The following is a 124407-nucleotide window of genomic DNA, read 5'->3' as shown; positions in this document are numbered from 1 at the left end:
ACTGTGGAAATTTATATGTTCTCTTCAGGCAGTCATCTTTATAAATCTCACTGGAACGGCACCAAACAAAAGTTCCAGCATCATCACCTTGCCCAATGCAGATTCGAGATTCATCACTGAATATGACTTTCATCCAGTCGTCCACAGTCCACGATTGCTTTTCCTTAGCCCATTGTAACCTTGTTTTTTTCTGTTTAGGTGTTAATGATGGCTTTCGTTTAGCTTTTCTGTATGTAAATCCCATTTCCTTTAGGCGGTTTCTTACAGTTCGGTCAGACGTTGACTCCAGTTTTCTCCCATTCGTTCCTCATTTGTTTTGTTGTGCATTTTCGATTTTTGAGACATACTGCTTTAAGTTTTCTGTCTTGACGCTTTGATGTCTTCCTTGGTCTACCAGTATGTTTGCCTTTAACAACCTTCCCATGCTGTTTGTATTTGGTCCAGAGTTGAGACACAGCTGACTGTGAACAACCAACATCTTTTGCAACATTGCATGATGATTTACCCTCTTTTGAGTTTGATAATCCTCTCCTTTGTTTCAATTGACATCTCTCGTGTTGGAGCCATGATTCATGTCAGTCCACTTGGTGCAGCTCTCCAAGGTGTGATCACTCCTTTTTAGATGCAGACTAACGAGCAGATCTGATTTGATGCAGGTGTTAGTTTTGGGGATGAAAATTTACAGGGTGATTCCATAATTTATTCCTCAGAATTGAGTGAGTCCATATTTTTTTCCCTCTGCTTGTTGTGTGGGCCGACCGAAGAGGAGGTACTGCTGGCCCGCCAGAGGGCGCCCCCTGCCTGAAGGCGGGCTTCAGGCACCAGAGGGCGCAGTCACCGCCAGGAACTTGAGTTGACAGCTGTCACTTATCACCTCATCACACCTCACCCATAAAAGCCTGGAGAAGACAACACATCTTTGCAGAGAAATCGTCAAACCGTTCAGGTAGACACTCAGCCATTGTGTGTAATTCAGCTAAGCTAAGTTGTGACGTATTTTGCATCTGAGCTGGTAGCTGTTGAACTGTGCTTTTGAGTTTGCAGCTCTATCCACTGTCTGCCGAGTTGGAGGGAGTTGGTAAGAGTTGGCGTTCCCACTCTACACTCTTATACTCGTTGAGTGGAGTCTGCACGTATAACTCAAGGAAGTAGTGAGATCAGGAGGTGGTGTTTTCTCCAAAAGGAATTACCTGCTGACTGTTTTACTGGGTGTGTACACACACACCCACTATTAACTGTTTCTGTTTCCTGCCAGCAGTACCCGATCTGACAGCTGGAGACGGTGGCCACCTGGGGACTCAGGACTTGGCGGCTCCGGGGTGTTCCAGATCCGTTGGCGGTGGAAATCGTGTGGGTCCCGACTCTTCTCTGGACGGGCGTCTCCTATCCTTGAGCCTGCCCACACGACACCAACTTCATAATTGACTGTAGTATTGAATTGTATCTGTATCCGTTGTGCACGTTTCACAACATTAAATTGTTACTTCGTATTTCCATTGACCATTCATTTACGCCCCCTGTTGTGGGTCCGTGTCATCACACTTTTCACAACAGAATTTCTCGGCCAACGTCATGGATCCCGAGGGGCGTCAACCATCAGGTGAACCACCAATGGAAACACAGGGTGCACAGGGGCCAGCAGGAGGCGTATTAGGTGAGCTGCAGCAAATCTTAACCGCCTTCACTGCTCGGTTGGACTTGGTAACCGAGCAGAACGTTATACTCAATTGGAGGATGGAGGCTCTCACCGCTCAGGTGGAAGCGCACGCGCAGGGCGCTGCTGTGGCACCTCCTCCTGCTGCCCAAGTGCCAGATACAGATATTCCAGCAGTGGTTTCTCAACGACCCCCCCCCCCCCCCCCCCCCCCCCCCCGTCCCCTGAAGCATACATAAGCCCTCCGGAGCCGTACGGAGTCTGTGTCGAGACGTGTGCTGACTTTTTAATGCAGTGTTCGCTCGTCTTTTCACAGCGTCCTGTTATGTACGCGTCGGATGCCAGCCGGGTGGGTTATGTTATAAATTTGCTTCGAGGAGAGGCACGCGCCTGGGCTACGGCACTCTGGGAGCAGAATTCATGGCTCCTAATGACATATACTGGGTTTGTGCGGGAGTTCAAACAAGTGTTTGATCACCCCAATAGAGGTGAGACCGCTTCGAACGTGCTGCTGTCGATGAGACAGGGGCGTCGGAGTGCAGCCGAATATGCAGTCGACTTCCGCATCGCGGCTGCGAGGTCCGGCTGGAATAATGTTGCACTCCGCGCCACCTTCGTAAACGGACTGTCTCCGGTCCTGAAGGAGCATCTGCTGGCGAAGGATGAACCGCGGGATTTCGATGGGCTTATTGATCTGGTTATACGGTCAGACAACTGATTGGAGAAACATAGTCGGGAGCAAGGCGAAGGGCGTGGCCGGGCACGAATTGTCCCTCTCCCTTCCGGGTCCGAAAGGGTGCCGCCGTCCCCCCGTTCCACTGCCAGAGAGCTCCGTGTGGCAACAGCTCCGCCTGCTGATGAAGCTATGGACACGAGCAGGGCTAAAGTAAAATCAGAGAATAGACAACGGAGGCTGGCCCGCGGGGAATGCTTTTTATGTGGCTTGAGTGACCACATACAGAAGAATTGCCCCAAGCGGTTAAACTACAACGCCGCCCTTAGAGACTGGGCTAAGGGTGGGCCATAACAATCACGAGGGGAAACCCCGAAAATCCGCACGCATCCCAGTGGTGATCCTGAGTGGGGATCTCACCCTTCACGCCCCAGCACTGGTGGACATGGGGTCGGAGGGGAATCTGCTGGATAGCAGATGGGCAAGGGAGGTTGGGCTCCCTCTGGTGGCCTTACCGTCACCTTTGTCTGTACGGGCACTAGATGGCACCCTTCTCCCATTAATCACACACCAGACACAGCCAGTGACATTGGTCGTGTCTGGGAATCACAGGGAGGAGATTGTGTTTTTGGTAACACCGTCTACCTCCTGGGTGATTTTGGGTTATCCTTGGATGTTGAAGCACAATCCCCGGATTGATTGGCCGTCTGGGGTTGTCATGCAGTGGAGCGAAACATGCTACCGGGAGTGTTTAGGATCCTCGGTTCCACCCGGTGTAATAGCTAAGGAGGAGGTTCATGTCCCCCCCAATCTCACGGCAGCTCCGGGGTGTTCCAGATCTGTTGGCGGTGGAAATCGTGTGGGTCCCGACTCTTCTCTGGACGGGCGTCTCCTATCCTTGAGCCTGCCCACACGACACCAACTTCATAATTGACTGTAGTATTGAATTGTATCTGTATCCGTTGTGCACGTTTCACAACATTAAATTGTTACTTCGTATTTGTGCACGTTTCACAACATTAAATTGTTACTTCGTATTTCCATTGACCATTCATTTACGCCCCCTGTTGTGGGTCCGTGTCATCACACTTTTCACAACACTGCTTGGTCTAAAAAAGTAACCGCTACTGACTGCCACAATTTTTTTTCTTGATTTCTTATAGTGTTTCTTAAAGCCAGAAAGTTGCCATTTGAAATGACTTTAGTTTTGTGTCATGTCTGTGATCTGCTTTTTTTCTACAAAATTAAACAACTGAATGAACATCCTCTGAGGCCGGTGATTCCATAATTTTTGTCAGGGGTTGTATATTACTAAAGCTTTCAAAGCTTGCCAGTTTCTACTTCTCAAGCATATTACAGTGATGGTAATGAATGTTGACCATAAAATTTTATTACAGAGATTAGAGCATGCCATAGGTATTAAAGGCACTGCGCTGCGGTGGTTTGAATCATATTTGTCTAATAGATTACAATTTGGGGAATCTTCTTCACAGACTAAAGTTAATTATGGAGTTCCACAAGGTTCTGTGCTAGGACCAATTTTATTCACTTTATACATGCTTCCCTTAGGCAGTATTATTAGACGGTATTGCTTAAATTTTCATTGTTACGCAGATGATACCCAGCTTTATCTATCCATGAAGCCAGAGGACACACACCAATTAGCTAAACTGCAGGATTGTCTTACAGACATAAAGACATGGATGACCTCTAATTTCCTGCTTTTAAACTCATATAAAACTGAAGTTATTGTACTTGGCCCTGTTAAACTCATTGAGATTAAATTCTAGTTGTATTTCTGTAATAGATATCAGTAATGCATTTTTTTTTTTTTTTTTTTCTGTACCAGTACACCCAGATAGTCATTTACCAGATTACCGCAGGGTTACGCAGAGAGCCCAACTATTTATTCTCAAGTCATGTCAGCATGTTTAGCTAATTTCGTTCCACCGGCAGATAGCCAACTGATAATGGCCACAAAGTGAGTAAAAACAAAGTTCAGTTGTGTAGGGATAAAGTAAAATATTTAGGACATGAATTATCAGCCACAGGGCGTACTATCCTGTCTGACAGGAAGGAAGCAATTTTGCACACTCCAAAACCACAGACCAAAAAGCAGATGATGTCATTTCTTGGACTGACTAATTACTGCAGGGCATGGATTCCCTGCTATGCAGAATTGACTAGTCCACTTTCTGATTTGATGTACAAGGATGATATTTCAATGTCAACCGTGTTGGAATGGAACAAAGATGCTGAGGAAGCCTTTGTAAAAGTCAAACAAACATTAGTGTCATCCAGTTTTGGCACTACCAGGTTATAGTAAACCATTCATTCAAACAGTTGATTGTGAGAATAAGTTCATGACTAGTGTTTTGGTTCAAGTGTATGGCTCAAAATTGAGGCCAGTTGCCTACTACTCATCTAAATTGGATGCAGTAGCAAGTGCTTTACCACCATGCGTACAGGCTGTTGTTGCAGCCTCTATGGCTGTTCAAAGTAGCAGTAATGTTGTTCTATTCCATCAGTTGACACTGAAAGTTCCACATGCAGTTTCTGCACTTCTGTTGCAGACAAACATGAGTCTTTTGTCCCCAGCAAGACATCTTTCGTGTATGTCCTTGCTATTATCACAACCACATCTTACGGTAGAGCGCTGTACAACATTGAATCCATCCACATTGATACCCTTACCTGAGGATGGTGAGCCGCACAATTGTCTTGATGTAGCTACAGTCTGTACGAAAGCGCGCCCAGACCTCCGGGACACACCCATCCCAAACAGTACAATTGTGTATGTGGATGGTTCTTCCACTAAAAACACTTATGGACAAACACAATCTGGATATGCTGTTGTCACAAATTCAGAAGTATTGGATTCTGCTTCATTGCCATCCTCATTTTCAGCACAAGCAGCTGAATTAGTTGCTTTAACTGCAGCTTGCTATCTGTTTAAAGGTACGGCTGTAACAATTTATACAGACAGCCAGTACGCTTTCAGCACAGTGCATGTGTTTGCAAAACTGTGGGAAGAGCGTGGAATGGTGACATCATCTGGAAAGCCAGTGACTCATGCCACTCTCTTAACTGCACTACTGAAGGCTGTGAGATTGCCTAACCAAATTGCTATATGCAAATGTGCGGCTCACACCAAAGGCTCTGACAGTGTTTCAAAAGGAAATGACGTTGCTGACAAAACCGCAAAGGCAGCAACAACTCTTTCTATTTTTCTCCTATATGACACCCCTCCGGATATGACCACAAAGGAAACCCATATTGCCAAAAAATATGTTTAAATGGGCAGCTATTATGAGCCATGGCGTGACGCATGTCTCATCAGGGGGTATGATATCGCAATTGCAATCTATTTTTTTGTCTTTATGGGTTCGATGCATATGCAAAACAGCATTGTAGAGCATGCATGACGTGCAAAACACAACTCACAAGGCAATTTGAGACCCCAAAGAGGCAAATTTCCAACACCACAATATCCCTTTCAAGTGATTCATATGGATTATATACAGCTGAGTAAACATGAAGGGAAGGAATTTTGTTTAGTCATAATTGATGCCTTCTCAAAATGGGTAGAATTGTTCCCTACAAAACCAGATGCACTTACAGTGGCTAAGGCATTGTGCAAAGACATCATTCCACGATTTGGAATACCAGAAACAGTCTATTCAGATAATGGAGTGCATTTTGTTAATACAATAGTGCAATACGTAGGAGAAGCGCTACAGGTCAATCTCAAAAATCATTGTGCTTATCATCCACAAAGCGCCGGATTAGTGGAAAGGATGAATGGAACAGTAAAAAACAGACTTAGAAAGACAATGGAGGAAACAGGCAGACCATGGACGCATTGTGTAGATTTGGTAAAAATGTATATAAACATAACTAGTACCATGGGGTTGACACCGTATTAAACATTGTTTGGCAGAAAATATCGATTGCCATATTATGGACAAATTTGGGATGTACCTGAGGAAGCCAATTTGGCGGATTACATGAGAAAAATGTTAGAAGGACAACGAGGGAGAGTTCCAAACACTGATGATCCCATTTCTCCACAGGAGGACCCTAAAGTGGTACCTGGAGACTGGGTGTTGATAAGAAGCATCAAGAGAAAACACTGGCATTCACCTAAATGGGAAGGGCCCCATCAAGTACTACTCACAACACCCACAGCCTTGAAAATTGGGGAAAGAAGTACATGGATTCATTTGACTCACTGTAAGAAAGTCATTTCTGCAGACACAGACAAACAGTAAGAACAGTAGGACAAGACTAGTAATAGTGTGTGAGCTTGGTGTTAAGATCCAGGTTAGACACGAAAGCTAGCAGAAGACATTAAGAAGCCACTGTTCTGAACATAGGTGTGCTGTAGTGTGCAGAAATGGCGAAAGAAAAAAAACAAAAGAACGAGGGTTTCTGGACCCCATGGACAGTCCTTGTTATGCTACTTTTCTTTTTCGGATTGGGCTTATTATTAAAAGCCATAAGCACGGGACATGATAATAAGGATCACCTCCGCAGATTGCAGAGACCAAAAAGAAGTAACGAAGACCCCAGTCCGATAATAAATGCCACAGTACATAGCTGTGATAGGAACAATGCGTACCGATTTGGTATACAAGCCTGCATTCCTAGAAAAGCTTCTGTGGTCATCTCTGTACCATATAGTGCTCTTACCCATGGAATATGGGATGGTGGGGATGGTGACAGAGGGACTAATTACGGAAATAGTTTCTCATGGTATATGACCAATGATCAACAAGATAAGAGATGGGAAACGTTGGTAGCCGATGAATGGAGTAGATGGACACCAAGATGGGCACAAACCGAGTGGGCTAAGTACCAGAGTCAAATTCTCAAAATGTATCAAACAGATGATAAGCTGTCTATAGTGGTGAATACCACAGAAAAAGGAACCATATTCCCACCTGATATAGAGGGAGACTGTTGGTTGTTCCTCCTTTGGGTATACAAAAAAGGAAAAGATCCGTATTTCCATTTTTTCCTCTGTGAAACAGATAGAGTACAGCAACCAATATTGACCGAATTAAGTACGTCAAAGGGGGTGTCCATACAAGCAAAGGGGGTGTCCGTACAAGGCACAAAAGACATGAAGGCAGATGACTGGTTCCTAGTAACTACAGGAATTAGTGGACAAAATAACAATTGGCTTTTAATGGCAGAACAAGCAGGACTAGCAGCAAAGAAGGACTGTGTTGTATGTATGGGACCCAGACCTATATTACAGGTAATACCGGCAGCATTACCCAAAGACTGTCTGCTGACTGTTATGACACAGACATACATTGCAGCAAACAACAATTGTTCTAAGTGGGACAAGATCTATCATTGACCAAATTGACTAAGATCAAACCTTTATTTTCAAGCAAAGTTGGGCATGCTAACCATACATGTGTACACTTGACAGGGACAAGTAAGACTTTGGGTAGCTTAAGCCACACTGCCTGGTGTAAGAATGTGGTCCATAGTACTCCCACATTCAAACCTGTCGGGAGGAGTGACGTATGGTGGTGGTGTGGTGATAACAGAATCTTTGACAGACTGCCACGAAATGTGTCAGGTTATTGTGCATTAATATCATTATTGTTACCAGTTAAAGCCATACCCATGACCCCTGAAGACGTTACGACATATGCAGCCTCTCTCATTCCTGAAGATTGGCAGAAAGGCATAGCCAGACATAGAGTAAAAAGAGAGTGGAAAGGAGTAGGAAATCCAACATATATTGACGCAATAGGAGTCCCCAGAGGAGTGCCTGACGAGTATAAACTGGTTGATCAAATAGCAGCTGGATTCGAATCTTCCATCTGTTGGTGGTGTTCAATTAATAAAAACGTGGACAGAATAAACTACATCCACTACAATGTGCAGAAATTAGGAAATTGGACTGAGGAAGGATTTAAGGCTGTCCATTCACAGTTAGAAGCCACGTCCCTTATGGCCTTCCAGAATCGTATTGCTCTGGATATGTTGTTGGCGGAGAAAGGAGGTGTTTGTGCCATGTTCGGAGAACAATGCTGCACATTCATTCCCAACAACACGGCTGCAGACGGCAGTCTCACTCAAGCCATTGACGGGCTGAGGACGTTGAACAGGAAGATGAAAGAGCACAGTGGAGTAAACACCGAAGGCTGGGATTGGTGGCTGGAAGGGATGGGAAGATGGAGGTCTTTGATTTCTTCACTATTAGTGTCTATAGCAGTATTTGCTGCAATTCTAACATTGTGTGGATGTTGTTGTATTCCATGTCTCCGAGGCCTTGTAAATAGAATGATAACCGCAGCAATAAGTCCAGGACCAGGAGGGGGACCAGCATCATATCCACTCCTGGGGCAAGACGACACCGAGGAGGACGATGACTCCCATGACCTGTACCCAGACCCATGGAAGTATGATGACCCAGACACCGATGATGGTGACAATGATGACATCACCTCTGGGGTGTAAGCCTATAGAACATACCATGATGAACCTCTTAGTGAAAATCTCAAAAAGAAGTGCTAAGCTAGGTGATAACTACTACTGTATGTTTAACAGGTGATAAACAGGAGGGGAATGTTAAAGATTTTATATATATATATGTTATCACTGTTAAACATTTGTACCTTTTGTCTTCTTTCTGATGAGAACGGTGTTGTGCTGTTTGCACTTAAACCCGAGAATGTACGTGTTATTCAACCTTGTTTTAGCATGCTGGGGTCAATCTGAACTGGGAATGAGAAGCTGGATGTACTTATTATTATTATTACACAACTTGTTTTCGTAGCCGCTAACGACTGGGAGTAAAAGAACTGAAGGTTGAATTTTGACTGATTGTGATGTGATGCTTAGTGTTCCAGGCAGATGCAGAACAGCTGATAACTGCGAACGAGATGTGCTGACCTTCGACGATAAGAGTAAAAGAAAGAAACTGTTTTTGCTTACAGCTGCACTTATTGACGTGTGTGTTTATGTTACGGGAAGAAACTTGTCTTGCGTCATTCCCCCACCCTTAGGACAAGTTTTTGTTTATGTGATGAGGGATTCACTAATAAAAAGAGCGGAGCGCAGGCCAGACTTTAGTGTAGCTTTGGTGTACAGCCTGACTGCACTCCGCGCGTAAAATTTGACTTTCTGTCTCACTGGTGTTTCTTGACTCTGTTTGACTTGTTAAAGGTTTTAAAAATGTTTGGAGGAGAAAATACCCAACAGATTGATTGATTTTTATCCTTAATTTTTATTGTTTGATTGTACAGTGAAGCAATGCGCTTTGTGGCTGAGGGCATGGCCTGGGCCCACACTGTCATGCAGTATAAGTGAAAATATCACAGCATACATGTAGAGGAGGGCTGCCTGTTTTGGAATGTAAGATCTAATTAATTCAAAGCAGTTAAGATTTCTCTGTATGGTTTTAGAGATTTTCTTAATATGAATATCAAATTTCAATTGGGGGTCAAGGACCAACACAAGATATTTATATTCTGTTGTTGTATTGTATGTTTGTGTTTTGCAAATGTATTAGAAAACTTTGTTCTACATTTTGTTTTCTAATCGAAAAACACATTGACACTGTCTTAGTTAGATTTAGCACCAACTGATTTTGAATGAGCCATGGGCTCACCTCAGCCATACATGCAGACAACAAAACTTCTGCTGCTTGCTCTGGTGACTCAGCAGGTGCATACAAAACTGCATCATCTGCATAGAATTGGCAACTGGCACCATTGCGGGTAAATAATTTATAAAGATACCAAACAGCAAGGGTCCCAGTATAGAGCCCTGTGGTTTGCCCTGTCGAATGTTTAAAAATGAGGACTTTTGGGTTACTTTTACACACTGTTCTCTGTCCTAAAGATATGAGGCAAACCAGTCGACTGCCTCCAAAGAGATGTTAAAAGATGGCATTTTAGGTAAGAGCAGACTGTGACTGACCATTCTGAAAGCCTTTTTAAGATCTAAAAATACTGCTCCTACCACCTGATCCCTATCCAGGGACTTTTTCACATTCTCAACCAAACAGCAGTTTGCTATTTCAGTTGAATAACCAGATCTAAAACCAAACTGCTGTGGGTGGAAGAGCTGATTGGCTTCCAAATGGCCAGTCAATTGTGCAACGAACACTTTCTCAGTCACTTTTGATAGTACAAGCAAAATTGATATGGGCCAGTAATTGCATATGTAGTCCTGGTCTTCTGCTTTAAAAACTGGGACAACTGCTCTTTTCCAGCCTGAGGGAAATTTAGAGGTTCTTATAGACAGACTGACCAGATATGTCAATGGTTTAACCAGGACATCGCTGTATCTTTTTAGAAAGCAACTATTGATATTATAAATATCATTCGATTTCGAGTTTGACATTTGTGTGATGATTTGCGCAACCTTTGTCTCGACTTGTTTAATATTAAAATAGTCCACAGGTGACATCTGGACTGGAAATGTTCAATAGGTGCAAAATCTTTAGCTAATTTTTCAACTGACTGTACAAAATAAGAGCCATATGTCATTCATTTACCATAGTGGCGCGATCAGTAATATTCTTGCCATCTATGGAAACTTCCCTAATTCCTTTGTGTTTAGTTGTTTTATTAGTTACATTATTTAAATATTTCCAAAGTGAGCTATTGTTTACTTATCAGTTGAGTTTAATAAGATGCTTTTGCTTTACGTAATTCCTGTACCACTTTATTTCTTAAACTTTTATAATAGGTCAGTGGTAAGTCTGGAGCTTAATTTACATTTTGATGTGATGGCCACTGTCATTAAATTGCAGCAGTCATCTACATCCTCCATGGTCATGATTTGTTCCCAATTTAACTTCTTTAGTTCACGTTCAAACTGCAAAGTTGTGGATTTTAGGATGACCAATTTTACATTGTAATTATTAGGTTTGCCAAAATATTTCAGTCTTTTTATTAGTCGGAATCATGTTGTGATCTGAGAGTCCTGTTAATAGGTTCTAAGTCCTCGTAATGTGCTCAGGTCTGTTACTAAATGCCATATCAATGAGCATTTTGGTTCTTTCGAGTAATCCTAGTTGGCCCTTTAGTTATTTGTTGGTAATTAAATTAACATCATTTGTAGCTTTTGCTTACTACCTTTGTCTAACCAATTTATATTAAAATCACCGTACCAAATCGTCTCTCTATAAACCTCAAGCTGTTTCACTAGATGATTTAGCTCATCATAAAAGGACACATTGTAAGAGGGTGGGTTATACAGGATAATGGTAAAATTCATTGAAGGCAATAAAGTTACATTCAGAGCAAGGCATTCCAGGGGGGTGATCAGTTCTACAAAATGACATTTAAATTTGTTTTAATGTATATTAACACACCTCCCCCTTCTTCCCAGAGTTTCTGTCCTTTCTGAAGCATTGATATCTGGAGATGTCATGTTTGTTGGTATACTATCGTGCAGCCAGGATTCCATTAAGCAAAGATAATCCAAGTTTGGCTCCAGGAGAAGTGCAGAGATCTGATCTCTTATGGAGATGAGACTGCGAATGTTTAATTGTCCTCTTAGTATTCCTTTTGGTTTGCTCAAGGGTTCCCAGTGCACCCGGGCATGATTGACAGTTTGAAAGTAGAGAAGTTCTTTTTGCTTTTGCACAGCATGACTTTTACAACAGCACGTTTGTGGTGCTTTGCTCGTTCCATGAACATGCCTGACCACCCTGTCACAGCCCCTCAAGTGCCTCAGTCCAGCAGTGTGGCCGCGGTTCAGTTTACCAATATCTACTCTTAGTGTTCAAACACTGTCATGGTGAGTTATTGTGGCATTGTTGGCTTCCAAAATCGGTCACACAGAGACAGACAGACCTGCATTACTACAGATTTCTGAAGGTGATCAGGAATCAGGGGAAGTTTGTGGAAAAACTATGTGAGAATGTGAAAGGTTTTTTCTACAATATAACCTTTTCAATAATTATCTTATTGGATCCGAGACATTGTTTTTAAATCTGTCCATTGAACATTAAAATCTGAATGACAAACCATGAATCAAACATTTTTACTGTTTTAAACCTGTCGGAACTCCAGGCTGTTGATTAATGATTGTCAAGCTGAATGGAGGGTGAATGTCAGGAAAAGCCCAAACATCCACATTTGTATACTTCTATGTTTACTTGGTGATGCTGCCCACATGGCCAAAACAACTGGCGCTCTAAAAATTCTGAAGTCAGTGAAAACACTCGATTAATTTAATTTTCATCTTGTAGTGCAATCATACTTCACTGCTGAGTCCATCTCTATATCGCACGCTGTCTCACAAAGTTTTGCGGTGTTTTCACAAACATTCACCATCGGAGAGAGTAGAAGGTGTGCTTCTGCTGGCATCATGCTGTGGGGATGTTTTTCAGCGGTAGGGACTGGGAGACTAGTCAGGATTGAGGGAAAGATGAATGCAGCAATGTACAGAGACATCCTAGATGAAAACCTGCTCCAGAGCGCTCTTGACCTCAAACTGGGGTGACGGTTCATCTTTCAATAGGACAATGACGCTGTAGCAGTCCCCCGGAAGAATCATGTATCAACATTCATGTATAACAATGTAACAAATACATGATTCCACTTTCCAAATGGACGTAAACCAAACTTTACAGAAACTCAAACAAACAAAAGATCATGTCTAACAAGAAAATATCAGACAGGAACGTTCACCGTGACCTGAGGGATTAGTTACTTTCTAAGAGAACAACTAGTTTTTGGATTGCCCGCTCTATTATATGGGGCTTACGAGGTGTGCCTTGTTTATTTGATGCATTACAATCACCTGTTTGGATTTTAACTCTACGCACCAAACCATCATCTTCTTGTAATGCTTCTACAACTCGGTCCAGTTGCCTTTGGCTTCTAGGAAGCATCTCTTCCTTGATAATTGCAATGTCATCAACCTTTAGGTTTTGACGTGGTACATGCCATTTTTGTCTTGTGGATATATTCAAAAGGTATTCTCTTTTCCACCTACTTCAGAATTGTTCAGTGAGATATTAAACTCTACGCCACCTTTTCCTTGCATACAAGTCCTCTTTTACAAACTTCCCAGGAGGGGGTAAAGCGACTTTGGATTTCATGAGTATGAGGTGGTTCGGAGTAAGAGGTTCGAGCGACTTTGGATCATTGATTGTGTTGACACTTAGTGGTCGTCCATTGATTATTGACACTGCCTCACAGAAAAGCGTCCTGAGTGAAGCATCATCCAATCTGCCGGGACACTGAGTGATTGTGGCGTTGAGAACACTACAAATGGTTCGGATCTGGCATTCCCAGACACCTCCAGCATGACTAGCAGATGGGGTATTGAACACAAACTCACATTGCTTCTCAGCCAAGAATGCTTCAAGGGCATTTGTGTCACATTGTTTGAGGGCATCCTTAAGTTCGGTTTTGGCCCCTACAACGTTCGTGCCTTGGTCAGAGTAGAGCTTACTTACAGCTCCTCTTAGACTGATAAAACATGTCAAGGCATTTATGAATGAGTCTGTGGACAAGACTTCGAGCATTTCTATGTGGACTGCTCGTGACGAGAGACAAGTGAGGAGTAGTCCGTATCTTTTGTGCTCTTTTCTGCCTTGCTTGGTCATGAATGGCCCAAAGCAATCCATTCCACAGTACACAAATGGCTCTGAGACTTCAACTCATTCCTTTGGAAGTTCTGACATGCGTTGTTCCTCAGTTGGACGTCGTAGCTTATGACATTGCACATATTTGTTAATTAACTTTGTCACTTCCTTACTTCCACCCATCATCCAAAATCCATTTGCTCTCAGTTCCATCAGTGTTTGGCTTCTGCCCTGGTGGCAGATTTTGGAGTGGCAGTGTGACATTATCAATTTAGATATGTGATGGTCTTTAGGGAGAATAATCAGATGTTTGAGTTCTTGACCAAGAGTAGATTTCTTTAACCTGCCTCCAACACAGAGGAGTCCCTGATCTAACACAGGATCAAATGCGAAAAGGGACTTGAACTTGGACGTTTTTCTCCCAGTTTCAACTTTTCTAGCTCTTGGGGAAAGACATGCTGCTGCAAGAGATTTATTACTGAATCAGCAGCTTCTTTTCTTTCTTTGACAGTTACGAGATTGGCATGTTGACTTTGTTTTGATCTTAGTCTCTTTAGCGATCACTTTGAGAAGCATTGACCAACTAGAGAAATTTGTGAGACGATCTAAAAATTCACTTTGGTTTGCAGCATGAGTTGCAAGTACCTTAACTGCTTTGACTTCTGGATCTCCAACTAGCAATTCAGCTGTGTTGTTTATTGTGACAGGGATTTCCGGCTCCCACAGAAACTTTGGGCCTGATAGCCAGCTCGTTGACATGAGATCTGCCGCACTGAGCCCTCGAGAGGCATAATCTGCTGGGTTTTGGGCTGTATCAACATAATGCCACTGTTTGGGATCAGTGGTTTAATTAACTTGACACAATTTGCAACAAAGACGTGAAACCTTCGCGCATCATTGTTAATATAGGCAAGGACTACTTGGGAGTCGGACCAAAAGTATTCTTTGTCAATGTGCATTTCAAGCTCTGCCTTTAGCATAACACTTATCTTAGCTGAGGTGACTGCAGCTGAGAGCTCTAAATGCGGAATGCTAGTGATTTTTGTGGGTGCGAACCTTGCTTTGGCAATCACTAAACTACAATGCACTTGACCTTTGTCATTTTTGTACCTCAAGTAAGAGTAAGCACCATAGCCTACATTGCTGGCATTGCTAAAGTGATGCAGCTCTACTCTTACAATGTTGTCAAAATCAGATGGATGATAACATCTGGGAACTGTTAAACTTTTTAAAATTTGCAAACCACCTTCCATTCCTCCCACCATGAGCACAAATTTCAGGAATGGGATCATCCCACCCAATGGGCCTCATGTATCAACGTTGCGCACTTGTGGCGTAAATTTACGGTGTAAATTTGAAGTACACCAAAGTTGCCGTGACATGTATCAAGCAGTACGCCTGATGTGACCTTGATAAATGCGGCGGGTGGAAAACAGTCGTAATTATAATAAACACGCCCATAATATTCAGACTCTGCTTCAGACACACCCTCATTTTACGAGATGGAAGCCAGGAAGACGGCAAAGAAAAAGAACTCCACTAATCACGATGCGTGCCAATAGAGCATCAAAAGCGGCCGTCGTATTAATTATTTTGTAGTATAATCAAAAAAGTGTTACAGTGGTCCCTCGTTTATCATGGGAGTTACGTTCTAAAAATAGTCCGCAAAAAGCGAAGTCCGCGACGTAGTCAGCGTTATTTTTTTTTACAATTATTATAGACGTGTCAAAGCTGTAAAACCCTTGTAAAACCACTTTATACACTTTTCTCAATCAGGCATGAACATTTTCTCACTTTTCTCTCGTGTGTAAACACTCTCAAAGTTCAAACCTTAGTAGAAAAATAAGACCAACCTGTTTTCAGGCCCAAACATTTGTTTGAGAAATAAAAAATAGAACGTTTTCCTATAAATAATTATGATGGCTTTTAGAACTAACGAATTTAATTTTAACGATCAACGTATGAGGTTGGACACATAAGAAATTATTAATAGTGACTGACCAGTATTTCACAGATCGCGCCTCTGCATCCTGGCGCCGCGCCTTTTTCCACTCACACCTCCCTGCAGGTGTCTGTTTCCGAGTGACAAACACAGCTATGAGTAGTTGTTGGCGCTCTTTTTTCTTCTGGGCGAGAAGATTCTTATAAATAGACACAAAGAACACAGAACACTGTAAAAAAAAAAAGCATGCAAAATTGGACTAAAAAAGGTGAACCGCGTTATAGCGAGGGACCACTGTATTCTCTTTTCACATGTCAGTAATTCTTGACATGTGGATATTTGCTCGCTCAACTAATAAGACACGCCTAATTTTTCAGTTTTCTTTATTTTTAAAATGTATTTCTTTATTTATTTTATTGTAACAAACGAATGGAGAAAACAAAACCTGATTGCAGCACGGGAGAAGGGAATGACAACACTACAGCTGTAATTATCAATTTCATTGTCTAAAACGATCACACCCCATAAAGTTAAGCTCAGCGCTGCTCTGGCTCCAGGCTCTGGAGAAAAAGGCGCGCAGCGCTTTCTTTGCAGTCAGCGCTGTGGCCACGGATCGTGCTCGATAGACCAGCAATCCCGCAAAAGCGGGATTTGTATTGATTATTATGTAGCATAATCAGGAAAGTGTTATTTATGTAACATATGCATTGATTTGTATAATGGCACTGTTTATCATGTTGATCATTTTCATTTTTATGTGGATTCCAGCGCTGGTTCATTTGGTGTATAATTTACACCACCTCTCGACCTGGTGTATATTTTCAGTGCAGCGTACGCCAACGACCACATTGATAAATGCCAAATAGCGCAGCCGTTTTGGCGTACACCCCATATACGCTCAAATATCGCCGTACGCATGTTGATACATGAGGCCCAATGCCTCTGCAGCATAGCTCCTGCAGAATGCTTTTACCACTCAGGATAAAGGGAGCTACGAAACCGAGTGGGTCAAACAGGGATGAGACTACAGATAGTATACATCGACGAGTGGGGGTTTGCTCCTTTGCGCTGAAGTTAAAACTAAAAGTGTCATTTTCGATTGACCACTGGATACCAAGCACATGTCCTTCTGCTGATGTGTCAGGTTTGAGATTGAGAGGCTCAGTGGTATCGGCTCTGACGGTTCAATATGGGAAAGAGCGTCACTGTGTTTTCAGTTAAACTTGTGCAAACACAAACCTGCTTGCATGCATAGCTGTTGAGCTTCTGTTATGAGCTCCTTGGCCTCACTGACAGAGGGGACACTAGTTAACCAATCATCGACATAAAGTTCTTTTCAACAAAGGCTGCTGCCTTTGGAAGTCAGATTTGTGTTGTTGTGCTAAATACTTAAGACCAAAATTTGCACAACCTGGTGAGGAGCCAGCACCGAACAAGTGAACAGCCATTCTATATTCTGTGGGTTCTGTGTCAAGCTGGCCATTTTCCCACCACAAGAATCTCAAATAGTTCCGCATCTCAGTACTGACAAAGAACTGGTGAACATCTTTTGGATGTCACAGATTATGGCTACAGCCTCTCTTCTAAAGAGACAAAGCACTCCCACCAGTGAGTTAGTCATGTCAGGGCCGGTGAGGAGTGTATCATTTATTGAAATGCCAAGAAACTTAGCTGAACAATCAAAAACTACTCTCAGTTTAGTGCGCTTCTTCGGGTGGTACACCCCATGGTGTGGGATGTACCACACAGTTTCACTGTCAGATGCAGGAGGGGCTAGTTCTGCATCACCGTTACTAATAATGTCTCTCATTGTTAACAATCTTTCTTTTTTGAATTTGACTTTTGCTGACCCTTTAGTGCCGTAGCTACACTGAAGGTTGGAATATGGTTTGCTTGAGGTTTTTGGTTGTAGCTGCATCCAAAGGGCAGTTCACTCTAAAAGTATATGTGCAACTCTATGTCCAGATGAGACTCATGACCAAGACAGAGGTTGAAACAGTAGGTGTTATATTTGCTGCAATTTAAAACAAATAAATAAATATATTTCCTTATTAATTAAAAAGTAGAAATGGGCGTGGCACATTGTAGACCATTCAGTACACTGAGAAGAATGTGGGACGTTTGGTTGGTTGAATGTTGACTGCAATGCTATTTCAGGTCAAAATGCATTTTCCTTTAATACAGCGCCACCTGCAGGTGAGTAAATGTAATTTGTTGTATATGAGTAACGTCAACAGATCCATAAAATTTTCAGCTTGATAAGTTGTACAGTGTGAGCCACGCCCCCTTTAACATTATAACTCATATGTAAAAAGAAATTTAAAAAATATAGTAAGTTGGACTTAAATTAAACAGAAAATTTAAACTTCATTTCTACACAAAAAGGGAAAATTTCTTTCAACTTGGTGCTATTTGATGGAATATATGTAAAGATATTAATTTTAATATGATTAACTATATGATATGAAGTTTCAGCTCTGAAGGACAAACATTTGAGTTTTGGTGAAATTTTGAAAACTTGAGAGATATTTTCAAAGACAATTTGCATAATGAGGCACGCCCACTTAGGGTTCAACTCAGCCCTGGTTCCCAATCATACCAGGTGAATTTCGTGTAGTTTTGTGCCTGTTTTTTCAGATGATCTTTTTGCAGTTGTGGTGACTCACCTTTACAAAATGTGGCATTTTTAGTGCAGACACTCGATCGGTTCTCCTAGTAGTTTGGTCAGACATCACTTTGGATGTTTTAAAATTTATTTTATGATAATAATAATAATAATAAGCTTATATCTCCTTTTAATAGCAAAAACACTTCTGTTAATGTTTAAAGTTAATTATCTCATATGTAAATCAGCCTTTTTATTGAAAAATTATAATAATGCACAACTCTTTACATGCCATAATTATAGTACATTTTATACTATATCTTTCTTTTGAAGTGAAAACAAGGTTTTTATTTTATTATTTTATTCCTGTATTCCTTTGTTTTATATCACACTTGCTTTGCCAATGTAAACGTGTGTTTCCTGTAGCAATAAAGCCCCTTTGAATTGAACTGAATTAAATAAGAATCATACTGCTGCTGGCTTCGGCTGGGGAGAGAAAATGGATGGGTGGATGGATGGATGGATGAGAATCACACTGATTTGTGATCGTTAGGTTTGTTTTTTAGGTGGAGCTGTCCCTGGTGCTGACCTGCTGTTTCAGTACCGGACAGAGGTCCTGATTTACTGAGATCTCAGTATTTAAAATAGTAAATGTGCAGTTGATTGTGGTAGAAAGTCGTATGTAAATGAGAATTTACAAATCCGCCTCCGCGCGGCTTTCCATGACAAAATCTCTTGTTAAAAGTGAAATCTGCCGGAAAATGGCTGATGTCCAGCTCTTGTGATAACCAGAGAAAGAGCACACGATGGTCTCATATCCACAGAGCCATCAGCTTAGAAATGATCCAGTGGTTTGTGCCGCGACGTCGTAGCTCGGAGCGCGGCGCACCGACCGTCCTTAAGGACTCCTTAAGCTGTAGTTAAAGTCCTTATTCTCTGTGAAGCCCGTAAAATTTTCATCGAAAGCCAGATAAATTTTTCGAATGGTTTCCAGGTGCCAGTCTCTAACAGCTTCTGAAAAAATTCTGATGAAAAAAGTCCTTTTCATTCTGCCATTTCCAGACAATGAAAATCCGACGAGGGGGCGGGACCACTCCTTCCACAAGGCGTGCTCACAGGCGAATGACGTCACCGACAGGCGTGGAAAAACTCACGCATGCGCACGAGGGTTCAAGCATGTCTGACGTAAAAACATATGAATGAAATCCATATAGTTTTTAAAAAAAATAAAAAGGACCGTTACTTTATGGACACACCACGTATTGTTACATGGGAAACAAGGTACCAGTAGATTCAGTAGATTCTCACAAATCTAACAAGACCAAGCATTCATGATATGCACACTCTTAAAGCTATGGAAATTGGGCTATTAGTAAAAAAAAAAGTAGAAAAGGGGTTGTTCACAATAATAGTAGTGTGGCAGTCAGTCAGTGAGTTTGTCATTTTGTGGAACAAACAGGTGTGAATCAGGTGTCCCCTATGTAAGGATGAAGCCTAGCACCTGTTGAACATGCTTTTCTCTTTGAAAACCTGAGGAAAATGGGACGTTCAAGACATTGTTCAGAAAGAACAGCGTAGTGTTGATTAAAAGTTGATTGGAGAGGGGAAAACGTATATGCAGGTGCAAAAAATATAGGCTGTTCATCTACAATGATCTCCAATGCTTTAAAGTGGACAAAAAAAAAAAAAAAAAAAACATGCGTGGAAGAAAATGGAAAACAACCATCAAAATGGATAGAAGAATAACCAGAATGGCAAAGGCTCACCCATTAATCAGCTCCAGGATGATCAAAGACCGTCCGGAGTTACCTGTAAGTGCTGTGACAGTTAGAAGATGCCTGTGTGAAGCTAATTTATTTGCAAGAATCCCCCGAAAAATCCTTCTGTTAAATAAAAGACCAGATTTTGAGTATATTTTGAGTATATTTCTTATTGTTACATGAGAAACAAGGTACCAGTAGATTCAGTAGAGTCTCACAAATCCAACAAGACCAAGCATTCATGATATGCACACTCTTTAGGCTATGAAATTGGGCTATTAGTATATATATATATATATATATATATATATATATATACACACACACACACAGTTCTCACACTTAGAAATCATGGAGGGGTCTGAAATTTTCATCTTAGGTGCAATAAAAAAATCCGGAAATCACAATGTATGATTTTTTTTTTAAATTATTTATTTGTATGTTACTGCTGCAAATAAGTATTTGAACACCTACCAACCAGCAAGGCTCACACAGACCTGTTATTTTTTCTTTAAGGAGCCCTCTTATTCTGCACTCTTTACCTGTATTAACTGCACCTGTTTGAACTTGTTACCTATATAAAAGACACCTGTTCAGACAATCAATCACACTCCAACCTGTCCACCATAGCCAAGACCAAAGAGCTGTCTAAGGACACCAGGGACAAAACTGTAGACCTGCACAAGGCTGGGATGGACTACAGGACCATGCCCATATATAGAGGGGTTCAACCCCCCCCCCCCCCCGAGAATTCTGCTGATTTTTTTCTGATCTGGATATCAACATTATGTATTTTCTTTTCATTGATAATAAGCAACAAGCACTAACTGTTACACAGCTATTATCACACACCCTCAAGTTTCAATTTCCTCTGCCAGAGTAATCCCTTAAGTGATGAAAGGGGAAACTGCTAGATAAACTTTTCCCATAGGGTTGAGAATTTTTGCTCCCTGGTCCCTATGCTCCTCTGATATCAAACAGATTAGTAGGCTTGTAAATACCCATGTAGACACACAATTACACTTGTCTGGTTTGTAAAAACATGTTTGCATGTATGAGAAATAAAGGGAGCTTCTCCTTCATGTTGCAAATACTGTAAAGGTGCAAATATTCACGTGGGATTTATTATGCGAATTTCACGAGTTAAACAAGGTCGCCAAATTAAATACCGCTATTTTAATACATAACGTACATATACGTACATATTCATAATGTAAACACGAATATTAATACCGCTAAATACGAGGTCTGTTAGAAAACTATCCGACCTTTTAGTTTTTGCAAAAACTATATGGATTTGAATCATGTGCGCTTGCATCAGCCAAGCTTGAACCTTCATGCGCATGCGTTGAGTTTTTCACGCCTGTCGGTTGCGTCATTCGCACCGACAGGCAGGTATCAAGTTTGCATTAATGTTATCTTGATTCTTCCTGGGTGGTTCTTATGGCACTGATCCAATCCCAAGCAAGGATTATTTGTATATAAAAATGTATTTCCTAAAATGATACATTTTGGGTTTCAAATGAAATTTATGTAGCTTTTACCCCTCGAAATCCTCAAAAAGCTTCTGCTTCAGGGGGCTTCTCCAAATAATAAGTTAATTTATCATTTTAATGTACAATCTGTCTTCAACATAAACATATAGCACGTAGAAAATCAACTGCAAAACAAACAAACAAAAACAAAAAAACCCTGAAAAGACAAGGCAATAGAGCACAAACTAAGGCACCAAAAACAATCAGAGATTAGTCACATGCCTGGCAGCATGAAAAAGTATATATATATATATATTTTTTTTATTTCAGTGGTACTGTAGAGGATTGTATTATGGTGGACAGGTCCTGCTGTCAAAGTGTCCACTTGCCTTTTTTTTTTAGTGTAGCGTGAAGCACTCCTGTAATGCTGAGTCTCCACCATTAGAGGGAGGTCATGATCCAGGAGTTAACATAGCCAGTAAGCAGGCTGGTAAAGTCTGTGTGGCTTCAGTGGTAACTGTGGTCACAATGAACCATCCATACGTCAGCAACATTTCCTCCACATTTGTTGTCTGTCTCACACTGCCATGACTCCACATACAACATGGGCCTCTGAGGCGGCTCTCAGCCCCTCACACAGGCTCAGTAGCTTCAGTTTTGTTTATTTTACATAGTCACATCTGAGAGGTCAGTAACGGCTGTGCTCGTCTGTTGCTGTGACAATGACATCCATCCATATCCTCATAGTTTCTGCATTGGGAGCCACGAGGAAGAAAAGCCGGTCGTAGGTCTTAACGCAGAACGTCAAACTTGGCTTTGGAGACTGGAGAGAAGAGAGACAACACGGTCATGATGACACATGTCAACCAGTATTTTGAAGCCAAGGATTTATTCAAATGCCAAAAAAGTTCCTGTAAAACACAAAATAGGCTTTTTGTTGGATGAGTCTGATCGGTGTGTGTGCGTTCTTATTAAATGTCCACATGTCGCCAAGTGCTTGCTCACAGGGGGTCGTTTTGACGTTGGGGTTTTTACCGTAATTATTGTATGGCCTTGCCTTACCATATAAAGCGCCTTGGGCAACTGTTTGTTGTGATTTGGCGCTATATAAATAAATTGATTGATTGATTGACTGACATGCACAGTGATTTTATAAACAAATTACAGCTGACTATTTCTCTAGGTTTCCATGTACAGCTGAGTGCAGAAAATTAAATTCTAGAAACATTTACTGCGAATCAAATTATATTAATGCAAATAGTTACTATGGAGTTAAGGAAGTTGGCAGATAGCACATTCCTAGAATTCCTCTTTTCTTTTAAACAGTCTTTCTGTGTGCTACTCGAGCATGAATCCGTGTCTGGTGATGCAAGAAAGGTGTTGTCTGCGCAGTCTCTGAAGCTTCTAACTCTTTTATAGTTGTCTTAGTGCCTGTCATGGATGGCCACACAGATTTTGAGAACAAGACATTTACATACAGCAACATAAGCTTTACATTTCTGGATGACTACCTCTGAAGAACTCAGACATCTTCGGTAACTCTGAAATGTTTTTTGTGTTCAGCTCTATTAAAGCCAACTGACTGTGACAGTGATTTCTGTTATATAAGGTAGGAGCACCACTATGCCATGTTTTATATTTTTATTTGTTGAAGAGGCTTGTTTTTCACTTTGACATCATAGTTTTTTTTTTGTTTTTTTTTTTGCCTAATTTTTGTATAATGTCAAAATGTTTCCATTATATGTGATATCAAAACACAAAAACGTAAAGTCTGAATAGGCTGTTTTTATTGGAAATATAGGTGCTCAAAAAGTGCTGCTCTAGTTTATCTGGGATTCATTATTATTATTAGAAATGATTAATATTATTATTATTTGCTTGTGTCAACAATAATCAATCATGATGTCAAATTATTTGTAAATATAACAAGACCACAGTATCCCTGGAGCTTACAAACGTTATGTCCCACAAATGAGCACAGTAGTCTTCTTTCTCATGTGAAACAATTCCTGAAGGATTTTATCAACTTCACTTTTTATGCAGAGCTTTTGCCACATTTTGTGGCATTAGTCCAGGTCAAACCCAAATGTTGTAAATACACCTATGTCAATGTTGTAGAGAGAGGCCACACCACTGGCAACTTAGGACAACAGCACCAAATGCAGAAACATTTAGTAATTCAAAAATGTAATATCACCAATTCAATAATCACTAATTCAATCATATTGGCAGTTCTCCAGAGAAATAAGTGTTGTGTGGGCCGCCAGAAGAGGAGGTACTGCTGGCCCACCACCAGAGGGCGCCCTGCCTGAAGTGCGGGCTTCAGGCAGGAGAGGGCGCTGCCGCCACGGAGACAGCTGGGGGTGACAGCTGTCACTCATTATCTCTTGACAGCTGTCACCCATCTACACTTCATCATCCCACTCCATAAAGACCGGATGTCATCTCCACCTCGTTGCCGAGATATCGTCTACCTTAGGAGGTAATTTGTTCTCAGCCATCGTTTTGTCTACCACAGACTGATTGCTTGTGTTATTTTTGCAGTAGGTTTTGTGAGTGCTTGCAGCTGGAGGCTGGGTTTGGACTGACGTCTTCACTCCAAACCTTTGATAAGTACACATACTACTGCACGTGCCAGCTTTCTGTATGAGAGGTGGAGGTGGAATTTCCACCATTGTTGTTACTGGGTGTTCCACACCCACATCTGATTGTCTCTGCTCCTCGCCAGCAGTACCAGATCCGACACGCGGAGACGGTGGCCACCTGGGGTTTCGTGGACTTGGCGGCTCACAGTATTCTCCAGGTTCGGTGGCAGAGGAAATAGTGTGGTTCCGGTTCTTCTCAGGACAGAGTCCTCTATCCTCGAGCCTGCCCACACGTCGCCTTGTTAATTGACTATTGTACACATTCTGTAATCTGCTGTGTTTGGTTGTGCTTTTCACAACAATAAAGTGTTCATATTGACTCTTTCATTGTCCGTTCATTTACGCCCCCTGTTGTGGGTCCGTGTCACTACACTTTCATTTCATTTTTCATTTTCATTTATTTATTTATTTCATTCATTTAAAAGAAAAAAAACAGGAAAAGCAGAAATAAAGCATCTCCATTACCAGAATGAAAAGGAGCAGAGAGAAGAACAAGTCTTATATTTTCTGCCCCTTTTTACAATACAATCTTTCAATATCCAGCGTCATTCTTCAACATTATTTAACAGATTGTATTTCTTTAAACTTGTCACATACCACTGACTTATTTCATAATTATGACCATTATTAAATAGATTACATCTCTGACAGGTTACATTTTTAAACTTAAAACATTTTATACATTATTAACAGTTACATTTTTTTTTTACTTCCTTACAGCCACTAACTTATTTTATAGTTTCATACTTACTTAATACATCTAGTTTAATACGTTTAAATAATTTAAGCGACCTTAATTCTTTAATTTCTTTGCTGAGATTGTTCCATAATTTTACACCATTTACAACAATAAGGACAATTTTTGGTCCTGAAGTTGGTGCTTATTTTCTCACAGTGTTCCTGGGGAAAATGCCAGATGGACTGAAATCTTGAGACAAATAAGTATTTGATCCACTGTCGATTTTGCAAGTTTTCCCACCTACAAAAACGGAGAGGTCTGTAATTTTTACTGTAGGTACACTTCAACTTCACTTCAAATCAGAAATCATATTGTATGTTTTTTAAATAATTAATTTGTTAATTAATTTGATCACCTACCAACCAGCAAGAATTCGTCTCTCACAGACCTGTTAATTTTTCTTTAAGAAGCCCTCTTATTCTGCACTCTTTACCTGTATTACTTTCACACTGTTTGAACTTGTTACCTGTATAAAAGACACCTGTTCACACTCCAACCTGTCCACCATGGCCAAGACCAAAGAGCTGTCTAAGGACACCAGGGACAAAATTGTACACCTGCATAAGGCTGGGATGGAACTACAGGACAACAGGCAAGCAGCTTGGTAGAAGACAACAACTGTTATGATTATTATTAGAAAGTGGAAGAAACACAAGATGACTGTCGGTCTTCCTTGGACTGGGGCTCCATGCAAGATCTCACTTTGTGGGGGAAGGATGATTCTGAGAAAGCCCAGAACTACACGGGAGGACCTGGTCAATGACCTGAAGAGAGCTGGGACCACAGTCACAAAGATTACATTAGTAACACACGACACTGTCATGGTTTAAAATCCTGCAGGGCAGCAAGGTCCCCCTGCTCACACCAACACATGTCCAGGTCTGTTTGAAGTTCACCAGTGACCATCTGCATGATCCAGACGAGGCATGGGAGAAGGTCATGTGGTCAGATGACCAAAATAAGCTTGTTGGTGTCAACATCACTTGCCACGTTTGGAGGATGAGAACAACCCCAAGAAACCCGTCCCAACCTTGAAGCATGGGGGTGGAAACATTCATGTTTGGGGGAGCTGCCCGTATTGAAGGGAGGATGGATGAGGTCATGTATCGCAAGACTTTTGGAAAACAACCTCCTTCCCTCAGTAAGAGCATTGAAGATGGGTCGTGGCTGGGTCTTCCAGCATGACAATGACACGGAAACCACAGCCAGGGCAACTAAGGAGGGGCTCCGTAAGAAGCATTTCAAGGTCCTGGAGTGGCCTGGCCAGTCTCCAGAACTGAACCCTGAGAAAACTCTTTGGAGGGAGCTGAAACTCAAACCTGAAAGATCTGTATGGAGGAGTGGACCAAAATCCTCACTCCGTTTGTGTAAACATGGTCAAGAACTACAGGAAACATCTGACCTCTGTAATTGCAAACAAAGGTTTCTATACCAAATATGAAGGCCTGTTTTTCTATTGTATCAAATACTTGTTTCATGCAATAAAATGCAATTAATTATTTACAAATCATACAGTGTCTTAGATTCTGTCGTTCACAGTTGAAGTGTACCTATGATAAAAAATACAGTCCTCTACATTCTTTGTAGGTGGGAAAATGTGCAAAATCGACAGTGGATCAAATACTTATTTGCCTCACTGTACCTTTATATAAAAATTTCGGCTGCAAGTAAGAAAGCCATTACACAGAGGTGGCTGCAGGTAAACTCACTATCAAATGATTTCTGTACTGCAGCCATGGATGGAATATATGAGGTTAAGAACTGAACAATGCTTAAAATCCCAGAAAAAAAAAGGAACTCATACATTGGCAGATGTAATGTATTCTCTGTATAGACATTTTCGTTTTTGTACTAATGTGTGGCTGAGAACAACTAGCCATCTCCTTCTCCCTCTTTCTTTTTCAACTTGAAACTACAATATAAAGAAAGTTTCAACGAATACAAAAACTCCCACATCAATTCTACAAGTAGCTGCATCAAAAGATGGAATTGAGAAAAGACTTGGTAACACAGAGAACACACATATAACCTGCAGCACATTCAACAATTATGATAACGTGTCTGCTGCAGCGTCACAGAACATATGCAAAAACACACGCAGCAAACAGACTCAACACAACAGAAGTACTCACAACAGAAAAAGAGGTTTCTGCACAGAGGACTGCCAGTGAGGAACCACAGCACAGCAGCGCTCTATTATCTTTATAACTACCTGGGTGGCAAAGCTAAGTAAGGTTATTGATTTACTTTATTCATGATTTTACTGTTAAGCTAGCTATATATTTTTTTTCTTTTTTCTTTTTTAAATGCATTCAACACTGGAGTAAAATTCATTTGGGCATAAATGTCTTTTTGTGTTTGTATTTCCGCTGTGTTGTGAGCTTTGTAAAAACTTTGTGTCTTTGGGTGCTTAGGCTGCAGCAGAACAATGATTAAATAAACTGCTGCATGTGCTGTTGGTTCCACTTGTGTCTCTGTGTTTCCAAGCATTATCTTACTTTAACAGATTTTTTTTTTTCTCTTTTTTTCAGTAACATGTTGTTGAACTGATCAGGCGGTTTTTCTATTTGTGTTTTCTGCAGTTGGGCAAGTTGTCTTAGTTTACAAGAGTTGTGGCTGACAGAGGCCACCATACCTATAGTTAACATGAGACATTATGAAGCCATTTAATCAGCTTTCCTTTAGTCACATGACCTTTAACTCTGGCAAAATATGAAAGGCCAAATTCAAGTTCCTAACTGTTTAACTCAAACAATCTGGAGCCAATATGGATGGTGATGATGAAACATGGTGGAAGTGTTGTATAACAGTCATGGATAAAATGGCTCAATTTTGGACAGAATAGGTCAAATATCAAGGTGACACAAAACAATATATTATGGTATCAATGAATCACAAAAGAATTAAGTTACACAACTCTGTGTAAAACATGAAAAGTGCGGGCATTAGGGCTCTCTGAATGCCCTTTCTTACTGATGCAGTATGTATGATCAAGAAGTACACCATCTGAGCACAGATACAACTCCTACTTTTCAAATTCAGCTGATTTTACAAAACGTGTGAGAACTCACAGATGTGGCTGTTCGTAGGTGATCGTAGTAAACTTCCTCTATGGCCTGGAAGTAGATCACTCCTTTCAGCTTCCTCTCATCACAATCTGCAGCAAAGAGAAAATCAGGATAGAAAATGTACTTACAACCAGCATCACAGGACTAACGCTGCGTTCACATGTTGGCTGTAAGTAGCAGACTGTAAACTTGATGTTGCATTGTTTTCAATGCCAGATTGGCAGAAAAATTCTGCCACCTGTGGCTGTGAGCGTAGCCACCACACACCACAGTGGCACTTGCAATCAAAAGTTGAAAATTTTAAAACCTTTACTGTTTATTGCAGCCATAAGGACAAGCCGGATGTTGGTTTATCTTTAACTTGAAAAAAAACAAACAGAGAGAGAAGGATTACTTAAGTGCAGAGAGTCACCCGGTTTTAATCAGGTAAATGTGAATAATCTATGAGATTAAAAAGGACGTAATGCATAACTCAGAGAAATTACTTTTTTTAACCAGCTATCAGAGTCAGGGCCTCATATGATAAAGATGTGGAAAATGATAAATCTCTGCTCTACCTTTCAATCAAATAAATTATTGTTCATGTCATTAGCATTTTAAATGACATCACCTCACCTCGTCACCTCAAGTCTGCTGCTGCAGACAAATGGAATTCTGACAGAACGTCAGCTATGAGTGTTGATGTGAATGCAGCATGAATCATTTTTACTAAGAATCTGTCACATTGTTTTTATTGTAAGAAAAAAATATTATTGAGTAGTAGTATTAACTGCAGTAATATATATACTTGTTATGCAACCAACATTAGAAAGCCATAGTAACAGCAGAGTGTAGTAAAAATGGTTATTGATGGAAATTTCGCAACATAGCTTCCCATTACTGCGCTCGTCTGTAACACAAAAGGCTTTTATATTCATGCAAACACACAAAGGGTGTGTGTGTGTGTCCAACCTGTCTAACCTGTGTAGTAGGCTAACCGCCTGTGGTCCATATCAAACAGAAACCACCTCTTTTTCCAGGTTTTCACTCTCCCTCCTCGTTTGGTTAGGAAGCCGGCACAACGTCGAGGCGTCAGCCGCAGGTCCACGCAGCCGGCCACCCCGTGACCCAGAGACTCCACATGGGCCCGAAGGTCAAAATTAGGAAACAGGAAGAGTGGCAGGCCGTGCTGTTAAAGAGACAAATAGAATTTGAGGTGTGCTCGAGAAGAGTGACTCCATTCCAGTGAGATTAAAAGTAGAATATTAACATATCAGAGCTTGTGTACAACTTTTACAATTAGAATATGATTTATAAGATCGTGTTATTCGTCATATGATCTGAAGAGAATTGCAGTAACGTTTCACATGGATTTATATGTTCAGCTGTGCTGACAGTCTGCTGGAAACTTTTTATTTACTGATAAAATGTACAATGCCGATATGTTGTTTCTTTAATCTGCATTTACACTAAATAAGTGTATAATTCAAATAGCAACAATACCATATTTAAAGTTACGGTCCCTTTCAATTTTTTAAACCACTTAACTGATAAACTCTTGGTACCACTACAATCTGGTACCTAAGTGTTTAAATACAGTTCAATTTATTTTATTTGTATAGCGCCAAATCACAACAAAGCTGCCTCAAGGCGCTTCACATGAGTAAGCTCTACCCTTACCCCCCCCAAGCAAATACACAGACGACAGTGTTAAGGAAAAACTCCCTCTGATGATCATAGGAAGAAACCTCAAGCAGACCAGACTCAGAGGGGTGACCCACTGCTTAGGCCAATGAAGGATAAATAAAGAATTCAGAATATCACCAATATGATCAAACCTTATCTTTTCTGAAAGAAGGCATTAAAGTTTGAACCATGCCATGACACATTAGGAAACAGTTTTCCACCATACCAATTGCAGGTCAAAGGGCACTACTAAATGACATATGCTAGTGCTCGGCATCATGGAGCAAAACAAATGTGGTTTGTCTTCGGTTGTTACTGAAAGTGCCAAAAATCAACATAATATGGAAACAGAAATACATAGATGAACACAGCTAATACACACAGGTCACAGATCCTGTTGGGAAAACCTTCAGAAAAAAATGTGGACATTTTTCCTCCATCAACATTTTATTGGATATCTGATGGACAGGTAAGACAGCACGCACAATGTCTTGTGTGCATGCTGCCTTACAGTGTCAGATATTTATTCATAGTTCCAACATTCTTACTTAGCTTGTCAAAATGAGCCAATGAGGACAACATTTTAATGTGATTTATGACTATATGTATTTTTCCGAGTGCAAGTTGGAAACTCTGATTTCTCAGTTTCCACTGGAAAGCAGCATGAACTTCAAAACTTGTACTTCCATGTGCTTCCTCCATTTCTGCAAAATCACTCTATTTGCAGTGGAATTTCCCCAAATGAACATTTTATGAGCAATAAAATGATTTTGTGATACATCACACTAACAAAGGTATTTTATTATAACTAGATGTTCCTGTTGAGTATCAGCAGCAAATCATCCCTCTGCATCTCACCGTGTCTTCTGGATCTTTTTCTGTCTCACCAACTACCTGCATGTCCTCCCTCAGCACATCCATAATCCTCCTCTTTGGCCTCCCTCTTCTCCTCCTGCCTGGTGGTTCCATCCTCAGCATCCTTCTCCCCATATACCTTGGGTCCCTCCTCTACACATGTCCAAACTATCTTAATTTCGTCTGTCTGACTTCCTACCTGTCCCTCTGATATGTTCATTCCTAATTCTCCATGTCCCTTCGTGTCACACTTTCCATTACTTTAGATAGTTCACCCCATGAATTTAAACTCGTTTTTCATCACCTCTACTCCTTCATTCATGTAAACAACAACAACAACACCACCCAGATTTTTCAATTTCAAAGACTGAGCAGCTCATGTAGGCATAGTAAAACATCATTTATTATACTGACAAATAAAGGACTAACTCTAAAACACATCTGTGAAAGTCAGTTGTGTTTGTCATTTCAAAAATACCTCCGGGGAGTTCGGGGTGCAATTTGTCTCTGGGTGCTCCTGTGGTTTGGGGTTTGTTCTGTGTGGGGTCTGTAGTTCCAAGGTTGTCCTGTGCGAGGTCTGTAGTTCCGAGGTTGTCCTGTGTGGGGTCTGAAGTTCCGAGGTTGTCCTGCGCGAGGTCGGTAGTTCTGAGGTTGTCCTGTGTGGAGTCTGTGGTTCTGGTGGTTCTACTGGAGGTGAGCTTAGCTCTTTCTTCCTTCTCTCCTGCAGCAACAACAGCTGTCGCTCTTCCTGAAGGCACACATGCACCATAACATATTATGGGTATTTAATGGTTTGACAATTTTGTTGAATATGACTATTATTATATGGCTGTGACGCTACACACGCTCTGACTGGCTGATTTCCGGTCTGATATTTTCCTATATTAGACCGGTTACCATGACAATCAGTCCGGAACAAGTATTACATTCGTTACAAGCCAGAAAGCTAAAAACACAATTAGAAAAATCAAGTCAGACATGAACATACTCCATAAATATCTAAACAGCATCGGAAAAACACACAGATTGAAAGCTTAACAGCTAACGACTGGACCATCTGTTAGCAAGTTCATCATGGAGGTGAAGTGAAACAGGTTTGACTATGAGCCGTCAGCAGCTTTCATATTTGGGCGATATCATAAGTTTGCATGTTATATATACGAGGTCTGTTAGAAAAGTATCGGACGTTTTATTTTTTCAAAAACCTGATGGATTTGAATCACGTGTGCTTGCATGAGCAAACCTTAAACCTTTGTGTGCATGCGTGAACTTTTTCACGCCTGTTGATTGCATCATTTTCTGGTAAGCAGCCTTTGTGTGAGGTGTGTGTCGTGCGCTGGGCGTATTTTCATTCCAAGGAAAAAGACGGCTCGCTCTCCACCATTGTGCAGACGTCTTTAAACCGGCTGTACTGCTCCTTAATCTGTGTGATGCCCATAGGATCGTCACAGAAAGCCGTCTGAATCATCCGAATGGTTTCCACCTGGCTGTCGCCCAGTTTCTGGCAAAATTTGATGCAGCGCTACTCCAGTCGTTCCGTCTTTTTCCTTGGAATGAATAAACGGCGAGCGCACGACACACACCTCACACAATGGCTGCTTACCAGAAAATCGACAATCAATCGACAGGCAAGAAAAAGTTCACGCATGTGCACGAAGGTTTAAGGTTTGCTCATGCAAGCACACGTGATTCAAATCCATCAGGTTTTTGAAAAAAATAAAAAGGTCCGATACTTTTCTAACAGACCTCGTATAGTGGCCATATAATAACCTTGTTTTTTGCATATGGACCTCGCTAACGCTTGGTCCGTACTTACACCTCGGTCTGATATTTTCCTGTACTGACCTCGCGCTCTGTTAATAATCCTTTAATATTCCTAGGCTTTTCCAAAGCTCATATGTGACCTGCAGGGCTGTGCAAAATTCAGAAATTTAGAATTGTATGTAATTCTGCATTCTGTTTGCTCCCTCAAAGCAAAATTCAACCCAAATTCAAAAGTTATTCTCAATCCAATTCTGAATTTTGCACAGCCCTGGTTTCCTGTAAGATGCAATGAGAGAAAACAGACAAATGAGTCCGACCCTTCGGACTATTAATAGAATAACTCAAAAACAATAATTAGCATCTTATAACAAACCAAATTAAAAGGCCATATTTTTGTGGAAAAACATTCAAATTTGGTAAACTTTGATGCAGCATATCAACCTAAAAGCAACTTCGCTTTGCTTGTGTAATGTCTGCCACCTGCTGGATGGTTAGTGTATGCTGGATTGATGATTGACTCAGATCAGGTGTGAGACAGACAGACCATTTCCACACAGAAATACACTGAATCAGATAAATAAACAATTACTTTATCATTGTTTCATACATGAGCATACTACCACAAAAACCCTGCAAAAAAATGGTGTACAAATTAGCAATATAAGAAAAAGACAGAGAAGAAGACGGTGGGGCAAGGGTATACGGTAAATGGGGTCTGTGAGAGAGAGAGCACAAGACACAACAGACACAAATCACAGCAGGCTAGAGCAGTGGTGTCCAAACTATTCCAGAATGGGTCGAGAGTGTGCAGGTTTTCTTTACAGCCACTGAGTCCAGCAGGTGATTTCACTAATGAACATCACTCTGAGCAGGTGGGATGAGTTCATCAGTGAAATCACCTGCTGGAGTCAGTGGCTGCAAAGAAAACCTGCACCCTCTCGACCCATTCTGGAATAGTTTGGACACCACTGGGCTAGAGCCTATTCCATCAGACACAGGGTGAGAGGCAGGTACTCCTCGGACAAGATGCTGGTCTATCACAGGGACACATACAGACAAACATTCATATCCACACTCACACCTATGGTCAATTAAAAGTCACTGATTCACCTAACCTGCATGTCTTTGGAAGTAGGAGGAAGACGAAGCACCAGAAGGGAAGCCACATGAACATGCAAACTCCACTCCACAAACTCAAACCCCACACAGGTGGGAAGTGATCTCAGAACCTTTGAGGCAACAGTGCAAACCACTGCAGCACACACATATTTACAAAATTAAAACAAATTCAAACAGTATTTTCTCATTATTTAACCAGTATTACAGCTATAAATCAAACAACATTAATGTAACAAGCAAATACTTCCTTCTCTCAACATATGTGTGGTTTTCAAGTTAGATATAGTTTAGAATAATCTTGTTGGTAGAATTCTTTCATGTGACAAAGCCTTGGCTCTGCTAACTGCTTATTTTATTAGGGCTACAGAAATGAACAGGTTTATTGCTGCAAGTGATGTGGACTACATTAACATAATAACAAAACAATGACAAAACAATGTAATGCTTTTTCTCTCATCTCCCCACTGACTGTGGCTGATCAAAACACAAGATGTTGCCCTCACAGATCACAAACAGACAACGAACAGATGAGAACCTGTGGCTCAGCACAGTTTATTAACACATTAAGGCCGATCTGCTCTTTGGCGGACCAATCGGGCTTAAAGGGTTATTGAAGAGTGGAAGCTACGATTATTTTGCATTAGTACTAAGTTACACTACAGAGCACTGGATGTGCCTGGGAGGGACATAAATAAACTGCAAGGCAAAGTATTCAGGACAGACATAGTCATATTAGAGCAGCCCAAACATTGTTAGATGAATCGATCGGACCAAATCAGATTTGAGCTATTTGCATATGTGGCCCTATACTGGCTCGTATGTGAGTTCTCAGTGCGTCACCGCTTGTGTTTTTTCAATGTCAGAAAACAAAACTTTTTTGCTTTTTACATCTGGAGTCACATACCGCATACTGTCACATACTGAGATTACCTCTGTACCCAGTGACGTGCAGTGAGGTTGATGGCTGGTGAGGCACAGATTTCATCACAATCAGTTTTACAAACATATGCACCCTACAGAGTACCTATTTACCGTTTGATTGGCAGTAGTTAAGGGGTTATGTTTAAAATCTCATATCGGCATTCTTTACCATACAAGGTCTGTCCGTAAAGTATAGGTCCTTTTTATTTTTTTCAAAAACTATATGGATTTCATTCATATGTTTTTACGTCAGACATGCTTGAACCCTCGTGCGCATGCGTGAGTTTTTCCACGCCTGTTGGTGACGTCATTCGCCTGTGAGCACTCCTTGTGGGAGGAGTCATCCAGCCCCTCGTCGGAATTCCTTTGTCTGAGAAGTTGCTGAGAGACTGGCGCTTTGTTTGATCAAATTTTTTCTAAACCTGTGAGACACATCGAAGTGGACATGGTTCGAAAAATTAAGCTGGTCTTCAGTGAAAATTTTAACAGCTGATGAGAGATTTTGAGGTGATTCTGTCGCTTTAAGGACTTTTCACGGTGCGAGACGTCACGCAGTGCTCTCAGGCAGCGTCATCAGCCTGTTTCAAGCTGAAAATCTCCACATTTCAGGCTCTGTTGATCCAGGACGTCGTGAGAGAACAGAGAAGTTTCAGAAGAAGTCGGTTTCAGCATTTTATCCGGATATTCCACTGTTAAAGGAGATTTTTTTAATGAAAGACGTGCGGGCGGATTGCAGCGTTGGCTCGCAGCTGCCGCGATGCTCCGTCACAGGAAAAACACCTCCGTTGGAAGCCTTGAGGACAAGTTGGAACATCTCCAGCTGATAAACAATTTCTCATATACTCACTCCACTGAAAGCCATCAAAAGCCAACTGGATTTTAACAAATGGTTATCAACACGGAGGCGTTTTTCCTGTGCCGCCGCGTCGGCTGCGTCCCGACGCGCGGACCCGTCCGCACGTCTTTCATTAAAAAAATCTCCTTTAACAGTGGAATATCCGGATAAAATGCTGAAACCGACTTATTCTGAAACGTCTCTGTTCTCTCACGACGTCCTGGATCAATAGAGCCTGAAATGTGGAGGTTTTAAGCTTGAAACAGGCTGATGACGCTGCCTGAGAGTGCTGCGCGACGTCTCGCACCATGGGAAGTCCTTAAGCGACAGAATCACCTCAAAATCTCTCATCAGCCGTTAAAATTTTCACTGAAAACCAGCTTAATTTTTCGAACCATGTCCACTTCGATGTGTCTCACAGGTTTAGAAAAAATTTTGATCAAACAAAGCGCCAGTCTCTCAGCAACTTCTCAGACAAAGGAATTCCGACGAGGGGCTGGACGACTCCTCCCACAAGGAGTGCTCACAGGCGAATGACGTCACCGACAGGCATGGAAAAACTCACGCATGCGCACGAGGGTTCAAGCATGTCTGACGTAAAAACATATGAATGAAATCCATATAGTTTTTGAAAAATAAAAAGGACCTATACTTTACGGACAGCCCTCGTACAAACTGTAGCACACAAAAAGCACATTTAATAAAAAAAAAAGAAAAATAACCTTATTATGTACTTACCTTTACTTATAAATAAAGTCCATGTGCTGCTCCTTCTGAACAAAAGTATCAATGACTTGTTTGTAGAAGTTTAACTTATCTTGCTTCAGTTTTAAAGTCTCCCTGTCTCAGTGGAGATCACTGCCAGGGAAGCAAGTCGTCCTTCATCAGTCATCCTGTTCTGACTGTAAGTTTGGAGCCTTTTCTGGCTTTGAATGTGAGTGGTCGACCGCTCGTGTTTGATGAGAAAATTGTTCAAGTCACAATATCCCATCTGAGTCCAGACATTGTCACAAGCTGAGAAAAGGAGGTAGAAAAAGGGGGTTTCTTGCTGGATGTCCACATGGCCAGACTTTATGTGTCTCCTGCTCTGTTTGAAAAGAGAGCGGGTCTTCTGTACCTCAGTCTGAAACAAGCCTTTTAGCTATGGTGTTGGTCTTCCTTTAATTATTACCTCCTGCTTCAATTGAAAGTCCAGTTTAGAAAATTGTTTCAGTTTGGATATGTAAGCCTCCATTCTGAAACTAAAAGCCAGGCAAGAGGAAAAAATAAATGAACAGCTGCTCTTGTAGCTTGCTGTCCCTTAAACTGCAGCTGAGGAGTTGCTGCAAGAAGAATCCCAGGGCTCACTAGTGCCCCCTAACATGAGGCAGGAGAACTGTGTGCCTCACCAAGTGTCTTTTTGCAGCTGTTTTATGATCTCTCAGCACACAAAACACGTTACACACACACATACAGTTGTTGACAAAAAACACTACATTATGTACATCAGCTAAACTATGAAATCTGGCCCTAAATTTAAGGGTTTGGCCATTTTAATGGCGACATACAGAGAGACAGAGTCTTACTGCACAGCATTCTAGCAGTTAGCCCAGTGACTGTGCAATCCAAGGTGAGGCACAGCTGGCTGCTGCCTCACCGCATGCCTCTGCTCAGTACTTGAAAAGCAAATGTAAAAAAAATTCAGGGATTTCGAATAAGAAAAATCATCTAAAACTGGTTAAAAGGAAAATAACTTAGTACAAATAGTACAAATCACTGGATAAATATAACCATTTAATTTTTTTTTTTTTTTTCCATTTTACATTTCTTTCTTTCCATGATAACAGGTGAGGCTGTGCCTCCCCTGCTTTCCCTGACCGCACATCACTGTCTGTACCAGATTATTATATTCACTATCTGCGCATGTGTGAAAACATGAAGTTTGGTCTCCCCTTTGTACCATTTTTTGCACATGTATAGATAGTGAATATACTAATCTGGTCCAGGGGTAATCTCAGTATGTGACAAAACTTGTGCCAAATCAACAAGCACATCTATGCTGGATCCACTATGGTTAAACTGAATAAAATGTAAACTGCCAAAAGAAAGAATGATATTTTTTTTTTTAGACTGAGAACTAAATAAAAACAATTAATCACTCACACATTTAGCAGTAATTACTTATAAAATTACACTTTCTAATTCTCACACATTAAAATAGCAAATTTATATACAATCAACACATAGAAAGTGTATTTTAAATATTTCATTTAAATAAACTTAAATACACGTAATTCCTTATTTGCAAACATCAGTGGTTCAAGTACAAGCTGCCATCCAAGAAGGCCAAATAAACAAAAATATGAAACAGAAAGTAGATCAGATCTCTGTGTGTATGTGTTTCTCTCTCTCTCCCTCTCCTCACGCGCGCACACACACACACAGACACAGTACTGCAGCTGCCATTATAGGGACTTGTACCATAATTAACTTTCAAGTGATTTGTTTCCATTAATTTCCTACAAATATGTCCACACAAAATATAACAACACACAAGTTTATAATTTCTACCTTCACCAATAATTCATTTTCATTAAATGTTAAGGTTCGGGATATCATGAAGGACACAGAAATCACCTTCGCCCAAACACTGCCAAACAGTTTTATTTCTGAATAATGGATAAATCATACAAATATGAGTAATATGTTGTCTTTCGTCATATGAGCGCTGCACATAATGGTTGTGTTGTGGTCTTGGTCTGATGTGTGTGATCTGAGTGGGTGTCAGTGATCAGACAGCCATGTCTAAAGTTGGTTGAGATTAGAAGTGGCAGCCTGGACTCACCCTCTCTCTGAGCAGTCTCTCTCTCTCCGCCTTGGCTTCCCTTAGTTCTTCTCAATCTCCACCAGATCCAACAGACAAGGGCTGTGAGCGGGAAGGATGTAGAATAAATATATATCACAATCAGTGAATTGTCTAAACAAGCTAAATTATATTTTTTCTTTTGAAAATTGTATGCATTTTATAACAGAGACAGGAAAAGCTAGTGACTGTTTCTGACACAAAACGAATTCATTCTGAGGCCAGTGTATGATACATTACACACACACACACACACACACACATAAAATATTCTACCATTTCAATGATTTAAGACATAGCACATAACTTTGATGTATCCCATTTTAAATAATGCCACAAAATTCTTTCGACGCGACTACGGGTCGGCACTATTAGGTAGATTCAGTCACACTGAGCGACTGCAGTGCTGTCAGTTGATGTATGAGGAGAAGAACAAGGAAAGCACAATTAGGTAAAACATTTAATCTCCCCATCTTTTCCTATCAGACGTCTTTTTATTTTGAATATAAAGGTGTACAACCCCTGGCAAAATTTATGGAATCACCGGCCTCGGAGGATTTCATTCACTTGTTTAATTTTGTAGAAAAAAAAGCAGATCACAGACATGACACAAAACTAAAGTCATTTCAAATGGCAACTTTCTGGCTTAAGAAACACTATAAGAAATCAAGAAAAAAAAATTGTGGCAGTCAGTAACGGTTACTTTTTTAGATCAAGCAGAGGGAAAAAAATATGGACTCACTCAATTCTGAGGAATAAATTATGGAATCACCCTGTAAATTTTCATCCCCAAAACTAACATCTGCATCAAATCAGATCTGCTCGTTGGTCTGCATCTAACAAGGAGTGATCACACCTTGGAGAGCTGTTGCACCAAGTGGACTGACATGAATCATGGCTCCAACACAAGAGATGTCAATTGAAACAAAGGAGAGGATTATCAAACTCTTAAAAGAGGGTAAATCATCACGCAATGTTGCAAAAGATGTTGGTTGTTCACAGTCAGCTGTGTCTAAACTCTGGACCAAATACAAACAACATGGGAAGGTTGTTAAAGGCAAACATACTGGTAGACCAAGGAAGACATCAAAGCGTCAAGACAGAAAACTTAAAGCAATATGTCTCAAAAATCGAAAATGCACAACAAAACAAATGAGGAATGAATGGGAGGAAACTGGAGTCAACGTCTGTGACCGAACTGTAAGAAACCGCCTAAAGGAAATGAGATTTACATACAGAAAAGCTAAACGAAAGCCATCATTAACACCTAAACAGAAAAAAACAAGGTTACAGTGGGCTAAGGAAAAGCAATCGTGGACTGTGGATGACTGGATGAAAGTCATATTCAGTGATGAATCTCGAATCTGCATTGGGCAAGGTGATGATGTTGGAACTTTTGTTTGGTGCCGTTCCAATAAGATTTATAAAGATGACTGCCTGAAGAGAACATGTAAATTTCCACAGTCATTGATGATATGGGACTGCATGTCAGGTAAAGGCACTGGGGAGACGGCTGTCATTACATCATCAATAAATGCACAAGTTTACGTTGATATTTTGGACACTTTTCTTATCCCATCAATTGAAAGGATGTTTGGGGATGATGAAATCATTTTTCAAGATGTTAATGCATCCTGCCATAGAGCAAAAACTGTGAAAACATTCCTTGCAAAAAGACACATAGGGTCAATGTCATGGCCTGCAAATAGTCCGGATCTTAATCCAATTGAAAATCTTTGGTGGAATTGAAGAAAATGGTCCATGACAAGGCTCCAACCTGCAAAGCTGATCTGGCAACAGCAATCAGAGAAGTTGGAGCCAGATTGATGAAGAGCACTGTTTGTCACTCATTAAGTCCATGCCTCAGAGACTGCAAGCTGTTATAAAAGCCAGAGGTGGTGCAACAAAATACTAGTGATGTGTTGGAGCGTCTTTTGTTTTTCATGATTCCATAATTTTTCCTCAGAATTGAGTGATTCCATATTTTTTCCCTCTGCTTGGTCTAAAAAAGTAACCGTTAATGACTGCCACAATTTTTTCCTGATTTCTTATAGTGTTTCTTAAAGCCAGAAAGTTGCCATTTGAAATGACTTTAGTTTTGTGTTATGTCTGTGATCTGCTTTTTTTCTATAAAATTAAACAACTGAATGAACATCCTCCGAGGCCGGTGATTCCATAATTTTTGCCAGGGGTTGTATTAAACTTTCAACCTGTTAAAAACAATGGGAATATTAAACTTAGGATGCGCCATGACTTGGACTGTCATTCTACTGCAAGGCTATTACCATCACCAATCACCTCTGTCCAGGGACATCATGGTTTCATAAGCTCTTACCAAGTGTCTCTTGATCTCAAAGGCAGAGCAGCCAGAGACATGAATATCACTGCCGATCTAAGTGAATGTCTCTACAGGTTTGCCACTTTCAAAACAAACGGACACACTTCTGCTCAGGCAGTATTCAAAAGCCTGGATCTTTCAATCCAGGAAAACTGTATGTACATACATACATTCATCTTCAACCACATATCCAGGATTGAGTTGCGGGGGCAACAGCTCCAGCAGGGGATCCCAAACTTCCCTTTCCCAGGCCACATTAACCACCTCTGACTGAGGGATCCCGAGGTGTTCCCAGGCCAGTGTGGAGATATAATCTCGCCACCTAGTCCTGTGTTTTCTCCAGGGTCTCCTCCCAGATTGATGTGCCTGGAACACCTCCCTAGGGAGGCGCCCAGGGGGCATCCTTACCAGATGCCCAACCACCTCAGCTGGCTCCTTTCAATGTGAAGGAGCAGTGTCTCTACTCCGAGCTCCTCACGAATGACAGAGCTTCTCACCCTATCTCTAAGGGAGACACCAGCCACCATCCTGAGGAAACCCATTTTGGCCACTTGTACCGGTGATCTAGTTCTTTCAGTCATGACCCAACCCTCATGACCATAGGTGAGAGTGGGAACGAAGACTGACCAGTAGATTGAGAGCTTCACCTGTTGACTCAGCTCCCTTTTCATCACAACAGTACAGCAGAGTGAATGCAATAACGCCCCTGCTGCACCGATCTTCCAGCCAAACTCGCACGCCATTATCCCCTCACTCCTGCACAATACCCTGAGGTACTTGAACTCCTTCACTTCGGGCCAGACCTCATTCCCTACCCAGAATAGGTAACACGTTGGTTTCCTGCTGAGAACCATAGCCTCAGATTTAGAGGTGCTGATCCTCATCCCAACAGGTTCACACTCAGCTGCGAACCGACCCAGTAAGTGCTGGAGGTCACAGGCTGATGAAGCCAACAGGACCACATCATCTGCAAAAAACTACTGATGAGACCCTCCTCCCCCTGACTATGCCTCGATATCCTGTCCATGAATATCACAAACAGGATTGGTGACCAGGCGCAGCCCTGGCAGAGGCCAGCCCTCACCAAAAACGGGTCTGACTGCTGTGACCCTGAACACAGCTCTCGCTTTGTGAGTACAGAGATTGGATGGCCCTGAGAAGGGATTCCCTCACTCCATACTCCCACAAAACCTCCCACGCTATCTCCCACGGTACCTGATTATACGCCTTCTGCAAGTCCACAAAACACATGTAGACTGGATGGACATACTCCCAGTCTGGTCCCGTTAGGGGTTGCCATAGCAGGTCAACAGTTTCATCTCACCCTTTCCTCTGCATCTTCCTCTGTCATACCAACCACCTGCATGTCACTCAGCACATCCATAACCTCCTCCTTGGACTCCCTCTTCTCCTCCTCCTGTCTGCTGGCTCCATCGTCAGGATCTTTCTCCCTATATACCCTGGGTCCCTCCTCTGCACGTGTCAAAACCAATCTCGCCTCTCCTTTGAGCTAAAGTATGCAACAAATCCATATGATTCCCACGCCTTCTGCTCTGTGCAAATTCCCAAAAAGATGTTCACAAAAATGCTTTTCATTTCACTTTTCATCACGGCAGTAGTAAAATAACCAACCTGGCAGCACGAGAGCTGTTGTTACTGTTGCACGGAGTGAGGAGGCTGACTCCATTACTCTGGCCAGGTCTGTGCCCGTTGCCAAGTCTGTGGGAGGAGATGGGGCAAGTGAATTCTTCTGGGGTCTGGATGTCTGGTTTTGGCCTCAACAATCCTGACAGAGAAACATATCAGGACAAATACACATCAAAAAGATAATTTTATGACCATTTAATCAAATTTTTTTCAAACACTTGTTTTAAATGAATAATCCATAGCCCAGAAAGTTTGAATTTACAATCTTAATGCAGGAAATGTTAGAAAATCATCTCTTTCATGAACAGGAAACCAGTGAATGTTGGCCTCTTTTTTTGCATAAAAAACAATGATATTAACATTACTGATCACTCCAGTTCTATGTGGACAAGCACATGCATAGCTCCTGGTTGTTCCTAAGCAGAGTCTTAATCAGGAGAAACTCTGTTTCACTTCTGAGATCTGATGGGATCAGGTGTGCACAGAGTGGGATGGCTGGCAATACTATGTCAAAATATAAAAGGTGTTCCTGCTGCATGCAGGATAACCCTAAATGAACACACACACACACGCACACACACAACAAGACTTGACATGACTTTGTAAGTTGAGCTAATCAGTTGTTTTAATGAATAATGAAACAAATTATACTGAGGATATTTCAGGCGTCAGTACATGGAAGATTCTCTGGCTTGTCCGGTCTGTTTCAGGTAAATCCTGCTTTCTACCTCAGAAAAAACAATTTCCCAATCCCACAACACGCTTCTACTCGATTAAAAGAGAGGCAACTGAACAAACAGTTGGACAAAATGAGGCCATGAATAGTAAGAGAAAGCATTTATTGTCTCCTATCCTGCTGCTCTCAGCTTGAGTCATTTGGTGCACAATAGACAAGTAAAGCTGGTTGTAGCTCACCCTGTACCGAGAGCGGCCTGTCGCTGGGCTTGTTGTCACGATGTGAGCTCCGTCTCCTCGGAAAACTGGCAAATTCTTTGAATGAATCCTGCAACAAATGGGCAACACTAAAGCTATGTTTCATGTCCCTGAAATCGGTATCATTTCATATCTTGTAAACATGTATCCATGGTGACACAAACCTGAGGAGGCTTTTGAACAGTTGGAAGTGACATCATGTAGGGGGAAGAGCCGTTGATGCTCGCCCAGTTGGAAAACAGCTTCTTCTCTTTAAGAACCTGTAACAACAAAGTCAGGTTTGCTATAAGATGTAACTGAGCAGCATGCCACAAATACTGAAGGGGCAACATGGCACATGTACAAGTCGCACACAGTGACCGGCAAAACCCACAGCGTTAAGCATACTGTGTCTAGCCGTGAAAAAGAACTCATCTCCTGTTCTAAGCAGGCCTTAATGAGTTAAAGAATTATCAATTCCTCATTATTTTTCCTCTTCCAACCTCCCTCTTTGACTCAAACACATGGGCAGCTGCCAGATGTTGTCTGCTGTTGAACCCTTATCGTACTTTTCCACACAAACAAGAGCGCAATAGCAAGAAGGATTTCAATATTACAGGCAACACTGACTGCTCCTTTGAAGACGTTTAACGCAAATCCAGGAAAGAGCCTTTTGATCCAGAGTGGACAAACCTACTTATTTTGCATAAATGAGTTTGTCTCCATCAGCAGTAATGTTGTAAGACACTGTAATCATGCACAGTCACTGTCATGTGTTTCTTTCTCTGCCTCTCCGTCACCACTGACTTGAATCCTCCTTCCATCTGTTCCTCTCAGTTTTTTCTCATTAAGACGAGCTCACAAGAACTTTTCTGGCAATCGTTTTTAAGACATCGATTTGAGGGCATTTGTCTTTTATATTAACTTAACTCACCGATCATAGCAAGGATGTGAAACTTGTCCTGGTTCTTCGTCTTTGCCTCTTATTCCCTGTAATACATCCACACCCACGTGTGTGCACACACTAGCACAGCACCTCCCTTACACTGATTACTCCTTCCACACTAGCACAGCACCTCCCTTACACTGATACTGATTCTCTCTCTCTCTCTCTCTGCCTGCATGACTAATATATGTCTGGCACCATCTGCAAATTGCAATCTCAGTATGGAATCACATACTTCTATTGGCATTTATGTGCATTTTATTCCCTCATTTTTCTTATCTACTGTCTGTACGGTTGTATTAAAAATAATAGCAGTGTGTTTTAAAAAAGTGAGTAAAGCTCAAAATCCTTATAATAGTTTTTTATTTCCACACATTCAAATACACTGCGAACACTGCACATCTCATTTCAAATAAAAACATGAAGAAAAATTTATCAAATTTGTTATTACTTTACAGAAAGTGAAGAAAAGGGAATATTAGGCTGTTCAAAAAAATAGCAGTGTCTGCATTTTTCTTTTTGTGACCCTTATTACACCCTTACAGGTGTATTTCTCTCTGAAAATCTGTGTAAAAAGGGTTGTTCCAGACATTTTTCAGAAGAACAGCGTACTTTAAGTTGATTGGAGAGGGGAAAACATATAAAGTGCTTTTGAAGCTGCTTTGTGCATGATTAGTGGCGTCAAACGCATGAGTGAATAGCAACTTTTGTGTAATCCATCAATATGGAACATGCAGATTGAAAAAGAACGTGACGTGATAGAGGCAATCTGAGCTCAGATTTCGATTCAGCACCCCAAAATTACCCTAAATCAGTTCTCAAAGTCCATGCAAGTAAAAAAATGTTGAGCAGTGTTATTTATACGAGGTCTGTTAGAAAAGTATCCAACCTTTTTTTTTTTTTTTTTTTTGGCAAAAACCTGATGGATTTGAATCACGTGTGCTTGCATGAGCCAACCTTGAACCTTCGTGCGCAGGCGTGAATTTTTTCACGCCTGTCGATTGTGTCAGTTGCTGGTAAGCAGCATTTGTGTGAGGACGTGTGTAGTGCTCTCGATGGATTTTCATTGCAAGGAAAATGGCGGAACGAATGGAGCAGCGCTACTGCATCAAATTCTGCCAGAAACTGGGCGACAGCCAGGTGGAAACCATTCGGAAGATTCAGATGGCTTTCGGTGACAATCCTATGGGCATCACACAGATTAAGGAGCGGTACAACCAGTTTAAAGACAGCCGCACAACGGTGGAGAGCGAGCCACGTTCCGGTCGGCCATCAACATGCTGAAATGACCAGGTTATTTCCAAAGTGAACGCTGTGGTGATGCGGGACTGTCGTGTGACTATCCGAGAAATTGCGGAAGAGGTGGACATCAGCACTTTTTCGGCACATTCCACTGTGACAGAAGACTTGGCCATGAAAAGAGTGGCGGCAAAATTTGTGCCGAAGCTACTGACGGCGGAGCAAAAGCACCTCCGTGTTGAAGTCTCACAGGACATGCTGGACTCCGAAAAATGATGCCCACCTCTTCCACAATTTCTCGGATAGTCACACGACTGAAAAGCCACCGAAAGCCGTCTGAATCTTCCGAATGGTTCCCACCTGGCTGTCGTCCAGTTTCTGGCAAAATTTGATGCAGTAGCGCTGCTCCAGTCATTCCGCCATTTTCCTTGCAATGAAAATCCGCTGAGAGCACTACACACGTCCTCACACAAAGGCTGCTTACCAGCAACTGACGCAATTGACAGGTGTGAAAGTTCACGTATGCGCATGAAGGTTCAAGGTTGGCTCATGCAAGCACACGTGATTCAAATCCATCAGGTTTTTGCAAAAAAAAAAGAAAAAAAAAGAAAAAAAAGGTCAGATACTTTTCTAACAGATCTTGTATAGAGCTTTCCAAAGAATACAAGCACTAAACAAAATAAAATAATAAAATAATAAACAACAATAACAAAAGTGCACTACATCAATGCAAAAAACTAAAAAATAAAATAAATAAGATCCCAAATTAAAGAGGTGATAGAATAGAAATACGCCAAGAGTTATAGAATGGTGTTACATATAAGTTTTTGTTCTTTTCCACTTCAACAGGCATTTTTTTTTTTTTTTTTTACAGGTGCATCTTTTCTCTGAAAAATACTTTGGGGAAAAAAAAGTCTATTTATCCTGACCTTTTTTTGTTTTTAAGTCAGTGTATTTATATTCGGGCAGCACATTGGGCTGAGTGGTTAGCACTGTTGCCTCACAGCAAGAGGGTCATGGGGTCGATTCCCACCTGTGGCCTTTCTGTGTGGAGTTTGCATGTTCTCCCTGTGTTTGCGTGGGTTCCTTCCGGGTGCTCCGGCTTCCTCCCACATCCAAAGACATGCAGGTTAGGTGGACTGGAAACTTAAAATTGTCTGTAGGTGTGCTCGTGGGTGTGAGTGTGTTTGTTTGTCTATATGGGGCCTTGTCACAGACTGGCATCCTGTCCAGGGTGTACCCCGCCTCACACCCTATGAATGCTGGGACAGGCTCCAGCCCCCTGTGACCCTTAATTGGAGCAGCGGTTGAAGATGAGTGAGTGAGTGAGTGTACGAGGTCTGTTAGAAAAGTATCCGACCTTTTTATTTTTTTCAAAAACCATATGGATTTGAATCACGTGTGATTGCGTCAGCCAAGCTTGAACCCTCGTGCGCATGCGTGAGTTTTTTCATGCCTGTCGGTTGCTTCATTCGCCTGTGAGCAGGCTTTGAGTGAGGTGTGGTCTACCCCTCTCATCTATTTTTTATTGCGAATAAATGTCTGAACGATTTGGATCTTTGCTGCATCAATTTTTTTCCAGAAACTGTAAGAGACCTCCAGGTGGACACCGTTCGAAAAATTAATATGGCTTTCAGGGACGATTTTATGGGGATTAAACAGATTACGGGGTGTTACTGCCCCTTTAAGGACGGCCCACAACTGCTGAGAGCACAGCGCGCTCCCAGCGCCGATGGACAGGCTGACACCCCGAACAAACAACCAGATCATTTCCAACGTGAAGGCTTTGTTGATCCGGGACCTCGTCTGACTTTCACAAAAAGGCAGAAGATGTGGACATCAGCACTTTTTCCGGCACATTAAGACAGACGTGCGGAGGAGTTCGGCGCGTCGTGGTGCAGCCGCTCGGCGCAAAGAAATGCCGTGATGAAGCCTCACAGGACATGTTGGGGCATGTCCAGCTCAAGCTCAATTTTTCGGATATTCACACGACAGAAAAGCAACCGGAATCCGTCTGAAAGCCGTCCTGAGAGACCAACACCGAGGTGGTTTTGTGCCGAGTCAAGAGTGGCACGGTGGCGCGTCCCTCAGCTTCTTTTTCCATGAAAAAAAAAACTCCTGTAATGGTGGAATGTGCCGGAAAAAGTGCTGATGTCCACGTCTTTTCACAATTCCTGTGCTAGTCAGAGGACATACCGGATCAAGACAGCGTCCAGTTTAGAAATGAACGGCACATTTCACTGTTACAGGAGTTTTTGTCATGGAAAGAGGAACAAAGGCGGAGGAATTCCGCGCATCGCGGTGGAGCTGCATAGCGAAAAGAAACACCGTGATGAAACCTCACAGGACATGTTCTGGCATGTTCAGCTTATGCACAATCACAATCGGATATTCACACGACTGGAAAGCAACCGGAATCCGTCTGAAATCCACCTTTAAGCCAACACTGAGGTGGTTTTGTCCTGCATAATGAACGGCTCCGTGGTGCGTCCCTTGGCTTCTTTTTCCATGAAAAAAAAACTCCTGTAACGGTGGAATGTGCCGGAAAAAGTGCTGATGTCCACATCTTCTGCCTTTTTGTGAAAGTCAGACGAGGTCCCGAATCAACAAAGCTTTCACGTTGGAAATGATCTGGTTGTTTGTGCGGGGTGTCTGCCTGTCCATCCGCGCTGGGAGCGCGCTGTGCTCTCACCAGTTTTGGGCCGTCCTTAAAGCGGCAGTAACACCCCGTAATCTGTTTAATCCCCATAAAATCGTCCCTGAAAGCCATATTAATTTTTCGAAACGGTGTCCACCTGGAGGTCTCCTACAGTTTCTGGAAAAAAACTGATGCAGCAAAGATCCAAATCGTTCAGACATTTATTCGTAATAAAAAATAGACAAGAGGGGTAGACCACACCTCACTCAAAGCCTGCTCACAGGCGAATGAAGCAACCGACAGGCATGAAAAAACTCACGCATGCGCACGAGGGTTCAAGCTTGGCTGATGCAATCACACGTGATTCAAATCCATATGGTTTTTGAAAAAAAATAATAAGGTCGGATACTTTTCTAACAGACCTCGTATTTATATTCCTCTTGCCTCAGTCAATAAGGTCATGGAGTTAAATTAATATATTTCCTTGGAGCTTTGTGTGAGAAGTTGTAGGCTTGAAGGAATCACATTATTTCACAATAAGGAAGCATTATTTTCTACAACAGTGAAGCATTTTTTATGATTTCTGTAAATAACAAAAACGTTAGCAAACATACAAGGGCCGGCTGATGGCCCAGTCACACGGCACACGACGATTCCTGAACGAAGGGAAAAAGCAAAAAACGTCACAATTCGTTGAGAAAAGGTGGACGAAAGAGCTTTTATCACCGAACAGTCTGCGAAGCAAGAGCGCAAAAGGGACAAAAGAGGAACTTAACAAAACCGAAGCTCACGATCTCGATGAAACATGCCTGGAGTCAGCTGGAGCAGTGTGCGTGTCTGCATCTCTGAGTTCTGAGAAACTGCAAACAGAAGCTGTGGAGTTCTGTGTGCACGTCGGTGGACCACCTGCTCTGGTTCCTCGTCCAGAACAAAAGAGGGATCATCTCCATCATCATCAGAACCCTCACTGTCTGACGACACGCTGCGTGCTCCGTCTTCCTCCAATAATAAAAAAAAGTGTGCTGTGGTCACTGCTGTATCACTATATTATGTTCTAAGCCATATATATTTATTTATAATAGAAAACTGTCAAAAGGGAGAATAAATATAAATATAAGTGTAAAGATGATTGAATAGATCAGAGCAGTAAATTAATCAGTGCGTGTGAATGCACGCATTGACTCACATGTGCGGTTATTCGACCAGCTGATCACTGATCCACAACGTGAATTCTGCCTTCCAGAACAGCTCTTTATATCATCATTTTGATTCATCTACCCATTGCCACATGTACAGAAGGACTGGATTGTCATTCCTACACTCATATTGTTATATTTAATAAAAATAATAAGCGCACGCAGGAGCAGCTGCTGCCGCTGATGCTGCATTCAAGTACCGTCGGAAATTACACAACGTTTTTGTTGTTTCAAATTCAACAGTTGCTTGTGGCAAAATAATTAATTATATCCACACAAAAGATTAATTCTGGCCTATATAAGTGCCTCAGCCCATTGAAGCTGCCCCCCCCCACACAGATAAAAAAAAATCCAAGCAAACAGACTGAATTTGCCCTGTAATTTCCGACGGTACATGTAGCAGCAGCAGCCTCCGCGCTCACAAACCGGCTTCTGCACTGTGTGAAAATGTTCAGCTGCTCCAATGAAGTCAAATTAAATAATAACATTACAAAAACTACACAAACGATTAAAAAAACGTCAAGAACGACAGCAAAACGAGACACAAATGAATTGAGGTTTTCGTTGCCCTTCGTTCAAATTTTTCAACAGTTTAAAAATCCTGACGTAGCGCCAGCTGCAGGAACGAGGCTGCACGAAGGTTAAACGATGCCAATGACAGTCAACGAAAGTCCAGATTTCTTGTTTCGTCAGGGCTGCGTCACCCTTCGTTAAGTGCCGTGTGACTGGGCCTTGAGAAGTTTAAGCCTGACCCAGAGAAAACCAACATTTCTTGAGAATATGTGAAGTTTTGACTCACTGGGTGCAATGATGAGAAACATCTCCTTCACCCCTCATATTGGACAAGGTTAGGTGTTTTAAAAGAATTGCCAAAATGTACAACAGCTAAAAAACATGCATTTATAATGTTTTTTAAATATTGCAAATAAAGTAAGTCCCTTCGGCTGCTCCCTTGTTTGCAATCGGGGTCGCCACAGCAAATCCAAGGTGGATCTGCATGTTGAATTGGCACAGGTTTTACGCCGGATGCCCTTCCTGACGCAACTCCACATTACATGGAGAAATGTGGCAGGGGTGGGATTTGAACCTGGAGCCTTCTGCACTGAAACCAAGCGCATTAACCACTTGGCCATATTGCAAATATTATAGAAATAATTAATGTTTCTGAGTTCAATGGTACAAATATTTCATGAGGTGAAAGCTGGAATGATCCATTCAATGAGTTGAAGCCGAGTTGAATGGTATCTTCCAGCTTTCACCGAATTAAATATTTGTTCCACTGAAATAATGTACAAACATTCATTATCAGTTTTATATAATGGCTAAAATAGATCCTTGTCATTTGATATTATATTAATTTAGAAATGACAGAAAAGGGACATGCATTTTGTTGCTCCTCACTGGTGCTTAACAGTCCAACATGAACTTTAAACAGGAGTCCAAAAATAATTCTGATGATGTAGTCCGTGATGCCGTGCACTGACAATGTGTACTTCCAAAGACTTTGCATACTTCCTCACTCCAGTGAAAATTCACATCAGAAATTTGTCCAGATTTCCTCCTATCTTCATCCTCTTAACAGTTCTTCATGCCTCCAGACAGCTTATAGTGGATTTGTTTTTGTGTGTGTGTGTGTGTGTGTGTGTGTGTGTGTGTTAGAAGAATTCGCACTGTCAATTAACTTGTTCACATTGTTGTCTGTCAACAAAACAAACTCTGCCGTGTTTAGCTAAATGCTGTCCCCACTAGTGTGTGCGTGGGCAGTGTTCACAGCGTGCAATGGTTCAAAACATATGGAACCAAACTGCACGGTAAATGGAATCCTACATCTGTCTAGAGATCAGTTCAGACCAGTCTGAGAAAGTTCAGCAATAATATTTGCTAGTTTTCCACTTGCAGCTAAAGGAAAATAGCTGATTCCAAGACAAAATGAGCACTTTGTATTGCATGCGCTCAGTCAATCATCTTCAAACGCTTATCCGGGATCAGGTGGCAGGGGCAACAGCTCCAGTAGGGGACCCCAAACTTCCCTTTCCCTACTGCATGCAGAACTTGCATTATGTAAAATAATGTGCAGCACAGAATAAGTCTCGCTTACTGTTTGAGCTGTATGGAGCAGATCTTGCTTCTCTTTCCTCAAAGCCTGCAGCTCCGCTTCCTTCTCTGTCTCCATGTCCTTCAGCTGTCTTTCTAACTGCTGGACTCGTTTCTGAGAATTCAGAAAATAACGGTCTTTAGTGTTGACCAACATATCGCTTCTTCTCCACATGCTTTAATTAACTGTTATTTCTAGTTGTCCTTATAGATCCTTATCTGTGATGCCTCAGCAGAAAAAGGAGTGATGTGATGTGTCTTTCTTGTTAGTGTTAATGCCTCAAGCAGACTGACCTGCTGAGCAAGAAATAATGCAAATCAAAGAGAGAAAACACTTTTCAAGCACATGAGAGGCCTCTGTATTTTCTGGAGTATAAATCGAGTTTGATTTTTACTAGTTCCTGTGACTTACATTGACAAATCACATGTTCATTATTATTACCACTATCAAGCAATTAAAATATTAAACTAATTAATTACAAGACTTGCAATTACTTAATTTAAATTAATCAAGTGTATTTTTTTTTTTTAAATATCACCCTCAAATTGGCTCAGCGAAAAGCACACAGGAGGCCATCGTGGCCATGAACCTTTTAGCATGTTCAAAACAAACGCAAAAGGGATGCAGAAGCTGGAGGATGCACTATGATCTTGGCTATTTGATGTGATTTTTACCAATAAAGTTCATTATAAAGCACTGTTGTTGCACTGAACAATGGACACTGATAATTACATTCTGGACTCACGCCATTCCAGCAGGGGCAGTAAATCATCTATATATTAAAAGCATGCATGCATGTGTGTGCATGGATTTTATTTAGTAAGTTCAGTGTAAGTACATAATATAATTGGAAATATGTGCGTTAAAAATATATGAATGACACAAGAAAGTGAACACACTTATTTCCATTGTAGTCCATTTAAAATCTCCCCCTCTAGCTGCCACCTTATCGTGGTGGGGGAGTTTGCGTACCCGGATGATCCTAGGAGCTATGTTGTCAGGGGCTTTGTGCTCCCTTATAGGGTCTCCCAAGGCAAACAGGTCCTAGGTGACGGGTCAGACTAAGGGTAGTTCAGAACCTCCATGACCAGTAAAAGATCAAGGACCGTGACGTCGCCCGGTATGGCGGAGCCGGGGTCCCACCCTGGAGCCAGGCCTGTGGTTGGGCCTTAGCCCATGGGGCCCGACCGGGCTCAGCCCGAAAGAGTGACATGGGCCTGCCCTCCTGTGGGTTCACCACCTGCAGAGGGGGCCATGGGGGTCGGGTGCAGAGAGGATTGGGTGGCGGTCGAGGGCGGGTGGCCTGGCGGCCCGGTCCATGCTCACAGGCCCTGGCTGTTGGGACGTGGAATGTCACCTTGCTAAGGGGGAAGGAGCCTGAGCTTGTGCGGGAGGTTGAGAGATACCGACTAGAGATAGTCGGGCTCACCTCCACGCACAGCTTGGGCTCTGGTACCCAACTCCTGGAGAGGGGCTGGACGCTTCATTTTTCTGGCGTCGCCCACGGGGAGAGGCGGAGAGCTGGGGTCGCATTGCTTATTGCTCCCCAGCTCAGTCGTCAAGTGTTGGAGTTCACTCCGGTGAACGAGAGGGTCGTGTCCCTACGCCTTCGGGTCGGGGACAGGTCTCTCACCGTTGTCTCAGTCTACGGGCCGAGCAGCAGTGCAGAGTACCCGACCTTCCTGGAGTCCCTGGGAGGGGTACTAGATAGCGCTCCGACTGGGGACTCCATTGTTTTCTTGGGGGATTTCAACACCCACGTGGGCAGCGACAGTGAGACCTGGAGGGGGGTGATCGGGAAGCACGGCCTCCCCGATCTGAATCAGAGTGGTGTTCAGTTGTTGGACTTCTGTGCTAGTCACAGTTTGTCCATCACGAACACCATGTTCGAGCACAAGGGTATCCATAAGTGCACGTGGCACCAGGACACCCTGAGCCGGAGGTTGATGATCGACTTTGTAGTCGTATCATCTGACCTTCGGCCACGTGTCTCAGACACTCGAGTGAAGAGAGGGGCAGAGCTGTTGACTGATCACCACCTGGTGGTGAGTTGGATCCGCTGGGAGGGTAGGAAGCCGGTAAGACCTGGCAGGCCCAAACGTATAGTGAGGGTCTGCTGGGAACGACTGGCGGAACCCTCTGTCAGCGAGGTCTTCAACTCCCACCTCCGGGAGAGCTTCTCCCAGATCCCGGGGAAGGTTGGAGACATGGAGTCCGAGTGGACCATGTTCTCCACCTCCATTGTCGATGCGGCTGCTCGTAGCTGTGGTCGCAAGGTGTCTGGTGCCTGTCACGGCGGCAATCCCCGAACCCGGTGGTGGACACCGGAAGTAAGGGACGCCATCAAGCTGAAGAAGGAGTCCTACTTATCTTTGTTGGTAGGTGGGACCCCAGAGGCAGCTGACAGGTACCGGCAGGCCAAGCGTGCCGCAGCCTGTGCGGTCGCAGAGGCAAAAACTCGGGTCTGGGAGGAGTTCGGGGAGGCTATGGAGGAGGACTATCGGTCGGCCTCGAAGAGATTCTGGCAAACCGTCCGACGCCTCAGGAGGCGGAAGCAGCTCTCCACCAGCACCGTTTACGGTGCGGGTGGGGAGATGTTGACCCTGACTGGGGATCTTGTCGGGCGGTGGAAAGAGTACTTCGAGGATCTCCTCAATCCCATTGTCATGTCTTCTGAAGAGGAAGCAGAGACTGGGAACTCGGAGGCGGACTCATCCATTACCCAGGCCGAAGTCACCGAGGTGGTTAGAAAGCTCTTCGGTGGCAAGGCTCCTGGGGTGGATGAAATCCGTTCTGAGTACCTTAAGTCTCTGGATGTTGTGGGGCTGTCTTGGCTGACACGCCTCTGCAACATTGCGTGGCGATCGGGGACAGTGCCTCTGGATTGGCAGACCGGGGTGGTGGTCCCTCTGTTTAAGAAGGGGGACCGGAGGGTGTGTTCCAACTATAGGGGGATCACACTCCTTAGCCTCCCCGGTAAGGTCTATTCCAGAGTACAGGAGAGGATGGTTGAACCTCGGATTCAGGAGGAGCAGTGTGGTTTTCATCCTGGTCACGGCACACTGGACCAGCTCTACACGCTCCATCAGGTGCTCGAGGGTTCATGGGAGTTTGCCCAACCAGTCCACATGTGTTTTGTGGATCTGGAGAAGGCATTCGACCGTGTCCCTCGGCGCACCCTGTGGGGAGTGCTCCGGGAGTACGGGGTCCGGGGTCCTTTGCTAAGGGCTATCCGGTCCCTGTACGACCGCAGCAGGAGCTTGGTTCACATTGCCGGTAGTAAGTCAAACCTGTTTCCAGTGCACGCTGGCCTCCGCCAGGGCTGCCCTTTGTCACCGGTTCTGTTCATTATTTTTATGGACAGAATTTCTAGGCGCAGCCAGGGTGTAGAGGGGGTCTGGTTTGGGAACCACAGAATCTCGTCTCTGCTGTTTGCGGACGATGTGGTTCTGTTGGCTTCGTCAAATCAGGACCTTCAGCGTGTACTGGGGCGGTTTGCAGCCGAGTGTGAAGCGTCCGGGATGAAAATCAGCACCTCCAAATCCGAGGCCATGGTTCTCGACCGGAAAAAGGTGCTTTGCCCTCTTCAGGTCAGTGGAGTGTACTTGCCTCAAGTGGAGGAGTTTAAGTATCTCGGGGTCTTATTCACGAGTAAGGGACGGATGGAGCATGGGATCGATAGACGGATCGGTGCAGCATCTGCAGTGATGCGGTCGCCGTATAGGACCGTCATGGTGAAGAGAGAGCTGAGTACGGGGGCAAAGCTCTCAATTTACCGATCGAGCTACGTTCCGATCCTCACCTATGGTCATGAGATTTGGCTCATGACCGAAAGAACGAGATCGCGAGTACAAGCGGCCGAGATGAGTTTCCTCCGCAGGGTGGCTGGGCGCTCCCTTAGAGATAGGGTGAGGAGCTCAGTCACTCGGGAGAAGCTCGGAGTCGAGCCGCTGCTCCTCCACGTCGAAAGAAGTCAGTTGAGGTGGCTCGGGCATCTTTTCCGGATGCCCCCTGGACGCCTCGCTGGAGAGGTGTTCCGGGTACGTCCCACTGGGAGGAAGCCCCGGGGAACACCCAGGACACGCTGGCTTGGGAACGCCTTGGGGTTCCCCCGGAGGAGCTGGAGGTGTGTGTGGATCGGGAGGTCTGGGTGGCTTTGCTTGAGCTGCTGCCCCCGCGACCCGACTCCGGATAAAGCGGAAGAAAATGGATGGATGGATGGATCCATTTAAAATCAAAGGACAAAAAAGCAATAATAAAATAAATAACAATAATAATAATACTAGTGTGTATGTGATACAAGAACCTAAACAATTTATGAATAATTAAGACAATAAATTAACATTAAAAAATTACGCAAGTAACAGGAAATAAAAGGGTTGAGTTCTTTCTTTAAAAGCTGTTGAGGTCTAAGGTCCTTTAAACATTCTGGATCACACCACTGGCGGATATATGGGGGGGTTCAGGGGGTTTACACCCCCTCCCCCCTTGAGCTGCACCAAAAATTAAACAGCTCTGTTACAACTTGCCAGCCAAAATCTTAACCCTTTGGGCTCCAGGGTATAATAGCGAATTTATGAGTATTTTTATTTTTTTATTTATTTATTTTACCATTTTGGATTTACCTTCATAATTTACCTTTAAAAACTGTTTACTTTGCCGTGTTTGGTATCATTTTTTTCAGCACAACCTAACCTGTGTGACTTTAAAGTTTTTCTTTCATTCTGACACACTGCATTAACACAATGAACCAACATTCACACAAAAATATAAAATCTCAATAGAAAAAAAGTAAAAAAAAAAAAAAAACTGTGAAAATCACAGATATACCGTATTTTCCAGACTATAAGTCGCACTTTTTTACATGTTTTGGCCGGGGGTGCGACCTATACTCCGGTGCAACTTATAAATGAAAAATATACCGGTAGGATCTCAATTAATTTACTGTAACAAAACAATTTCACGTGACAGAGTCGATCTATGTTTTAAAATGGCCACCGGAAAAGGAAATGCAATGCATCATGGGCACTGTAGTATGGCGGCCATCCTATAGGTCACGCTGGTCGCGATAACCAATCAGAGAACAGAACGTTGGACGCGTATTCGTCACCTCACCCACAGCGTGTGAAGCTGACGAACACGGTGCTTGCTGTTATTCCGGCATGGCGAACAGAACAGCTTCAACCCTTGGATATCAGTGTGAGCAGAGTGTTTAAGTTGACGCCGAGAGCTGCGTGGGAGCACTGGGTGAGCGACGGCGGAGGATTAGCGTGTGCACTTGGAAGGAGCTGGCGTCGATGATTGTGAAAAGCGTCTGAAGCAGACAAACATGGTGTTTATTCCGGGACGGCTAACAAGACAGCTTCAACCCTTGGATATCAGTGTGAGCAGAATTGACGCTGAGAGCTGCATGGGAGCACTGAGCGACGGCGGAGGATTAGCGTCTGCACTTGGAAGGAGCTGGATCGACACCGCTGGGTGGTCATGAGCTGCGCAGGTAGGTGCTGCATGGTTCAGCTCGCAATGTGGTCCACAAAATACAAACGTATCGGTAGGTAAATGCAGCTCACGAGAGAGCACTCGAGGCTTGTGTGACTGTTCCTGCGACTTCTGACTACCATAGAAAAATAAAAATTTCAACGTTACTGATAACTTAACAAGACAACGGAGAAGGCCCGAAAAAATGCCACCAAAAAGAAAATCATACTCTGCAGATTACAAGTTGCGACTGGTGAAATATGCATCCGAAAACGGTAGCCGTCACAATATTATCATCTGAACTTTTCATGTTAAGTTAACATACCTGTATGTCCATGGGACTTATAGTCCAGTGCAACTTATTTATGGTTTATTTTTCTTTATAATGGATAAAGTGGCTGGTGCGACTTATACTCCGGTGCGACTTATTTATGGTTTATTTTTCTTTATAATGGATAAAGTGGCTGGTGCGACTTACAGTCCGGTGCGACTTATAGTCCGGAAAATACGGTATCTCAATTTCTATTTATTTTCATTTATATAGCGCCAAATCACAACAGAGTTGCCTCAAGGTGCTTCACACAAGTCAGGTCGAACCTTACTAAATCCCAGAGCAGCAGTGGTAAGGAAAAACTCCCTCTGAGTTAGAAACCTCAAGCAGACCAGACTCAAAGGGATGACCCTCTGCTTTGGCCATGCTACAGACACAAATTACAGAACAACTCACAAAACAAAAATACAAGAAATGCTGTTGGTGCACAGGACAGGAGGGTTTTCAGCACAAATACCACACCCATCTCTGGATGGAGCTGCACCTTAAACAGAGAGAAAAAAACAAAATCAGGCATCAGAAATACAGTACAATTTCCCAGCATTAAACAACAAGAAAAACAGGATACTAAGGTGATCGCTTCTCTACTATAGCAGTGAAAGGTAATCCCAAAACACTGTGATATGTGCCCAAGGGGTGCTATATAAAGGGAGAAAAGCAGGGGGTCTAAGACGGACCCCTGTGGAACCCCAAATTTCATGTCACTAAGGTTAGAGGTAGTGTTACTGTACAAAACACAGTGAGAACGACGTCTACCATGCAAGGGCACTCCCAGTAATCCCAAACTGATTTTCCAGCATATCAAGTAGAATATGATTATCTACAGTATCAAATGCAGTACTGAGATCTAGCACCAGAACCGTAGTGGTGTCTGAATCCATTGCAAGCATAAGATCATTCACCACTTCAGTGAAAGCCGTCTCTGTGGAATGATATTTTCTAAAAGCAGACTGCAGTGGCTCAAAGAGATTATTCTCAGTAAGCTAGTCCACAAGTGGCCGTGTCACCACTTTTTCCAGAATTTTAGAGCAAAATGATAGATTTGATATCAGCTGATAGTTTTTCAATACACTAACATTAGGTTTCTTAAGTAACGGTTTAATCACTGCAGATTTGAAACTTTTAGGAACAGATCCAGAAGTTAACAGGGCTGTGAAATGAAAATTGTGAAATCCGAGGAAAATTTGCAGGGGGTCTGGGGGGGGGCAGCTCCCCAGGAGCCGGGGTCTAGGGCCCTGTGGGGCCACAGAATTAAATTTTTAACTAATGATACTTTTTCAGCATCTCCTGGAAGAACAAATCTCAAAATTAGTGCATATTTAAATGATCCTACATTCAACCTTTTATTTGACCCGTCGATGATGTTGAAATAACAGAATATGACATGGAAGTAGGACCTGGAATGATTTTCCTTTTAATTGTAAACCAAATTATGCATTAACTCAGAACAATTAAACTACATGAAATTTATGAAGACTGAAAAGACTGTTACAGCATTTCAAAAGCCACAGCTAAAGCTTGTAGAATATTTGGAAAATCATGGTAAAATATCAATAACATACCTTATAGTAAAAATTCACTTATATTCTTGTGTAAATCCATGCAGCCTAAATCCATTCAAAGCTACAATGTCTATTTTACAATGAAAGAAAGTCTAGATTAGTGAAAAAAAGTCACATAATCTTGTCTAAAATCATGTTTGAACAGCAGAATGTTTATTTTCTTACCGTGTTTCCTGATGGCACACTTCACTTTTCCCGTTTCTTTTATCTTTCAGGTGTGTTGATGAAGCCAGAGACGATTCCACGGATTCTTGTCCTTAGGAGACTTTTTCAAACAGTCTCTCGCCATCTTCTCTCTGTGCGACGTCACTCTGTGACACAGACATGCTGCACAATTCCACTTTTAAAAACTTGAAAGCTCTAAAAGTTTGAGATGTCCACATGCTAAGTTTAGCTTAAGCGCCACACAGGAGCCACACAGCGTCGCCGTAGAAACCAACCAATCCTGCTTTACGACAACGTAACAGCTATGCTGTGAGTGGCATTTTTCCTCCGCGAATCTCCGCGGATCCGAGGAAACTGATTTGTATCTGTAACACACAGATCAGTGCCCGCAGGCTTATAAAACTTAAACGATGTCGTAAAAAAAGAGAATGCTTTGCGATAAGCATTTTAAAAACTCAGTGCTGATCACGATTAAAGAGTACATCACAAACACCCCCCCCCCCCCCATGATGAAATCAGCGGAATCCCGCGGATCTGCAGAGAGGTTAAAGAAAGATTAATAATTTCCACTGCAGTTGGCCCAAGAGTGGGTCACAGGTCCTTAAACAGTTTTGTTGGTATAGGATCAAATAAGCAGGTTGTGCTTTTTGTTGACGTTATGAGTTTCGTCAAAATGCGGAGAGAGATACTCTCAAATTCTGTAAATCTAAGTAATACCTAAGTAATGGGGCCCACCTCAATAGCAGGGTGTAGTGGCTGGGTTAAGGTATGCTGGGATATGTTTAACCTAATGTCTTCTATTTTCTTCTCAAAGTAATCCAGGAAATCTTGTGCTGTAAAAGGACAGCAAACTACAGGTGGTTGTCCATGAATAAGTGTTGCCACCGGGTCGAACAAGAACTTTGAGTTATGCTTGTTTTTGTTGATCAAATCAGAGTAATAGGTCCACTTTGTAGCCAATAATGCATGCTTATAGTCTAAGACAGCATCACGCCACGCAAGGTGGAATACTTTTAATTTTGAACTACGCCATTTCTATACTAGACCTCTAGCCTTATGCTCGAGTTCACGCAGGTAATCACTGAACCAAGGTGACTGTGTTTTGGGGGAGCGCGGTTTTAACACAGGTGGCACAATCATGTCGAGTGCAGTTTTGAGCACTGAGTTTAAACTCTCCATAAGACTGTCTACTGATTGGATATTTGACAAATGTGAAGCTAAGACATCAGGCAGTCTAGCTTCGAGCTCAGTCTTAGTTGAGGAGTTGATGCATCGCCGTAGTGATATATAAGGTTGTTCTGCAGCGAAACTGTAAACTTAAGTGAGTGATCAGAGACCACTGACGTAAGAGGCATGATGTCAATATTCATGACAGCAATACCACATGCAAGAACCACATCCAGGGTATTTCCACTAATGTGCGTCGAGTCCTGAATGCACTGCAGAAATCCTAATGCATCCACAAGTTCCATAAATGATTTGCAGAGGGGATCAGAAGGCTTATTTATATGAACGTTAAAGTCACCAATGATCAGAATGTTATCTGCACTAGTTGACAAGTTAGAGATGAACGCACCAAATTCATTGAAGAATTCAGAATATGGGCCAGGAGGCCTATATACAAAGTACAGTGACAAAGTAAAACGGCTGGTTTTAATTCTTCTGACTTTGGCAATGCATAATATCCTGAGCAGAGCGGAGAATCAGATGCTGAAACAAGTTATATTTGTGACCCCCAACAGCTAATAAGCTAAACCTAGAATTACTCTGCATTTAATCATTAGTGATCGATCTCTGCTCCCCTCCACAGCATGTCTTTTTCCTGGTTCTCTCCCTCAGCCCCAACCAGTCCCAGCAGAAGACTGCCCCTCCCTGAGCCTGGTTCTGCTGGAGGTTTCTTCCTGTTAAAAGGGAGTTTTTCCTTCCCACTGTAGCCAAGTGTTTGCTCACAGGGGGTCGTTTTGACCGTTGGGGTTTTACATAATTATTGTATGGCCTTGCCTTACAATATAAAACACCTTGGGGCAACTGTTTGTTGTGATTTGGCGCTATATAAAAAAAATTGATTGATTGATTGATTGATTGATTGATAAATAAGAGTAACACCCCCGCCTTGCTTCGCATGAGGCCACAGTCTCAAGTTGCTGAATTTCCCTCCCTGGCAGATAAACTGCACTATCACCATAGAGGATTTTCTGCACTAATTTCCCCGCTAAGCTAATGGATTCCACAGCCACATTTGTCATAAACCTTGCAGGGTCTCTAATCACCTGCTCCCTGGCCTGCTGTAAATTCCTAATGTTACCCTCCCTGTAGAGCTCTATCTATGTTCGCAGACAAGATGGCAGCGCCTTCCCCAGTAGGGTGAAGGCCATCCGGCATCAGCAAGCCACGGTGGCCCCTGAACGAAGGCCAGTTATCAATACAGCTAAAGCCTTGCTGTCTACAAAATTGCGCCAACCACATATTTAACGATGTCAGCCTGCTAAACATGTCATCAGTACCCCGGGAGGGGAGGAGACCAGAGACTATTAATCGATGCCCATACATCTTTCTGGCAAGGTCACAAGTCCTCTCTATGTCCATTTTTGTGACCTCTGAGTGCTTCATCCTGACATCATTGGTGCCGATGTGAATAACTATGTGACTATATCTCACATAGTCTCATAAACCACTTTTTTATAACTTACAATGCAAACATAAATTGTACATTTCAAAAACATATGTACAAATGTAGCAAACAACAAAGTTGCATACAACTATTTACATTAAAATGCAGGAAATGTTTTAGGTGCTTTTTGTACAAGTATTTACAAAACAATAAAACGCTACACATTTCCAACTTTATACTTGCCTGCCTGGTTGTTATTGTGAACCTGACCTATAAAAATACTGTGACAGAAACTGATTGTTTTTTATGCATCATCCATCTCAACTTGTTAATAAAATTACAGCAATTACCTGTTCCAAAGGTCCAAAATACATGCTTGAACTGCCTGAGATTGCAGGAAAATGCACCTTTAATTTCAAAATTTTCCAGGGGAGCACACCCCTGCAATCTCCTATTTAAATCTCCCCCTTCTAAGAAGCCTAGATTCACCCGTGCAGATGCCATTCCAACTCATTATAGCGACTTTGCACAATTGATTACCACCCTTGAAAAATGTATTAGACAGAGAGAGGGAGGGGGGGGAGGGAGAGAGAGAGAGAGAGAGTATAGATACACACACACACACTAGCATATTGCCTGTGGGGATCCATGGGCTCTAGATTGGGTAGTGTTATTAGTGTGTGTGTGTATATATATATATATATTTAACACACACACACACACACGAGCGTCCAAGTCTCACAACCATTCAGCAAGACAGGTAGCACCAAGACCCTAAAGACTTGGACCTTTGTTCTCCTGCCAGGACATCAGAGTCAACACAAACACTACTGATCTGTGACCTCATGACTCCATAAACTCTTCTCAGACACCTCTCTAGCTCAAAGGTAGAGAAACCAGAGACATATATTTTACTCCTGAGATGAGTTAATGTCTCTACAAGCTCAATACTTTCACCACAAGTCATTAAAAGCCTGAATCCTAGATAATCACAAACCCAGATCCCCTGATTCCTCATTCAGATTCTCAAATCTTGAAATCTGAAATCATAGTGTGTTATGATATGTACTCCTGTGGGATTTTTGTGCTAAAATGTATTTTTACCTCCGCCAAGGAGATTATGTTTTTGGTCACGTCTGTTTGTTTGTTGGTCGGTTGGTTTGTTAGCAGGATTACTCAAAAAAACCTCAACGGATTTCAATGAAGTTTTTTACTAGGGGTGTATCTTGGCCTAATTTAGAAGTCATTAAATTTTGGTAATGATCTGGAACACGATCCGGATTCAGTAATTTTTTAAGGATTCTTTATCACTGCAGGATAGGGCCAATTTCCACATTTTTGCATCTAACTTCACGAAGACGGGTCACAAAGGCTGAACAAAAATTAAGTTACGACACAACAATAATTTAGCATTTGTTTCTCCTCATTGAATAAACTTGTTATTAGAAAATAAAAAGCTTGTGTAGTTCTTGCAGTTTCTCTTTATAAATACATTTGCTGAAGAGCTAAGGGTTTAACCACTGAATCTGAAACATGACGGTAGATGCATGAAACAACGTGGATTAAGTCTCTTTGCCAAAGGGTATTCCATGTGATGTCAGTGACCCTTGGCGGAGGTTTGCGCTCTCCGAGTGCTTCTAGTTTTTTTTTTTTTTTTTTTTTTGGTGCAATGGGTTAATTTCAGGTCAGACTATTGCAAAATGGTGGGGGACAAATTTTCTGACCCGCCCTGTGGGGGTGGTTTTCTTTCCAGGCCCTCCACCAGACTGACCCCTCACCTATCTCCGCAAATACTGATTTGCATGATTCTGGGGTCGGTCAAGGGGTTTTTGGACATACTGAATCCATTTATGATGGTCCACAAGAAACCAGAAATATAGTTACTATTGACTTCCGGGGCAGAATGACTATTTCTGATGATAGCCAACATCAAATTTTAATTCATTATGGTGGTAACGAAAACCTGGTCTTGCAATATGACGTTTTCTCAGTTTTCAAGCATGAGAAATTGATTGTTGAAGTAAAATTTGTGATCAGACCTTCATGCAATGTGATAAAACCACTTACTTTAAGGAATACTGATGATTATCTGTGCTTTCAGGATGAACGCTGAGCTGGTGCTGGCAAGCCAAAAATCAACTTGCGATCAAGTGATTAGATAAGGTCAAAGCTAAAGATTTTTATGTCTAGGAGCTTCTGTGTGTATACTTGCAGGTGGTAAGCTGAACTGCAACACACGTGGATAGCCAGTCATGGCGGAGAAAACCGAGAACTCCGTGTGTGTTATCTGCAAAGAAGGTGGAACCTCACAGAGGAAGCTCATCAGTAACCCTACAATGATCGACGAACTTTGTCTCATGCTGCCAGGAGCGTGTACATTTAGGACAAACTGAAATCAAGCAGCTCACGGATCTCTTGATTAACCTGAATGATTCTGAATGGAAATTACTGCACTACCACAGCAAATATCCAAAAGAAATTGTGAAAAAACCCAAGATCAAGCACCTCAGGGTAAAAGAGAATGCACTGATTCCGCTGTTTCTACTGGAAGAGGACCTGGGTGCCCTTCATGTTCAACAGACTCTGCTAGACCTAAAAGGAAAAATGTTTTTCCCGAAGGCAGAAGTATGTTTGTTTTCATTCTGCTGCTTTTGCTCCAGTGACAGCATAGAGCCTGTTCACCGGGTTTTCTCAGGTAGAATGGGCGAGAACTTTCTTGTTGTAAAAACAAGAAGACAGGATCATGGCCATTGCAATCCCACCCAGATTTGGTAGTTCGCAATTGACTGGAGAATCAGCTCTAAGCACCATATAAGGATGCCTTGCCTGTTGCACCAGTGACTGTGTGCCTTTCATCTCAATAATAGACTCTGTTTTTTGGTGCTGTTCTGTTTTTTTTTCTGTTTCTTCTGCTTGTAAACATTGGTAACATTTTTATAAAAACCTTGTAACTGTTAGAATGGCCTAAGCAGTGGGTCACCCCTCTGAGTCTGGTCTGCTTATGGTTTCGTCCTCACTATCATCAGAGGAAGTTTTTCCTTACCACTGTCGCCTCAGTGCTTGCTCAGGGGGTTTGGTAAGGTTAGACCTTACTCATGTGAAGCGCCTTGATGTAGCTTTGTTGTGATTTGGCACTAAACAAATAAAATACATTCAACTGACTCCAGAAATGTCTAACTTTCTTGGACACTGAAACGAGGATCCAGCAACTCGTAGCCAGTGGCGTTTTGCAAAGTCAAGGAGCATTGTGCCATTTTCACCAGTTACCAGATCCATGCCGAGCAATGCAGTCTTCATAACCAGCCCTGTCAGTGCCAGTTTTCACATGGGGGGGGCTGTCAATCACAGAGTGCAGCTGTGAATAAAAGGTCTCCTTCACAAAGACATAACTCACCGCAGCTGAAGCACAGACTGAGAAAACACACACCTAGTGACCGTTCGAGTCTGCGCTTCACACTACATTCCTTGACAGGGGTAATATCCAACAAAATTCTAAGGAGCTGGTCTGCCACAGCAACTGCCACTCCCTTCCAGAATAATGGAATGGCCAGACCAAAAGTAGGTGTATTCACTGACAAAGACACTTCCCACCTCAGACAGTGCAGTTACTGCAACATCACTGCAACATTTTTCAAGCTCCCTCCACAGCAGTGGAAGCTGGTCAGGTGCTCAGGTTTGGACCAGGGCACTGTTGTGCAGTGGAAGACCCCTCGCCACTCACTTCCAAGGAGCTCATCTAGTCTTTGACAGGTCTTGTTTTTCATCCTGCTGGGTTCCATGCTACCGTCCTTGGCAGTGCAAGCACTAGTGGGAGAGCCAGTTTAGAGGTCGACCACTCATCCATGTGGCAAGTTATAGTGGGTTACAGCATTACCAGTAGCAGGATCAATGCTGACCCTGACCCGACCTCAAAGGGTGCTATAAATTTTAGACCTCTGCAGTTAGGGGAAGACCTAAAACACATGGGAAAGATCACATTTCAAAACTGGTTCACGAACAACCGAGAATCCCCCAAGAAGTGATGAAGGACTTGGCTGAGGATACAGAAGTATAGGATGAGCTGCTTGGTGTACTGCCACCGTGACCCAGACCCTGATAAGCAGCAGATAATGAATGAATGAATGAATTTGAGTTAGAACTTTCATATACTGTCCCCAGACCAAGTCACCATTTTCAATCTTTGAGAATCTTTTGAGTTCTCCCTTAGCACTGCTTCATAAAAACAGGCCCTGGTGTCTATAAAAGTCTGATGCTAAACTCCATTTCAGGGCTGTTGAAATGAAGTTTATCTGAAAGTTAACCTAATGTCAGCCTTCAAAACTAAACAATGACCAAAGGCAAGACATGCAGAAAGGTTTCAATCCCATCATATTGCATATGGAGGAGCTGTGATAATTTCCTTACCAGTACAGTATTCATTGCAAGCTGCTGGCATGAGATTTCCTTTTGTAAATCCTCTTCACTCTCTCCATGCTCAGCAATCTCGCCTTCCTCCTCAATGCCGCTCTCTTGTTCCAGAACACGAAACTCCCAGTCCTCAAATGCCCGAACTGCTGCTTCAATTGTCTCCTTCTCCTGCATTGAAGACAAAACGTAGTCAAACTTGGTTATAGCAGCCATTTGAAATTTGCAATTCCAAAATATTGGGCATTCATGACCAGTGTTGGGTACCTTCCTTTTAAAAAAAAGTAGTTCACTACAGTTACTAGTTACTTCTCCCAAAAAGCAACTGAGTTAGCAAATGTGTTGCAACATTATAAAAAGTAACTAGTTACATTTTTAAAATGTTCAAATATGTCAATGAATTTGTATCCCCCCACCCCCTGCTTGTAATTCAACTGTATGTTCAATTATTTATAATAAAACTGAATATTAAATATGTTTAATGAATAAAATGTACACTTTGTAGAATACATTATGAACAGAAAGCATTCTATATTGATCTACACTATTTTAAAGAAAGAAAGCTGCTGGTTGTAAACAAAGGAGTGAATGGGATTCTTCAAAAGATATACTAGATTACACAGCATTCATACTCAATGGCAAATAATCAAATTCTCATTCCACAGGGAAAATAAATGGGATATGGAGCAATTATGTAAACTCATTGTCCAAATCCTTAAATGTGTGGGGGTTTTTTGTTGTTTTTTTTCTTTTTTTTTTGGTAGGTACAAATATATGTAATCCACTCTGATTACTCTTAGTTTAGTGTAAGAAAGAGTGGAATTTCAGAATCAGAATCAAATTTATTGACATGTAAGTTCTGACATACAAGGAATCTGATCTGGTGTCACTGGTGCATAAACAACAATAAAAGTAAAGGAGAAAAAAAAGGAAAAATATACTTATGAAAGAAGAAATAGGTGCATATACAACGAAAAAAAAAAGAAAAGGAAAAAATACTTCCGTAATAAGTAAAGGCGTCAAATAGACAAATTGGCAAAACTATATTTACTGTCAAATAAATACAGTGGAATACGGCAGTGCAGGCATGCAGATGAACACTACCTTTCAGTGCAGGGATGAACAGTCTGTACTTTGTGGGAGTGGAGGGAGCAGGGTAAATGGGGGCCTCTGGCATTATTTATTAGTCTAGCTACAGACGGAAAGAAGCTGTTTTTGTGCCTTGCCATTTTGGTCCTGATGGACCTCAGCCATCTCCCAGTGTCAGTGAGAGGGATCGGCCACTATCTTAAGTCAAGCAATTTACAGATTCTATTGCACATTTGTGTAAGATGAGTGTGTAAAGTGTGTAAATTTCTGAGACACTGATACATCAGGTTAAACATGTACTGAACAATCACTAAAACTCACACGCACATTGTGTGTGTGTGTGTGTGTGTGTGTGTGTGTGTGTGTGTGTGTGTGGGGAGGGGGGACCATGAACATTCTATGTTTCACTGACAGCCACTGTCACACCGAAACACAAGATGCAAACTATGTGGCTTGAGGTGATTGCAATGCACTGATTTATTACATTCTCAACTTCTGCAAAATATAATAATAATAAAAAAGCTAAATAAATAAATAAAATAAATAAAAAAACAAACATGATTTTTGGGTTACAATGGATGGGTAAATACGGCTGCATAGTGCTATATACAACTCATATATACACACACACACACACACACACACACACACACACACACACACACACACACACACACACACACACACACACACACACACACACACACACACACACACACACACACACACACACACCTTCAACTGCTTAGTCCAATTAAGGGTTGCGGGGAGCTGGAGTCACAGAGCGCAAGGCGGGGTACACCCAGGACAGGAGACCAGTCTGTCACAGGGCCACAAAGAGACAAACAAACACAGTCACACACACACACGCACACCTTAGGACAATTTAAAGACTCCAATCCACCTAACCCACATGTCTTTGGATGTGGGAGGATATTGGAGTGCCCGGAGGAAACCCAATGCAAACACAGGGAGAAATGCAAACTCCACACAGAAAGGCCACAGGCGGGAATTGAACCCATGACCATCTCGCTGTAAGGCAACAGTGCTAACCACTAATCCACCGTGCTGCCCGCTGTATATAAAAGCTGAAGCAGTATTGATTACAGGAGCCTAAACGTGATTATACATCACAAATGTACAGAAAATGATCGTGCCTGAAGCCCAATCTGGAGCATAACAAAAAAATTTGATTGATTTTTCTTCATTCAGCAAATGTTTTTGCCAAGCATCAATACAGTAGTTAATTAATTTACATGTAATCTTGGCAATCAAAACATAAATGGAGGACAATTACAGGCTGGAAAAGAATAAATGATGTTTCACTATTTGATTAGATGTAGCAGGTCCATTTTGGAACATATATAAAGTGCTGCCAAAAGGTTTTTGAACCTTTGAGCCTTTACACATTTGAATTCTGTAAAAACATTGAACATTGTCTAAATTGGGGCCCTTTAACCTCACAGTGAAAACTAATGTCTAATGTTACTAATGTTCGCGCGTCGGGACGGAGCCGCTAATGGCGCACAACAAAAAGCACATCCGCGTTGGAAACCATTCGGAAGATTCAGACGGCTTTCAGTGGCTTTTCAGTCGAGTGAGTATCCGAGAAATTGTGTAACAGCTGGGCATGTCACAACTTGTCCTGTGACACTTCCAACACGGACGTGCTTTTTGTTGTGCACCATGAGCGGCTCCGTCCCGATGCGCGAATTCCTCCGCACGTCTTTCATCACAAAATCTCCTGTAACAGTGGAATGTGCCACAAAAGTGCTGATGTACACCTCTTCCACAATTTCTCTGGTAGTCAGACGACGTCCCGGATCAACACAGCCTTCACTTTGGAAATGATCTGGTCGTTTCAGCCTGTCGATGGCCGCTCGGAGCGCGGCGCGCCCTGCGCCGCTGTGGGCCATCTTTAATCCAGTTGTAATGATCCTTAATCTGTGTGACGCCCAGAGTATCTTCACTGAAAGCCGTCTGAATCTTCCGAATGGTTTCCACCTGGCTGTCTCTCACCTGGAGGTCTCTCACAGTTTCTGGAAAAATTTGATTCAGCGCTGCTCCAATCGCTCAGCCATTTTCCTGACAATGAAAATCCGACGAGGGGGCTGGACCAGTGCTCACTCAAAGCCTGCCCACAGGCGAATGACGCAACCGACAAGGGTGAAAAAACTCACGCATGCGCACGAAGGTTCAAGCTTGGCTGATGCAAGCGCACATGATTCAAATCCATATAGTTTTTTAAAAAATAAAAAGGTCGGATAGTTTTCTAACAGATCTCGTAGTGGTTAAACGATGGGCTTGAGACCAGAGGATCCTCGGTTCAAATCCCAGCCTGACCGGAAAATCACTAAGGGCCCTTGGGCAAGGTCCTTAATCCTCTAGTTGCTCCCGGTGTGTAGTGGGTGCCTTGCATGGCAGTAGCCTGACATCAGGGTGAATGTGAGGCATTGATGTGGAAAGCGCTTTGAGCGTCTGATGCAGATGGAAAAGCGCTATATAAATGCAGTATTTTCTCTCCGCGCTTGACACTTTTCAGCAAGTACTTTTTATTGTCTAAATATATTTTGCTTTTGCAAAAACATTGTGCTATTTATGATTCATGTCACATACAAATTTCTGTTAGATAAGTGATGGCCAAAGTTTTACTTGCCGATCTCGTCGTTCGACCCACCTGCTGTAGCTGCAGTGCTAGCTGTTCTCGCTCGGTCTCCGGCTGACTGGTCATCAATTTCTCATTCTCCTCAAACCTTCTCCTGAGCTCCTCCACTCTACTCCTCTCCTCTTCAAGCCTTTCTCGCTCCTGCAGTTACACAAATGGACACAGAGTGTGGAAAAGGGGTACAGCAAAAATTATCACATTCTTTATGAGCAAGCAGTGAGATTAGAGGCCACCAGGGCCTTGTGATGAGCATTAAAGCCGTAGTCACATCAACTACAAGTGACAGCAACAAGAGACGATGGTCACTCTGCCGCCAGCTAGGCGGGGCCAAAATATATATCTGAAGTCTATTGTATGTAAATGCTCACTGATACGACACAGCGACTGCCAATCCGGGTGAACAGGCAGTGTAACGTCAGCTGGTTGTTTGCTTGAAAAAAAAAAAAAGTCCAAGATGGTGGAAAACGTTCCGTAACAGCTGTTTCTGTATAAATGTACGAGGTTTCTCATATATTTTGCAAAAGTTAGTGAGAAATAAACGCTTCTAAATATAAAAACACTGTTTTTGTAACCAGATAACACCTCTGAAGTGATTTACAAGAAATCTGACAGAGATGTCGCGGGAACGCCCATCAAGCGACAAAACCAACTGCTAGACACCGTCATTTGTAGCTAATGTGACCGTAGCATGAGGCTAGCTTGACTGATGCACATTTTCTCTAAAGTAACAACAGCATGCATCCAGAATGAGGCAAGAAATTAACTAACCGTTCCAAAAAATGTCGTAAATATTAACCCTGCATAGTGCAAGGTTAATATTTACCCATTTCACCAGGTGGTTTCACTGATTAACTTATCCCATCTGCTCAAAGTGATGTTAATCAGTGAACTCGCCTGGTGAAGTGGGTGGTTGTATAGAAAATCTTTACCTCTTTGCCCTTTCTGGAATCAGTTTGACATCTACGTATGCTCACCTCCTCTATGTAACAGATGAAAAAACTTTTATATCAATGTATAATAGTCTAAAACGAAATATGTAATCATACATATTGAGTGAAAATGTTATCCGTTGCTGTACATTACCATGTTTTTGAATAATTTTGAGAAAATGACACTTAAGACTGCATACAACATATCAACCCTTACCAAAAAGTAGTACATACAAGTATGTTTCAAGTATACTTCCAGTTTACTTTTTATATACTTATCAGTACTATTTTTTGGTAAGGGAAGCTTCATTCATTTCATGAGGCACCAGTGCTAACCACTAAGCCACCGTGCTGCCCATCTGATTGCATCAGTTTGATTTATTTTATATGCAGCCATCTGCATGTAAAATAAATCCATAAGAAGAATAATTCCATGGGTCACTGATGTTTCAGTGTAAATTCACAGCTGCTCTGGGCGATCCATCCACATGAAAGAAATAATTCCTCAAACTGTTGTTCCACAATACTTTACTTTTATGAAAGACTGAATAACATGAAGGTGTTTTCCGGGTTTGACAAGGCTGTTTTTTAAGTTTCTGGGGGTTAATTTCTGTCTTATGTCACGGAGAAACTCAGACAGACATGCTGCAAGTCAGACAGACAGACAGACAGACAGACAGACAGACACACACACTGTACCACTCTGCTGTTAATCTATCTAAGCAGAGAAGGTTTGACCATGTGAGCATCTCTCAAAAGCAAGATGCCCACTCTTGGTTTGAACTTGAAATTTCTCAGTGACATTACATCACTGACCTATTACTAGAAACATGAGGAAAGGCTGACCATGACGCAGAGGCGCCAAAATTACTTTCGTTCATCTTCATATGGTTTGCTACCACAGTGTGGAGAGTTACTGATATTAACCATACTGTTTCAGAAGAGTTGTACTTAAATGACTCACAGACAGGCAGACTGATGGACAGGGTGATTCCCATTCCCCGTGCTCCACGTCCTCCAAATTTTTGTTGGCAGGGGGAATAATAAACTAGACAACAGTATGCGGTGTGTGTGTCTTACCTTGTGTCTTTCATTTTGTCTGTGTTGTTGTCTTTGTGTGGCCTCCAGCTGTAGACTCTGAATCTTTTGTGTGTGTTTCTGCAACTGGTCCTTCTCCATCTGCAGCTCACCCTGCAGCAGGGCGATCTCCAGCTGCAGCTGACAGGACAGGAGACAGCAATGAGCTGAATTATCGTGACCAGAGCTTCAGCAAGTCAGACATATGCATTCCTGTTCTGTGAGTGACGTGAAGAAAGCCCTCAAGATTCAAATGTGCACACTTTAGCAGAGAGACAATCTTGAGTTGTTGTGCAACAGGTGCCAAAAGTTTCTCCTATTATATATTTTGAATTCACAAAATACTAATACAAAAGTATGCCACATTTCCTGTGCCTACATCAGTACCATAACAGCCAAACCAGACAAGCTTCATGAACAAATTGTGATAGTTTGTCTTTTTTTTTTCCCAATGCATTTATGTGAGTATTTACATATATTTTGATGAGTAGCCAACAATCACCATTTCCTCACCTCAATCTTTATCTCCTCCTTCTGCTGGTTGAGCTCTGCAATTCGCTGTTGGAGTACTGAGGTTGATGGCAGCACCCTCAGCGAGCTCGCCTCCAGCTTTTTAATGCAAGACTGCCAAAAATGCAGACAACAGCAAATCAGTTGACAACCTTAAAAACATCACAGAGTGTTTAATCTGCTGCTGCCATCAACATCCTCACCTGATACCAGTCACTCACCTTCTCACTCTCTGTGCTCTCTGTGTCTGACTCCGCCCCGGAGGAGGCGGGGCTTTGCTCTCTTACTACTCGAGTGAGCCACGGCGGCTGTGGCCCCTGTTCCCATCGGCTCCTGGAGTTCTCCATGTTATGTAGGGGCATTTCTAAAGAGAAAGGGAGGAGGTTAATAAGAGGGACAAAGCAGGGAGCCTTGCTGACATGACTTGTGGTGACTGTTGTGGTAATATAATCTGCCACATGGATGAAGGCGTGTGAAGGATCAGGTGACAGTTCACAGAGGGGATATTACGCTTATATAATAGGCTACACTGCACATTTAAATACAGACATCCTCCCTCAACTTCCACAACAAGACTCGTGAAACAGAAAACATCTCACCGTGAAGAGGACGTAACAGTGAAAGAAAGAAATAAGATGTGGGTGGTGGTTTGTGGTGATCTGTCAGGGTCTCTCTGAGTGCAGGACTTTGGCGATACATACTTTCTTGGAAGCTTTTGATGTGCATCAACAGCCGGATGTAGTGTGAGCAGAACTATCATCAATTCTATACTTCAATGTAAATTCTACCACAACAATATTAAAGTTCAAAATACACTTTGAAGTTATACTTTTTATCTGTCGCATTCATGCATGTCTTAGTAAGAGTGTATTATATAGCATTTACAGCGGTCCACATCAAAGGGGTTGCAAAGGTGTGGTCACAGTTGGAGTACAGGCCTTTATTATCTATGCCTTTTCACTACACTTACACTTCTTTAATCCTCATCTGTGATCTTTTTACACAAAAGCACATATGTGCACTCAAACTTTGTGGGAAAATACGGTTAGTTCCTATTGTTCAACATTTTCCCACCACCTTTCTTCACCCCCTGTGCCCCGACTCTCTGCCTCCATCCAGGCCTTATTAGGCTGCAGGGAATGCAGAGCCCTGAGATAAATATACATCTCAGATATGAAGCCTTCCAAATGACCAACATCAGGAGAGAGAGACAGAGTGAAGGGAGGAGGCTAACTGTGTGGACAGACATGAGACAGGAAGTGGCACGCAGCATATTAGTATCGAGTAGTCATATGCAGCTGTGGAAGGAGTTTCTGTGGACATACCATAGTTGATAAAGTTCACTAAAGAAGAGTAAATCCTTAATGTCCTTCAGGGCAGCGCTTATCTCTGGTTTCTGTGGCATGAAACTGCCAAGAGTTCATGACTCCCCCTGTATGGGATGCCAATCCATCGCAGGAGACTTCCTCAGCAAAGCCCGGTACCCATTTACAGTTGGGTGGACTGAGACAATTCAAGTGAAGAAGGTGAAGTGAAGAAGATCCTGCGAGTCCCCTTGGATGGGATGCCAGTCCATTGCAAGTTACTTCCACAGCAAAGATTCTTTGGCCAAATCAAGCACTGATGCAGACTGACCCCAGAATTGTCCGCAGAGATAACTTTGGCATAGGTCAAGGTATTTGAGGTCAAGGCCCAGTAATTAGATTTTAACCATTTGAACCAAATGGCACAAATTTACAGGTGAATACCAGAATTCCGCTAGAAAAGTCAAACAAAGGTCAATCCTCTAGATGAAGCTCATGGTCAAGATCAGAGGGGTCAAAGGACAGATTTCCAACCAGCAATGAACTGTACTGCTTAATCATAAATTATATCCTAAACAAAGTGAACTCATCTGTATTGGTGCTAACGGGTACCTTACCATCTTCATGCGGGTGATTCTCACGAAATCCAGATTTAAAAGGACTCCAACTTCAAAATTTTCAGAAGACATTTGAAGACAAATTTCCAATTAAGCATCTAAGATTAATGTCTGAACTTACTAAAAACATTATTATTTGACATCGTTTTGGGAATTTTGTATAAAATTACAGGTATTTTGGTAATTACTGGTATATTGAGTGCAGAGAAAAATATCGCAACATCAAATCACATCAAATATATTGTTACATACTTTTATTTTTGGTTATTTTTAAAGTGGGTTATTAAACACTTATGTCAAGATGTATATATGCCTCAGGAAAGATTACTTTGTTATATTTCTAATTTAAAAAAAATAATAATATTTTTTCTCATTACCGCAAGATATCTAATGATTTATATCAAGTTTTTTTTAGGATATTTCTTTGAAAACTGACAAATATAATGTTTTTTGTTAGAGAGATTAAATAAGTAATCCTATAAATTGTATAAACAGAATTACAAACTAAAAACAATTTTATAATTATTAAATAATTTGCAAATAAACACATATTGCGGTAATGACAACAGTGTTTCGGAAATTAAATTCACTATTTCGGAACTGAAACTCAACACATTCATAGATCAGCAATGATTTATAGTTAACACAGAATGGCACTATTTATAGAATATATTTTTATAAACAAAAACATTTCCATTCAATTAATTTCATTCATTCAATTCATTTAGTTGTATATTCAATTATGAGTCAGTTGTATAACATACAGTCAGTCAGTCACACAACATACAACAATTAAGCAAAAACAGTAAGTAAACAAGTAATTTCAGTGTATCACAATCACACAAACACACCACATTCAGTGTAAAATAGAAGAGTAATGAATCTTAACCCATTTTTTATTTAGAACTATAGATATAATGGAATAGTAGGCCAATTCATTTATATACGCCTTTTGTGCTTTGCCCATATATCAGGCAAAACACAGAAATGGCAGGCAGAGGAGGTGACAGGAAGTGGTTCCGGAATTATGTCCCTAATGTAGTACCAGATCCTTTCTCCTGGAAATCTTATGCTTGGGACAAAGAACCGGTTTTCCCCAGCACAGCTCATGGTGTCAACTTCATATTGGCCATCAGTGACCTGTTTTTATAAGTAAAACAAAAACATTTTTAAAAGAGTGGCTTGATCGAGCATTTGCAGCACAATATTAGAACTGAACTAACTAAACAAGTCTAACAAGAATTAAGATGTATTTTTCCATTGATATAGAAATCTTGAAAGGAAATTCACCTGTGTAACTATACCAGGGAACAACTCTGCATCATATTCAACTTGGAGCCACTGTCCAACCTCTATGGTAGCCTCGGCAAAGATGTTTTTGTGAGAATGTCCTAAAAGTGAAATTAACTTATTTATTAACTTATCAAACTTATTTATTTATTGTAATATTTAACTTAACTTATCAACCTTTGACTTACTCGATGTATTTTCATGGTTCTTGGAAGTGCTTTAATTTGTGGAGGAACCAATTCAATGCTCTCCTTAATTTTTTTCCTCTGACACCTTGTAGAGAGTCACAGATTAATTATTTTGTAGTTGGTCAAATAGAGAATCAGCATCTGGAATGCTGGTTTCATATGAGTTTCATATCTGCCAAGTTTTTTAAGACCCCACGAATGCCGTCTGGTGCACCTTTTCCATGTGATGCCTCTGTGAAATTCCATGTTATCCACTGAAACCCATGCATGAACGGCATAGTGTAGGCCAGATAGAACGAAGTCTTGTTTCTATAATGAGAGGTTGGGCCATCTGATATAATGTCCTGTCGTGGTTGTACCCCGCCTCACGCCCTATGACTGCTGGGATAGGCTCCAGCCCCCCTGCGACCCTTAATTGGACAAAGCGGTAGAAGATGAATGAATTAATGAATAATATAATATAATATATAATAATATATATCCAATTCCTGATACTACGTTACATGTAATGCCAGTGCTACATAAAAAGGGAACGCTAGTGACCACTGCTGGAGAGTTTGTAAAAACTATATATATAGCAGTTACAAACTCTCCAGCAGTGGTCACTAGTGTTCCCTTTTACTTTTTTATTAAGAGTTTTAGACAAATATCCTGTTATATCAGAAATACACACAAGTTTATACATGTATACATCTATTTCTCATTACCAAAACAGTGAATCTCTCTACCGCAACCTGTCAAGTGTTGCGGTGTATGATAATGCTGTTGTGGAGTATGAATGACCTTGAACTTTCCTGCGCTCTTTCAAGGCACTATGAGGCCTAGCTTAACTTTACCTAGCTGTTTATATTTAGACCATGATGAGGTAAATATTAATCAAGAATTTTAAAAAATTTAAAATGTTAAATGTTAAAAGCGTTGCGTATCGGTAATGAGACATGAAAAGTCGTGTAGGCACTCAAACAAATGAACTTTCAAATTTTATTTGGAGAGAAATAAAATGAGGTGCTTAGCTGGTGGCCATCTTGGGTGTCACTGGAAATTATGTCCCCCCATTCAGAATTTCTTGATTATAAAAGTTCCTTGTGGACTTGGTTCCCATGATGCACTGTTTCTTTCTCTTTTTGCTCTGTATGCACCACTCTGCATTTAATCATTAGTGATCGATCTCTGCTCCCCTCCACAGCATGTCTTTTTCCTGGTTCTCTCCCTCAGCCCCAACCAGTCCCAGCAGAAGACTGACCCTCCCTGAGCCTGGTTCTGCTGGAGGTTTCTTCCTGTTAAAAGGGAGTTTTTCCTTCCCACTGTAGCCAAGTGCTTGCTCACAGGGGTCGTTTTGACCGTTGGGGTTTTACATAATTATTGTATGGCCTTGCCTTATAATATAAAGCGCTTTGGGGCAACTGTTTGTTGTGATTTGGCGCTATATAAAAAAATTGATTGATTGATTGATTGACTTAAATGATGATTAAAAATTGTTGCGGAGGATGAGAAAATTGGTGGTGGACAAAGTTCTTTTCCTTAAAATTTTCACTTTTTTTTTTTTTTTTTTACAAATGAATACCAAATATCACATGTTTATTTACTGTAACTATTTGTAGTATAACATGCACTGAAAGTTTATCATGTTTATTTTTATTAAGTATTAAAATTAGTATTTCGAAGAACCTAAATTCAGTAATGGACTCGTTGTGGTAATGAGAGTTATACTATTAAATGTGAAAAAAACAACAAAAAATATTTTAATGATGGTCACTTTAAATCATGTGCAGCATAGCCTGTAATGATATGTTTATAACTGTATCCTTATAATTGTGATAGCATTTACTTTGATTGTCATAATGCTTCATGCTTGGTCAGCCTAAAGCTAATGTATTCAAAAAATACACAGACATAAAGTTTATTAGATCTAACAATCAGGTCTAACAATACTGTTGGTACATGAAGGACAGTTGACACAATGTCTTGCTTGTGCTCTGGAGTAAAGCAATGATTTCCACTTTCCCAGCAATTTAACACTAGACCAATAAGTTAGTTATTTTGTGTCGGGCCAGACCTAATACATTCTCCTAAGTCATACAAATGTCATCAGTCAAAAAACAAACAAACAAACAAACAAAAAAAACTAATGAATTAATTAGAAACAATGAATTGAAAAACATTAGTTCATTCACAGAAAAAAAAACCCAGAAAGAACTTTAAAGTCACCACTGTGTAAAAAAAAATATATATATACATATATATAGAGAGAGAGAGAGAGAGAGAGAAAGAAGAAAAAATAAATAAAAATCAGCAGATGGATTTGCCATCTGATCTTTTGTTAAAGTCCACTTCAGATAACACCATAAACAAGAGGGTCATTGAGGAGTAAAGTCCATGGTTTTATGTTAACACTGTGGTTTTTCAAATGTAGCAAACAAGAGGCTGAACAAACATAATGTACTGACAAAAGTGAAAGACAATAAAGGACAGAAAAGAGGATTAAAAGAAGTCAGCACAGAAAGAAAAAGCAGAGTGAAAGAGATCAAAGAACAAAACATAGTTTTGTGCCCAAAATAATTGGTCGTGATTGCAGGGGAGGGGATTGCCTCTGGAGAATAAGATAGCGGCAGTGTGAGCAGAAACACAGTTAAACATCAAATGAGGTTGTTATGTAACTGCTACCCAGAGGTGGCAGAAAGCATAACCCTCAACTCTCAACAGAAGACTTAAAGACATACTTGGTGTATTAAAGTACAATGTTTAGTGTTAATCACAGATAGGGTTGCCAACTCTCTGAAAAATAAATAAGGGACACCTCACTGGCAGGGCTGACAGGAAGGCGCCATTACTAAGGGTGGAAATGTACAGCTCATCAATAATAAACTAACCGCTTTTTTTGCACTAGCGTCACTATTTCTTAATGGATTTTAATAAATGTAGGCTTGTTTCAAAGCCCTTTGAAAGCTTTTTCCAATGCACCTATGCATGTGTGGGTGAAAAAAAAAACTTTTATGTAAAATGCAGAAATTTGGGGAAATTACGACAAACTGTGCTGCTTTTTTCGCTTTATTGTCGCTATTTGTTAACAGATTTTAATAAAAGTAGGCTTGTTTTAAAGCCCTTTAATTGCTCTTTCTAATGAACCAATACATGTCTGGGTAGGAAAAAAATGTTTTATGTAAAGTGTGGAAATTTGTGGAAAATATTCCATTCTGTTCATTTACTGTGATTTTTTTTTCCTGTCATCATAATTCTCGATGGATTTTTATAAATGACGCTTGTAAGTTGTATTCATGCTAATTAAAAGGTCTAACAAACCCATACATGTCTGGATAAAAAAATCCTTATGTATTAAAATATTAATCTGAAGTATGCCTTGCCATTGTGCTCATTTACCTTGCTGCTTTTTCCACTGTAATATTACTGCTAGTCTTTTAATGACAACAACATATATATGATTTTTACTAACATTTTATTACAAGTAGATATAAAGCCATTCAGAATTTATGACTTTTGACCCTCAGTCAGGGAAAAAGTACCTCCTCCATCCCCTCCAACCACACTGTTAAAATTTAAATGCCTCCTGTGACCACCATATTAAACAACAGCTGCAAGTATATATATAGACATAAATATATTTAAACATTTTTGTTTCCGCATGTGAACGCAGCTTAATGAAAAGAACTTATGGCGTTGAGTTATAGTCTCAATATATTGACATTAAATTGCGGCATAACGACTTTAAAATAGACATTTGTTTTACATAATTACATTAAGGCTCTTGTACAGTTCATTTTAGTATTGGAGAATTTGTTTTTGTGGTTCGTGCAGTTGATGGTGAAGCACTGGCTGCCTTTTTTCTCCTCATATCGCTTCTGTTTAACAGGCTCAAGGTCTCGCTCCACCCTCAGTAATGGCCGCTGTGCGGCATGCCGCTAGTCACGTGACGTCCATTCCAGTCTCTATTTCCATGGACCGGCCAACTGACCACTGCCTTCACCCTTCCCAGCATGTGTGTGAAACGATTTTTAACCATTTGACTATTGACTTGACCCTGAATTTAAGTAGATGCACACATGCATTTGTTATGATATGAACATGCGGAAACAAATTATTATTTAGCAATTTATTTTTAGTGCAAAATAAATTTTCACTCACAATTTCAATATGAGCATCCTGTCCTGCTTCAAAGTATAAAAACAATTTCTTTAAAAATAAATCTGTCGTGTTATTGCTTAACTTAAAAGTGTATAAATTAACAAAAAAATATCATCCAAAACAATGTAACAGTGAAAGTCTGAAAAAGTAAACAATACTTACAATACTTATAGCTGTTGTCACGCACCTTTTCCACCCAGCCATTTCCCTTTTCCCATTTGCCCATGTATTTTTGCTTTCTTTTTTGTTTTGTTTTTTTCGAGGAGGAGTAACAATGTTACAGACATTGCTGTTCGTAGGCGTATCTGCAGTGCCAGTGTCGGTGTCTGTGTCGGTATCAGCCATGCTACTTTGTTATGGTCGTCCGACGACCGTCGTCGGCTCATGATTCTCGTCCGGGATCTTCTTGCGAGCAGATGTCCCTCAACCAATGAGATAAGAGTGATTCTGCATCGTCAACTCGTGTCTGTCAGCTCATTGGTGAAGAGCAGGAGAGAAGCTGGGATCAAATTTACCGTAAGTTTCCATATAAAGCGCCAGTCAATTCCATTGACATTTTACAGACTTTTTGATTCTCACAGAAATACGGGACAAACTGCGTCCCGTTTCAGGTCAATACGGAACGCACACTTTTATTTCCAAATAAGGGACGATTCCGTTTTTCAAGGGACGGTTGGCAACCCTAATCACAGATAAACATTAAATGGCAGCAGATGATTCACCATTACATGCACAATGTGACAGATTAGCTGTACGAGGTCTGTTAGAAAAGTATCTGACCTTTTTATTTTTTTGCAAAAACCATATTGATTTGAATCACGTGTGATTGCATCAGCCAAGCTTGAACCTTTGTGCGCATGCGTGAGTTTTTTCACGCCTGTCGGTTGCGTCATTCGCCTGTGAGCAGGCTTTGTGTGAACAGTGGTCCACCCCTCTCGTCGGATTTTTATTGCGAATAAATGTCTGAACGATTTGGAGCTTTGCTGCATCAAATTTTTCCAGAAACTGTGAGAGACCTCCAGGTGGACACCATTCGGAAAATTCCGATGGCTTTCAGGGACGATTTTATGGGGATTACACAGATTAAGGAGTGCTCCAGCCGGTTTAAAGACCACCCACCGCGTCTGAGAGCGCGGCGCACTCCGAGCGCCGATCGACAGGCTGACACAACCAGATCATTTCCAACGTGAAGGCTTTGTTGATCCGGGACATCGTCTGACTTCCACAAAAATGGCAGAAGACGTGGACATCAGCACTTTTTTGGCACATTCCACTGTTACAGGAGTTTTATTCATGGAAAGAGAAGTGGAGGGATGTGCCACGGAGCCACTCATGGCGCGGGACAAAAGCAACTCCGTGTTGGTCTCACAGGACGGCTTTCAGATGGCTTTCAGACCGCGCGTCGCGGTGGAGCCGCATGACACAAAGCAACACCGTGATGAAGCCTCACAGGACAAGTTCTGGCATGTCCAGCTCATGCACAATTTCTCGGATAGTCACACGACTGAAAAGCCACCAAAAGCTGTCTGAAAGCCATCTGAAAGCTGTCCTGTGAGACCAACACGGAGGTGCTTTTGTCCCGCGCCATGAGCCATTTTTGTGGAAGTCAGACGACGTCCCGGATCAATAAAGCCTTCACGTTGTAAAATATCTGGTTGTTTCAGCGGGGTGTCAGCCTGTTGATCGGCGCTCGGAGTGCGCCGCGCTCTCAGACACTGTGGGCGGTCTTTAAACCGGCTGGAGCACTCCTTAATCTGTGTAATCCCCATAAAATCGTCCCTGAAAGCCATCTGAATTTTCCGAATGGTGTCCACCTGGAGGTCTCTCACAGTTTCTGGAAAAATTTGATGCAGCAAAGCTCCAAATCGTTCAGACATTTATTCGCAATAAAAATCTGATGAGAGGGGTGGACCACTGCTCACACAAAGCCTGCTCACAGGCAAATGACGCAACCGACAGGCGTGAAAAATCTCACGCATGCGCACGAAGGTTCAAGCTTGGCTGATGCAATCACATGTGATTCAAATCCATATGGTTTTTGCAAAAAATAAAAAGGTCGGATACTTTTCTAACAGACCTCGTATGTATCTTCACTGATCCAATGTCATTTGGATTATTCTTGTTCTTCCTGGTCGGATACTTTTCTAACAGACCTCGTATGTATCTTCACTGATCCAATGTCATTTGAATTATTCTTGTTCTTCCTGGTCGGATACTTTTCTAACAGACCTCGTATGTATCTTCACTGATCCAATGTCATTTGGATTATTCTTGTTCTTCCTGGTATAGCGGTCTTACCAAATGTGATAAATTACACCTTCAGGTGGTTCAGAATAAAATGATTAGATACTTGTTAAATGCCTCTCCAATGACTCACATTGGAGTTGACCAGTTTGTAAAGGTTAATATGCTGAACCATGTATTTAATGTTGTTCATGATTTGGCACCTGATTACCGTAAATCTAATTTTATTTCGCATGTTTCATCTTATGAGACAAGGTCCAGTGATCTGTCTTTTAACGTCCCTAGAGTACAGTCTTTTGGCTTATCATCTTTTACATTTACTGGGATGGAATAGTCTTCTTCTGTCTATTCGTGAAACTACTTCTAGGCATGTGTTTAAACATCTAGTTAAGCAGTTCTTATTAACTAGTACTGTAAATTCTAGTCAAGGAATCTTTTTATATTATTAACATCCACTTTTTAAGGTTTTGGTCTACGTGAATTGCTTAGAGCTATTGCCCAAGAATACTCTTTTATTACTTTTATTATTTCTCTAGAATTATTGTCTGGGTCGTGTATTTCCGTAACACATTTTGTTGAGCTTTTCCAGTATTGTATTTCATTTTTGTGTATGTCTTTCTTTTTTTCCCCGAGGACCACAATGTAAATAAGCATCCATATTGGAAGCTTTCTTGTGTTATCCTCGGCAGTATTTTTATGTATTCTTATGTAATTTTATTGCCAAATAAATTCAAATCAAATCATGTATGGTTCTGTTTAAAAGTTGCACTTTAGCTCATGATCTCGTACTGTATGAGTTCAAATTCCTGACTCTGCCCCTTTTAAGTCCCACTGTGACATTTTATTTATTATTCAGTTGAACAGACATCACACCACAAATGTGACACATCAAGTAGCCCCGGGGGGATAGGAGTTAACCCTCCTACTATCCTTGTAGTCAATTTGACCCCATTCAATGTTTATCATTCAAAAAATACTTGATTTTTTTTTTTTTTTTTTACTTCATATTTCATGACTTCTCCTAATTTAATGAGTACATTTGATTTAGCATAAAATTTTCGCAATGACATTTTTTCATTGTGTTGAACACATATTACAGGCATCAGTGGTCCTCTGGGGTCAATTTGACCCCAGGCTCTTTTAGCTGTCTAAAACTTGTCTGTCTGTGTGAGACCCAAATAAAACGTAACATCCCCACACCTGCAGGTGCAGAGTTGATACATGACATTGGGGAGGGGCATTGGGGGTATGAATATATGTGTGTGTGTCTATGAATGTGTGGTGTACTTCTCACACCTCCTGAGAACTGAAAATTCCCGCACTGTGGGGAGCGGATTTTCCCGCAAGGACACTGGTAGTTCATGGAAAATAAGGGAGGAGCAAACGTATAAAAGCTTGCACCGCAGCCTTCTAGCCAAATCATTCCTCATTGTGCTCCATCAGTACTGCAATCTTCATGACGTCCCTCTTTCTCTTTCTCTGTCTCTCTTGAAAATGTTATGTGGGAAAAGATTTACAGTGAATGAAGTTTTGGAACCCAGGGGGTCTGTCCCCCCACCCCCCAGCTTTCACAACTAAAGCCAATAAAGATTAAAGACTTTTTAAAATGCCAGCCGGAATGAAATTTAACACAAATATTACAATAAGGTAGGTGTACAACCAAGTCTAAGACCTGCTAGCACTGTTGTCGCTACCTGAGGCAGAAGTGAAGATGTAATGGAGATGAAGGAAGGTAGAACTGAGATGTATCTGGCATGCACTGATGCACTGATTTTACAATGTTGTGTTTCTCACTTTGCATGTGGGACTCCACTGCCTCTATTCCCTTCATGCAGAGTTTGAAGGGCTTCTTGCATAAAATGCACTGTACCTCAAACACAGTCTCTGGTACTGGTTTATGAAAAGCAACAAAATCTTCCCTGTAAAGCCAATTTTCATTAAATTCACACTTCCTCGTGTTGTCCTGTTATGGTGACAGAGTTGAAAATGTGTCTGCTCTGAGTGTCCCAGCAAGAAGATTTGTTGATTCCGCTATCTTGGATAGAAAAAGATGTTGCCATTTATTTATTTTAATTACAATGTCAAAAGAAAACATGAATAAAATTCTACTTCCTATGTTTTGTGTGCTGAAATTTTTAAGACTTTTGAAAGACTGATTTCAGACATGTTAACACCAATTAGGGCCTGATTTTTAGATTAATGAATTCAAGGCCTTTCAAAGCTTTTAGGGATCTGCAGGAATGTGTGTGCTTGTGCATGTGACTGACTCCAGTTTGGACAATTACCACTCCAGCAAAGTAAAAGGTAAAACATTTATGTGCACCTCAATGCAAAGCACGTGTGTGTACACACTGGCTGTGCTGTAATAATGCACTTTGTACTTGTGTCAGAATCATTATAACAGGAACGTGGGTTGTGATAATGGCAAAAGTGTTCCACTTGATTTGCTGATACTCGTAAAAATACAGAAAACATGGCACACAAAATCTGTTATTTTGTGCACTTGTATTTAAGTGTATGTAGTTACACTTTGGGTTTAGCAGGACAAACTGTGTGGACAGTGCACTCCAAGACAACATGCTCTACGATGCGTATTAAATTGTAAATACTGATGGACATGATTTTCACAATGACTCCATGAAAAACTGAGGAAGATAAAATGTGACCCGGCCCAGATGAAGCGTGGGGGCCCCAGTCTGGCGCCAGGCCTGGACGGTGGGCCCATCAGCAAGTGCCTGGTGGCCCAGCTTGCCACAGAGCCCGGTCAGGCACAGCCCGAAAACACAATGTGGACTTTACATCTCCACCCTGTGGGCTCACCACCCCCAGGGGGAACCGCTGGGGTCAGGTGCGCTGTCCCATGGGTGGCACAAAAAGTCGAGAACCAGACACAGGCGGCAGATGCTAACTCTGGAGGCATGGAACGTCACCTCTCTGTTGGGGACAGGAGCCGGAGCTTGTGCGGGAGGTGGAGCGCTACCAATTAGATCTGGTGGGCATAGGGTTGCCAACTCTCTGAAAAATAAATAAGGGACACCTCACCGCCAGGGCCGACCGGCCGACTGACCATTGCCTTCACCCTTCCCAGTGTCTGTGTGAAATGATTTTTAACTATTTGACTGTTGACTTGACCCTGAATTTAGGTAGATGCATACATGCATTTGTTCTGATATGAACATGTGGAAAACAAATTATTATTTAGGAATTTATTTTTAGTGCAAAATAAATTTTCACTCAATTTCAATATGAGCATTCTGTCTTCTTTAAAAATAAATCTCTGTAGTGCTATTGCTCAACTTAAAATTGTATAAATTAACAAAAAAAACAATAGAAAATTTGCATCATCCAAAACAATGTAACAGTGCACATTTACACATTTAGTGTAATAAAAAGTGCAAAAAATAAAGTCTGAAAAGTAAACAATACTGTTGTTGCGCACCTTTTCCACCCAGCCATTTTCCTTTTCTCATTCTCCCCTGTATTTTTGCATTCTTTTTTGTTTGTTTTTTTTTTTTTAGGAGGAGGAGTAACGACGTTACAGACATTGCTGTCCGTAGGCATATCTGCAGTGCCAGTGTCGGTGTCTGTATCAATATCAGCCATGCTGATTTGTTATTGTCGTCCAGCGACCGTCGTCAGCTCATGACGTCGGTATCTTCTTGCGAGCAGATGTCCCTCGACCAATGAGATAAGAGTGATTCTGTATTGTCAACTCGTGTCTGTCAGCTCATTGGTGAAAAGCAGGAGAGAGGCTGGGATCAAATTTACCGTAAGTTTCCATATAAAGCTCCAGTCAATTCCATTGACATTTTACAGACTTTTTGATTCTCACAGAAATACGGGACAAACTGCGTCCCGTTTCAGGTCAATACAGAACGCACACTTTTATTTCCAAATAAGGGACGATTCCGTTTTTCAAGGGACGGTTGGCAACCCTAGGTGGGCATCACCTCCACATACAGTCTCGGCTCCGGAACCACTCTCTCCAAGAAATTACCTTTTTTTAAAATGCTGAAACATGCGCATTTCCAAAATGCCACAAAACCATAACTAAAAGTACTTAATTTACTCATGTCTGAAGTCCATCTGGGTAAATGGAGCCTTCCTCCCGTTAAAAGTCAGAGCGACAAGCATTAGTGCTCTGACTCAAACTGCAAGCACCCCTCCCCCACTCCCCCGCACAGAGCAGCAGCGCACAGTATTCAGACATTCAGCTCACACATAGACGGTCCAAGATTGGAAAACTTTCCAGGGTGTATCGGTAAACTCCCATCCATGAATTACTTTGGTATTGGAAGCCGGTACCAAATCTGGATCAGATCAGACCCATCATTAACTTGTATGCAACCGCACACAGCTCACACACAGTTTACGAGTTTACTTGCTGGCGTGCCAATGAGGGGATCAAATTTGTGCAAGTGTCAAGGTACTGTTAAGGAGTGGCAAACTGGGATGGTGGTCCCCATTTTTAAAAAAGGCAACCAGAGAGTGTGTGCCAATTACAAGGGCATCACACTACTCAGTCTCACTGTTAATGTGTACTCCAGGGTGCTGGAAAAGAGGGTTTGGCTGATAGTCAAATCTCAGATTGAAGAGAAACAATGCAGGTTCCGTCCTCGCCGTGGAAAAACTGACCAGCTCTTCACTCTCAGAAGGATCTGGAGGGGGCCTGGGAGTATGCCCATCCAGTCTACATTTGTTTTGTGGACTTAATCGGGTATCCCGGGAGCTATTGTGGGAGGTGCTGCGGGACTATGGAGTGAGGGGGTCCCTTCTCAGGGCCATCCAATCACTGTATTCACAAAGCGTCAACTGTGTTTGGGTTCTCGGCAGTAAGTGGGACTCGTTTCCGTTGGGTGCTGGCCTCCACCAGGGCTGCACCTCGTCACCAATCCTGTTTGTGATATTCATGGACAGGATATCGAGGCGTTGTCAGAGGGAGGAGGGTCTTCAGTTTGGTGGGCTCAGGGTCTCATCACTGCTTTTTGCAGATGATGTGGTCCTGTTGGCTTCATTGGGCTGTGACCACCAGCACTCACTGGGTCGGTTTGCAGCAGAGTGTGAAGCAGCTGGGATGAGGATCAGCACCTCTAAATCTGAGGCCATGGTTCTCAGCACGAAACAGATGGATTGCCTACTCTGGGTAGGGAATGAGGTCTTCCCTAAGTGAAGAAATTCAAGTACCTCAGGGTCTTGTTCACCAGTGAGGGGACAATGGAGCATGAGACTGGCCGGAGAATTGGCACAGCATGGACGGTATTGCATTCATTCTACCATACTGTTGTGACGAAACAGGAGTTAAGCCAAAAGGCAAAGCTCTCAATCTACTGGTCAGTTTTTGTTCCTACTCTCACCTGTGGTCATGATGGTTGGGTCATGACTGAAAGAACAAGAATGCAGGTACAAGCGGCTGAAATGGATTTGCTCAGGAGGGTGGCTGGTGTCTCCTTTAGAGATAAGGTGAGAAGCTCGGTCATCCGTGAGCAGCTCAGGAGTAGAGCCGCTGCTCCTTAGTGTTAAAAGGAACCACCTGAGGTGGTTTGGGTATCTGGTAAGGATGCCCCCTGGGTACCTCCCTAGGGAGGTGTTCGAGCCACGTCCATCTGGGAGGATATCCCGGGGAAGACCCAGGACTAGGTGTAGAGATTATATCTCCACACTGGCCTGGGAACGCCTTGGTATCCCCCAGTCAGAGGTGGTTAATGTGATCCCGAAAGGGAAGTCTGGGGTCCCATGCTGGAGCTGTTTCCCCCGTGATCCTATTCCAGATAAGTGGTTGAAGATGAGTGAGGAATTTAGGTCATCAGCCATAAATGGCAGGCGTCATACTTCGCAAATATTCTATCTGGATCCTTTCTAAGGGCCCCACTGCACTCAGAAGAAGACCATGAAAAATACCATGTCCTGAAAATTTTGATGAACACAACGGGAACATGTTCAAAAACACAAAAATCTGCCCTTTTTAATTCAATACTTTGTCCTGATTACATTTCTGCCATAATGTTACAGTGTCTAACACATTCCCACTGATTTCCTCCTGCGCTTCCATTCCACAAATAGTAACATCAAACATGCGTGCCACATTCTTAGTGCATCTGTCTGGTCCTTGCCGATACTGCACCCGGTGCTATGCTTTTTCATGCATTCGTAAATTCTGTATGCATGTACAAAATCAGCTCATACACTCAAATAAACTCCATGCATGAATGTAGGTGAGTAGGTGTGATGGGGTCAGCAGGAGTCCTTGTGCATCTGAAGTCAGTAAACCTCATTCTCCAACAGACAGTAGAGCCCGTGCGTTTTAGCCTCATTGTTAGAGTTCCTGCCGTCCGTCCAGAAGATAGCAAGTTTGTGCCCAAGTGAGGAAAACACAACACAATTCAGAGGTTAAACGGGTACGTGGCATATTTCATTCACAGAGTAGTCTGTTTGTGCCCAATTTGTGCAGCATCTCTGAACTCCCAAATAAGTAATTAATACATCAATGAGGTTGTTAATACACCCTTATTTACTACTTTCCTGTGTCCTAATTCACCCACATCCTCACTGTACATATTTTCACTATGTCCAAAGTTCAAACGTCCTTCACGTTTCTATAGGTCGCACTGCACTCTTTGCTGCACCTGCTGGGTTCTTAATAAGATGTGCAGGTTCTGACTCTGTCCTCCCAGGTCTTTGTGGACACTGAGTGAGGGGGGTTGCCCTTTATAAAACAGAATTATTAGTCTGCTTTCAAATATATTTTAGATTTTTCACAGTTATATACAACACTTAAAAGCTTTTGTTTTGATTTTAACAAGCTGCATTTATGACTAATGGCTGTGTAGGTGCACTAAATCTTCTCAGGGCTGCTGCTTTTACCATGACTGCATCACAATTACCAGTTACAGTTGTATGTAAAAGTTTGGACACCCCTGATGATTTCCATGATTTTCCTTTATAAATCATTGGTTGTTTGGATCAGCAATTACAGTTAAATATATCATATAGCAGAATAACACAGTGATATTTGAGAAGTGAAATGAAGTTTATAGGATTTACACAAAGTGTGCACTAATTCTTTAAGCAAAATTATGCAGGTGAATAAATTTGGGCACCCCAACAGAAAAAAATACATCAATATTTAGTATATCCTCCTTTTGCAGAAATAACAGCCTCTAAATGCTTCCTATAGCTTCCAATTAGAGTCTGGATTCTGGTTGAAGGTATTTTGGACCATTCTTCTTTACCAAACATCTCAGGTTTGTTGGTTTCTGAGCATGGACAGCCCGCTTAAAAATCACACCACAGATTTTCAATAATATTCAGGTCTGGGGACTGAGATGGCCATGCTAGAATGTTGTACTTGTTCCTCTGCATGATTGCCTTAGTAGATTTTGAGCAGTGTTTAGGGTCATTGTCTTGTTGAAAGATCCAGCCCTGGTGCAACTTCAACTTTGTCACTGATTCATGAACATTGCTCTCAAGAATCTGCTGATATTGACTGGAATCCATGTGATCCTCAACTTTAACAAGATTCCCAGTACCTGCACTGGCCACACAGCCACACAGCATGATGGAACCACCTCCAAATTTTACTGTTGGTAGCAAGTTTTTTCTTGGAATGCTGTGTTCTTTTTCAGCCAGGCATACCGCCCCTTGTTATGTCCAAATAACTAAATTTATTTTCATCAGTCCACAGCATCTTATTCCAAAATGAAGCTGGCTTGTCCAAATGCACTTTAGCATATCTAATGCGACTCTGTTTGTGGCGTGTTCACAGAAAAGGCTTCCCCTGCATTACAGTATCATACAGCATCGCTTTGTGCAAAGTGTGCTGTATACAACCCCTGGCAAAAAATATTGAATCACCGGCCTCGGAGGATGTTCATTCAGTTGTTTAATTTTGTAGGAAAAAAGCAGATCACAGACATGACACAAAACTAAAGTCATTTCAAATGGCAACTGTCTGGCTTTAAGAAACACTATAAGAAATCAGGAAAAAAAAAAAATTGTGGCAGTCAGTAACGGTTACTTTTTTAGACCAAGCAGAGTGAAAAAAATATGGAATCACTCAATTCTGAGGAAAAAATTATGGAATCATGAAAAACAAAAGAATGCTCCAACACATCACTAGTATTTTGTTGCACCACCTCTGGCTTTTATAACAGCTTGCAGTCTCTGAGGCATGGACTTAATGAGTGACAAATAGTACTCTTCATCAATCTGGCTCCAACTTTCTCTGATTGCTGTTGCCAGATCAGCTTTGCAGGTTGTCATGGAACCATTTTCTTCAACTTCCACCAAAGATTTTCAATTGGATTAAGATCCGGACTATTTGCAGGCCATGACATTGACCCTATGTGTCTTTTTGCAAGGAATGTTTTCACAGTTTTTGCTCTATGGCAAGATGCATTATCATCTTGAAAAATGATTTCATCATCCCCAAACATCCTTTCAATTGATGGGATAAGAAAAGTGTCCAAAATATCAACGTAAACTTTGCATTTATTGATGATGTAATGACAGCAATCTCCCCAGTGCCTTTACCTGACATGCAGCCCCATATCATCAATGACTGTGGAAATTTACATGTTCTCTTCAGGCAGTCATCTTTATAAATCTCATTGGAACGGCACCAAACAAAAGTTCCAGCATCATCACCTTGCCCAATGCAGATTCGAGATTCATCACTGAATATGACTTTCATCGAGTCATCCACAGTCCATGATTGCTTTTCCTTAGCCCATTGTAACTTTTTTTTTCTGTTTAGGTGTTAATGATGGCTTTCGTTTAGCTTTTCTGTATGTAAATCCCATTTCCTTTAGGCGGTTTCTTACAGTTCGGTCACAGACGTTGACTCCAGTTTCCTCCCATTCGTTCCTCATTTGTTATGTTGTGCATTTTCGATTTTTGAGACATATTGCTTTAAGTTTTCTGTCTTGACGCTTTGATGTCTTCCTTGGTCTCACTCAGAATTGAGTGAGTCCATATTTTTTTCCCTCTGCTTGGTCTAAAAAAGTAACCGTTACTGACTGCCACAATTATTTTTCTTGATTTCTTATAGTGTTTCTTAAAGCCAGAAATTTGCCATTTAAAATGACTTTAGTTTTGTGTCATGTCTGTGATCTGCTTTTTTTTCTACAAAATTAAACAACTGAATGAACATCCTCCGAGGCCGGTGATTCCATAATTTTTGCCAGGGGTTGTAGTTGAGTGATGCACAGAGACACTATCTGCAGCATGTTCATGTTGTAGGTCTTTGAAGCAGGTCTGTGGGTTGACTATGACTGTTCTCACCATCCTTCGCTTCAGCTTCACTTCGGGCCTTAACTACTACTGTGGCTGTGGTCTTCCATTTCCTCACTATGTTCCTCACAGTGGAAACTGACAGCAAAAATCTCTGAGATAGCTTTTTGTAACTTTCCCCTAAACATGATGTTGAACAATCTTTGTTTTCAGGTCATTTGAGAGTCATTTAGAGGCTCCCATGTTGCCACTTATTAGAAGATATGCAAAGAGGGGAAACATTTGCAAATGGCCACCTTACCCTTTCTCATGATTGGATTCACCTGTGAGGACGTCAAGGGTCAATGAGCTTATCAAACCAATTCTGTGTTTCAATAATTAGTGCTAAATGTATTCAAATTAATAAAATGACAAGGGTGCCCAAATTTATGCACCTGCCTAATTTTGTTTAAATAATTATTGCACACATTCTGTAAATACTAGAAACTTCATTTCACTTCTCAAATATCAGTGTGTTCATCTGCTATATGATATATTTAACTGACATTTCTGATCCAGACAACCAATGATTTATAAAGAAAAATCATGAAAATTATCAGGGGTGACCAAACTTTTGCATACAACTATATCACTTAGAAATGAGTCATCTTAACATAACATCACACTTACCTCAACTTTGGAATTAATCTGTGCCTCAGTTCTTAATGTTAGCAGCTACATTCCATTGAAGTGCATGCTGAGACACTTCTAATAGTCATGTCACCGCTATCGGAAACACACGAGTAGTCAAGAGTACTTTGTTTTCAGATGTCTCTGTTGCTGTTTGTTGTGAATGTCGTATACTTTGAAACCGGCCACGGAAGTGCACAAAGTAATCCTGGTGCATCATCGGATGGTCACCAACAGCCTAAATCTAAATTGTTATGATTTCGGTGCAACAAGTCCTTTCAGTAACAAGTATTTTCAAGTATAACTCATAATAAAGAAACAAAAACTAAAACAAGTAACCTTGATTCCAGTGTTTCCCTGACAGTACAAGTCAACAAGAACCCCCACCAGCCCAGAATTTCTCATTTTATTTTTTTCATAATGCCAAATTATGAATCGATTTAGATGTCAATCATTTTACCACATCCAGTGCTGTGATTATGGCTCTCTTCATCTCTATGTTATCTTATTGAAGTAACTATTCTGTTCTGCAGTCAGAGCTTTCAACAGGAGGTGGTATCTGCTAGACAGATTTGAACTCCTATCAAGATAATAAAAGTCAAACCCTCCACCTCCTCTTTGCTTGAATATATTTTATGTGGCACACATCTTTTCTTATGAAAACTCCTTCTCTCAATCATGCAATCCCTTGGTGCTGTTATAACTCTCCTATTTTACAGCAAACTGCATTATTGCAGGCAAAGCGTCAATTTAAAGCCTCAATTGGCAGCACGGTGGATTAGTGACTAGCACTGTTGCCTCACAGCAAGAAGGTCATGGGTTTAGGGTTGCAGCTATCGATTATTTTACTACTGATTATTCTGGCGATTAATCGAGTAATCAGATAAAAAGCACTTCTGTGTTTTTAAACAACATCAATAGTCCAGGGCTCTCACTAAGCAATGGCATAATGCCTCTGCACCAAAATCATAGAAAATCAGGAGAGACACACACATCCAAGATGTGTAAAACGCAAAAAGCTTTATTTGGACACAAATAGCAAATTAGCTGCACCAAAATCTTGACCTTTTGCTGAAATGGCGATGGGATGTGGTTTCTGTTTTGTTTTTTTCCCAAACTTGTAAAATTTAACCTTTTTTTTTTAAGGTTGGTGGGCTGGGTCCCTGCGTTTTTTTTAATCCCTCTTTCTCTGCAATTCAGTAGATGCATTTCAGCTGGAGGTTGAACATGCAGCCTCGCAGTCAGTTTGTTTTTAATCATTATTTTATTTAAGTTACAATGTTTGTGAAGCATTGTGTGTTGCCCAAAAAAGCGAAAATTAAAAAGCGAAATACGGTGCGAGTCTGAGCAAAACACAGAAGAAAGAGTGGACTTTTTCTGAAAGGATCTTTCAGAAACTGTTTGTCAGTGTAGCCGGGGACGGAGCTGTGACTCACCCGGTGTGAGGGGAGTGCTGATCCCTTCACGCCGGGCTGAGAGAGAGACAGCAGCCAGCCACCGTGTCAAGTCACTCCCCATGTAGAGCGGACCGTGTGTTTTTAAATAATACACAAACACACAGCTTCACTTTAAATGTGCAGTCAGGCTATTTTAAATGATCAGCATAGACCCTCTTTCTCTTAAAAGGCTTAATTTTACTCTGTGTCATGTTGGAAAGCGGTAGCTTTAGGTGCCAATTTGATTAGCGTTTACACGGTTTATGGACATGTTCTATTCTTCTGTTTTCTTCTGGGGATGTTACAGCACCACACACAGGCCTAGCATATGTACTACAATGTTAAACAATGCTTCAAGGCACAGAATTTTCCTCAAACATTTTTGTAATCAAATTATTCGAGTTACTCGACTAATCGTTTCAGCCCTATATAGGCTCGATTCCCACCTGTGGCCTTTCTGTGTGGAGTTTGCATGTTCTTCCTGTGTTTGCGTGGGGTTCCTCCGGGTGCTCCGGTTTCCTCCCACATTTAAAGACATGCAGGTTTAGGTAAATTGGAAACTTTATAATTGTCCAGGTCTCCCTTGCAAAAGTGATCTTGATCTCAATGGGACTAACCTGGTTAAATAAAGGTTACATTAAATTAAATTAATTTTAAAAAGTTTTAAAACCTTCATGATATGTATGACAGTTCCATCTGACAATGGCTTGTCAGGTTATCTAGTGTGTAGCGACCGAATCAGGGGGTACTAATTTGTGGCCTTTGGACCATGTTTGGCTCAGCCTCTATTTGTTTTTTAAACAAGAGATCAAACTTTGCAGCACTATGGAAGGATTTCACAAATAATGAGCAGATCATTTAAGATCAGCTGTTGCGTTTCAGAGTTCCTCACATTTTCCCACATAATGCAGCTCACAATTCCACACCCCCCCATCCCAAACTCTGTCAGTACCACCAGTCCTGCCTCAAAAATTCTAGTATGACACCCACAGTCACAGTGACCTTGACCTCCAATGAAATGCTGCATGAAGCTTGACAGAGTGGCAACAAAGTCCAGCCCAAATGCTGCTGGGAAATATTCATACTTTAAGTTATGCAAGAGGCTGTTCTCCTTCACAAGAACACATCAAACTACATCAAGTTATTAACTTTGTGGAATAGAATGACAACTCAAGTTCTGTAAGGCCCTGACTTGTGCCCTGTGGCTTTACTCAAACACACCAATGTGTAGTTTTGGGGTTAACAGCAGCACTGACATCATCACATCACTATCTTCTGCACAGAATGTTTTCAGAGAACGTAAGTACACATGGTTCTCCTCTAAAGTAAAAATGGAGACAATTTCTGACTCACTGCAGCATTCTAAACAAAACTGAATTGCTTACCAAAAATACATGCGAGTGAAGTCTTGCATTAATTTCACATAAGTGAATCATAAAGGATAAACTGTTTTAAAGAGGTGTGTGGAAAATATTTTGTTTATCCAGTTACAACATTGTGTGATCAAGAAGAATATGACAGGCACAATACTCTGTAAAATGTGCTACATGATCCAACCACGTGTTTAATTGCTTGTCTTTATGTACTATTTCTGAAATACAGAAATATTTGGAGACCTTGCTAAAACAGCACATAATGTTTTTGGCATAATAATGTACTTTTATAGACTGTTTACATAGAAACAAACAAACAAACAAACAAACACACCATTTAATCCACAACAGAAATATGCAAACCTGCACAAATTTATCCCCTGAGGTGTTTAGTCTGGAAGAAAAGTAGTCAAAATCAGCCCAACCTTGCATTGAATGACCTATGTGAGGTTTTTTTTGGCTCCTTTAATGGTATACTTTGAGAAACTGCTGGGCAAAACTCTGTATTCAAGATGGCGTCCAAGTTGCCCATTGTATTAGGCTAGTTCTGTTGTTGTAACTTTGTAATAAAATATAAATAATATTGCAATGCCATCTTTTCTACATTTTGGAGAATGAGGACTCCATTTATGATGTTATTTTGGCATTTCTACACAAATATCCTGTAAAACAGTCCCTATATTACTCATTTATTGAGAAAAAATATTTATTCAAGTGTGTTTTCGTGAGGTTTATGAAAAGAATCTTCCTGCAGGCTTTCATAACACAATCAATGCAGGTATCAAAACAATGGCATACACTGAGTCTCGCTCAAAACATTCATCAAAACTGGTCACCAACCCTAATGATCTCAATGTTATGTTTGCCACTGAAATGACAGAGACAGTTACTTCACTATATGCAGCCAATGGAGAGATAAGATCACCTTCAAAAACGTCTAAACTCCTTCAACAGCTTGCCAACTATAAATGCTACAGAACAATTCTCAAGCCAGATGCTGTCACCACTGATGGAGTACCTATGTTGTGGACCATGTACTGGCCTGCTGGTGGGCAAGTGTGTGACTTTGTGAATGGAGTTGCAAGCAACCTGTCTCATTAGCAAATTTTATCTGTTCGGGCTGTTCATCTAATTTTTGACAGATATCATGAATTCAGTATCAAGAGTGGCACAAGCGCAAGGTAAGACCACTACATATCTTAATGCCAGAAACACTCACATGACTGAGTTTGTAATCACACTGGATTCTCCACTTCCACCAGAGTCAGTTTCTCTCAACATGACGGAGAACAAAAGTGTGTCTGATAAGTCTGATCACTGGCAATATCTGGGATTTTGTTAAAGGTCACCATCTAACAACAGCACATCTTCTTAACACCAGCACCCCATAGCTTCTGGCCTTAATGATATTACCCTGAAATTGACAACCTGAGTATTATGAAGATCAGGGGTGGACAACTTGTTCCAGAAAGGGCCAAGAGGGTGCAGGTTTTCTTTGCAGCTACCGATTCCAACAGGTGATCTCACTGATTAACTGATTCCATCTGCCCAAAGTGATATTAATCAGTGAAATCACCTGGTGGAGTTAGTGGCTGCAAAGAAAACCTGCACCCTCTTGGCCCTTTCTAGAAACAAGTTGCCCACCCCTGATGTAGAGCTTCATAACTCCCACAAAGAAGCTGATACTATAATAATTCACCATGTGGTTGAGATTGCCAGCAAGAATAACAATGTAATAATTCATGTCAGCTGTAATAACACAGATATATTTGTTCTTCTCTGATCTACACATCAGGGCAAATATATTCATGGTTCCCGTCACAGAAAATAAAGCCAACTGACATTAAACAAACCATTATCAAGCACAAGACTGTCATAACCCACTTACTAACACTGCGTACCATCACGGGCTGTGACACCGTAAGCAAGCACTGAAAAATGGCTATTACTGTCCAATGCTAGGAGACCTCACTGTTTCTCATGAGAATCTTGTAAAGACAGGAACCGTTCACTGGTAAATGCTAAAAAAAACAATAAAAAAAAACACACACACACACACACAAACACACGTGTCTCACTTCCATGTCAAAACATTGATTTCATAAGTGGAAGAGCATGACGAAGGGCAAATGCGAAATCTTCAAATCTGAGAACCTTTAGCTCCATATTCGAAAAGCAGGGAGCAGTTTGGTATTCTGCTGTTAATCAAAATCTCCCAGACACTGACCTCTCTGAATGTGGGTTGGGGAAAGATCTAAACTCTAAGATCTTAGTTCCAATTCAGCTCCCTCCCAACACGGTACTTTCTGTCAGTGTTGTATAGTAACAAAGTAAAAATACTTCACTACTGTACTTAAGTACGTTTTGGGAGACTTTGTACTTGAGTTTTTTAAATTCATCTTACTTTCACTTTTACTTCACTACATTTCCGACCTTAATTGCATACTCGTACTTCTACTTCAATACATTTTCTATGCGCCATGCCGTTACTCGTTAGAAACCCCCCCCCCCCCCCCAAAAAAAACCACACACACGAAAAAAGTCGTGTTTTCACCCAAAGACGCCACTGATTACTAGTGACTGCAACGAAGTCAGGCTGATTTGCCATGAGGCATGTCCGGTGGGCTTTTTTGCAGTTGCGCACTTGTTTATCAGGAAAATGATCATTTCTCTACATTGATTACAGACCTGCACTGGGTCTGTAATCAACTTTTCTGCCACGCCGCTTTGCTTTGAAGCTTGAACCAATCGAAGCAGTGATTCACAGGTCGAAGCAGTGCTTCGATCTATGATTCGTGGATTGATTGCTATATTTCACTTTATCCTAATTTTTTTCCCGCCAAAACCCCGAAGAGCATAAGTTAAACCGACCTGTTATGGTCTTCTGAAACAGTTGATAGATGTATTTTATAACTTAAAAACGGGACCGATGCTAACGCATTAGCATGTATATGGCGTTTTCAATGTTAAGTTAGCATTAAGCTGTTCACATCAGCATGTTTGTGATTTGTTTTCTGTATAATTAATGGCTCAGCGTTCGTTGTTGTAAAAGAGTCAAATTGTATTTTTTTTATTTATATAGCAAAAACAATAATAGTCTACATAATAGACAATAATAGTCAATAGACTAATAATGTAACAATACAATTTTAGAGAAAGAGACAAAAAGAACCTAATGAAACAAAATGCAACAGAAAAGATAAAACCATGTAACAATGAAAATAAATAAATACATACAGAAATAAATAACTGTTTCCTGTGAACACCTAGTGAGTAGCCTACTGTCGTTTAGGTTTTGAAACCTTGTTTATGAAGTGTTTTTGTGTGATGTGCACAATTTTCAGTATTTTGGCTAATACTACCAGTCATTTACAAGCCTAAATAAACTTTTATTTAAAAAAATCAGTCCGTTTTTGATTAGTAACATTTACTTGTACTTTTACTTTCAATACTTGAGTACATTTAGTTGTACATTACTTGTCATACTTAAGTACAATAAATACTAGATACTTTAAGACTTTTACTTGAGTAGCATTTCAATCAGTGACTTGAACTTCTACCAAAGTCATTTTTTTTTTTATGGGTATCTGTACTTTTACTTAAGTGTGATTTTCCGGTACTTTATACAACACTGCTTTCTGTAAGTGTGCAGAGAGTGATGATGATGTCATAATCCATTCACACGCAGCTTAACAGAAGATCAAAATGTAGCTGAATCAATGGATGAAAATTCTTCAAATGAGGATGACCCTGAAATACAATTCTAAAATTACTATTCGCCTTACAACAACATGTGTTACTTATGGTGCCTCAGTTTTATCAAGTGATACTGAAGCTTTACTTAACCTTACTTATACACCAGTCACATTAAGAGGAACCTTTGAAGAATGAAGTTTGATGTTATGGTGTTAGTCTTCTGCTTTTGAATCTGGATAAGAAGGAGTATCTTTTGATTAAGATATATGATGTTCACCATTCCTTTGGTTTCTTAAAATGTTGATTAAACAGTATGGATTGCATTTCCAATGATTATTCTTTGTGATCAAATATGGGCACTATTATGCTAGCGATAACAAAATTCTTCTATTACATGACCATGGCAGTGCTCATTTCATGATATCCTCATAGAAATCAATCAATCAAGTTTATTTCTAGAGCCCTTTACAACACTCAAAGTGACCAAAGTGCTTTACAACAAAATGTAAAAACAAAACGGTAAAACAAATATCCAACAGTAAAACCATTATAAAAACAATTAAATAAAATATGCATAAAAACATTTAATAGCATAAAATAAAGCGCCATCATGCTACTGAGTGTTAAAAGCCAGCCTGAACAAATGCGTCTTGAGCCTGGACTTAAAAAGCTCTAAGTCAGAGATGATTCTCATTTCAGGGGGCAATTTATTCCAAACAACTCCATAATTGGTTTCCTCATCCCAAAAATCCTACAAAAAGTGGTATTTCTGTTGGGGTTTTGGTCTGTGGCCAGGGTTTTTGAGTTGTCTCCGTGTCTTTTTGCCCTTGATCATGTGTCCTGTCCTGTCTCCCTGAGTCTGTGCCCTTCATGTGAGTCCCTGTAACCTGTCTGTCGTCTGCGTGTCCACATTCTTGGGTGTGTGAGTGTGTGTGTCTGGGTGTGCTCGTCCTCCTGTTGTTTGTGGGTGTGTCTCGGTTTCCCTTCTGCGTGTTCCAGTCGTGGGTGCGTGTGTGGAAGTGAGCACATGTGTGTGTGAGTGGGAGTAGGTGTGTGTGTGTGAGATCCTCCGTGTGCCCATCCCGAGTACGTGCTGGTGTGGTTCAGCCTGCATGTTTCCTTTGTGTCTCCTGTCTGTTGTGCATGTGAGTGTATGTGTGAGAATGCGCTTCTAGTGTGGTGTCCTCCAGGCGTGTCCTTGTCCCGGTATGTGTCTGTGGGTGCATGAGCATGTTCCCCTTTGTCATCCTCCTGTTTCCCAGCTGCATGCGGTGGTCCTGGTTATCCCTGAGAGCTGCACACGGCATTTGTCAGGTTTGCGTGCCGAGGGTCCCGTTGTCTCCTCGTGTTCTTTTTTGTCTCCCACAATTCCCCTCCCTCACGCAATCCTCACAGCTGTTAGTAATCACCTGGTTGTTATTTAAGCCACACTTTTGTTAATGTTCTTAGCCAGTCGATTACATTTACTCTCTGTGTATTCCCGTGCAATCGGTCCTTGATTCTTATGTCACACAATTCGTCCAACCTCACCTGTGCTTCACCGTGTAGTAAGTGTTTTACCTCACTGTTATTTTCTGACAGTCGCTTTTCTTTGTTGGTTGATCACCTTCTCAGTCTTCTTGGCAGAGGAGCATTCTGGCTGCTGTCCAGCTGTTAGACCTGTCTGACACCTGCGTGACAATGCCTATGGTATAACTATTGTGGTGTTTGATCTGCACACATATCATGCACTTACATTATTGTTGGTTGTAGAAGAGTGACAAGTCATTTTTTTCCAGATGAAATGCACTGTGAATTAAAAAAAAAATAACTCACTCTCTCACACATCTTCAACCGCTTACTCCAATTAAGGGTCACACAATGCAGCCCATCTCAGCAGTCATAGGGCGTGAGGCGGGGGTGAATTACAAAACAACCTGCTAGTTGGCTGACAAAAATACACACATTTTTGGACAACTGTATTCAACTGGCAATTGGCATTTAAGTCATTTATCATATAAGAATATCAAAAATTGGGTATTTGTTGCATTCCTGTTTTGCAGAGCTGTAAACTGAACATCTTTAGCAGTCACCCATACCTGGTCAACTGCTTGTTCTGTGAGACATGGTCTCTGAGCCAATGTGTGGCATACCACCAAGACAATCTCCAAGGGCTTTTCAGGCCTGATATACCATGACGCATCAGTCAGTGAAACCATGAAACGTGGTTGTTCTATCGACTTTCCAGAAATAATGTACAATATACTGGTTACAGACACACACAGATTATATATATATATATATATATATATATATATATATATATATACACACACACACACACACACACACAGGGTTCTCACCAGGATTTTTTCACAGCATAGGGGGGAACTCAGTGGGGAATAGCTGCGCGACGAGCATTGCACGTACGACTATTGTAGCATGGTCCAGGGACATCCTCCCAAGAATATTTTGAAATTTATAACCCTTTGAAACACTATGTCCTGCATTTTGAGGGCCACTTTGTGTTGCTAACTGTGACGTTAAATAATGTGCAACATGTCCTTCAAAAAAGGAAAAGAATAAAAACCCAGAAATGTCCCATTATGCTCAACTTAGCTGTGGAGAACCCTGAGATATACGAGGTCTGTTAGAAAAGTATCCGACCTTTTTATTTTTTGCAAAAACCATATGGATTTGAATCATGTGTGATTGCATCAGCCAAGCTTGAACCTTCGTGCGCACGCGTGAGTTTTTTTCACGCCTGTCGGTTGCGTCATTCGCCTGTGAGCAGGCTTTGAATGAGCAGTGGTCCACCCCCCTTGTCGGATTTTTATTGCAAGTAAAATGTCTGAACGATTTGGAGCTTTGCTGCATCAAATTTTTCCAGAAACTGTGAGAGACAGCCAGGTGGACACCATTCGGAAAATTCAGATGGCTTTCAGGGACGATTTTATGGGGATCACACAGATTAAGGAGTGTTACAGCCAGTTTAAAGACCGCCCACAGCGGCTGAGGGCGCGCCGCGCTCCGAGTGGCGATCGACAGGCTGAAACGACCAGATCATTTCCAAAGTGAATGCTGTGTTGATCCGGGACATCGTCTGACTACCACAGAAATGGCAGAAGACGTGGACATCAGCACTTTTTCTGGAAAGGAGAGATCATATCTCACCCATATTGGCCTCTCTTCATTGGCTTCCTGTTAATTCTAGAATAGAATTTAAAATTCTTCTTCTTACTTATAAGGTTTTGAATAATCAGGTCCCATCTTATCTTAGGGACCTCGTAGTACCATATCACCCCAATAGAGCGCTTCGCTCTCAGACTGCAGGCTTACTTGTAGTTCCTAGGGTTTGTAAGAGTAGAATGGGAGGCAGAGCCTTCAGCTTTCAGGCTCCTCTCCTGTGGAACCAGCTCCCAATTCAGATCAGGGAGACAGACACCCTCTCTACTTTTAAGATTAGGCTTAAAACTTTCCTTTTTGCTAAAGCTTATAGTTAGGGCTGGATCAGGTGACCCTGAACCATCCCTTAGTTATGCTGCTATAGACGTAGACTGCTGGGGGGTTCCCATGATGCACTGTTTCTTTCTCTTTTTGCTCTGTATGCACCACTCTGCATTTAATCATTAGTGATCGATCTCTGCTCCCCTCCACAGCATGTCTTTTTCCTGGTTCTCTCCCTCAGCCCCAACCAGTCCCAGCAGAAGACTGCCCCTCCCTGAGCCTGGTTCTGCTGGAGGTTTCTTCCTGTTAAAAGGGAGTTTTTCCTTCCCACTGTAGCCAAGTGCTTGCTCACAGGGGGTCGTTTTGACCGTTGGGGTTTTACATAATTATTGTATGGCCTTGCCTTACAATATAAAGCGCCTTGGGGCAACTGTTTGTTGTGATTTGGCGCTATATAAAAAAAAAAATTGATTGATTGACTTTTTCGGCACATTCCACTGTTATAGGAGTTTTTGTCATGGAAAGAGGAGCGGAAGAATGCGCCACAGAGCCGCGAATGGCGCGGGACAAAAGCACCTTCGTGTTGGTCTCACAGGACGGCTTTCAGATGGCTTTTGGTGGCTTTTCAGTCGTGTGACTATCCGAGAAATTGTGGATGAGCTGGACATGCCAGAACATGTCCTGTGAGGCTTCATCACAGCGTTGCTTTGCGCCATGCGGCTCCGTCCCGAAGCGCCAGGGTACTTTTTACCCTGAGGGTCAAAATTCAGAAATTCTGAATGGCTTTATATCTACGTGTAATAAAATGTTAGTAAAAATCATATATATGTTGTTGTCATTAAAAGACTAGCAATAATATTAAGTGGAAAAAACAGCAAGGTAAATGAGTACAATGGCAAGGCATACTTCAGATTTATATTTTAATACATAAGGATTTTTTTTAATTGAGGCATGTATGGGTTCATTAGAGCTTTTAATCAGCATGAATACAACTTACAAGGTTTCATTTATAAAAATCCATCAAGAATTATGATGACAGGAAAAAAACATCACAGTAAATGAACAGAATGGCATATTTTTCCGAAAATTTCCACACTTTACTTAAAATATTTTTTTTCTACCCAGGCATGTATGGGTTCATTAGAAAGAGCAATTAAAGGGCTTTAAAACAAGCCTACTTTTATCAAAATCTGTTAACAAATAGAGACAATAAAGCGAGAAAAACAGCACAGTTTGTCATAATTTCCCCAAATTTCTGCGTTTTACATAAAAGTTTTTTTCACCCACACATGCATAGGTTCATTGGAAAGAACCTATGCATGAGCTTAGAACCTATCAAAGGGCTTTAAAACAAGCCTACATTTATTAAAATCCATTAAGAAATAGCGACGCTAGTGCGAAAAAAGCGGTCAGTTTATTATTTATGATCTGCACATATCCACCCTTAGCAATGACGCCTTCCTGTCTTGAGCGACACTAATAGATTGAGGCACGCACGTCCATTCCAGGTCTATATTTCCATGGTCTCAACCACATAGCCATGTGGTGGCAAGCTGAAGAAAAGCACTATAATAGTTGTGCAGCTGGTATGACTGGATCATATGATTACTGTTTATCCACCATCCTATTTCAGAAATCTTGGGTTGAACCAGTGGTCCACCTGTCGTGGTTGTCATCCAGGACCCAAGGCGGTTCCAAGGTAGTGTGGATGCAGCAAAGCACCGCACCAGTGCATGCTTGAGATATGGTCATCAGTCATCATGACGTGGTAACAAGATGAACCAGTTTTACTTGAGCGTTGTGTAGTTTACAAAAGAAAATGCAGCGTGTCAAATTACTGGCAGATTGGATCCTGCATCCTAACTAGTGAATGTTTTCCCACTTATCATTTCATTACGTCATGATGGAAGTGGTAAATATTTTCACAGAGTGGCAGATTTATGTTGGTTCTTTGCACTCCAACAGTGAAACGACAACGTCAGCCTTGATCAAGTTGATCTCCTGTTTGTTTTGCTCACCGGCAGCGTAAACACTGAAGATCACGTGAATGCACAAGGCGAGACCAAAATCTTTAAATACACCTTGCAGTGCAGTGTAACAGAGTATTACTATCTCAGTTCACCCACCAACTTCAGCACAAAATATAAAAAAAAGGTGCTGGAATACACTGAATACCACACATTATTTGCAAAAGCACACAGTAATATTCTGAAGACATTCTTTATTTTATAACCATTCACAGTCATTTCAAAGCAATCAAGCCTCTGAATGGTTAAACCACCTCGCAGTATTGCTTTGTTTGCAATAAATCCCCTCACAAAATAAATAGGAAGGAATCCATGCCAATAAATGGAAAATCCATCTTGGGAGATGTGACGTCACCACAGTAACATCCGCTAAATGTTTTGTAAATCCTTCCAAAGGTGTTATCAGGTTACAAACATAGTATTTTCAGGTTTAGAAGTGTTTATTTCTCACTAGCTTTTATATATTAGAAAGGTGTTATTTCTAGCCAAAAAATGAAGCGACCTTAACACCTAGCGCTAGCAGCGATGTCACCACACTCAGGCGCTAACATCAGCGAGTTCAGGCCATAAAATTACGTACAGAATGTGACACTTTAATGTTTTAAAACACCTCTTAAAATAGACCAAGGTTAGCCATCTTCGAACAGTCCAAGGTCTGCGTCTCAATAATGTTCCCTGTGAATTTGAAGACTGTAGGAGTAATAGAACTGGACTTATGCTGTACACCAGTGGATGGATGGATGGACAGACAGACGCCAGGTCATTGCAATACCCGATGGCCATATGTTGGTCTCGGGTAAAAAGGTTTTTTTTTTTGTTTTTGCAAATTAATAATAATAAAAAAAAGCTAAGAAATCACATGTACATAAGTATTCACGGCCTTTGCCATGAAGCTCAAAACTGGAAAACTCCTGTTTCCACTGATCATCCTTGAGATGTTCCTACAGCTTAATTGGAGTCTACCTGGGGTAAATTCAGTTGATTGGACATGATCTGAAAAGACACACACACACACCTGTCAACGTATAAGGTCCCACAGTTGGCAGTGCATATCAGAGTACAAACCAAGCATGAAGTCAAAGGAATTGTCTTTAAACCGCCAAGACAGGATTGTCTCGAGGCACAAATCTGGGGAAGGGTACAGAAACATTTCTGCTGCTTTGAACGTCCCAATGAGCACAGTGACCTCCATCATCTGTAAATGGAAGAAGTTCAGATCCATCAGGAGTCTTCCTAGAGCTGGCCATACCGTCTAAACTGAGCGACCAGGGGAGAAGGCCTTAGTCATGGAGGTGACCAAGAATCCGATGGTCACTCTGTCAGAGCTCCAGCATTCCTCTGCAGAGAGGGGAGAACCTTCCAGAAGGACAACCATCTTTGCAGTAATCCACCAGGCCTGTATGGTAGCGTGGTCAGATAAAACCACTCCTTCGCAAAACACACATCAGCCCACCTGGAGTTTGCCATAAGGCACCTGAAGAACTCTCAGACCATGAGAAACAAAATTCTCTGGTCTGATGAGACAAAGATTGAACTATTTGGTGTGAATGCAAGGCATCAGGTTTGGAGGAAACCAGGCACCATCCCTACAGTGAAGCATGGTGGTGGCAGCATCATGCTGTGGAGATGTTTTTCAGTGGCAGGAACTGAGAGACTAGTCAGGATTGAGGGAAAGATGAATGCAGCAATGTACAAAGACATCCCGGATGAAAACCTGCTCCAGAGCGCTCTTGACCTCAGACTGGGGCGACAGCTCATCTTTCAGCAGGACAATGACCCTAAACACACAGCCATGATATCAAAGGAGTGGCTTCAGGACAACTCTGTGAATGTCCTTGAGTGGCCCAGCCAGAGCACAGACCTGAATCCCAATGAACACCTTTGGAGAGCTCTGAAAATGGCTGTGCACTGATGCTCCCCATCCAACCTGATGGAGCTTGAGAGGTGCTGCAAAGAGGAATGGAGCAAAACAAATGGAGCAAAAAAAAGGATGCACCAAGCTTGTAGTATTATATTCATGAAGACTTGAAGCTGTAATTGCTGCCAAAGGTGTATCAACCATGTACTGAGCAAAGGATGTGAATACGTGATTTCTTAGTTTTTTATTTTTAATAAATTAGCAACCCCCCCCCCCCCCCCCCCCCCAAAAAAGAAAAAGAAACTTGTTTCATGTTGTCATTATGAAGTGCTGTGAGTAGATTTTTTTAAGGAAAAAATGAATTTACTCCATTTTGGAATAAGGCCGTAGCATAAAATGTAGATCAAGTGAAGCACTGTGAATACTTCCTGGATGCACTGTATGACCAGCTCTGTCTATTTTCCAATATGCCAGTTTATATCAACCCTGTATTAGTTTGAGAAGATTCCTCCCATCAGTTTGTTCACCACTGATGTAGCTCACAGTAAATAGTCCTTCAGAAATGTAGCATTAAGCATTGATGTATGTTGAAGGCTGTAAGTAATTGCAAACAAAAGACGACTTTATTTACCACTGTACAACTTTAAGGTTTGGAAAAACGTGCTTTAGCTGTAAGGTGGCCTGTTGATAACCATTAGGGGTGTAACGTACATCTTACTCACAGATTGGTAATAATCAGTTTTGATGTCACGATATGGTTCAAATAACGGTAAATTTGTGTCAGGTTTGCTCAGATAGGTGAAGAAAAAAGTTAAAGCTGAAAAGATGGAAGAGTATCACTTATGGAAGGACGGAACACTATCAAACAATATTCAACAACTGGCTTGAGGCTCGAGTTTCCACATCCTTTTCACATTTTGAATGTTATGGCTCAAGTTTTTACTTTGCATTTTGAGTAATTACATTAAAAACAAACATCTGTACATGACAACATGATTCACAATCAAAGTTGCAAACCTCTTTTTTTTTTTTTAAACTACACAGCACACAGTTCGGCATTATAAAATGTTGCGGTTTTTTGACTGCACATTTTTGTGACACCCCTAATTTCTTTCGTACAACACAACTATCAAAGGTGGAAAAAAAAAAATAAATAAATAAAAAAAATCACAGAACAGCTTGACTGTAATGTTAATATGTTAATATGATTAAGGCTGTAATAATGTGAACATGCCCTTTAAAAACATTGAAATTGGTTGGATTTTTTTTAAAGAGTTTTTAAAAACGTGCAAAAATCCTCTGTTCGCAGCCTGCTACAATATGTAACGAGTGACATTAGTACAGGTTTAACTACACAGATTCCTTTGGTATGAGTAAATCTCTGCAAGCTGTGGTCCTTAAATGACAGCTTAGGAAAAAGAGCTCAGACAGATTTGCTCAATGCCAGTCAAAACAAAACGAGGTGTGTGTGTTTATTTAATTACAGATCTCGTGTAGACAAAAAAACAAACAAAAAAAACTGTTCCCACAGTCATTTACGGGGACAGATTTTTCTCTTGAGAAAAAAGTGCTAGTGCTTGCATGGACTAGGTCTTGGGCACTGTTGTGGAAACCAGGTGCCTTTAATGATGATATGATCTTTGCAGAATCAGTGACTGGAGCACTTGAGAAAGTGAGTAAAGAATCAGAGTGTGTGGGTTTGTGATTGTCCTGAATCAAGATTAAAATCTAAGCTTTCAGTGATTTCCTGAAATGGGTCATCAAGTGTATCAGTGTGTAGCAAACATGTTGAACATACAGAAACAGCAGTGACATTCATGTCTCTGGGTCCTTAAGCCCCTTTCACATTGGTGTATTCGTAGAGCTGCATATTGCAGTGTTGTGTTTCATTTAAATACGTACAAAATGCACGCGTACTCAGCCTTTTTCCGTGTTCGTTTCATACTTGCAGCTACGTGTTCACCTTTTTAATGTGCACACAGTCGCGTGTACCATGCCGCTATTTAAACCCATTTAACTCCTGCCGGCTGTGCAGAACACATCACTGCACTTGGAACACAGCGGACTGTATCATGAGGATTTTACAGTTGCATTACTGCCACGATCAGGGCGTTTGATGAGCGCACCGACATGAAGCGAGTGCACTTTTATTTTAAAGTCACAGGTTTGATCAGACAGAGAGAGAGCGAGAGACAGAGTGAGAGTGAGGGAGAGCACGAGAGAGAGAGAGAGAGAGCGACCGACCTGCTGTTTCTGTTGTGTTTCTGGATTTCTCAGTTGAGGTTCGACTCCCTGTTCTGAGCACACAGGCGCTGTGGGCTGTGTGATCATGTTCTCAGTTGATTCCTCTGGATGCAGCACTCAGTTTTTGGTTGTGTACAGAAGCGCAGTGCACATACTTGCCTGCAGTAACGCTGTACTGCGCAGACCTGCTTAAAACTGTGTCCAGCATTCTACGCCAAAGAAAATTAAACATGTTTAAGTTTTTCCGTCCTACGTGCACAGCCCTCAACATACTGCTGCGTAGGGAGCAAAAACCCGACGTAGAGCTGCTAAAAGTGGGCGTAGAGCTGCTCAACTCAGCGTAGATGATACGCCACAATAAGCAGCTCTACGAATACGCTGATGTGAAAGAGGCTTTAGCCTTTGAGATTGAGAGATGTGTGGGAAGATCTTCTTGAATCGTGAGGTTGCTGGACAGAGATGTTTGGCAATGCAGATATCTTTGAAGATGAATAAATTAGGTCCAAGTTTCTAAAGGTGCACTGACACGAGCATGCCTGAGACTCACGCAATAGTATGAACATCGTTGTGACGATCCCACCCGCTGTGTTCACAGCTGGACGCCGTTCTTTGTTCTACCGGCTGCCACATGCTCTGCGCTGGACGCTGCATATATAAAATAATTATTTTGTGGCAGATTAATAATTTTTTTCTGCAAATTGGCTGTCGAAAACGGCTCTAATCACTTCCTGAATCACTTAGGAGGCTGCAGCGGGAGCCATTCACGCGCGCCTAACAAGCTGCAGAAAGCATTTTGAACCGTCTAAAAAGGTAATCATTTGTCTTGTTTACATTATCATGGCTTAATAAAACACTGTGTTCTTTCCTTCTTGTGTGCAGCTGTTAAAGTATGTTTATAACAGATTTAACTTCTTGTTATAATCCTTCAGACGAGCTGCACCCTGATGCAATCCGCTGACATCACCACCCGCTCTGTTCACTTCTTTACTCCAACTGACGAGCTGCACGTCGTGTTGGAGATTAGATTGTGCCACACAGCAAGACATTTGTGCGTGAAAGATTTTTCTGAACATTTAAAAATTCACTGCGCGTAATAGCACGCCCCGGCCCCCCCTCTGGTGTCCTGTCTGCACCAGTTAAAGACGAGTTTACTCTCCAGCACAATACATCACGACCTGTGTCGTGATGTGTCGTAAAATAAAGGCATGCTCGTGTCAGTGGGTCTTAAGGTCCCAGTGCTTCCCGTCTTACCGCAGGGTTGTAAGACTTGGATGCTAACCATTGACATAAGGCAACAGCAGGATGTCTTTGGTTACAGGTGTCTTCACATGATGCCTGAGTACTGCTGGAATGACTCTGTCAAACAAGCGATTACTTAGGGAGTGTTAAGAAAATCACTTGCACTGTAAGGGAGTGTCAGTTAGGACACTCTGGCCAAGAAGGACGTTTCTCTGTGCACCATGCAGCACGTAGGTGCCTCAGTGCTGAGGACCCCAGTGGCTGGAGAAAGTCAAGGAGATGATGTTTCACCTGGCTGTGGCAGATAGATGGTTACTTTTGAGTAGTGGGGATGGAACAGTTGACGACCTGGGAGGCTGGCTGCCATCCAGGACCTGAAGTGTTTCTGTGCTGTCACGGATGCAGTGACGTACATCACCAGTACATGCTCCCAGACTTGACTTGACTTGGAAAAAAGCAAGTCCCCAGTGAGGTAATCTTTATTTTATATGATTCAAATAGATATTTGGTTTGGATCACAATATGGTCCAAAATTAGGATTGTTGCCGTTTTGGTAAGCTTTAACTTTATGTGCTACTGAACCTATATAAGTCAATGTAACATCAACTGAGATGGGGGTGGCAGAGAACTACATACAGTGTGTGCTATGAGAGAAAAAAGGGAGCTCCCACTCGACTACAAACTATCCCATCACAAAGCAACCATTGCTCATCGTCCTGCACTTCCACCCACTCTCTGTTTACACCGTGTGACCTGATGGAGGGATAAAAGCGAGACATCCCAGGGACATAATCAAAGAGGAATTTGTGTAAACTGTGGTTATTATTACAGTGCGTGTTCAATAGGAGACAGTATTTCAGCAGCCCAGTTACTGTGAAGTTTATAGTAATTTTTCCTCAACTTATCCTAATGATGCAAGTCTGTTTTCAGGCAAAAATGTGGGCTGAAAAACTTTGTTTGCAATAAGCAAGACAGTAATTAGTCAGAATCTCAAACCCTCATTGTCTGTGAGGTAAGTCTTTTGAGATTCAGACATTGGAAAATACAGGGGGTATGTGGAAATTCCCAACCTCAAACATTCCATATACTGAACTGAGGTAGATGCCAAAAAGTGTCTCACATCTCACCTTTCCATCAGCATATTTTTGATCATAGCTGAATATCCTGTAAAATCCAATAAGAGAATGAATAGATAAATGAGCTCACTCTCTCTGGTAAAATGATAAGTCAAAGACAATATAATCTTATAATCTTGTAACTCATCCAATTAAAAGGGACAATGTAGATGATAAAAATGTAGCAGCATGTTGGCCAAGTGGTTTGTGCGCTTGTTTCCACAGTGGAAGGTTCATGCTTCAAGACCACCCCCGCCCATCTCCATGCAATGTGAAGTTGCATCAGGAAGTGCTTGCCACATAAAATTTATCCAAAATCAACATACAGATACATATAGGATCTGCTGTGGCAAACCCCAGGAAAAAAGGAGAAGTCAGAACTTTACTATATAGATCATAAATGTGAGACATTACTGAACTGTGGTGCACCAGATCAACCCAATAAGTAACATTATTTTGCTTATGTTACATACATAGATCGATCTGTCACACTGCTGAACTTGTATAGACTTGCTGCAGGGACTAATCACATGTCACCAAGTATAGAAGCATGCGCTGATGTCATGGGCCACAGCATCCACCACACCACGCAACTGCCTTGGATCCAGAATTTCAACCACCCAGTCATACATCATCACATGCATGCTGCAAATTAGGAGTAGATGTGGTTGAAGATACATGCATCTTGTAATGAGCTTGACAGTTTCTTTAATCTCCAGAGCCTATGCCTGGTCACCACCAAGGCCACCAGTGTCCCATGTATTCCCAGAAACACACCACGTTTCCTTCTCATTGAGCAATATGGCAGCTGGTGCACTGCGCATTGACTCCCATGTCACCATATTCTATGTCAAGAGAAGATGATAATATATATCACTTCTGCCTCTTCTTAATGTTAAAAAAAGAGTTCTTTCACTGATGGCATGATGTAGACTTTATTCTTTGCTTACAATGTTGTACTTGATATCACCTTTACCACAATACGACACCACCGTCAAACTAAAATAAACATATAACACTTTAAGTCAAAATGCTAAATAAAGATATAACATTACAGAAAACATAACATACCTCGCTGACTGACCCAATCTCTGAGGCAGAAATGAGGTCTTACTTGTATATTTATGCACTTTACAAGTTTAGTTCAACTTAAATTGGCCTTTCTTGCCGTGACTTGCCAAGCTTACTTCTCCATAAGCGTGCATCTCAATTAAGGTACACCAGCGGAACCAACAAAACAAACAATAGTTCCTACCTAGGGATTTTCAAAGTAAAAGTCCTAATGCCATGTAAAATATGCGTAATGCAAAATAAAATGCCTAAACCAAAATCATGGCAGTAAAAATATAATTTACAATAGCAAAGGTTTTGTCTTCAATTTCTTATTCTGACAGACATGCTACATGATATATCACGCTCACATGAACTCTTCACAGGTCAATGATATGATTCGAGCCTTCTTCATCAAAAGATACATTTATCTGGTAGCCACATTACCTGCATGGTCTTCTAGTCCACTGTACAAAATCAAAAATCCTTGTTTATTCACTTCTGTACTGACATGTGACACGTCAGTGCAGAAACAGGAAAGTATACCGACCTGAACCCTAATCTTTGTACATCGCTTAGAAGCTCCATACTAAACTGGCCGATGCACAACACTGCTGATCTTTTTCGCCTCAATTCATTGTATTCAGTTAGGAGAACCCACAAGAGAATTTGATTAGACAAACTGGAGACAGCCATCTGAGAGGACTGTGAGCACCCATGGTCACTGACTAGAGCATATGTGTTGATCACGGAAGCTGTGATCACCCTGTGATTGGAGAAATGATGAGGGTGCAAATTTTCACTCTTCTCTTTAAGAGCCCTGATGAATTTAGTGAGATGAATCACAGTAAAGGAATACCGAAACACAGCAAAAACAATGAAGGAGGGGTGGGAATCAACAAATTATACAGTTTCATGTTTACATGGAACCCTAATAATCCATTTTAATCAGAATGATAATAACAGTAATAATAAGAGACTCTAAGCTCAAATGTCTCATACAAACTCTCTGATCAGAATGAAATAGGTGGATCTCTGATCAAAAATTCAGTTGAATCCCTGAGGATGGTTCAAACCTTCTACAAATGAGATATCCTTTCATGGACTACAGAGATTTTAAAAGTGTTTGTCAAAGGGGAAAAAAGGCTTTGACTATGTTGATGGCCAGAAACAGAGGAGTTTAGTCTGAGGGTGGGAAAAAGGAAGTAAACAGCAGATAACGATGAAGTTGAATCTGCTGCGCTCTTTATCATTTATTAAGAGAAAATCTCTCCTGCTGCATTTTTATTAGCAAAAAACAGAATAATGTTGGAATAAAATTACAAGGGTCAAAATAAGATGCTTTGTGCGCATGTCAAATAACACGATCATTCTGAAATGTAATCGATTTGATCATTTATTATGGCAATGGAAATGATACCTGTGGATGCACTGATCAGAATTATTATTGATGCAGCTTCAAGGTCAGAAATTAAGGGATAGTTTGGTCAAGATTAGGAAGGAAGGATTAAAAAAAGATGAGATCTTGCACTTGTTTTTTCTTAATAATACAATGGGTGAACTCGCCTTTGCTAAGAACCTATAATAACTGTTAAAGATTTACATACATCCAGCGCTGTCTTTTCTTTTAAAAGTCTCACTCATATAAACAGATAAACTGCCAGAGTTACGTTTTTGCTGTTTATTTTAAACAGGAAGTACACAGCGCAACGTTTAAAGGTGATAAGTTTGTTAAATCAGAAGTGGTGTAAAAACAAAATAGGAAAGAGAAAGAAAGAAATAAAAAGGAAAACGAAATCAATAAAACAACTCTTACCTGGAAATGAACTTCTAACCAACTGTCGAAGTTATGACGATCGCTTCATAATCACAACCAAACCGAAACACTTCAGCAAACTTTGGCTTCCAGACACATAAATGAGTTAGTTCATGAAATACTTCCCGGGAGACGTTCTTTTCTTCTCCGTGTGATTTGTCCGAATCCCGCTCCGAGTCAACAGGTGAAACTAAAGCACGCGGGGGAGGAGGAGGAGGACACCGACTAATTCCAGTATTTATTTGTGGTAAGCGTAAACTCTGAAACGTCACAGGTCTTTTTTTCTGGGGAATAGACGGAGACCAGTTCCAGTTGTGGTACATGATTCCGGGAACTCACAGGGGGTTGTTGCTGTGGCGTAGCTCAGTGTGAACCACTCACAACCAGTAAATAAATAAATAAAGTCATAGCATGACTTGTACTTTTTTTTTTTTTTTTTTTTTACCTTAGCGGCCTGCATGTAGTGGAACCAGCTTGCTGAGTTAGGGGAGCACGGGGTAAGTTGTAACATAAAAAAAAGAATGAATATAAAAAAGAAAAAAATCTCGTTTTAAACAAATGGGGAAATGCTAAAAGAAAAAAAACAAAAAAAAACAAACTGGTTATTTCTCCAAATCCCACTAAGAACAGCGGGATCCCAAATTGGGAAATAACCATTTTCTCAAGGTCGGCGCCACGTCACTTCGGCAAAGTCGCCAATCCGAAGGTGAGAATTCATACTTCCGCAACTGGCTGCTCGGTGAAAACTCACTCGGGCTGCATTGATTATCCATTGAACTAGTCAGTTTGCTTTTGTCTCTAACTTGCTTCTAACAGCCAGCTGATAGCTCTCATTGCCTAGAACAATGAGATTTATACACTAAGATGACCTGAAATGAACCATTGTACATTAAATTGACTTTATTGACAAGTCCGACCCCTTTGAAAATTGACCAAACTACATGTATTTGTATTAAGCTCAGCAATGTTTTCGCCGACAAAACCTGCCCCTCGAGATTAAATGCCAGGATGACCGACCTTGAGAATTGGAGATACCTTGACACTTGCACGAATTTGATCCCTGCACTGGCACGCAATCTGGCCTAGACTCATAAACTGTGCATGAGCTGTGCACAGCTGTTTGCAAGTGTGCAAAGGAAATTTTGAAATGGTCAAAATCTCTGGCATGCATTAATTTTGTGAACTAGACGCACAATCTAAATGGTAAAAAACTGCATTTATATAGCGCTTTCCCATCTGCATCAGACGTTCAAAGTGCTTTACAATAATGCCTCACATTCACCCCGATGTCTGAATCTATTTTAAAACACTTTGTGTCACTGCGTGTCAATGCATCTCACTGCCGCAGTGCAGCACATCTGAATGATTATGGCGAGATGTTACATCCACAATAAACATAATTTTACAGATATATTATCAAACTCATAAGAAGGAATGACAATGCAACTGTTTTACCAAGCCATTAGAATATAAATATTATAAATAATTAGCTTTGAGATGATTCCAAATGCATTCTGCCCCTTATGAAGCACAGAAGAAAAGCTGCAGCTGTAAATAAGTTCTCTGTGATTCCGGGAGCGATAAGAGATGGTTTCATCAGTGAAATTACGAGAGCAAATGCGCCATCCACTATGAAATTATTATTTTACATAACACAGTGTCCAGTGGCACAAATCGCGGCATCCAACAGGACAAAGCAAGTCACACTGGCACAATAAATTGTGTGGCAGTGCAGGGATTAAATTTGTGCAAGTGTCAAGGTGGCTTAACTTGTGTTTATTTACATGATTTTTGGAAGAAGATCCTATTGGTCCTGTGTTTCCAGATCTAGGAGAGAGTTGTGAGAGAAACACCACTGCTCCGTAAATCTTTCATTTAAAGCCAGTAAACTCTGCACTCAAGAAAATTATCTTTCTTCAACAAATATGCATCAAGTGTGAATCCAACAGAGGGTGAAAAAAGAAATCTTAATTTCAATGTTGGCATATACCACAGAGCCCTATTTAAGAACTAGAGTCCATACTCCCAATGCTGCCTACTAAACGCGAATGTCCCTTCATGGAGAGCGACATGACACCTCCTAACCGGGCAAAATATTGACGAAGTGTGCAATGCGGATACGTGAGTGAACACACACGGAAAAAAAGCTTGCAAAATATGTCTTAAAATACTGTTCTGACCTGGATATTGAGCCAGTAAAATTAATTTACATTAAATTATGTAAGGAAAGTATTTAACACATTCTGAAATATTAGTGTTGAAAGTTACACAGATCCGATCTGTTCCAGCTACAGGATGTCCTGCTGCTGCTGTGTTCAGCGCAGAGCGGCTCATCAATCCATTACAATAATTAACTTTGAGAGGATTCCAAATGAGTTCTCCACTGCACGACACGGATGAGACACCTGCAGCTGTAAACGATGAGCAAATGGTTTCACCAGCCACTAGTTCTGAAAGCAAATGCATCATCAGCTAGGAAATTATTTTAATTTATTTTAGTATTGAAAGGTTAAACAGATCCGATATGTTCCAGCTTCCAAATTCTGCAGACATGAAGACACAATATCACACAATCCAGGTGGGCACACAGACTGCATTAATTCCACATGGCCCACATTAATTAAATCCATTTTTGTATAGTACTGAATAAATTCAGCTTTGAATAAAATTCCAGGTGGTTACTAAATCCTCAGATTTGGTACAGATATGATTTACACCAAAAGTCATGGAAAAGGTGACAAGAATAACCAAAACTGCTTACTTATGGAAGGAAATTTGTCTCCCTTCTTCCTCCGTTTGTGGCTTTGCCAACATGCGCAGCTTTCCAGCATTCTTGATGAGATTCGTTGAGCATCTGTACGCGCTGCCCACTGAATTGCCCTGATTCAAATTGGTGACAATGTCCCCTTGCCGGGACATGTCTCAATGCAACTGCGGGTCTAGTTCTTAAATAGGGCTCTGTGGCATACGCAGACTACAGCAACACACACACTCAGTGCAGCGGTGAGTGATGGCTGTGACTGGAGTGGCCAGTAGAGTGGCCAGGATTCAGAGTGAGGTGGCTATGGTGGCTGCCCCTCCGCTCTACATATGCCTGCCAATATCCAGATGAATTCTATCAGAAAAGATCGGATCTGTGTAACTTTCAACACTAATATTTCAGAATGTGTTAGTTTAATACTTTCTTTACATCATTTAATGTAAATTAATTTTAATTCTATCTATCATTTCTCCTCTGAGGTGTCTGTAGGGGAGGGTTGGCTGGACCAACTTCTTCAGCTGTTCTGGTTCTTTACAATTACGGAGTGTTGGTACCATTTTTGTGCTTCGACTTTGGATGCTTGCCAGTTCAGTGATGACTTTCGTTTTTCTGGGCATCCACACTGGTACCACATATGGAAGATGGGTTCCCAGTATGACCTTGTAAAGGTAGTTTCATCCAAGTAGTGGAAACTCCTCCCAATAAGTTCCATCATGTGACTTGCCTTTGTGACCTTCGTACCGATGTGGGTTCCTATGTGAAACAGCATGACTTACAGATCCTTCTCTTTATCTGTCTGACATTTGCTCTTGTCATGGAGTATGTTCACTTTGTTTGTGTTCTCTCTCAATGTGTGATAGCCGTCACATTGCACTTATCTGGTTGAAGTTTAAGCAGCCACCTATTTGTGTAGTGCTGCAGGCGCTAAAGATCCTGCTGCAGCGTATCTCTGTCAGAGTTGTTGATAGCGCTGTATAATTTAATGTCAACTGCAAACACAAACACGCCTTACTGCACACTGCATTAACCTGCAATTCAATTGACAATAAATTATCCTTTGAATTGCAGGTTAATGCAGTGTGCAGTAAGGCTCATCAGAGAATGCACTTTCTGCGAAAACTTAGGAATTATAATGTAGATGGTGTCTTCATGAAAATGTTCTACAGCTGCTTTGTGGAGTCTGTGTTAACCTTTTCCTTCCTGTGTTGGCTTAACCTATTGAACCTTAAGAATCGCAACCGTCTTTGTAATATTGTCAAGGAATGTGATAAAATTATGGGAACTCAGTGCATGGACATTATGGACCTTTTTAAAACAAGGGTTGTATCAAAAGCCAGGAAAATTATGGCTGATTCTGCACACCCTCTGCACCCACAATTTAAGTTTCTGCCCTCGGGCAGACGCCTGGTAATGCCCAGATGCAGAAACAACAGACTAAAAAACTATTTTATTCCCACAGCCATTGCTCTCCTAAATAACACCTAAGGACATACTGTTGCACTTAAGTCTACACTGACTCGCACCTTATTTCTGGGCTCTTGTTTTGTATATTTATTCTGCTGTGTTTTTATGTTTTTTATGAAGTTGTATGATGTGGTTTTATGAATGTAATGTAATTTTTACTGCTGACTGCACCTGAATTGCCCCCATGGGGACTAAATAAATGATCAAATCAAAATCAAATCAAAGAGGATTGATTTCACTGTGTCAGGGAGGTTGTTGATATACAGGATGAAAAGCAGATGCCCCAGTATGTTGCCTTGTGGCATGCCATTTAGTACTTCTATCTAGGAAGGTTCCATGGACTGACAAGTTGCTGCCTTCCAATCAGGAAACTGGAGATCCATCCTAGTAGTTTTCCTTTTATACCATGAATTTTGAGCTTTCCACATACATGCTATTACTCAGGCAATCCTGAGTGTCAATTTACATGATTTTCAATGGTTTGAAGATTGTCATTTGTACAGTTTTTAGGAAGCATTTTTGCTAATGTAGGTAAGTACTAGACCTTACTGGTGAGATACAGTGAATGAGAGGTTATCAAGTAAGACAGGTCCATTTTTGTCTTATTATCACTTAACATTCCTTTCTCGTTGGTCACTCTGGATATTTACATATCCAGCATCAGTTCTAAATGAACACTTGTTCAGATCATGTTTACATCCAAACCATCAACATGTTTATTAGACCCCATTCCTACCAGGCTGCTCAAGGAAGCCCTACCATTATTTAATGCTTCGATCTTAAATATGATCAATCTATCTTTGTTAGTTGGCTATGTACCACAGGCTTTTAAGGTGGCAGTAATTAAACCATTACTTAAAAAGCCATCACTTGACCCAGCTATCTTAGCTAATTATAGGCCAATCTCCAACCTTCCTTTTCTCTCAAAATTCTTGAAAGGGTAGTTGTAAAACAGCTAACTGATCATCTGCAGAGGAATGGTCTATCTGAAGAGTTTCAGTCAGGTTTTAGAATTCATCATAGTACAGAAACAGCATTAGTGAAGGTTACAAATGATCTTCTTATGGCCTCGGACAGTGGACTCATCTCTGTGCTTGTTCTGTTAGACCTCAGTGCTGCTTTTGATACTGTTGACCATAAAATTTTATTACAGAGATTAGAGCATGCCATAGGTATTAAAGGCACTGCGGTGGTTTGAATCATATTTGTCTAATAGATTACAATTTGTTCATGTAAATGGGGAATCTTCTTCACAGACTAAAGTTAATTATGGAGTTCCACAAGGTTCTGTGCTAGGACCAATTTTATTCACTTTATACATGCTTCCCTTAGGCAGTATTATTAGACGGTATTGCTTAAATTTTCATTGTTACGCAGATGACCCCCAGCTTTATCTATCCATGAAGCCAGAGGACACACACCAATTAGCTAAACTGCAGGATTGTCTTACAGACATAAAGACATGGATGACCTCTAATTTTGGTTTGTAAGAGTAGAATGGGAGGCAGAGCCTTCAGCTTTCAGGCTCCTCTCCTGTGGAACCACCTCCCAATTCAGATCAGGGAGACAGACACCCTCTCTACTTTTAAGATTAGGCTTAAAACTTTCCTTTTTGCTAAAGCTTATAGTTAGGGCTGGATCAGGTGACCCTGAACCATCCCTTAGTTATGCTGCTATAGACGTAGACTGCTGGGGGGTTCCCATGATGCACTGTTTCTTTCTCTTTTTGCTCTGTATGCACCACTCTGCATTTAATCATTAGTGATCGATCTCTGCTCCCCTCCACAGCATGTCTTTTTCCTGGTTCTCTCCCTCAGCCCCAACCAGTCCCAGCAGAAGACTGCCCCTCCCTGAGCCTGGTTCTGCTGGAGGTTTCTTCCTGTTAAAAGGGAGTTTTTCCTTCCCACTGTAGCCAAGTGCTTGCTCACAGGGGGTCGTTGACCGTTGGGGTTTTACATAATTATTGTATGGCCTTGCCTTACAATATAAAGCGCCTTGGGGCAACTGTTTGTTGTGATTTGGCGCTATATAAAAAAATTGATTGATTGAATTGATTGATTGACTTGCAGGAATTCAACTCCAAACTTCAGACTGAATGCAAAAAGTTAGCTCTTCAAGAATGCAATAAAAATTCTTTAAAATGATCCAATAAATATAAATCAGTGTATGTGTATTAAATGATAAGAGAAGCTCATCACTGTTTACTAGTTCCTGGAATAATTGCCTCAGTTCCTTCAGATCTACATTTTGAAGATAATTATAAACTGTTTCTTCTGTACCATTTCCTCCAATACTATGAATAATACTATAAATATTCATTTACATTAAGTGTGATTTACTGTATTATTTACTGTTTAATGTTTCCTTTTTTGGAAGATGCTACTGAGTTTTGTTTTTTTTTTTTTGGGGGGGGGGGGGTTGCTTAGTTTACCCATCACCTGGCATTTCCTGGCACCTCTACTTCTACTTCACTGAGAAATTCTCCTAAACTCAAGTGTGTTCCCCCCAATGCATCGCTTCATTTGAACAATGTCCACTTAAAATACAGCTTTATATTGTACCTTTGTCAATACAGACCCAACCCATCCACCACCAAACTATACCTGGGTATAGTCAGGACATGTTCCAGATTACCCCCTTGTTTTTCATAAATAATTGGGCAGCGCAGTTGCGTTTGAGGGCAGGCAATAAATGTCTAAAATATGACGCATATTACATAATTTTTCTACTTTCAGGGACAGAAACACAGCATTTTCTCTGAGATTTTGGGAAAATTACACACAAACAAAGTGAAAATACAAAGAAAGTGACAATGCGGCGGAAAGTGGACATGTGTTGTGGTTTGTTTATGACCCGGAGCTCAAATGTGTCGAGGCGGTTTTGCAGGTGAGAGAACGTAGCGACTCTGGTTAGCTAGTTCTAAAATATATAGTTCTAAAAAGTTCTAAAATATCTATTATGATTGAGTGTTCTACTATTATAAACATAGTAATGACAGTATCTGGTCTATTAAATATGATGGGTGTCTTGTCTTACATTGTCCCACTGCAGCATTAAAATAGTGTACATTAGTGCACATTGTTTTCTTTTATTAATTTATTCTATTAAGTGGTCATTTAATTAACTAAACATATTTAATATTCAATTTTATTGTAAATAATTGAACACACAATTGAATTTAAAGTTCATGGGGGGGGGGGGTGTAATTTCATTGACATACTGTGTTTGCCCTTTTTTTTTTTTTAAAGTAATGCAATACTTACTTTCCCTCAACTAATTGCTTTCATCATGCTATAACTCAGTCACTAACTCAAGTTACTTTTTGGGAGAAGTAAATACTAACTATAAGCAATTACTTTTGAAAATAATGTGCCCAGTACTGTTAATTTTACTGTTCAGGCCAACAGCACCCGATAAGACCCTTTGGGAGGTTTATTGTGATCCTTGCATCGATTAAAATAGCATATATTCAGTGGTGGGCACAGCTAACCAAAAAGTTATCTTCGATAACAGTAATCAGCTAATTGAAAAGTTAGCTTTTTTTAATGGTAAACTGCCTAAAAACTTATCAGTAGCTACAGCTAACCGATAACCTTCAACCGATAACTTCCAATTTTATCTCCCATACACTCTCAGCTACTGACAAGCCAATTTTGAGTTTAAACACCGCCAAGGCTTGTAATAGAATCAATCACAAACCCTAACAGCCAATGAACCAGCGCTTCTGTCTTTGTGCGCTCTGCCCCCTACTGTAAGAAAGCATCATTTACCTTGACAGGAGGATACAGTGATCCAACAATGAGGCAGAGGTCTTGAAATGGAAAGCAGGTTTGAATTATGGTTTTGCTTTATAAATAAAATTATTCCAGATAGAATAACTACATTAATGTAAACTCTTAAAATGTACAAAGTGATACGTAACACATATCTGTTAATTTTAAAATAATGCACTAATTCTGAAGATTTGAACATTAACACACAGATGCCCAAAGGGATTATGGGTAAACTAAGCCTCCGCTCATACTGATTGGTTGATTCATTCATTCTATGTAAAAACCAACACAAGTGAATCAATGTAACATGTATAACACGTGATGACATCACAACTCTATCCAGTTAGGGAGACAAGGTTTATTTCAATAACAAGAACTGTCAAAAAACTTTCTCATGTGTGTTTGGAGTTGTGTGGCGATAGGAATAGCCTTTTGAATGCTTGAATAACGATGTCAGTCGCACAAAGAAATCAGATAATAGTGAAAACATGTTCATTGTGCCAAGAATATTGGTATTTGGGTCGTTGAACTGTGATGTGCAGTGTCATAGTAACACATCAGTCAGTCGCGTGAGATGTCATAACATCTGATCGGTTACCAGCTCCGTGCGGTGTCAAAACGGATCAATCAGTCGGTCCGTGAGACGTCATAACATCAGATCGGCTAGCAGCTCCGTGCTGTGTCAAAACGGATCAGTCGCTCCGTGAGGCGTCATAACATCTGATCAGTTAGCAGCTCAGTGCGGTGTCAAAACAGATCAATCAGTCGCTCCGTGAGCCGTCATAACATCTGATCGGTTAGCGGCTCCGTGCGGTGTCATAACTGATCAATCAGTCGCTCCGTGAGGCGTCATAACATCCGATCGGTTAGCGGCTCCGTGCGGTGTCAAAATGGATCAATCAGTCATTCCGTGAGCCGTCATAACATCCGATCGGTTAGCGGCTCTGTGCGGTGTCAAAACGGATCAATCAGTCGCTCCGTGAGCCGTCATAACATCTGATTGGTTAGCGGCTCCGTGCGGTGTCATAACGGATCAATCAGTCGCTCTGTGAGGCGTCATAACATCAAGCCTGGTTCACATGGCAAGATAATTAAGCCGATATTGGACCCGATCTTCCTCTTCCGACAATCTTAAGGACGCCCTGACAATCGTGATGACGCTAAATATAATCTTATCCGATATTCCTGCCATGTTTGGTGTGTTAAGAAGGATGTGAAGAGCTAAATGTGACATGCAGCCAATCAGAAAGCGAGGTGTCTGACCTGGGAATGTTCATGTGTGAAATCTGTTTGCGTGTGTTGTTTTTACCGTGTGGCTGACACCACACGCTGTACAACCAAACCTGTCAGATCTATGATTTTTTTTTTTATCTCCACTTGTGGGGTCTTTCAGGTTTTGGAAACCTGTAGATAATTCTAAAATCCTGCGATCAACAACACTGTGATATAACCGGTCGCCAGTAGCTGGCAGTGTTCTATGCATTTTGATGCCGGTTATATCACACGGCCTGAAACACAATTTAACAGACTTTTCATCTTTGCAAATGCTTTTTTTTTTTTAAACACAAATGAAAAAATGACATATTTTACAAAACCACATTTATTTGTAAACACCAACACACGTTACATTGATTCACTTGTTAGTTTTTACATAGAATGAATTAGTCAACCAATCAGTATGAGCAGAGGCTAAGTTTACCCTTAATCCCTTTGGGCACCTGTGTGTTAATGTTCAAATCTTCAGAATGAGCACATTATTTTAAAATTAACATATGTGTTATACATCCACTTTGTACATTTTAAGAGTTTACATTAATGTAGTTATTCTATCCAGAATAATTTTATTTATAAAGCAAAACCATAAGTGAAACCTGCTTCCCATTTCAAGACCTCTGCCTCATCGTTGGACTACTGTATAAGGTTAAGGAATAATGTTTATTTGTTTGTTTGTTTTGTGGCAGTTTGGTAGCCAAGCCTTTTCTGTTGGGGGCAGAGTTGAGCTCAGCTCCTCTTAGCTACCTCACTGCTACAAAATACCTAGCAGACAGGAGCAAAAGGTATTATAAATGTTTTTCAAGTTACAACTTTTTTTTCTTTTTTTTTATGTTAGTGGTCTAAAAGTTATCGGAACTAAATTTATCGGAAGATAACTGGTCCGACGATGGTTTTAAAATTTATCTGAAAAGCTAATCCACTAACAAAAACATTAGCTTCGATAATTATGTTATCGGATTAGCTGTACAGTGCCACTGCATATATTACTACAGATACTCTACACTTGTCACTGAGAATCACAGTAAAGTAAATCAGGAGGTTTCGTTTACTAAGAATTATTTACTAGTAATATGAAAAATATGAATTGACGACTTTGCAGCACTGATGTACTTAAAGTCCTTGTAGGTACTACTGTATTAATGGACTTTTCTTTAGGTTCTGTGTGATAAATCTGTTGTCTTTTTTTTTTTTTTTCCCCCAGAGTCCAGCGTCTTTACAGCTCTTTGTTTTGCAGCCGACAGTGTAACAGATTCTTTCCAGTGACATGTGGCCAGTGTAGCAGAGAAAGGGATGCTGGCTGATGGTGGAGGAGTGTAAGTGTGCAGAGGGAGACCCTGAAAGAGGGCTGACAGATGGGTGACACATTCTGGATGAAAGGACAGCTGGCAGCTTTACTTGCACCGCAGTAAAATATGATCAAGAGAATAGAAGCATTTAATACAAAGACGACAGAACTACAGAGGCAACGTGTCGATCTGAGCGTGTGTGTGTGTGTGTGGGGGGGGGGGGGGGGGGGGGGTGTCAGGCTGGAGTCTACAGGCATTAAAGCAAAAAAACAAAAAACAAAAAAACCTTAAATTTTTTTCACAGCCAGATTAGAAACTTCACCATTTAACTTTTTATAGAAACCCTTTTGCGATTGCATCCTAGGATTTAAGGCTCCACAAGGTGGAGAAAGCTACAGAGTAATACAGACTTAAACATTTTAGTATTTACAAAACTACTTATAAAATTATTATTATTAGTAGTAGTAGTATGAAAAATGTCTTCAAAAATGTACCTTTAATCAAAGGGTGTTGTGGAGGGCACCCCCACCCCCATCTTTCTGTCTGGATTCACCCCTGGTTTCCAGTCTCTGAGCAGGAACAATCAATAATGTGTACTTATGTGGAAAGCACAACCTGATTGAGAGGTAAGCAGGTTTAATGAACACAATTTACATTATGTCATCCTCAGAAACATTTTAGGTGTATTTTGGGATTTAAAAAAAAGAAGAAGCTGACACTCACTTTGACAAGACAGTGTCATGTTGTGCTGTAAAGATAGATGGTGAGAATAGAAAAGTTCCTGAAGCAAAAAACAAAACAAAACAATACATTAATTGCTGTCATCTGATGAAAGGCGATACTCTGTGTGTGGGTTACTGTATTTGACTACAGGTATACACTCAGTTGACAGTTCATTAGGTACAACTTGTGAAAAGTA

The 124407-nt window shown here is 41.3% G+C and overlaps 1 protein-coding gene across 1 annotated transcript; it reads right to left on the bottom strand.

Moving 5' to 3' along the window:
• Positions 1-22003: 22003 nt before the first annotated feature.
• phldb3 (pleckstrin homology-like domain, family B, member 3) lies at positions 22004-113242 on the bottom strand. The gene is given in 16 exon segments (XM_034174146.1): positions 22004-22507; positions 28140-28225; positions 29097-29304; positions 31135-31404; positions 38120-38166; positions 38169-38200; positions 42108-42261; positions 43038-43125; positions 43220-43315; positions 51152-51262; positions 65700-65870; positions 69466-69594; positions 71463-71600; positions 71973-72083; positions 72191-72333; positions 112930-113242. Coding segments are annotated over 15 exon segments (1917 nt in total). The 5' UTR covers positions 72332-72333; positions 112930-113242; the 3' UTR covers positions 22004-22372.
• Positions 113243-124407: the final 11165 nt, after the last annotated feature.

Source organism: Thalassophryne amazonica, chromosome 7 (genome assembly GCF_902500255.1).
Source record: "Thalassophryne amazonica chromosome 7, fThaAma1.1, whole genome shotgun sequence".
NCBI lineage: Eukaryota > Metazoa > Chordata > Actinopteri > Batrachoidiformes > Batrachoididae > Thalassophryne > Thalassophryne amazonica.
The sequence above is the reverse complement of the archived record's forward strand: the minus strand, read 5'-3'. Positions and strand labels throughout refer to the sequence as shown.